We start from the raw sequence: 144,179 nt of genomic DNA on the forward strand, positions 1-144,179 counted from the left end.
CTGGTCCTGATGGTAAAAAGGGTGTTGTACTTATTAAATATTTGGTTTGTAACAAAGAAGGTTTTGTCAATGATAATAATAAAGATAAAAAAAGATGTTAAAGGTGTTGTTTTTAGGAAAAAGACAGTCAGGAGAATTGGGTGTCCTGTTATGATCAAGTTTAAGTATTGGGATGGTGGAAAGTATGTGTTTATTTCTTTCATGAAAGCCATTGTCATCCCTTCTCAACTCCTACTACTAGACATGTCACTAAACCATATGATGGCTTCACTTGTGTTCATAGGAAGTTTATATTTGATAATTCAAAGTTACACATTGGTGATGTTATGTCATATAGAATGATGAAAGAATATTGTGGAGGTTATAAACATGTGAGAGGCACTAAAAATCAATTTAAAAACTTTTCTCGTGATTTGAAAGTTTATATTTCTGAAGCTCATGGGGCTATGCTTATATAAAACCTTCAACAGAAAGTCAAAAACAGTAATGGTGGTTATTATTTGGACTATTGTGTTGATGCAACTAGGCATCTAACACAAGTTATTTAGGTTGATCCTATAGGTAGAAAGGACTTTCACTTATTTGGGGATGTCATTTCTTTTGATACCACATATGATAAAAATAAATACTCCTTAGTGTTTTTCCCTTTTACTGGAGTTGACCATCATAAACGACGTGTCACATTTTGTGCAGCCTTGTTATCTAAAGAAGATGTGGAATCTTTTGTATGACTTTTTCAGACTTTTCTAAAGTGTATGGGAAATGAGTCTTCTTACATTATTACTGACCAAGACCCTACAATGGGTATTGCAATACATAATCGATTATTTATGTGGCACATCATGAGGAAAGTGCCTGAGAAATTGGGTACAAATTTCTATAATGACACTGGCTTTTTGAAAGAACTTTGTGTTGTTGTTTAGGACAGGGAAATTGAACATAATGAATGAGTTTGTTGATAGTTAGAATACTGTGATGGAAAAATATGATTTGGTAGCTCATGAATGGTTTGATTATATGTTCTTGATCAAGCATCTCTAGATCTCAGCCTATTTTAGGGATTTATTTATGGGTTGTTTGTTAAGATCTACCTCTAGATCTGAGGGTGAAAACAACTTTTGTTGTAATTTCATAAATCCTCATGTGTCATGTGTTGAGTTTCTCCTTCAGTACAAAACAACCTTAGATGCACAAAGGCATGAGCAAGATAAACAGAATAGACTGAACAAGCATATGCCTAAACTGATCACTCCATTAAAGTTAGAGAAGAATGGTTCTTCAGTTTACACTCGTTCTTTTTTCTATGAATTTTAACAAGAATGCGAGGCTGCTTGTTTTTCTTGTGGTGTTGAGAGCTGTAATTTTGCTTATGGTGTTGGAGTTGAGTTTTCCATTGTTGTAGATAATGAACGTCAAAGGAATTTTGATGTTACATTTGATTTATCTACACTAGAGTGTACTTGTACTTGCAATATGTTTGAGAGTCAGGGTGTTCTGTGCAGACATATATTATTCATTATGCATGAAAGGTAAATCAGTATCTGAAATCCCTAAACATTATGTTTTGAATCGTTGGAGAAAAGATGTTAAGAAGAAACCTACATTAGTGGATGGGGCTTCTAACTTTGACAAAAAAAGCAACTAATCTCTGATATGTGGTCGAAAATGTTCTCCTGTGTTAGTCTAGCAGAGGTTGTGGGGATGATATGTCTGATTTTGTTAAGTACTTGTCTTTATTTGCATCAACTGCTACACTCACATCAGCTTCCTCCTTTTGTTCCTTTTCATCTTCCTTTTTCTCCTCTTTGTTTTCTTGCAGTGCTTGTGGGTTATCAAGTGTTTCTCATGATAGTAGAAACTGTCCAAATAAGTAGTTTGTCAAGTATGTTACTTTTAACATTGTTTTATTTACTTTTATTTGATTTTTGTTTACTTTACTAAAACTTATGTACTTTCTCTTAATTTATTTCAGGTTCAATTGGAATAGGCAGGCTTTCATTAATGAATTGATGTAGTTTATGTTAAATATGCATTGAAGTTCATAAAATATTTACTTTTTTGCAATATTTTTTTTATTATTATAATACTGTTCACTAAATTAACTTTAAGCATTTTCTTTTTAACTTTGTAATGCATTTCATTTACTGTAAGATTTCTTTACATTTCAATACTTTTTTAATATCATTTGTATATAATAGAATTGGGTTAGAATTTAATATTTGTCCTTAGTTATATATATTGATCTCAAATTTATGTTACAATCATTTTATCTATAATTTATGTTACAAGTCATTTATGCATAATTTATGTTACACCTTATGCAAATAGTTTTCGTTTACTGTTAACAATGTTTTGTTTACTTTTAAAGACACTTCTTTTACTTTTCATGGAATAGAATATTTAATAACACATACATTTTTATTTAATAAAAATATACACCATATGACAGTGAATAAACAAAAATAGACACACAACATAAAAGTTATTCTGAAAAGCTTAAATCAAAATATCTATTACTGTAATAGATAATTCGTTTACTTTAAAAGTTATTTCTTTTACTTTTAAAAACTTTTTGTTTACTTTTTAACTTATATATGCAAATATATTAAAAAACATTTTTTTTTCTTTAGATATTAACTTTGAACCACCATCATATTTTAATATAAAAATACTTAATAAAGAATATAAAAAATTATATTACTTTAATTGATAATCCTTTTACTTTAAGATATATTTTGTTTTCTTTAAAAAACGTTTTGTTTACTTTTTAACTTATATGAAAATATTAAAACAAACATTTCTACACTAAGACATTTTATATATATATATATATATATATATATATATATATATATATATATATATATATATATATATATATATAAGCATCATACTAATCCTAGACATTAATATTAAAACTATACATCTATGTTGTCCAAATCTTCTTTTTCTTCACCACCACCATTTCTATCTATTCCATGTTCTTCCCTTTCTTAGGTTTGTTTTCTTGTTCTTCCTAAAATATTAATGAAGTTAAAGAGTTAGTTGAAGTTTGTAAAAAAACAAAATTATTATATTTTATATGAAAAAAAACATCATTCTTACTTTCTTTTTCATTAAATCCCATTCTTCAACATTTTCAAGTAGTTTGGTTTGCATTTGGTTTTTTCATTAAAAAGTATTAGAAGCAGTGTTGTTATATGATAATATTTCAATCTTTTAAATTCCTTGAAAAACCGAATATAAACAAAATGCTTTAAAACTTAAGACAATGTTTCTAGTAATGCATATATGAATATTTAAACATATAAAAATAAAAATGTCAACTCACATGTTTGATAGGTCCTAGTCCCAAGCCATTCACACCATCATAAGTATTCATGTGCAGCAATAGATAGCTTCCAGTGTAATTGTCTTGCCTTACTTTCTAGAATGGAAGTTGTATTAATTTGACATTGTAGTTCAACATTTCTTCTGCCTTTGGATGCTTTCTTTTCTTCAAAAAATTTTGAAATTGATTTATGTGCAGCATATATATTGTTATTAGATAACATTGATATAGAATATACTGGCAAACATTTAACTTATATTATTCTGCTTACTGTCTCTGTATTAAAACTCTTTATTGATTCCCATTCTTCAATGTCCTCGTACTCTGTGCTGTCTAGGTGATCAACTGTTTCATTTATGAAGTTTATACAACAACGAATTAATGATCTTCCTTCTTCAAAGGAAAAAATATCTGTAAAACAAATTATTCAATCTTTAAATTTAAAGAATTGTTTATTGACTTTTAAGCTATCTACTTTAACTTGAAACAATGTTTTATTTATATTTAAAAGGTTCTCTTTAACTTACACATTCAGCTGCATCCAAGTCCAATGGTTGAGTTTTTTCCATTCTTCCCATGTCTTTTGAAGTTGGGTCACTCCCCTTTTCCCATTTGCTCTCAAACAAACAAACAAACAAAGCTTCCTGCAAAATTTTTCCAAGTTAATTAGCATATTTATAGAGCTTGTATTTTTGTATTATAATCATGAATTCAAATTCAAAGTATTATTGTATTTTTGTATCAATCACCATGTAGTCAAATCTAAAGTAGAATCTGACTAGTTGATTCTCAGGCCTTTCTCTCTCTTTTTCGTAACAGTTAAGGTGGAAAGCCCAAGCAGTGATCAAAATATTTGTAACTTTCCAATCATCAAGCAATGATTTACAAACCTCTCTTGTTATTTCAATTGATTCACCAAACCAACCTACAACTTTACTGTAATATGATTATCATTAGAATAATTTTATTTGCAAATACGAATAAAATAAAAATTTTGCAATAATAAAATACCCTTTGTTTAGAAAGTTGTCATCATTGATAGCTACATAGTCAATCAATTTGTTAAAGTGAAAGCTCATGTTTTCGACATAGTCCTTGTTTTCTTTCAAGAAATCTGACACATATCATTTCATTCAACTCTGAAAACTCAGCATCTACATCAAGTTTTTTGCTTACTTTGAACTTTGAAACTTTATCTACAATGGCATCTCTATTTGAATTAATATCTAACAGAATAAGGAAAGCACATATTTCTGCACGATACAACTTCATTCTGTTGGTCAACCCCAAGTCTCCATTAAACGATTCCCCATTAAAGCACAACATATGTACCATGCATACATAAAACACCACTATCAAGTGTTTGTTTTTTTTATTTCCAAGGAAAAGATACATTGTTAAACTCATAAGACATTATATCTTCGACTTTTGGATGCTCTAGTTTGTTCATTAACTCTGACATTTCTTCTAACTGTAATAATTGAAATTAAATCATTTTATTTACTTTAGAAGTGTTATTATTTACTAGCTATAACATGTAAATCATTAACTTTAAAATATTCATACTTAATAATAAAAATAGAATGTTATTTACTTTTAATATAGATTTCAATATAAGTACATAATCATACCACATATGATGCAACATTTTTATAGTAATCCATATCAGTTGCTTCATAAATTCTGTTATGCAAGTACTGGATGCTTCCTTTCAACATGTTAACCACCAACACACTATAATGGAATTCAAAAAATTTGGGATAAACACCTAAGATTCAAATTGGTTTTTTTTATTTTTTTTTAATTTTTTTTAATATAAAATCAGATTTCTACTACATTAGAGAAAACTTACCAAATCAACCTCCATAAACTGGAACAGTGTACAATTGGAGCCAATCTAACCAAGCTTTGCTTAAGTCAGCCAAAACTGATTTAGGATAACGATCTTTAGCCTCTTGAGAAGTTTTCTGAGACACAAGAGAAAGCTCCAGTGGTCACTGCATAGTCATGAAAACACAAAACACATTATATATTTAATATATATTCTGTATGTATTCTATTCTTTACTCAATGCTTAAGAAAAAGCATGATGGTTTTGCCATCAATCTTGATTTATTCATTAAAAATGACCATGCTTGAATTTATCAATTGATTAGGGATTGTTGGTGCTAAAGATGTCATATCATCCCTTGGTATTGAAAATAGATCTTCAAATGCTACAAGTTGTTTACTGTATAATTAAACAAAAACAAGTTGTTTTATTAATATTTATAAAGTAAAAGGAATTTGAAATAAAGTAAATAAAACAGTGCTAAAAGTAAAAGAATAATATTACCTTTTCACTGATTCATTTTTCAAAAAATAATAGTCAGCCACCACTTGATGCAATTCTGGCATTTCTTGCATTCTACTTTTGTTGCTCTTCATACACGTGTATACGTAATTCACTTCAGTTCCTGTTTTCCCACAATCCACAGAGCACTGAATCTTAGAAGCAAATTCATTCAAAAAGTTAAATGGATGTTCCGATTCCTGGTCTGCACTTTTTGCATCAACTGCTACACTCACATCAGTTTCCTCCTTTTGTTCCTTTTCAGCCTTCTCTTTCACCTTCTCATCTTCCTTTTTCTCCTCTTTGTTTTCTTGCTTCTCCTCTTTGTTTTCATAGTTCTCCTATTCCTTTTCCTCCTTTTTTTTCAGAAGCTTCATCTGCATCATTCGAATTAATAGTCTCATGTACAAAATTTGAAGGAACATCTGCACTATCTTGGTTATCTCCGTCATAATCTGGATTAACTTTAGGCTTTTTATTCTGATCCTCCCATGTTGATAGAAAGACATTAGATACATCTCTCAAATTATCATAAATCTTCACTATTTCATTAATAGCCCTTTGCACTCTAGGGTCTTCTATTAGCCTTTGTGTTTCAGAAAATTGTTGAGATTCCGATGCAGACACACTTGATTGATGCTTTTTAATCATGTCTGTTATGCAGTTTGTACGCTCGGCATGTAACATTGAAAATAGTGCTGAATCTCTAGCCAATAAAAGCAGATCTTCTTCAATTTCCTTTAAATAATTAACAAAAATTTGTTATTACATGACTTTTGATAAATGATACTATTTATTTTTAAACTTAATTTGTTTACTTTGCAGTGTATTATATTTAATTTTTAGTTTATCATTTACTAAACATTATTACTAACACTGTCTTTACTTAAAATCAATAGTCTCACTTAACAACTATCAATATAATTTGGAGCATAACAAATAAATATAAATATGAAATTGTGTCTACGGAAATTTAAATATAAGATAGAAATATACTCACATTATGTATCTCTGACATGGGGTGAAGTAGGTCGTTGACTAATCCTCCGTAGAGCCAAACAATATTTATAATCACTTTACAAACCCATATACAAGTATAGAGGTAAGTTAAGGGTCGAACCGCTAGGAAGGGTTATGCTCAAGTATTTCTAATGTGCGCCTAAGCTAGGTCGTAGTCGAAGGGTTAAGAAGGGTGAACTAACATCAACTAACTACCAAAACAAACAAGAATCAAACAAATGAAACACTAGGGAATGGGGATCAACAAGCAATCATGATAATTGCAACAACTTGGAAGGGTAAGCCAATCAATAGTTGTGAAGACTGGTGGTAAAAGCTATCAATTGGAATCAAAGAGCTATCACCTATTCATCAAGCTAGGTTTACTCTATGAATGACAAACTAGGAGAATCACAATCTAAACCAATCAACAATTGCAAATCCTAAATCAAGTGGTCATATCATTAGGATCTACAATGCAATCTAGCATAGTTCTCAAGGCCTAATCAAACTAAGCAAATGCAAACATACATTAATCACTTTAATCTCAACAATCAATCAACATAATTCCCAAATTAATCACAATCATTCAATAATACAAGTTTTACCCAAACCCTAGCAAAACAACTACTCACTAACAATCATCATCTAGTCAAAACAAGCAATTGCAATCAAGAATCAACCAAACATCAACAACAACTACTCTAATCAAGAATCAAGTAACAAAACTAAATCAAATAAACATGAAATTTAAGAAAGCAATAATATGAGATAGAGTAAGAAATGCTCATTATTGATAATGGAGAAGATCTTCAATACAATTGTCACCCTTGTATATTCAAACTCTCAAATCACCATTGAAATCCCTAACTTTCTCTCTCGAAAACTAACCCTAAAACTAGAGAAAGAAACTAATTGCTTAATGAATTTATTAATTGCTTAATTAATGATGAAATTAGGAGAAAAACTATTTATAGTATAACTAACTACAAAGGAAATAAGATAAATATCCTGAAATAGACTCAATCGGGCGCGCCCTCTCACGAGCTTGCGCGCCCGCGATAATCAGGGTACGGAAATAGAGAACCAAGGTTGTGCGCCCGCGCTAGAATGATGCGTGCCCGCGCAACCAACTTTTTGCCGTGGCGCGGCGGATTCTGCCATGGAGCATCAGTCCTCGCCGTGGCGCGGTGGTGCATGCTATGACGCGGTGAACCTTTTCTTGTGCACCTGCGTAGATTTCGTGCGCGCCCGCGATCCTTGAGCAGGAAACTTCTTTGGTGTGTGCTTATGTGGATGGTGCGCTCCTCATGATCAACACTAGGCATGACAGTCCCGAAATGAGGTTTACGGTGGGTTCAACAAATGAATTAATGAGAGCGCAGCATGAGAGCACAAACATCAAGTCGTGAAGTAAGCCATCTCTTGCTTTATGAGCCATAAGTAAGCTTCCACTTTGCACCTTGAGCCTCTTCCAACCCGAAAATCATCGTCACGGGTCTCGAGCTTCACCTTGAACCTACAAACAAAGGAAAAGAAAAAATAAAACGGAAAAACACTAGACAATCCACAAAAGTGGATGAAAACAAAAAATAAGCAAGAAAAAGGAAACTAAAGAAAGCTATGAAAAGAAGGTAAAAATAACCTAAAAACTCACTGTCTGTCATCACACCATCTGGAAGGTTGAAAGAGACTAATCTTTTCTCTGTCGGCAAAATTCCTGTATGCAGTCTCAATAAGATCACTTAAGTATGATTGTTGTTCTCATTTTCTACAAACTGGTTATACATCTTTCAGGATTTCTCCTTGACCAAATGATGCTTTCTTTAAACTTGCAATTCTTTTTCGTACTTTCTCATCTGTCCAATGTATGATTAAGGGAAATGTTGTTGGTTCAAGCTGCCCTCTAAATGAAAGGTGATGAAAGTACAAAATCTCATGAATCAGGACACATCCACTGATTCCTAATCTTGATTCCTTATGCTTGTTTTTCTTGAAACTCCTCACTATTTTTCACAAGTTATTGAGTACATAACCACACCAATCCAGGCTACATATTTCTTTTACATTGTTTGCATAGCTGATTATCTTGTAATTTATCACTCTGTTTGCAACAGGGGCCAAGAATGTGTTGCAAACATACATCACAAAGAACGAACCTTTTAAAATCATCACCTCCTTCCTTTAGACTCTTTATTTTGTTCTCCAAATTGTTCACAAAAACGTCATTTCTTTCTGCAATACCTAGCTTCTTCTTCCACTCATTCCGAATCATGATGTTTGCTAAAGGTTGCTTACTTAACTGATAAATCAACTTGTTCTCTATTACATTTTGAAGCTAAAAAACATTTTAAACATCATAGGAACTTACAAAGAACTCCTTGAGCATGTCAATCTTGAACATACAACTATTTTCATTGAAATGATGACAAAGCCATGGAAGCATCTTTGTCAAAACTTGTGTCAGTTTTAGTTGAAGCAAGCCTCCAAATCCAACACTTATAACATCTAATTTGTGTCTCTCACTGAAGTCCTTGATAATATCAAATATTGCATTTGGTCTACAGTGTTTTTTCTTGATGTCCATATTACCATCATCATTGTCACTTCCATCTTCAACCTCTATAACTTTTTGTACCTCCTTAACTGAATTGTCAAGCTTCATTTTGTTCTTCAAATGAGCTTTTGTATTTTTTCTGTCTTATTCTGATGATCTATCAAATTCTTCATTATTATCTCTTTCTGGTTCATAATTGCAATCATTATCCTCAGCTTTTGTTCTTTTTTTTTTATTCCTATATTTTGTTAAACTATAAGATATTAAAACATTTTATTTTAAAATTAAAATATTCAAGAACAAACAAAGTAACTCACTATATATCAATCTAACTTTGAATCCTAATACAATAAACTTTTATAAAGTTTTTGAAGGTTCAAGTTCCTTAAGCCTTCCCTTTATCAATATTTGGTTTTTTGAAATCCTTTGAAATTTAGCACCTAATACAGTTAAGTTCAACAATGAGTTTATGTTAATACAAGGAGTATTTAAACACAAAACATGTTAAATAACTTTAAAAATATATATATTTACTTTATAAGCATTTTTATTTACTTTATTAATCTTATTATTTACTTTTAATATTCAATCATTTAATTCTATGCATCATAATATTTATATTGATAACATAGACTTATAAAAGCAAATGGTTTACATTACAATTGTTTCTATTCACTTTATAAGTTGAATCTTTTACTTCAAGATAATATATCTTTAATTGGAGATTTCTTTGAATTTGCAGGTTTCTTTGGAGATATCTTCTCTGCTGCAGGAGCTTTCTTTCCTGCAGGATCTTCCATTTGAGGTTTCTTTGTATTTGCAAGTTTATTTGGAGATTTTTTGGTTGCTGCAGCAGGTTATATTGTAGATTTCTTTGCAACATTTTTCTTTGGAGTTTACGTCATTTTAATTTGCATGCAATTCAAAACCAAAATGAAACATGCTTTCTGATATACTGATGGTTTTTTAAAATATAGATTGATAGTTTTTTTTTAATTCTTGATTTATACTTCAAGACTTAAAATACAGAGTGATAAAATATTAAACTAGCAAGGTATTTCATTTGAATCATGTTGCCTGATATATACTTTCAAATCAACTCTTGAATTATAATAACAGCAACAAATGATTTCTACACATGCAACATTTCGAAACAAAAAACCAATCCTCATTTCAACCACATCAATTTCCTTATTTATATTTAAGCCATAATAGCTACAGATCATACAATAATTCATTAACTTTTAATCAATTTAAAGTTACTTTTAGCAAATTTCTATCTACTTTTATTAAAAACCACTCAAAATTTAAGGAAACTGCTGAAACTTAAAGGAAACTACTACAAATTAATGATAGTAAGATAAAAATTACTAATCGCTTAACTTCAAAAAAATTATACAGTATTTTATTAACTATTAATTATTTTATCAACTTTTATCTAATTTCTTTTAACTATTATCAACAATTACTCAAAAATTAACTAAAATTACTCAAAATTAGTCGCAATAGAACCAAAATTACTCAAATTAGTAAAATAAACAGATCTAAATTTTTACCAATATTCGTAAAAAAAAAAAAAAAAAAAAAAAAAAAAAAAAACAAAAACAAAAACTCATCTAAATTTATGGAAAATTTCGTAAAAAATAAATTAAGAAATAAAAAAACCTTCGATTCAACTTCGTTTTAACTTCTAAAAAATTTTAAATTAAATTACAACAAATTTAACCAGAATTAAAAGTAAATCAAACGAAATTAGAACCAAAACAAACAAAATTCCAAAAATATCTAAATATCAAGCAAATTGAACTTTAAAACACAAACATTTAACTTCGACGCGAACTACTCTGATTTAATTTCTGCTTCTTTAAATTCAACATATTCAAACAAAAAAAATTCAAAAATAAGTAAGATATTACAACAAAATTAAACGAAGGAGCATGAACTTCAAAGTTTCGAAGTAATACATATTATTTGCCAATTTTTGCCAATTTTCAACATTTTTTGTTCCGATACTGAAGAAATGTAGATAATAGAACTTGAATTGTGCTTATGGTGGTTATGGTGGTTTTTCGAAGATTTTGAGCGATTTTTCGAAGGTTTTTTAGCAGTTTTAAAGAGAGAGAAATTGGCGGAGGAGCGAGAAAATGCGGAGGACAGAGAGAGAAGAGAGAGAAAATGGCGCTTATCTTTGTGTGTTTTATTTAATTTGTCTGGACAAATTTGGGCCATTAGATGACATGCCTTTTGAGATATATCTGACGGTCCAGATTAGTTCTTAGTTCCTATTATTCGGCTAGTTCTCACTGTCCAGATTAGTTCTTAGTTTCTTCAATTCAATAGTAGACTTAATTGTAATGTTCAAAACTTTCTTTTATGTTTGTTTTGAATAGTGATTTCTTGTTTTAATTTTGCAATTAATTAATGGTAGTGTTAATTATTGTCAAATTTACCCCTATGTAAATGAGGAGTAATAAAAGATTAGTTTGGGTATTGTGGTATTTTCATGTGGACACCGCCACCGTCGCTACCACCTCTCCTTCCCTTATATAATAGAGATAACACGGCTATTGTAAACCCATACACCCAAGAAGGACTTTAATATTAGTAGTAGTAGTAGTATATAACCCGGCGGAGTTGGCCTAGTGGATAAAATTAAAAGTAGACACGAAGACGAAATATATAGAGAAAACATGATCAAATAGGGACGAAGAAAGCAAAAGAGAGGAAAGAGAAGAGAAGTACACTCTGTTGAAAGCCGTTAAGATAAATAGCTTGAGAGCAAGTAGGCTGTGAAGGACAAAGAGCGCGAGTAGTAACGTCAACCAAAACTGACACTGTCATCTCATCACCAATCCAGTGTGCGCATAACGGCAGTAGTACCATCAACAATGGCTGCAACTCCTTCATTTCCTTCACAAATCCCATCTTCGCATATAATAACTTTGATGAGATTTTATTCTTTTTGATCAGTCGTATAACTTTGATCTGGCTCTTTAAAAATAATGTGAATGAATATATATAGTACTAAGTAGTAGCAGCTACATTTCGGGGAAATACTTAGCAAACCTTAAGTTTTGTAAGGTAAGGATAATGATATGGTGATAAATGATAGGAGAGAGGATGAGGTAGCTAGTAAAGTTGGTTTAGTGTGTTGTGCAAGGATCCCAATTATTTAGGGGACGTGAGAGACGTAGACATCATGAAGACATCAGGAATTGAATCTAAGCTACTATATTACGACAGTTATTGTAAGTTGGTTGTGTGATTGGGACTCTTCTGTGGCTCATACAAAATATGGACGGAATGATATGGAAGGAATTCGATTTCCAGTCATAATGTCATTTCTTGAATCTTGAATCTTGGATTGTTACTTTGTTATGAATTTGTGGTTTCTAGCAAATTAGCATGGATGCAATTCACATGAGAAAAATAGCATTCTTGCATGGCTGCAATTAATTAACAAGGGACAAGGAAATTGCGGATTTGTAGGGAATTAGATGGAAATTATAATTATAATTCTCCTACTCTAAATGTTTTTTTTTTTTTTGGAAATAAGATCAATTCATTGATAAAAGAGTTATACGACACCTACAAAAGAGATCAAAGCCAACAAATACAAAGCAAAATGAATCAAATAAAATTCTAATTCGACAAAACTATGATGTTGATGATCTAGATCTGACATTGACGAGTTCCCTTGTCTTTCACATCGCTGTCCTTTGCAGCCTTCTACAAGGGGTCTTGCGATCTGTTGTAGTTTTTGAATTGAACACAACTTGACTCAATTGATTATACATGTAGATTTGATATCTGATTCGATACAACATAAGCCTCCACCAACAAATTAATTCTTACGTATATTTTTCTAATACTTCCTCCGTTTTTTTTATATTTGCAACATCTGAATAATACTTTATTCTCCTCCTCCAAATCTAATAATACTTTCTCCATTTCTTTTTATTTGCAACATTTGAATTGAGTTCCGGCAAAATAAGTTCATATAAGTTAAAATAAGGTAAACATAACAGACCCAAAATCATAAGAACCATAAATTACAAGGTTGATGTAAAATTTTCATTCTTATGTATATTTTTCTAATAATTCCTCCGTTTTTTTTACTCACATCAATTTGAAAGTAATAGAATCCTAAGAATTTTTGGAGAGGACAAGGATAGCGAGAAATAAAATTTAATATGACTCAAGTGATTAGAGAGATATATAGAGAATTGATTTTTTTTATAAAAAAAAATAAAAATTATGCGAGTAAATTGAAACTTCTTAAAATATAAAGTTATGTGAGAAAAAAAATGGAGGAAGTATGCAATATGGACTAGCTACTTGATTATATTTTGAAAGTTTGTTAGAAAAAATCCTATAAATTTACCGTATAAATTTTTTGTGTAAGAGAGAACCTTTAACCTCGGTTTTTTTTTTTTTTTTTTTTAAAAAATAAAATAAAAATAAACCTCAGACTACTTTTCTGACGTCGACCAAGCTTTTCCCGACATTAACTTCTTATTTTTAATTGAAACGATGTAGAAACAAAGAAAAAAAGATGATAACAACAGATTATATATATATATTACCGTCCAAGTCAAACCTAGCGTACCGTAGCAATTATTATACGCATTTTACCTTATAGTTGAAACCTTAGTTTCTTGCAACCCTCAAACAATGTTTTTTTACACTAGACAAGGAAATAAGCCAGTCAACGACAAATAAAGTTTGGTCGTTGCTGGAAAAACCGCTTGAGATTTCATCTCACAAAAAAAGTAGTGATCAAAGGTTATTTCTGACAGAAAGAGTTTATAAGGTTGTTTTGTTTTTAAATTTTTTTTTTTTTGTTTTTTTGGAAGAAGAAGAACGAGTAGGCATTATGAGGTTGTTTCTCACTAAATGATATTTTTATAAGGTTTTTTTCTAACAAATTTTGTATATATTTTTAATATTTTTAATTCCTTTTTTATTACACTTATATATATAGAGCCATTTGGAACAATAGAGTTGGTAACTTTAAAAATGAATTGGATAAATTTTGCATTTGATGTTTTTTTTATTGTACATATTTGAGTAAGTTTTAATTTTTATGTTGTATATCAAAAGGTGATTTACATGTGGTAAGCTTTATAAATGTCTTATGAAAAGAATATTATACTTTATATGCCAATCTTAAATTATTATATACAATAAAGAGTATATATATAAATTAAGAAAAATAAAGTAAATCTTTTTAAAGAGTATATTGCATAACTAAATTGTGTTCTTATACGGAGCATATAAGTTCAATAATGATCTGAGAAGACATTGGAAATATTGTTTGTAATACCCTAGATTTTAAAACTCAATTTATTATACTTAAATTTTAATATTATTAGCTTGATTAAATTTTTAATCTCTATTTTACCAAGTGTGAATATTATAGATTTAAATTTTATTTTAAGATTATATTGTTTCAAAAGCTAATTTTATGAAGAAAAGTAATTTATCTTAAAGTATATTTTAGATTAAATGATATTTTTATATTTCGTTTAATGTAGAAAGATTTACATCAAAATCTATATTTTAACTCAATAGTGTAAAATGACAAAATTGTTCTTGCTCACCACAAGAGACAAACCTCACCTCTTCACCTTCTTCACGGTTAAGAAAAAGGAGGGAACAAAGTCAAAAATTTGCTTCTCTTTTATCTGATGATCAATTTATAAGATTATCACTTAGCCTTTCTTATTCCTATCACCTTAGCTCTTCTACTTCAAGACTTCATAGCAAGAAAACAAAACCCACCTCTTCAATGTTTTCCTTCACGGTTAAGAAATGGAAGTTCATTTCATTTTTACTTCCATGCTATTTGATGGTTTATCTTTTCCCAATCCTTGTAACAATCAAATTATAGTTATCAAGTGACTTAGCTAATTCTATCTTCCTCTTTCTCTTGTAAGTCTTAGCAACAAACATACTATTTTTCGACAGTTAAAGAAACACCGCAATCACTGCACCCCTCTTCTGCTACTACCGCCTGAAACCCCCCATCATCATCGAAAGAAAACCGTTGCCCTCTCAGTGTGCGGTGCCTCCCCTACACCGCCCAAAGCCAACTATCTTTTCCTCCATTTTGGGTGCTCCGTGCTCTGTTCTTGCCAAGATAAAGATTGGTTTTATGAAACCAATAAGCTCTTGAACCTATTTATTACTATACCCAAAGTAAGTAGTTCAGTCTCCATAATTTTATTTTATAAAGTTTCATATAAAGATTTGATTTAATTATATATATACATGCATACTCTTCAAATGGGGAATCATTTATTTTATTTTTTATTTTATTTTTTTTTTTTAATCACGATTGAGAATTACTTGTATTAAAGAGCAACGTAACACCTATTTTTAAATTATGAGTTTTATTGTTTTCATACTTATATAGTTATATAATTAGAGTATTTATTTTTCCTACTAATATGAATAGTCGTATATATGACCTTTCTTATAGTACTACGTATCAGTTTGTGCAAAATAAGTTTTGCTAGATTAATAAACAAAAGCTTTAAATAATTAAAGTATATATGTTTTAATCTTCCTCTACAAATAAATATGAATAGTGGTAGTACCTATTTTCAAAGTAGTGTTTATTTTACTCTAACTAAGGTAATACTTGTTTTGTTTTCTAAAAGTAAGTTTATATTTGTTTTTATCAAAGGTTTTGAATTAAGAAGTTATTAATGAGTATTATTATTAATAGGTATGATTGAATGAGTCATGGCAATGAGGAACTAATGACAGAGGTTGAGAGTTCGAATGATGATTATTGGAGAATGAATGAGATGATTAAGTGTAACACCCCAAAATCTCTCTCTACGGAAATACCAGTATATTACTTATAATTATACCATAGATATAGACTTAGACGTATTATTCCCGCGTGATTACGTAATGCTACATAAACTACTAACCAAACCAATACTTTGTATCGGAAACTCAAACTCTTTATTTATTAATAATAGCTATAAATAGAAACCATTGTCATTAGTACTCATAATAAACAAAGACCAACATTCCTAATCTAGGTAAAGAACATCCCGGACACCCATATGCTTAACTATTGACTCCACCTGAAAATAGTCAACACTGTTTACCATTAAAGTAAACAGGCGAACCAAAGTAAATAGGAAATATGGATTAGCAAACTATGCTAAGTACAATAGTGCAAGATAAGTAAATTCAATTTATTTGCAAACATGCTTTTAAAACCAATTCCTCACCCAAGTGTGCACACCATCCAAGCTAGTCTCCTACTATTTCAATGCTATTTTTGAGGAAAGACTGGGTTATACAAAGTCTAAAGTCTTATCTACCAAATCCGCATAGTGGGATTAATAACATACTTGTAAAGCTTTAATAACAATAATTCAATAAATCCTTTTTCAATTTCAAAATTCCAACATATTTCAAAACTCCTTTTATTTTCTTTCAAAACCAAACCTTTTTAAAACATGATAAATAATTTTATTCAAAACATGATATAAAATCAGTCATCCAATTTATTTATAAAAATCATTTTTTATTTCATAAATCATAATTCAATTCAATTTAATTCAATCACTAATAAAATCATATAAAACATGCTATTCAAACTAATCACTTTTGCAGGTATATAGCCACCTAAACGTACCTTGATTCCGAATCTCAATCAACACTTCGCACTTTCAAAGTTCAATCATGAATACACCTTGCAATTAACATAACCATAAGGTTATCACAACATCTTTAGACATAAACCCAAATCTAATGTGCATGGATTATAAAAATCTTATAAAAGTAAACTTTATTATAAAATTATAGCTTTGAAATAGGTATTTATATTTTAGAAAACTAACCATGAAGATAATAAAGGAATAGGATTAAAGAGAATTGGATTTGCGTTGGAAAGAATAGGTAGACCTTGCAGAGGCCATAACTTCTTCAATACAACTCCGAATTGGGTGATTCTTGAGCCTAACCTCAAGGATTATTTGAGAGGAAATTTTTTTTGTGAAATAGAAAAACCCCAAAACTGAACAAAAGTGCCCAGAAATTGGCTCCAAAGATATACGGGCTGATTATGTATGAAAAGAGTAGAAAGAAAAGTATGAAAAGGTTTAGAGAAAAGAAGAATAAGAGAGAAGAAGAGAATTGAGTTTTTGGTGTGAAGAATATGAGAGGTATGAGGGGGTATTTATAGGCTAGCTCATGCAAGAATTATGTTAGGATAATGTAGGAAGAATTATGGTAAATTGGTTTAAGGAAATTACTTGGAGAAGAGAGCTAAAGAATTATGGAAAGTCTAGGTTATGGTGATTAAGTAATGAAGAAATAAGGTAAGTATGTAGTCGTGAAATATTAAATGGTAAATGGATTTACTTGGGGAATAATCAAGAATGATTTAAGGTAGGGAAATAAGATGATCAAATATTCAGGAGATGAAAAATAAGAATTAAGGAAGATAATACAATTGAGGAAGATAACTAAAATACGAAAATTACCAAAATAAATTTTCTCAAAATACAATATGGTGGCCGAAAATTTGAGCTTTCCTAAGCTCATATTTCCGGACCTCCCTTTAAATATTTAGACAATTATTTTTCTAATTTTTAAAAAATAAAAATGATTGTGTAAATAATATATTTTTTATAAAATAATTAATTAGAAAAATACCAATTATTCACTAATTAAGATTTTCTACACTTAGAAAATCCGAAAATCCTAGCTAATTAATTTGGGAAATTCGGCCTTTTTAAATTAAATATAATTTTTCTTAATTAAAATATCCGAAATATATATAAATAATTTGGTTTTTAAAATAAAATACATGGATAATTAAAAATCCAAAAAAATTAAGTTTTAAAATAATTTTGGTGCCAAAATTCAAATAGTAAAATAAATTACTAAAATACCATTTGTAGAAAATAATAATTAATTAATTAATTAGAGAATAAGTTTCAAAAATACAGGGTATTACATTAAGGATGATCAAATGAGGGAACTATCCTTTTTCCTTTTTTTTCCTTTCTTTTTGTTGTATCTTCCTTAAACAACATTGAATAAGGCAAGTTGATAAAAATGGATTTTCTGATTTGCTCATGGTTTGGACTTGATACACCTTGATCTTGTGTCCCAAATACTTGATTCTTCCTAGTTGGTGATGGAAAACACGTTTTGAGAGTGTTTTTGGTTGAATTTGACAAATTTTAACGCTAAGGTAGTAAGGTTAAGAACTATGAGGCCATTTGAAACCCTGGTTCATGGGAAAGTGATAAGATGAAGTTTCTATCTATAGTGAATATGAAACCCTTGGTTGGTATTTGCTTTTTTTTTTTATCCCTTGTGAGGTTAATTTTTTTATAGCCTTCATCACTTTGTTGAGTGGCACATTAGGATCCTTGACTATACATGTCTTAATCCTTGTTTTGACCTCTAGCTATTCGAGATCGTGACTGAGCCACTCTAGGGGAGGACAAGGGCATTGTTCATTTTCTTTATCTTCTTTTTGTTTTGTTACAAATTTGGTTTTCTATTATGAATTTGTCTCTCTTGCTAACCCTTTGAGCCATTTGCCCTTCTTGAGCCACATTACAAACCTAGTGACCCTTTTGTTTTCCTTGACCCTTAGTTATCTGAAGCAAGTTAGTTAGAAAGCTTGTTTTTTGATGGTTTTAATGAAAATGAGAAAGTAATATGCTCTTTGAACCAAGCAAGAAAGTAAATTGTATATATTGTGTGTAATAAAGCAAATGCACTTTAGAAAAGTCGTCCATAGTTAAAATTAAAAAAAGCAAAGACACCAAATAAAAGCTTTAAAAATAAAACACCATAAAAATTTGAAAAACAACAAAAACATTTTAGTTGGTTTCGTTTTCTTCCCTAGTTTAAGCATTGAGGACAATGCTCCGTTCAAGCTTAGGGGTAGCGTTCCTTCGTTTTTGTATATATTATGTGTTGGTGTTGAATAAGCTTGGGGGATGACATTATTGGTATTTTTGTTTGATGTTTGGTGACTACTTGAGTTTGTTTTTGAGGTTTGATCACCCTTTTGCTTCACTTAGGATTTATCACCAAAATTTTCATTTAGCCCCACATTGACCCCTAGCCTTCCGTTACTACCAATAAAAGACCCTTAGACCCTTGAGGGTTGAGTCAACATCGGTGGAGGGAGATACTTTTCAAACCTATGAAGAGAGCGTGCATAGTTAAGATGTCGGGATATCGTTCTCTTGCTTTCCACATATTTCTCTTTTTCCGGTTCCTTCTAGGAATCATGACAAGCTAGCTTAGGGCCGATTTGAAGCTAGTAGGGAGAACGTGACCCATTTTGGTTGGGACAAAGGCGTAGAATGTAATCACTTATTCTCTATGCTTAGCTTAGCTTATGTCATTTTCAACCCTAAACATCTTAGAGCGTGTCTTCCCTTATTGACTTAGAAAGTTTGGTATTCATTGGTTCTTGCTTCTTTTTTAATGTCCAATTTAAGCATTGATCTGTGGCATTTATGCCACTATTTTACCCCTCTTTAGGGTGGATTTACCCTCATTGTCACTTGTTTAATTTGTGCCTTCTCTAGTTGTTTTTACCCTTATTTTTGTTATATTTGCTTCCTCTCGGTGTTTTTCCTCTTCTTTTATCTCTTCTTGTGTTTTCTAGTATTTTTGTCTTTGTTTTGTAGGTTTTTAGTGCTCTTGGAAGAAGGATGACAAGCTATGTTGGCCAAGGAGAGGGAGAGATGGCTTTTAAGAGAGGGCGCGCAGTATTCCCAACAGCCGTGAGCGCGGAGGAGGAAGCCACGGGCGTGGAGTGCGAATCTGGCCTAATTTCCAGGAAGTTGTAGGTGGTTGGCCGCGCCCTGAGAGACGGGTCTCCGCAGATCACCGCGGTCGCGAGAATTGGTGACGCAGGAGCAGCACCCCTGATGGATGATCTCCCCTATTCTTGCGCCGCGACCTCTCTTTTATCGAGAGAGGCCTATCCTTCAGCAACCACGGGCACGACATTCTAGGCTGCGGGCACAGCATTCCAAGACGTAGGCGCGGTCTTCGAGGTTTCATATCCGTACCCAGACGAAAGAGGGCGGGTGTGGTCGAGAGATGGCGCGGCGTAGTTCGTTATTTCTGGGTTTCTTAAGCACTATAAATAACTTTATTCATAAATTTCTAGATTATCTTGTTTTCCAAGTAATATTAGAATATTGTAGTGAGAGAAACATTTCAAATTTTAGAGAGAAAAAGTTGCTTAATCTTCAAGTTTCTTTATTGTATTTAAGATTTTTTCTAATTTCCTTCAATCTAATGCAAGTATTTTCATCTATTCTCCATTAATCAAACTTCATTTTAGTTCATCTAGATTAATTTCATTTCATATAGTAATCTCTAGAATGATCTAGTATAGGTGTTGATCTATTTTATTTTGTTTGATTGCTTTTTATTGTGTTGATTTTCATCTATTTTCTTGATTTTACTTGTTTGATTGATTTTCTTGGACTTAGAATGATGTTTTGTTTTGTTAAGATTGAATTCATTCTTAGTGTAGTTTTGATGGCTATTTTCTCTTCTCTAGCTTAGATTTCTAGCTAGGGAAGGGGGTGAAAATGATGATTAGTTTGGATAATGGTGATGATTGATTGGATTTTGCTTTGAGTTGATGATTTTGAGCTTACTTGCTTGGAATTATTGTTGTGCACCTTTAATTCCATTGTTTGATTTCTAAACTGGATGCATGGGAATGATCTAGTTTAGGTGTTGATGTATTTAATCAATTTGCTTGAACAATTGCACGGAAATGAGTTGTTTGGGTAGAATTATTGTTCCTTGGTATTTATCCATGTTATTCATCATTGTTTCCTTTAATTTGTTGATCAAGATTGGAATCCTCTCTCCAAATGATTTAATCATATTTTCCTAATCTAGTAATTCTACTTCATTTTAGTTCATCTAGATTGATTTCATTTCATATAGTTCCTTTCATTAATTGTAATAGTTTTAACCCCTCATTGAAAACAACAAAAACACAAAAACTACCTTTTCCCTTTGCAATAGATTCGTGATCTTGCTATAATCGTGTAATTCCCCCGTTTCCTTAGTGGTTCGACCCTTTGCTTATCACTGTCTCAGTAGTATAAGTTTAGGAATATAAAATGCTTGATTTGATTTAGGGTAGTAGATAACGACCTATTACCCGACTATCAAGTTTTTGGCGCCGTTGCCGGGGAAACGACTAGTTTTGCACTGTGATTGTGATATTATTGGAGTTTGTTGCTTTACTTTTGTTCATTTACTCTCTTGCTAATCATTGCTACTTTTTTGTTTAGCTTTGGTGAATGCAAAGGAGGTCTCAAGGATCACCTATACATTACATTGATCACGAAATTGACCGTACTTTAAGACATGTCCAAAGACTATGTTGAGAAGAGTCTTGGGGTCTTGTTGGTATTGTTGAGAGTAAGAGTGATTCTTGGTCTTCAAGTTCTCAAAGCGAGGCAATGGCGGGATAAGAAGAGGACATTTTGTTTCTTGAGTTTGGAAACCCAGAGGATTATGAACTCACGGGTGGGATCTTGTTACCTGTCACGGAAACCAATTTCACAATGCATTCCCAACATACAAGGATGGTAAAAGCGGAGCAATTCTCAGGTTCTCCAAGTGAATATCTAATAGAGAACCTTGAAAGATTTCTTGAGCTATGTGCCATGATTCAAACAAATAAAGTTTCACAAGAGTACATCCGTATGCACTTATTTCGACAATCTCTCTCGGGTAGTGCCAAGAAATGGCTTAAGCAAGTTAAGCCAAATTCTCTCACAACATGGAGGGAGATAGTCAAGGCATTCTTGAAGAGGTTCATCTCCGAGGAGAAGACCGCCGAAATGTGCAGGAAGATTGCATCATTTGAATAAGAAACGGATGAGGAGAGCCTTAGTGAAGCTTGGGAAAGGTTCAAAGAGTTTTTATAAGCATGTCCTCTACATGAATACAATCAGAGCTTGGTCATGCGATTCTTCTATGATGGGTTGGAACCTATGTCTAGAGCTAACTTGGATGCGAGACGGGTGGACAATTGATCAAGATACCCCAAAATCAAGTTGAAGCAACAATCGAAGAGGTAGCTAAGAATTAATCTTGGGGTGGTAGAAGGAGGAACACACCCAAGAAAGGTGGGATGTATGAACTGGAGAAGGTTGACCAATTGCAACATCAAATTGAGCTTTTGATAAAAGGGCTTGCCAAGTTAAACATGAGTGTTAATAGTGGGACAAGCTCCTCACAAGTCAATGATTTCTCTTGTCAAAATTGTGGTGGTACAAACCACAATACACTTTATTGTAGAGGGTTGAGCCCCGAGCATGTGGCCGCATATAACTCAAGGCAAGATGGTTTTAGGGGAAATGGAGGTGGAGTAGCTTGGAGACAACCACCTCCCGGTTTTGCACCATAACCCCAACAATGGAACCAACAAACCCAACCACCATACAACTCCAACCCTCAATACCAAAACCCACCTCCACCTCAAAACCAAAACTTAAGAGGAAACTACCCTACAAATAACCAATACAACAACCAAAACCAATACAACATTCAAAACCAAGTATCTCAAAGGAATCAAAGTCAAGCATCTCGACTCGATAACACACAAACCTAAATCCTTCAACAACTCCAAGCTATGAACCAACAAATGCAAGAGGTTAAGGCCTAAAATAAGATGGTTGACTCCCAATTAGCCCAATTGGCCGAAAGTGTAGGGGATTTTGATGAGTGGCATTTATGCCACTATTTTACCCCTCTTAAGGGAGGATTTACCCTCATTTGTCACTTGTTTGTGCCTTCTGTAGTTGTTTGTACCATTATTTTGGTTAAATTTCTTCCTCTCGTGTTTTTCCTCTTCTTTTATCTCTTCTTTTGTTTTCTAGCATTTTTGTCTTTGTTTTGTAGGTTTTTAGTGCTCTTGGAAGAAGGATGACAAGCTATGTTAGCAAAGGAGAGGGGGAGATGACACTTTAAAGAGGGCGTGCAGTAGTCCCAAAAGCCGCGGGCGCGGAGGAGGAAGCAGCAGGCGCGAAGTGCAAGTCTGACCAAATTGGATGTATGGGAATGATCTAGTTTAGATGTTGATCTATTTAATCAATTTGCTTGAACAATTGCATGGAAATGAATTGTTTGGGTAGAATTATTGTTCCTTGGTATTTATCCATGTTAATCATCATTGTTTCCTTTGTTGATCATGATTGGAATCCCATCTCCCTAGTGATTTGATCATATTTTCCTAATCTAGTATTTCTACTTCATTTTAGTTCATCTAGATTGATTTCATTTCATTTAGTTGCTTTCAATAATTGTAGTAGTTTTAATTCATCCCTCATTGAAAACAACAAAAACATAAAAACTCCCTATTTCCTTTGCAATAGATTCGTGATCTTGCTACAATTGTGCGATTCCCCTGTTTCCTTAGTGGTTCAACCCTTTGCTTATTACTATCTCGGTAGTATAAGTGTAAGAAAATAAATTGTTTGATTTGATTTAGGGTAGTAGATAACAACCTATTACCCGACCATCAAGCAACTCCTCATTTTATGTTTGACTTGATTTTCCCTAGACTTGCCTTATTTATTGTTGTTCTTTGAAGAGTTATGGGTTAATCTCTTAGGAGACCCTTACGAGAGCATACTCGTCCTCATTGGCAACTTTGGGGTTTAAATGGCTTGATGCATACGCTAATTGCGTCATTTTAATGCTTTCAAGAAGTCCATCCTTTTCTCTTTTGTTTTTGTCTTGCTCGAGGACGAGCAAGAGTTAAGCTTGGGGGAATTTGATAAGTGTCATTTATGACACATTTTAGGGTGGTTTTCTGCCTTATTTTTAGGTTTATTTTGGTCTATCTTGGTTATTTCTAGTAGTTTTAGTCTTATTTTAATTAATAAAGTCTTAGTTTATGTTTTTAGGCTTTAGTTTGCAATAACGTTCATTATTATGATGATTATGCATGATGCAATGTCGCTTGTTTGGCTTTTACTTTTGTGAAGAAGGAAGATATTATGCGTTCAAGTTTCGCTCTTTAATTAGAGATTATCAAAGTTAGCCTTCGTTACAACACATAGGTAACCTAGGTTGGAAACCTTGAACTTTAACCAAAAAACCAATCTTGTAATCTTTAAGTCCCCAGTGGAGTCGCCATTGTGAGGGGTTAGCCCGCTGTTGGGGATCCCACTTCCTCTATGCCCATGGCCCTTTAAAACCCTAGTGTTTCGGGGTTTTTGATGTCCTGCGGGAGAGTTACAATTCCGAGACTGGAACCGTGCGCCTGTACCTGCAAAACAACGGAGACTCCGGGTGTTGGGAGCTCCGCCTCCGATGATCAAGTTAGTACTTGTTTTAGGAGTAATAAATGCGGAAAAAAGGTTAAGTGTTCTCTCTAGGTGAGAGTAATTAATTGACGTAATCCCCTTTAATGAGGATTATTAAATGTACTTATAGTCTTGGTATGCGTGCCTGTCTTAGGTTTAGGTCAACCTAGGGCTTCTTGGGCTTCCACAAGACTTTGGGCCTAGGTGGTCGGTTCCTCCATTTGGCATGGGGGAGGACACGTGTCGTGTCGTAATTGGTCCATGGTGGACTGATCAGTACCTAACATGTGGTAGGCTGCTGTTGGCCCACGTGGCGGACACATGGCATAACCTGATTGGTCCACTTGTCAGGTGGTGATTGGTAGGGAAAAATCCCCTAATCATTTGCCCCTCACAGGTGGCATGTGACTGTTCACATGTCACCTGTGACAGGTGTCGGCCTGTAATAGGCGACGACCTGCTACATGTGTCGCCCTATGACGGGCTAAGCGTTTTTCCCGCTCATTTTTTGAATTTAAAGGCGACTCTTTGCATTCTCTTTTGCCCTATATAAAGAGATGTTGACTAAGTCTTTTGTTCACATTTACGAACTTTTCAAGAGAACTCTCGGACCCCTGAACTTGAGCTCTGACACTTTGCAACTTCTGACCTGCCAGGACGACTTTTTTACTAGGCGCCTACTTCGATCAAGCTTTTTGAGAACTTAAGTTTCAGGTAACCGTCCGTTCTTTTATTCTTTTTGCTTTTGCACTTTTTCTTTCTTTTTGAAAATGAGGCCTCAAAAGCATCTGGCACAGCCTAGGTTAGCGATCAACCGGTCACCGGGGACGGCTGAGTCTAGGATTAGGGGTGCCGACTGCCCTACAATACTTCAAACTTTGCGCAAGTCCCGGAATCCTACTGTCTTTGTATCTATGCAGGACAGTATGGCAAGAACAAAAAAGACCAAGAGAATAGAAAATTCAAACGGATCCTCTTTTCGTGTTCCAATTAGTGAAACATCAGACCAGCCGCCTGATACAGCAGGGACCCAAGGCGGCCCTTCAGCCGAGAGCTCTGAGGAGGGAGCTAAGATAGTTCCTTCTCACTTTACTGTTGATCTAGCCAGTTAGCAGATGGCCCTCGGAGAAGAAGAAGAGGGGTCGGGCCCTTCAGGAAGTGGGGAGGAGTCGGACTGGTAGCGAGTCTGACTTTAGCTCATCGAGTCGCCTATCCATAAGCTCAGAGGAGACGCATGCTCGCTTGCATGAGGCGAGGGCTTCTCATGTGGCTGAAAAGGGAGAGGGCTGGTCGAAACCATCCGCCTCTCATAGGGAGTTGAACACTCCTTATTACTGTTACGTACCCAAGGGCCAGATCAAGGCCATGAAAGAGCGAATAGACACCTTTCTTTCGGACCATACGAAGGGTCCGGATTATTAACTATTTATGCCGGATGGCGAGGACACAGTCGTCTGGCCCGAGGGTTCCAGCTATGGGGACGCCTGTTTTGGCTGTTACGAGGCGGCCATCAAAGCTGGATTGCGATTTCCCTTGCACCCGGCTGTTCAGCAAATCCTCGATGGAACCGAGGTGGGGCTTTGACAATTAGCCCCGAACTCTTAGTTCAACATTCTTGGCTATGTAGCCGGATGTGAAATGCATGGGGCGGAGCCGAATTTCGAGGCGTTTTCCCATATGAACTACCTCAGCCGAACCCCCAAGGCAAGCGGTACCGGCTGGTACCAATTAACTAGTCATAAGAGCTACCTCATGACCAAGGGCAAAGAAAATAAATGGAAGGATTGGAGAAACACCTTCCTCATCATTTCCAGCCCCGATCGCCTGCTGAACAAACGTTACAATAGGTGGAACAGGGATCCGCCTCTTTTAGCAGGCGGACGCAGCATGCCGCTTGTTCCCCTCAAGACCTGGGAAGAGATCTTGGACTGAGGGCTTTTTAAAGTAGAGATTAGGTCAAACTCTACTACTGGGGTGCGAGAGCAAGTGCCCCTAAACTGCATCCCGGAGTTTCAATGGCTCTATGACGAGTTTTTCCTGGCCGCTTGTGGCCTTAGCAGTCGGTCCTTCAGAGGTAGCCGGCCACTTGAATATATGCACCCCTTTTTTTTATTTGTTTGAATGATTTTTCTAACTCTTGCGGCTCTTATTTGTAGCTGAAGCTATGGACCAAATCTATGCCTCCAAGAAGGCGGCTGCTATGCTGCGAGCCTCCATAATGCAACAGCAGCGGACCGCTTCTAATTCTCCCGCCAAGGAGATGCCCAAGGTGAGTTTCGATCCTTAAAACTTGTCTTTGAAAGACTGCTTAATAAACATTGACCACTCGTCTCTTTTGCAGACGGGCACTTCGAAACCCTCATCCTCCCACCAACCGGACTCAAAGGTTTCGAAGCTGACTAGTGGGAGTACGCCTAGATCTACCAGGAAACAATCGGCTGACAAGCAGCCGGCCACCCCACAAAGTGTGGGGAACCCACCACCTGTTCTGACACGGCCGCCGAGAAGTATAGCCTGCTCCGCTAGACTTGCTTATTTCTTCATCACTCTCTTCATGTCTCTGATGTTTCTCTTTGTTGTTGATGCAGACGACCCTTTAGAACCAGACTTGGTCCAAGTGGCTAAGTCCATGATTAAGGCCATCCTTTTAGAGGAGAGGGACGCGATCAAGGGAGTCGGCACCCTTGACCTAGACGGCATCCTGGGTCTCCTTTCTAAGGTAGACTTGGAATATTTTTATAGTGATGACTTTTTGTGCCGCCCGTTTTTCTCAAACCTGACGCCTGTTTTTCCTCTTTCCAGACCATGCTGAGAGTACACGGCCTCCGAAGGCCAATTAGCGCCAAGAATAAAGAGGTAAAGGCTGCTAAAGCTATGGCCGCCTCCGACGTTGATAAGGCAATGCTTCAAATTGCCCAAAATGAAATTTTGACAACTGATATTCTTTATGATCAGGCGCAGGCCACTTCCACTATTCGTACTGAGTTGGAGGCGGCCAAAAAGAAGAACGATGAGCTGGAGGCGACAGTCAAGAGTCTCCAAGATGAGCTGAAGCTGCTTAGGAAAAGGATGACTCACTTCGAGTCCATGGAGAAATCCAAGGCCGCTGTCAAAGAGCGCCTGGTCCAGCAGGATAAGAGCCTTACTGATGAGCTCTCGGCCAACGCAGAAAAAGAGAAAATGGAGCTGGCCCAGGCCATGATGGAGGACTCTGCTCAAATCATGAAGATGACTTGGATGGCTCTCTTTCCAAAAGCTCATTATGCCGCCTGGGAGAAGAAGTTCGCTGCTTGTAATGAAAAGTACAACGAGCAAATCATGAGGCAGGCGGATAAGGAGGACCAGGCGGCCGAGTCCAGCTCAAAAGAGGAGGAGGAGGTGGTGGCCCTCGGCTGATTGTGGTGGAAGCATCTAAAGAAGCTGCCCCTGATGCCGAGACAAGTAAGAAGGATGCCTCTCAGAACCAGGCGTCCCTTGCTGATCAGGCGACAGTCAATACCGAAACTCTACCACAAACTTAAAGCTTTTTATATTCAATCTTATCTTCGGCCTGCGTGCCATTTGTTTTTGTATCTCTTTACCCGGCCGGTGGGCCGGGGTCTTGAATATTATGTCGGTCTTTATGGCCGGCTGTTTATATGAATTCAACGACCATCTTTTTGGTCGTCTTTGCTTATCCAGGTTCTGAATTTTGCTTTTTTTTCGAATTTTTGCTAAGTGTCGAGGATCTTTTGTGTCATACCGACTGCTTTGTATTGCCAATAGTTGCGAACAGGTACAATGTGAGGGCTTCCTATGCTCCTGGACGACTGGTTGTCTTATTTTGGAGAATACGTTAGGTTTGTTTTACTTGAGAAAGTAGGTAAAGTTCTTGAGTCCTTGCTTATCAAAAAGCAGTCGACCTTTTGAATCTTGGCTAAGTATGGGAGTGATTATGGGTAATCTTGAAGGTTACTCACTCGTCATGTTTAAGCTTATGTAGTAGAGGTACGAAGCGGCGTAGGCCGGCTAATCCCCTTGATTCACCAATTTTGTTGGTTATTTACTCAAGATTCGATAACCTAGTAAAAATAGGGGTTTGAATACTCCTGTTTAAGAAACAGGCGGCCTATTCAAAAACCTTTTAGATTTCGAACAAATTTTTAGAGAGTGACTATAAGTTAACATTGGCGTTACTTAGTCGCCGTCACTTCTTATTGAGTAGTAGAGGTACCAGGCGGCGGAGGCCAGCTGGACCCCTTGATTTTCCAATGTTTGTTGGCTATTAACTCAAGAGGTACCGGCTGTAGTTATCCCAAGTAATACAGTCGGTTATCCGACGCGGATATTAACTGCTATTACTCGTTGGATCAGTGATAGATTTATCCTTATCTCAAAAATGGCTACGTGGTTGTCTTTGTGGACAGTCGTATAGGTGCCGTGTAATTAGTTTATAGAACAATGTTCCACCCAAAAGGGAGCTGCTCTCTACGACGAATTTCATCCGGATGGATGCCGTTGGACGCCTGCTATGATGTTGGGAAAGGTTGGATTAGTTTTTAAAAGTTGGATCAGTTGGCTGGGCGCCTGGTCTGATCATTTCGGCCATAGGCCTTAGGTAGTTCTTGGTGAAATAAGTATGGGAGAGTAGCCGGTTGTATAGATACAGGCGACATGCCCCTCTTTATTGAATGCGTAGTTAAAAAGTACGGAGAGTAGCCGACTGTTTTACCAGTAGGCATGCCCCTCTTAGTATAAAATAGATGAAGCGAAATAACAAACTTTTATTAGTAGCTCTCGGCTATTTACATCATTCAAAAATAATATTTTTTGAGATTATATACATTCCAGGTTCGAGGCAAGGATTGTCCGTCTGGTGTTTCCAAGCAGTAGGTACCGTCTCAAACTTCTTCATCAATTCGGTAGGGTCCCTCCCAATTGGGAGTTAACTTGCCTGACTCATTAGCCCTACCGACTACTTCCATTTTTCTTAGCACAAAGTCACCCACTTTGAGTGGACGCCTATGAACTCTTTTGTTATATGATCTTGTCATTCTCAGGCGATAGATTTCATGGCGCAGAGCTGCATTGCCCCTTTTTTCTGGGAGTGAGTCCAATGTCAGGCGCATGGACTCCCAGTTTGACTCCTCATCATACAGCATTACTCGGAGAGTCGGCTCATAGTGTTCAATTGGAAGAACAACTTTTGCACCATAAGCTAGGAGGAATGGAGTTTCTCCAATCGACCCTTTTTCAGTCGTCCTAATGGCCCAGAGAACATGTGGTAGTTCATCTTCCCATAGGCCACCTGCTCGTTCAATCTTCTTCTTAAGACCGTCTGAGATGATTTTGTTGAAAGCTTCTACTTGGTCGTTTCCTTGAGGACGGCCGACTGATGCAAAGTAGTGCGAGATGCCTTGGTCTCCCAGCCAATTTTTTAGAATAGGCGTCTCAAATTGGGGACCATTATCAAAAACCATATACATGGGCACCCCCAACCGAGTGATGACATTTTTCCAAATGAATGAAATGACATCCTTCGTCTTGATTCCTTTAACAGCCTCTGCCTCTACCCATTTAGTAAAGTAGTCGACTGCAACAAGTATGTACTTCCTGCCGCCTGTAGCAGGCGTATAGGGACCCAGGATATCCATGCCCCACTTAGCAAATGGTAGTGGGCTATGGATGGCAGTGAGGTCAGTAGCTGGACGGTGAATTAATTTACCAAACCTTTGACACTTGTCACATTTTTTCACCAGTTCCATGACGTCTACTTCTAAGGTAGGCCAGAAGTAACCCTGCTGCCTTTCTCGTTGAGCAAGCGACCTGCCGCCTATATGGGAGGCGCAGTATCCAGAGTGAAGATCTTCTAAGACCTCTCGTCCTTTTTCTGGGGTAACACATTTCAAGAAGGGTTGAAGGTACCCTCTCTTGTGAATTTCTCCCTTTATTATTTCAAAACTGGACGCTCGCTTTTTCAGTGATGCCGCTTGGTGATGATCATCCGGCAAGGTGCCGTCTGTTAGATATGCTCTGATTGGGTCCATCCAGGTGGAACTTTGATCTAGAACCCCAATATGGTCTTCTTCAATACTTCTTCTCTCCATAATCTCCCAGAAAAAGTTCTTGGGGTATCACAGGAGGCCGAGGATGCCAACTTTGAAAGAGCATCCGCGTGGTTATTTACAGATCATGGTACTTGAGTAAGATGAAAATCTTCAAGGGATCCAACTACTTGTCGTACCGCTGTAAATACTTGATCATGGTCGGATGAGTTGCTTTGTATTCTCCATTGTACTGACTCACTATCAATTGTGAATCAGAACAGGCGTCTATCTTTCTTGCCCTAGCCGCCTTGCACATGCGGATACCGGCTAGTAAAGCTTCATATTCTGCCTCATTGTTTGAGGCTTGAAAGTTAAAACGTAAAGCATACTCATACCTGTCGCCCTCTGGCGGCTGACATATGATGCCTGCTCCACAACCATTTGAGGTGGAACTCCCGTCTACGTAAACCTTCCAGACTTGGTCTGGAATTTGAGAATCAGAGGGCCGAGTCATTTCCACAATAAAGTCAGCAAAAGCTTGCCCCTTTACTGCTTTCTCGGGCTCGGATGTGATTTTCAGGCTCTGAATCTCTATTTCCCATTTGGTCATTCGGCCGGACGACTCCATGGTTGTTAGTGGCCGCTTGATCGGTTGATCTGTATACACGACGACTACATGCGCCAAGAAGTAAGGCTTCAATTTTTTAACGACCATGAAGAGAGCAAGACCGAATTTCTCCACTAAGGGATACCTCAACTCGGCATTTTTCAACACATGGCTAACAAAGTAGACCTAGACCGGGAGCTGGCAGCCGTCTCTTTCAGCAAGGAGGACGACACTTAGAGCATGGTCGGATACTGCCAGATACATGTAAAGCGCCTCTTTGGGCAAGGACTGACCGGACTTGGCAAGGAATGCAAGTGAACTTTCAGTTTTTGGAAGGCCGCCTCGGCATCCGGCCCCCATTCAAACCTTGCCTTCTTCTTTATTTCTAGAAAAAAGTAAAGGCACTTGTCGCCTGACCGGCTGAGAAATCTTTCCAAGCCGCCAGATAACCTGTTAACTTCTGAACCTCTCGGACAGTGCGAGGCGACTGCATGTCAATGACCGCGTGCACTTTCTCAGGGTTCGCCTCTATGCCTCTTTGATTGATGAGGAATCCGAGAAACTTCCCAGACTCAACCCCAAAAACACATTTCTTGGGATTGAGCATGACATGGTGCCACCTGAGTGTGGTGAATCTTTCTCGGAGGTCCGCCAGATGGTCTGTCTGGAGCTTGGACTTAACAATCATATCATCTATGTATGCCTCGAAATTCCTCCCAATTTGATCAAAGAAGACCGTGTTTATCATTCGCTGGAAGGTGGCCCGGGCATTTTTCAAACCAAACGGCATGACTGTGTAGCAATACAGCCCTTGATCAGTGACGAAGGCCGTCTTCTCCTGATCTTTCTTCCACAAAGGAATCTGATGGAAGCCAGAGTAGGCGTCCATGAAGCTCATTAAAGCATGGCCGGCTGTTGAGTCGACCAGATTATCAATTTTAGGCAAAGGATAGTTATCTTTGGGGCACGCTTTGTTCAGATCGGTGTAGTCTACACACATTCGCAAGGTGCCATTCGGCTTCTTTACCAGTACAATATTTGCAACCTAGTCTGGGAAGTAACATTACCGAATGAATCCTGCATCAAGCAGCTTTTTAACCTCAGCGGCTGCCGCTTGACTTCTTTCTTCTCCATGGTTCCGCTTCTTTTGCCTGACCGACTTCTTTTTCGGATCCACAACCAATTTATGTACCGCCAGGTCAGGACTGATGCCTGGCATTTCATGAACTTCGAATGCAAAGATGTCTTTGAATTCCTTCAAAAGTTGGTGAAAATCTTCACCCAAAATTTCAAGAGCAGTCGTCCTAACCTTAACTGTTCGGTCAGGACGTGAGCCGTCCAGCACGACATCCGTATGCTCACCAGCCGACTGAGGGAGGAATTCATCCGACCGCTCCTCTGCCAGTGATTGCTATCTTTTTCCTCTTCTCTCGACCCCCAATTGGGCAGCCTTTCTTTTCTGGCCGCCGGCTTTTTGAGCAGGCGCATCCTCCTTGACAGGTTCAAGGTCAGTTTTTTCACCACTTGGGCCAGCAGTTGCCACAGTGGGTTTGATATCCGAGAGATAATACTGTCGAGTCATCTTCTGATCTCCCCTTAGGGAGCCGACTGTTCCATCATCCTTCTCAAATTTGAGTAACATAAGAGAGGGGATAATGACAGCTTTAAAGTTGTTCAGGGTGGGTCGTCCTAGGATCATGTTATAGGCCGAGAGTTCCTCAACCACTAAGAACCGAACCACCATGTGACGGCCTTCCCCTTTCTCACCCAAGCGGATGGGTAGATCCACTCGCCCTACTGGGTGTACGACTCCTCCTCCAAACCCTACTAAAGGGTGGGATACCGGATGTATGAAATCAGTCTTGTACTTGAGCTTTGCCAAGCACTTGCTACTGATGAGATCAGAGGAGCTACCGGTATCTATGAGGATCCGGCCAACTCTTTGGTTGGCCACCTTGCACTCAATAACAATGGGATCATCATGCGGCCCCTTAACTCCTCCCAGATCTTCTTCTGTGATGACAATCTCTGGGAACGAACTTTTGGCGGTCCGTTCTTGGTGAAAGGAATTAACATCTAGTCGCCTGATATTGTCTTTATTGCCCCTGATAGTGGGGCCGCCTCCTGAGAAGCCGCCTGCTATGGTGTAGACGACTGTGCATCAGTATTAGAACTGTCGGCTGACTGATGATTATTTTTGGCCGACTGCTTGTTCTTTGAGGAAGTGTTCCCCTTTGACTTCTTGACATAGGAGTCAAGGTCGCCTTGTTCAGCCAGGTGGTCCAGGTAGCGCATGAGACTGATACATTCGTTGGTTTCATGACCAACGTCTTCACGATAATGACAGAATTTGTCCTGGTTCCGATTGCTTGCAGAACCCTTCATGGGGGCCGGCTTCTCGATTGAGATCCGGCCCTTGATTTCTTTTAAGATAGCTTGGCCATCCTTATTGAATACATACTTCGGAGAGTATGGTTTGAATTCCTTCTTCTTTTTCTGGGCCGGCTGTTTAGAGGAATCGGCCGCCCAAACCTCTTTCCTCTTTTTGTCATCTTTATTGACCGATTGCTTTGGTCGGCTTTTTTTTTTTGTCGGACCTCCGTCCATCCGACTGATTTCCAGTATTACAGAGATCAGCCGCCTGTATATAGGCTTCAGCTTCAATCAAAGCTTCTTGGAGAGTCGCAACCCTCTTTCGAACCAGGTCAAACTTGAAGGTTGACCCATCCTTATGACCTCTGAAAAAATTAGTGTAGGCTACCTCATCCGGCAGCCCTTGAATTTGAATCCTCATCAGGTTGAAGCGCCTGATGTATGAATGGAGCCCCTCCTTTTCACCTTGCTGAATTGTCCTTAAATCAAGGGTCGTCTTCTTTGCAGGAATGTTCATAGCAAAGTTGGAGGTGAAAGAGTAAGCAAGCGTCCTGAAATTGTTCACACAACCAGTCGGCAGGTTGCCGAACCATTGTTGTGCGATTCCTTTGAGAGTTGCTGGGAAACACTTGCACCAAGTGGGATCATCCAACCCTTGAAGGTACATTAGGTTGGTGAACGCCATTAAGTGGTCTCCAGGGTTAGTAGTGCCATCATAGGCGCCTACTAGCACATTCTTAACTTTGGCCGACTGCTCCATAGAGGGAGCAAGCGTCTTCTTAATGATCCATTCTTGGATCTCCCCCTTGAACCCCCTCATGAAGGTCATGAGTTCGTTCTGTGTAACAGGGGCAGATCTGTCGGCCGCCTGTAGCTGATCAGGCGGTGAGCCGGCTGGATTGCTGGGTCCAGCTTGGTAATCTACCCGTTCTTTCCTTTCGGTGTGACGGGTGCGTCGGGACCTTAAGGTCCCGTCTGAGGCCGTGTGTGCTTCAACCTCAACCTCATTATCAGTATCGTGGTCTGAATAGACTTGAGGGTCGTCCTCTGGAAGCCTCTCTTCTTGATTCGGTACAGACTTAGATGCCATCTCGAAAGTACTCTCCCCACAGACGGCGCCAAAATTTTTCGGGTTTGGTGATGTCCTGCGGGAGAGTTACAGTTCCGAGGCTAGAACCGTGCGCCTGTACCTGCAAAACAACGGAGACTCCGGGTGTTGGGAGCTCCGCCTCCGACGATCAAGTTAGTACTTGTTTTAGGAGTAATAAATGCGGGAAAAAGGTAAGTGTTCTCTCTAGGTGAGAGTAATTAATTGACGTAATCCCCTTTCATGAGGATTATTAAATGTATTTATAGTCTTGGGATGCGTGCCTGTCTTAGGTTTAGGTCAACCTAGGGCTTCTTAGGCTTCCGCAAGACTTTGGGCCTAGGTGGCCGGTTCCTCCATTAGGCATGGGGGGAGGACACGTGTCGTGTCGTAATTGGTCCATGGTGGACTGATCAGTACCTAACACGTGGCAGGCTCCTGTTGGCCCACGTGGCGGACACATGGCATAACCTGATTGGTCCACTTGTCAGGTGGTGATTGGTAGGGAAAAATCCCCTAATCACCTAGGACTTTAAACTTTTGAAGGTGTGTTAGGATTTGAATTCTTGACTGTTTGGGGGACATTGAATTAGAATTGATTACATCATTACGCTTTTTGTAAGAAACTAATAAAGAGTCGCCAATGAGTTTTAGGAAAACTCATAAACCTCGTTCTTGCCTCTCTCCCAAGTAGAGTTCAAGAGATATTTAGCATGAATCATAAGTTTAGCCATGTATAATTGGCCTACTTGTACCAGAAATGAGTTCGGTAGCGAGGGTACTAAAATTACATTCCCTTTAGGGGGGAATCACTATCTTAGCCCTAGTGCGGCCTTTACTAGCTCTTCCTTTTTCACAATTTCATCACCAAACATTATATACAACGTGATACCTAAAACTAAGTTAGTTGATATTATGTACACACGTTAATCACATAAAGATTACATTACAACTAATGTCGTTATTCTTATTTAGTCCTAATTCATGAAAGAACAAAAGTAAACAAGATTCGCCTTGGCTTAAGTGATAAAACAATCTATTAATTTGTACTCTAGTCTTGTTCTAACGAAAGAATACTATGTCAAAATAATTAATTAAATGTTTATTGTAACGTGATTAAACAACGCCAATTAATTAATTTAAGTGATTTAGAACAAGAAAAAGTAATGTAATCTATCAAGCGCTCGGGAATTACTAGTTTTCCTTGCTTGATCTTCGTTTAGAATTTTTATGGACACCTTCTTGTTGGGGAACCTCCATCTCAAGAACAAAGTAATTAAAAGGGCGAGTGTTTGGGACAAGAGGGTTGATTATTGTATAAGTTCATAAGATGTTACTGCTGACCTTTAGACTATTTTTCTGTGTCTTTGGGCTCGTACTGAACCTCTATTTATAGGGAATGGGTAAGATTAGGGTTTTGGAGATTCTGCCATAGCAGGTGGCGCGCGCAGCTGTGAAGGTTGTGCGCGGATTCTAGCGCAATTTAGTGAAAGAGTTGCGCTGCTTTGGGCAGTGCTACCTCTAGTCTTACGCATGGCTCTCTGGTAAGATACGATTCAGTATATTTTTGAACTTCCGAATCTTCCGTAAGCGCATCTCTAAAGTTTTCTCTAGCAGCCGTGCGCAACCTTATGAGTTGCGCTCACCAGGCCAACGCAACTTCATGAGTTGCGCGTGGATTTCCTGTAGCAGCCCTATATTTTAACCAGGCACTCTTAATCTGTCCGAAATTAAGTTTAATCTCGGGATTAGGCCTTATTTTATATGGAGCTTATTGTAAATGAGCTTTAGTTCATTTGGTTTGGGTCAAGCTAGCTAGTTTTATGTGTTTAGGCTTAAATCAAGTGTCTAGAAGCATTCCTTACTCCAATCCAGCACAAAGATGGAACTATTTATTGTCATAGCAATTCCGGTCGAGACAGGGGACCAAAAGTAGATGTCTACACACCGTTCATATCTCTGTAATCTATGCATATCATGATTTTGCCGTTTTACTTAACTATAGGTACAATGTTAGTTATCCACTCTGCATATTTGGTGGGTTGTATGAATCCTGCTGCCTTTAAGAGTTTGGTAGTCTTTTCCTTTATTTTAAGAATCAACCCTGTGCAATAAACGTCTCGTATTCTAGACAATAGGATTGTAACCAGGTTTAAAGGAAGCCTATGCTGGATAATAGAAGGATCTATACCAAGCATTTCGTGATGCTCCCATGAGAAACAATCCTTATATTTGTAAAGTATATCAATTAATAATGACTTGTCCTTTCTGAGTAATTCCTTACTTACATAAGTGAATTTAGGACAATCATAAGTTCCGAGATGGACTTCTTCTAAAGGATCATGGACATCCATTTGATATATTCACTCTTAGACCATACCTTTTCATTCTGTTCTCCACCATAGAACTCTTTATTCGAGTTTGGCGATGATCGGGTATGATCATCATAGTTTGATTAGTCGGATAGAAATTCAGGAGCCTTCATGTTTGTGTTAACCTCTGTATTATATTGCGAGTAGTAACTTACACATAAATTTTGAAGAGCTAATGAATTACCAAATCCTAAGTTTGCTTTTATGTAATTATCCATAATATTTGTTCAAACTACAAACGTACAAAGAAATATACTAAACATATCCAATCTTAAGTACTCCAAACTTAGAGCTGGACTCTGTAGATGAATTCTGTTTGTCTTCATCTGCATCTGCCTTTTCTATCTGGGCGATTGCACTTGACACCACATTTAGTGTAGGAACTAACTGGAAATCAAGTTTGAGTATAATCTCATCTGTATTTGGTGTTTACTTCACCAGAACCCTGTAGCTTTTGCCTCATCTACTTTATCTGCCCATGAATTGGTTCCATGTTTCACCACTTGAGCTCTAAACTCTACTGGTAAAGTTACGGTATTGCAATCTGCCTTGCAAACCTCCTCTAAATACTTTGACAGAAATTCCTGATCTGATCTTGAAACTTCCAGGTCAAGACCTTCTAGGCCATAGTCTACTAACTCAGATGCTGATTGATCTGTGGCCATCAGGTCCTCACCTGAGCTTTCTTACTTATGATACTCTTTAGTTAGGTCCTTTTTCGGAATGCTTTCCATCAGCTCTTTCTTTATGGGATGATTCTGAATATCATCGCTAGACATTTCAATAGACTTTTCACCATCCATTGATTGTTCAATCACTGTGTCAACTTCAGGTTGGACAATTTGTGATAGAATGGTTCTGAGGACACCTTTCTTCAAAGCATCTTTATCAAGTTAAACCCCCTTCGCTTGAATTTGGCTGCTGAAACTCCTTTTGACTGACTTTGCCTTTTTTTATGGATTTCCTTTTTTCCTTGAGCTTTAGATTTTCATTCTTTGTCACTTTATCCTTCAAAACTCCTTCTGTTCTCTTTTTCATACTCACATAGTTGCCTTTTTTGGCCATGGGTGCAAAGTTTTCCTTTCCTTCATTCACCTTATGGAAACTCAATCTGTGATCTATGGAAGGAGTTAGATTGTTGATCTCGTCTTCTTCTTATAGTAAGTTCTTTGGTGTCTGGGTATCCAATTGGGATCATTTGGAAAGTCTCAGTCCAGACTAATTCAAAATGCAATAAATCAGCACAAGAATGACAAAGATTGTGTCGCAAATTCTTAAGTCCCTCTATTCCTTTGGTTTGCAAGGGAAATAGTTAGATTACCTCTTTGTAAGACTGTGCCATTTGTTTGCGATTGATTATCTTGTCAGGTGACTTATTGGTTTTTTGACCATTCTCAACAGGCTTAGCCTTGTTCTTCTTCCTTTTAGGATTGAATTCAGGAAGTTTCATCACCTGATATTCCTGCTCTAAAACAATCATTGCATTCGTTTTGATCTTTTTATTCGGAAACCCTTTGTAGGCCAAACATTCACTGGTGGCATGAGCAGAGCTAAAGTGCCATCTGCACATCATCCATCTTCATAGTCATCGTCCTGGCATTGAGGTGACATAATTACTCCTTCCTCAACTAGCCTTTCATACAATCTAACAGTAAAAGTAACCTCTTTTAGTCTTTATATTTCACCCTACACAATATCCATGTCAGCACTTACCATAAAACAATTCGTTTCATAAACTTCAGACTCTAACACGGACTCTAACTCTACTTTACAAGTGCTAACTTTTTCATCAGGGAAATTTTTTGTGCTTTTTATTAATTTCATCCTGAATCTTATTCCTGAATATTATGCAATCGCTAGTTTTATAAATAAAAGCATCATGCCATTTACAGTAATTCTTTCCTTTAACCTCATCAAGACCTCTTGTTTTATGTCTCTCTGTCAATTTAATCTTTTTATAACTTAAAAGCCAATAAAAGATTTCATCACATCTCATAATATCGATGGTGTATTCCCTCTTTTGATTAGACCTTAAATCTTTCATATATGTGAAGTTTTTGTTAGTTAAAGGAGCACAGTTAAACAAAAGACCATGTACAAACTCAGCTATCGCTGCCTCATACATGTCCTCTTCAGCCATACGAGCATAATATTTATGTCCAGATCTAGACTCCTCTTCTAAACATCTTTCATAAGCCATTACAACACTAGATAAAGCAACAAAATCAGGGAAGTATTGTCCTTCAAACTTTTCCTGAAAGGAAAAGACAAACCCTTTTGGACGATAGACACGAATTCTGACTCATATGTATTTAATTGACATCTAATATTAGTATTCTTAAATATGTGAATGCAGTCCCCTATGAGTTCTCCTTTTTCCTGCACTATCTTGGCTAGATCACCTATAGTGACCCCTGTTTCAATTCTATTGAAATGGCGAAGAAATTGTGTTTGCATATCTTGCCAATTTTGAATTGAATTTGGTAGTAAGTGAGTAAACCAAGAAAAGGCAGTACTAGTAAGAGAATTGGAAAACATTATATGCTTATGGAATTCATTATCTTCCACCTCTCTACACTAACAGTTGAATCTGACTAAGTATTCCTCAGCAGACATTGTACTGTCACTAGAGAAGGGAGGTGAGCAATCAATAACTTTGAATCCCTTTGGGAAAGGATACATCCTAGCAATCCATTCAGGGTATGGAATGCAAGTTCCCCTTCAAGTATATCCACCATACTGACCCATAGCTCTCGGGATCATCTCCTCTACTTGTCTAAGCAGGGACTCATGTCCCAATTGTGGAGGTTGACCTTGCATTGGACCATTAGGTTGTTGGACTAGTGTATCTTGCATGTGAAAAGCATTATATTGAAATGAATGATGTCCTTCGAACAAGTGTATTATTCCGATAGAGGGTTCGGAATTAATAAGAAAGCTAATTATTCAGTGAGGTAAAGTGATCCTAATTGGAGGCCGCTTCCGATCAGTAATATTAATGAAAAATTAATATTACAACTTAATCTTGATGGAACCCTTCCGGTCACACCCAATCGTGTAACCGAACCGAAGCGATGAATTAATGCGAAAAATTAAATGAGTTAATAATCGAGTTTTATGAAGAAAGACGTCGGATTACGAGCTTAAAGCGTCGAAATCGAGCGTCGTGCGTCGAGTCGATTTTAGGAATCGACGAAGACGAGAAAATTAATCAAATAATATATCATGCTAAAACTTACGAGGATAGAACGAGCCCTAGCCACCCCTCGTATCGGACGCAAGAGGCTAAGGGGTTGCAAGCATCAAGGCACCGAGCCACCGCGGCCCTTGCAAGGATGGTCGTGGCGTGCGAGGCTGGCTGGGGCTGCTTCGTGGACCTGCGCGCCACAACACCCTAAGCCGGGCTGCCCAGCAAGCAAGCCGAGCTTGCAAGGCTACTGCTGGGCATGCGCTACTGCTGCTCGCTTGCTGGTGCAGCTGCTGGGCCTATGTGTGTGCGTGGGCTTGCGGTAGCATCCGTGGGTTTGCGGCTATATGCTAGCGTGCCTAGCCTTGTGGCACAAGGCTTCCAGCAAGGTTGGCCTTGCCCCCAAGGCCGGGAAGCTGCCCGGGCTGACCGAGTAGGTGGGGGCATGCCTTGCCTTGCTCTTTAAGGCCAAGGTGGTCCTCCCACCTACTCCCTCTTTGTGTGATGACACTTGTTATTTGATTATTGTTTCATGGCTATATAATTTAATTTGGAATTAAATTAAATTCTATTTTACCTTTTTACCAACTATCCCACATTGAAAGATGATGGGATATCAAGGGAACTATTCCCTATAAATACCAATCATTTGGCATTTGAGAAAGGCACTTGATTTGGTGAACTTTAAGAGATCTCCAAGAAGAGAAAACCTTTGTTCCAATAACTCTAAGTTATTTTTAGTCCAGCCCCGACTAAGGTTCGGGGTAGGGACCTGTATGGTTCGGTAGCGAGGGTGTGAGCCGTCGGAGGTTCTCGCACTTACGGAACTTGATGCTTTCAAGTCCGAGCTTGAGATTGAACAAAGCACGCTACAAGGGTGAGAACTCTCTCTTTTCTCTTATGTTAATGTTTATTTTGCATGCTTATATTTATGTTGAAATTATTATGCATGCGATCCGATTATTGGGTTTTGTTTCCGCGCGGTGTCGGACACCACAAAACCCAACAGTGGTATAAGAGCCTCTTACATTTAATTTTTACAACTAAAAATTAATTAAGGTCATTTAAAATGGATTTAAATTTCTGGTTTAGCATCCTAATTAGATTAGGAGCTCGTTTTAATTGGATTAAAATCGTATTTATGCTGATTTCTGATTACGAACTCCGATTTTGACTCAAAAATATTAAATTTTTGGTGGGATCGACGTTTTAAATCAGACTTTACCCACTATATGATTAAAAATGGCGTTCCAGTAGCCAAAATCCACCCAGAATGTGATTTTTCGAAGGGTTTTTTCGTTTTTGACGAAAAATTTTAAATCCTTAAACCTTGATTACTTATGGCATGCAATTGTTGGATTATATGTTTGGTTATACCATTAATCTTCTGCATTTTTAACACTTATTAAGCATGTTTATGAAATCATAATTGGTGCTTAATTTGGTAAGCTCTTATTTTCACATAAACTTGCAATTTCACATTTTTGCAAATTAATTACTTGGAGTGTGGATGTTTATGGTGAAAATATATTTGAAGCCCCTAAAATGTTAAAGATTCAATCTTTAATTTTTTATTTGGTTGGATCTTAAATTTCTAAATTCCATATTAAACTAATTTTTGGTTTTAATCATTTTGAGTTGATTAAAGTCTTAAATATTCAAACTTGTGATTAAAACTTGATTACTCTTCATGTTGGAAGAATGTAATTTTCGAAATTTACGCAAGTTAGTGTTGGAGAAATTTTTATTGGATGATTGTGTTTATTTTTCCAACTCCTTTTGTCAAATCTCATTGTTAATTTATGTTGGTTAAATTAAATGTGAGAATATCCCTCAATTTTGTAGCAACAAGTTAAGCCAAAAATAATTTAAAGAATGGTTCTTGAATTAATTTTGGTTTATGCACTAAAATTGAATTTAATTAAGTTGGACTTGTTTTTTTTTTTTCATATTGCTCAATATTGGTTCTAAAATAATTTAGAATTAATTTCATGTCATACAAAAATCTGAATAAAATTCCAAGGCACAAGCATGCAAATCGAGACACGAAGCCTCTTGCATAACTCTCGGCCAGCTAGGCTGCTTGCGCAGCCCCCATGTGGCTGTCGAGAGTGCCCGGCGTGGTAGTGCATTGGTGTGTGCAAGCAGCACCAGCTTGGTGCGCCAGGGCTGCGAGCGTGTGCGGTTGTTAGGGCCACCATAACGCGTAAGCGATGTTGTTAGCAACTAGCACGTGGCTTGGCGCAGTAGTGGTTGTGCGTGGCAGCACCCACACATAGAAGCCCGGGGCTTGGTGCCTAGCAAGCCGAGCATCGTAGCTTGGATGCAGGCACTCGGCCGTAAGGGGCTATTAAATTTTGCGATTATGCAGTTTTTCGTTTTAATTAAATCGAGGCTAGGCCTTGGTTTTCCCCGGCACTTGCAAGATTTTTGGCAAAATTGTGGGTTAACAGGCTTAATTAATTTTAATTGGATTAATTTTAATCTAGTTTGATGTGGAATTTAGTGGGAGCTTCGGTAATCGTTTTGAGCTATTATTATTGTGTTAATTCACATAATCGGATAACAGCTTTGACTGGTTTTAATTAGGCGCGTTAATTTGATTAACCACCTAAATTAGTAACTAGTTTTGCGCTTGTTTTGAATTATTACTTGAATTATTTGTAAAATGCATGGGCCATTCACATTATTGAATGGATGAATGGATAGATATTCTAATACAGGTTTTACAAAATGGCAACTAGTGGGGCCCGAATATTTTTCGTAAATCTAAATACAGACTGCGTGCTATCGTAAGTACTTAAATAATTTAGATTAGCCCTAACTTTTCTAGTAGTTGCATAATTGGTTGTGATGTCTCCAAGACGGTGTTTCTAAGAAGACAAAGACGAAGCCAAGAGGATGCAACGAAGGCCCTTAAAGATTTGAAGACTCAAGTTCAAGGGGTCATGCTAGTTGCCAAATGCATCTTTAGTTATGCTTTATATATTTTGCTTATGTATAATTGCGATGTTAGATGCAGGTTTAGGATTTTGAATGTTGAATGATTAGTTTAGTTCAATTAAATCAACCAACATAGAAACCCTAAGTCCCAAAGAAAATTGAGTTAAATTTGCAATTCCAAAATGACACTTACAGAACTAATGAGAATAGTAATGGGCTATGCCAAAGCAAGGCATTATTACTTTCTAAGGGAATTAAGGTATGTTGGTGCGCTTGCCAAAGCAATGCATCATATACACGTTAGTATTGGTTAAACTCAACAGTATCAATACAAAGTCCTTAGATGTTGTGGCAATGGAGATAAACATCAAGAAAGCATTAGATGCGAGGTTTTATCGAACCAATATTAGCTTATTGGATTTCTTATCTTAAAACATTAAGGGTTAGGACAAGCCAAAGCATGCTTAAACACTTTTTTATTTTTAGGGTCTTGGAATCATTTTATTCTCGCCTAAAAGGGACAATTTTAAATGCGTGGATAAAACACTTAATAGGATTGAAAATTTGCATGAATGCTTTAAATTTCAAACTTATTGGTTTTATAAATGGTTTTTCATTGCAAATTATTTCAATTGTAGAAAAATGTCTTCAATTAACAACAACAACATGTGCTTGGAACTCCCCGACAAGTTCCGTGGAGTACATATTGGATACTCCCATTCCAAGCTTCTTCTCTAAGGGACTCATGAGTGATGAAACTCATGAAATTAAACTTGGTCCTTGGATTGTTACAAGGTCACAAAATTGATGAGGAACTCCCTTCCGGAGGATTGGAAGAGGAAGTTCACCTCATACCATCCGGACATGCTTCTTAATAGTCTTAAGGATCTAGTAAACATGTCTTCCGAGACTCGGGAATCGAATGTTCATAACTTTAAGGTTGCCGTGCGAAGGAAAGTTACCGAGTTTGGCTTAGGGTCTACAATACCAAATTGAGACCCGGTATGCCCCTCCAACCTCATGTGCTTCGAATGAAGAGGCTCTTCAAACACATGGAGCTACTTGGAATCTCATTAGAGGATGAGGTAGCGGGTCATATCTTGCTTACTCACTCCACCCTGTCTTTGATGCAATTAGGATGATGGCAGCTAGGAAGGAGTCATACTCATTAAATGAGGTGGTGAAAATGCTTCGCAAGGTCGACTCCTATGGTGCTACCAAGATGCCCTTGAGAGTGAAGAAGAAGGAGTTCAAGAACAAAGCAAAGATGTGATGCTTCCATTGTGGTGGGCAAGGCCACTATAAGAGGGAATGCAAGATCTTCCGAGAAGATGAGGAAAAGAGGAATGTTCCATCTACCTTAGGTATCTTCATTAACGCTTGTGTCTAAGCTATTCATAGGTATTGGATACTATGCATGACTCACTTTATGCTCCTATTTTCAGGGACCAAGTGTGAGGGCTTCACAGGTGGATGTGCAACTACGAGCGGACAATGAAGATGGTCTTTCCGTCATGCTTGTAGGCACATTATTTGTCTTAGGCTTGTAATAGAACTAATTCTTGTTTTATTATGTTTTGCTAAACATCGACATATTTTGATCTATGGCATTAGACATCGGATTGTTTTGATCACAACACTATAACAATGGTTGTTTTAAATGTCTTTCTTATATGTTTTTTTGGGATCACACATTCTAAATGTGACTAGAAAAATGTGAATTATACCACTAAAAGAGCTAAGACAATTAAGTCGAATCAAACCTACTTGTGGCATTGTCGTCTTGGCCACATTAACATCAAACGCATCAAGAAACTTCTTCATGAAGGGATTATTGATTCATTCAACTTAGAGTCGTTTGAAAACTACGAAGGATGATTACTAGGCAAGATGATAAAGCAACCATTCTCCAAGGTGGGAGAAAGGGCTAGTGACTTATTGGGTCTCAAACACACGGATGTATGTAGACCAATGAGCACAACCGCAAGAAATGGTTATCGCTATTTTATCACTTTCACAGATGACTTTATTTAGTAGATATGGCTATTTCTACCTTATGTCACAAAAATTTGAATCTTTTGAGAAATTCCAAGAATTTCAGAGTGAAGTGGAAAATCAGCTTAGCAAGAAAATCAAAGCACTCCGATCGAGTTGAGGTGGCGAGTATTTGAGCTACGGAATTTGACGATCATCTGAAAGAACATGGAATTCTCTCATAGTTGAAACCTCCTGGAACTCCATAATGTAATGGAGTGTTCGAGAGGAGAAATCGAAATTTGTTAGATATGGTTTGATTAATGATGGGTCGTAGCGATCTTCCTATCTCTCTCTAGGGACACGCAATTCTAACTGCGGCACTTAAACCGCACTCCGTCAAAAGCTGACGAAAAGATTCCATATAAATTATGGACGAAGAAACCTCCACGGTTGTCTTTTCTTAAGATTTGGGTTTGTAAAGCATATGTCAAAAGACTCATATCTGACAAGCTTACACCAAAATCTGACAAGTGTTTCTTTGTGGGCTATCTTAAAGAAATAAAGGGGTATTACTTCTACAACCAGTCTGAGAACAAAATATTTGTTGCTCGCGATGGTGTCTTTTTGGAAATGGATTATCTTTCCAAAATGACAAGTGGGAGGAAAATCGAACTTGATGAAGTTCAAGAAGGTGAGCAACAAAGTCAACCTGACAAAGTTGACAATCAAAGTGCTTTGGAAGCAACTATTGAAAATTTTCAAGGTCAAATGACAAAGAAAATGCTCAACCTATTACCCTACGTAGGTCGCAAAGGCCAACATCTCAACCAAACAGATACCTCGGTGTTGTCTTAACCGAGAATCAAGACATCCTAGTTATGGATGAAGATGAGCCAGTGACATACAAGCAAGCTATGAAGAGTCGTGACTCTGCAAAATGGCAAGAAGCCATGAAATCCGAGATGGACTCCATGTTTGAAAATCAAGTTTGGGACTTGGTTGATTTGCTCGAAGGATACACACCTATCGGCTTCAAAAGTATTTTCAAGTTAAAAATCGACAAAAGTGGAAATGTATATGTATACAAAGCTAGATTGGTGGAAAAAGGTTACAGGAAAATTCACGCCGTTGATTATGATGAAACCTTTTCGCCATTTTCCATGCTTAAGTCCGTCCGGATTGTCCTAGTAATTGTTGCATATTATGATTTTGAGATATGGAAAATGGACGTCAAAACCGCCTTCCCTTAGTGGGATTTTGGAAGAAACTGTGTACATGACACATCCGGAAGGTTTTGTAGATGCAAACAATGCTGGGAAGTTATGCAAGCTTAAGAAGTCCATTTATGGACTAAACTAGGCAAGTAGAAGTTTGAATCTACGATTTGATAAAGCCATTAGTGAGTTTGGTTTTATCAAGAATCCAGACGAGTCTTTGTGTTTACGAGAAGGTCAGTGGGAGTGACATCGCATTCCTTTTCTTATATGCCGATGATATATTGCTCATTGGAAACAACATTCTAATGTTGGAGTCTGTAAAGGCTTGGCTTGGAAAGTGTTTTTCAATGAAGGACTTGGGAGAGGCACAGTACATAATGGGCATCAAGATCTATCGGGATAGATGTTAAAAGATGATTGGATTGAGCCAAATTACTTATTATATCGATATTGTACTGGAACGATTCAATATGGAGGAAGCCAAAAGAGGCCACCTACCCATGTCACATGGCATGACTCTCAGCAAGAAACAGTGTCCGAAGACACCTGATGAGCGAGAAAGGATAAGTCAGATTCCATATGCTTCGCTTATTGGATCGATCATGTATGCCATGATATATTCTAGGCTGGATGTATCGTATGCCTTGAGTGCTACGAGCCGATACCAATCAGACTTAGGAGAGGCGCATTGGACTGCGGCCAAGAATATCCTAAAGTACCCGAAAAGGAACAAGGATAAACTTCTGGTCTATAGTGGGAGTAAGGATTTGGTTGTTGAAGGTTATATCGACATAAGCTTCCAGACTAATAGAGACGAATTCAAGTCACAATAAGGATACGTGTTTTATCTTAATAGAGGAGCGTTCAGTTGGAAGAGTGCTAAGCAGGGCACGACTGAAAATTCTATAACTGAAACCAAATACTTGGCAGCTTTAGAAGCAACTAAGGAGGCAGTTTGGATTCGTAAGTTCGTTGCTAAACTTAGTGTTGTCCACTCAATAAAGGGACCAATAGACCTCTACTGTAATAATAGTGGGGCTATTGCTGAGGCTAGAGAGCATCAGAAAGTCAAACATGTCATGAGGTGATTTCACATGATAAGGGAATGGAAGTCCGAGGGTGAATTCAGAATTTGCAAGATTGGAACGGACGACAATGTAGCCGATCCACTCACTAAACCTTTGCTTTAAGTGAAACACAACAAGCACGTTGAGGCAATGGGAATCAGGAACATTGGATATTGGCTTTGATTTCCCTGTTTATGTGTTTTAATTAAGTTGTGGAGATCTTAATGTAAAACAGCATGTTAAACCATTCATTTATGGAATAATTTAATATTTCTATAAATTATATTCCATTTCTATTTAACTGTGGTATAGAATTATATAATGAGTCCATTTGATTTGAACATTCAAAATAGGGTATCCAGACCATGTCTTGGATAAAGAAACACCTATTAAGTGAACATTGAATATCATATCAATGTTATCCCTAATCGAGGTCATTTGAAAGTTGGACGACTAATGACCGAGTGAGATTAGTGTGTAGTATGATTTATAGCGCCGTTTCTTGTGCTACTAGGAAAAATTTGTCATAAATAATTTGCACATGTAACAGTTTAGAAATGTACCAGATTGACCTATGAGAATACTTTAAAATATTTAACAATCATCATAAGTATATCACTCATTATGACTATCAGAACGTTTTTCCTCGGCCATGAGTATTGTTAGTTCTCTTGTTTGGGTACTAGTCTGCTTTTATGTTGTCAAACGTCTTCCGTACAAGGGGATTATAAAGGCAACAGTTGGGCGGCTAGGGACTCTTAGTAAGGGAAGCTAACAATGCAAGACTGGGAATGTCCCACTATTAACATTAGGGAACATGTCTTTGTTGTTAACAAGGCCTCTCGAAGAGCGAGACTATGAAAATGCATGGTCTTGCTCAGATGGATTTTAGAAATCATCTGCATTGACAGTCGAACTTAGAAATCGTGAAACAGTTCTGGACGTAATAAGGATGACGAAGAATCTTACCTTATAGTTCATAAAGAGACATTAAGTAACATAAAAAATAGGCTATAAATAATTAGCACACTTTTCCGGAAGGATAAATGAGAGATTGAAAGGAATCATGTCCTTCGAACAAGTGTATTATTCTGTTAGAGGGTTGGGAATTAATTGCAAAGCTAATTATTTAGTGAGGTTAAGTGATCAAAATGCCTAGCTGGAGGCCCTTTCGATCACTAATATTAATGAATAATTAATATTACAGCTTAATCTTAACTAAACCCTCCGGGTCACACCCAATCCTGTAACCGAACCGAAGCGACAAATTTATCCGAAAGATTAAATGAATCAATAGATTTTTATGAACAAAGACGTCAGATTACGATCTTAGAGTGTCAAAACCGAGCGTCGTGCGTCAAGTCAATTTTAGGAATCGACGAAGACAAGAAAAATGATCAAATAGTGTATCGTGCTAAAAATTACGAGGATAGCACGAGCCCTATCCATGCCTCGGATCGGAAGCAAGAGGCTAACGGCTGCAAGCATCAAGGCACCGAGCAACTACAGCCCTTGCAAGGCTCAGCTAGGCTGGCCGTGGCGTGCGAGGCTGGCTGGGGCTGCTTCGTGGGCATGTGCGCCACAGCACCCCTAACCGGCTTGTGAGGTTGCTGCTTGCTTGCGGGTGCCGCTGCTAGGCCTGCATGTGTGCGTGGGCTTGCGGTGGCATCCGTGGGCTTGCAGCCATAAACTTGCGTGCCTAGCCTAGTGTACAAGGCTGCCAGCAAGGCTAGCCTTGCTGTATAAAGCTTGGCAGCTGCTCGGTCTGACCGAGTAGGTGGGGGCAAGCCTTGCCTTGCTCTCCAAGGCCAAGGTGGTTCATGGCTATTTAATTTAATTTGGAATTAAATTAAATTCTATTTTTCCTTTTTACCAACTATCCCACATTGAAAGATGATAGAATTTTAAGGACACTATTCCCTATAAATACCAATCATTTGGCATTTGGGAAAGACACTTGAGTTGGTGAACTTTAAGGGATCTCCAAGAAGAGAAAACCTTTGTTCTAATAATTCTAAGTTATTTTTGGTTTAGCCCCGACTAAGGTTCAGGGTAGGGACCAGTGCGGTTCGATAGCGAGGGTGTGAGCCGTCGGAGGTTCTCGCACTTACGGAACTTGAAGCTTTCAATTCCGAGCTCAAGGTTGAGCGAAGCAGCTACAAGGGTGAGCACTCTGTCTCTTCTGTAATGTTTATGTTTATTTTGCATGATTTTATTTATGTTGTAATTATTATGCATGCGATTCGGTTATCGATTTTGTTTCCGCGCTGTGTCGGACACCGCAAACCCAACATATATTGGTTCCCTTGAGGATTGTGGAAACCCCTATATCCAACGTATGTTCCTCTTAAAATATTAAGATTGGGTTGTGACTTCGCTTGATACCTGTCTCCAAATGGACCACTGGCCTAACGCTGATTCCATGAGGAACCTTGTGTAGGGTGGACAAGGTTTGAGTACCCATGTGGATAATGGTTATATTTCCCAGGTTATGTGTATGATTGTTAACCGTTCATGCCAATAGGTTATGAGGAATATGTAGATACAACAGCTTGTGTATGGCATGATGGATCTGACATATTTCTAATACCATAGTTTGCATAACTGACACCAATCTTTATTCCTAAAGGAGGTTAATAGCTGTGTGGTAACCGGTGGAGGCATAGAAGAAGAAGATGGACCCTGTCTATTATGGTTATAGCCGGACTCATAAGCTGGCCTTGAACCATTAATCCTTCCTTGACTCCTATACCCCTCATTGGAACCAATAGGAGGGATGCTTCTTGCAACTGACAGAGGGGACAAATTTTCATGAGGTCTTGTCATATTCTTTACTCTAGGGTATCTCAGAGGCTGTTATCCCTTTGATTTGCTTCAGTAATCCCACTACCTAAAGTGATTAGAATATTCATCAACTTCTTATTGAATTGGTTATATTTTTCCACTAAAGGTTCAAGCCTTGTAACCACTTTGGCTGCTACACTTTTTGATGATGCCACGTTAGTAGCGTTAATATCTAGAATAATCCTATCTATCTGTCTGGTAACCACTTGTTGGGACATGGAGTCAAAGTTTCTCAACTCGACAATTACCACTCTGGCGGTTTCTTCCACCATGACACGATAGTAGTTATCAACCGCTCTCTATTATTTCCATTTATATCCTCCATTAAACCCTTCACGATTCCCACATATTTCGTGTAAATTGTGTTAAGTAAGTGTCTGGTAGAGGACTGGCTTTCCATTCCTTCTAAACCGATTCATCTTGCCTCTTTATATGAGGTTCAAATGGGTTTGAAAGAAAGTGCCATGTGTTCTGTTGGTAGTTGATTCTCTTGATCTGCTTGATCCTCTAAAATACTTTCAGGATTGTGTTCAGATGAATTAACATCTTCCTGAGTATTTCCTTTACGTGCTGAATTCTTAGGAGCCATGGGGAAAAAAAACTTCCAAATTAACAAGAGTTAAATGGATTAAGTCTAGTATTCTCCCAATGTGGTCGCCAAAAAACTTGTTGAGGTAAATATTTCTCTTTACCAGCCAGTTAAATACTCTATCATGTTCTAGAGTATTAGGGGGCCGCCCTCGAGTTACCGGTTTCAAAGATTGATACCCTTGCTAACGTAAAACAAACAAATAACGAAGCTTTCCCAAAAGAAGTAAAACAAGTTATATTGCTTAAAGAAACGAGTAGATAAATATATGACAAAACATACAATGCATTCCATTAATGAAAGGATAGAGTCAGGTCTACAATTGTACAAATTGAAGGAGAGCTTACCTCCATGGTCATACAATTGGAAAAGACGAACGATCTTCAATACGTGCTAGATGATAAACTACACTATCACATGGCTACTAAGCTAAGGGAAAAATATGAAAGCTAACAAGAAAGCTTAAAAGAAATGAAATGCTTATTGTTGAGTTTTTTTTATTAATGTTCTCTTTCGGTCCTTGCACTTCTATTCATAGGCAAAATGGAGCGGTTATGGCTGACTCCCGTAATTGTTGTACAGTTATGCTTCTTGGCGCCAACTCTATTTTGAAAATTAAAATTATCCATTAGCCTTCTAATCCGGTCTATATATAATTAGGTCTTAGTATGATATCAGCCCAATGGTTATTACGTTTTAATCAAACCAGCCCAAAGACCCTTCACTAACTCTAGGACTTTCCCACTTATTCAAAGTCAATAAAGTCAATTAAAAGTCAAAAATCTGATTTTTAGGTGTAACAACTATTAAGAGAGAAGTTAAAATTAGATTAAATCAAAATCTCGATGAACGAGTTGGATTAACTAATATACTTGCTGAATTTATCGATGTTTTTGCGTGGTTGTATGAAGATATGCCAGGCATTAGCAGAGAAATTACTTAACATACTATACCACTAATTTCGGGAATAAAACCTATAAAATAAAAGCTACGTCAAATGAAACCCGACGTAGCACTTAAAATAAAAGATGAAACCAAGAAACATTTGACTGCAGGTTTTATCAGGGTATCTAAGTATCCAGAATGAGTTGCAAACGTGGTACCAGTTCCCAAGAAAGATGTTAAAGTCTGAATGTGTGTCGACTACAGGGATCTCAACAAGGCAAGCCCAAAAGACGAGCTCCCTCTACCTCACATCGACATTTTAGTAGACAATACAGCAAATCATGCACTTGTCTCGTTTATGGATGGGTATGTAGGTTACAATCAGAGTCTTATGGCAAAAGAAGACATGGAGAAGACTACATTCACAACGCCATGGGGCACTTATTACTACATGGTGATTCCATTCGGGTTGAAAAACGCGGGTGCCACATACCAGAGAGCTGCAACTGCCTTACTTCACGACATGATGCATAAAGAAGTTGAGGTGTACGTGGATGATATGATTGTAAAATCTAAGGATCTCCCTAGTCACCCAATAGCCTTAAGAAAAATCTTCGAAAGACTCTATAAGTACAACATGAGACTAAATCCAGCCAAGTGTACATTCGGAGTCGCCTCAAGAAAACCTTTAGGCTATGTAATTAGCTCTAGAGGAATTAAGATAGACCCAACCAAGATCAAGGCTATTGTGTCTATGCCACCGCCTAAGACTGAGGAGCAAATTAGAGAATTCATTGGCCGGTTGCAATATATAAGTAGGTTCATATCCAAACTTACCAGAGTGTGTGAACCCATATTCCAGAAACTTAAGAAAAATGTACCAGTGATATGGGACGATAAATGTCAAGTAGCCTTTGATAAGATCAAAGCCTATCTTGCAAATCCTCCAGTACTAGCACCAGCATTACCAAACATTCCCCTTCGTCTCTACCTAACAGTCACCAAAGAAAGAATGGGGGTTATACTCGCACAAGAAGTAGAAAATAAAGAAAATTCCATCTACTACTTAAGTAAGAAGATGCTTGAATATGAGGTTCTCTATACACCACTTGAAAAGTTGTGCCTCGCACTCGTGTGAGCCATAAAGAATCTAAGGCATTACATGCTCGTTCACACAGTACATGTGGTGTCTCGAATGGATCCTCTCAAGTATCCAGTAAAAAAATCCACACTTAATGGAAGTTAAACTTCTGCAGTAGTGGCATAACAACGCGTAACTCCCTTGTAATTTATCAAGTGTTAGTTGATGGAGGATTGTGTGTTGCTTGTTGATAAATGGTTGCCAACAACTGTGATCTGTTGCTGGCCAGGGGATGTATGATTGTGATATGTTGTTGTTGCTATTGATGTTGGTGTGTGGCCTGAGTTCCTTGATTATGTCCCTTGATTAATGTTGCTTGGAATATACTCCTTAACTATGTCCCTTTTTAACTGACCCCTATATAACAAACCAATGCGTTGAGTCCCTTAGCTTGGTGCAAGAGATCAGGTCCTCGGTGGTGACGTCATATGCACACAAGGCCAAGACAATTGCTACTCTAATAATTAGATGGTTGCTTTATTAATTACATTTAAATAATTTCTATTTAGTTAATTAGTTCATAATTCAATAATTCTGTTATTAAGGGAATCTAAGTTTGTTAAGGGGAAGAGTGTAGAATGGAAGCTTGTAGAAGCTCTAAATAACATAGATATAGGTGCATGGGTATAGAGTAGGATATCCAGATATTTGTGTTGTTAAGCTTAGGCTTATTTTAGGAGATCATCCTTCTTCTCGAATTGAAGGAAACCACCATTGTTGAGCTGGTTAATAGCTAGCTTAACAAATATCCACTGTATTGTTTGGTTAATAGCTTTTCAATATAAATATCCAGTTTTGTAATCCTTAATCTTATGATTTTCCAGTAGCTAGAATTCAGTTACTAGCAAATCGGTATCAGAGCAGTTCTGTCCTGGTAGAGTAAGCCATTGAAATTCTGTTTCAGAAGAAAAAAAAAATGGAGGTTGTTGGAGCTCTAATTTTGTTACAATCACTTGAGCATAAAATGAAGGAGATAACGAAAGAATTCTCTGAAAAGATGGAGGAGACCACGAGGAGAATTGTTGATAACCTTCAATGAGATCCGGAGAAGATCATTTATAATGCTTTTTCTCCGATTTTCTCTTCCATGAAATTGGAGTTGAAGGAAATTAAAGAGGAGCTTGAGGAAGAAGAGACCCAAGCAGACTATTTGAAGGAAGGGCCAGAGCACAACCAAGCCGTCGAAGAGTTGCACACAGCCACCATTCCCATGGGCGAGGGAGGCATATTCAACCTTCGCATGGTGGCTACCTCAACCAGGCCGGAGACAACGGAGGAGGCGGAGTTGAAAGATCTGAAGCGAACAAGTGGCAGTTACACTCTCAGTAATTTTGGAGAAGGCGGATTACTCGGTGGCTTTCATTTTTTTGTAGCCAATAGCAAGGTTTGGCGTGGCTTTTTAGGCACTGGCAGCAGGTATGACTTCCCACTGCCATGGATAGGAGTAAGGTGTGGCAATTTTGTAGGTGGATTTACCGGTGGAGGTCGAGGAGATCACACCGGCGAATATCAACCTAATACTGACAAAAGAGGGAAACATGCTCTAAGACTCTTAGCCTCACAGTACGTACTTATCAACAATGAGCTCCACAAAAAGGTGCCAAAAGGAAGAGCTCTGCTATGTGTGGACAAAAAGGAGGCATTAAGGGTAAGAGAATAATCCATGAAAGAGCATGTGGAACACACATGAATGGCAAAATGCTGGTCCAAAAAATTTTGCGTCAAGGTGATTATTAGACTACCATGAAAAAGGATTTCCATCAATATAAAAACGATGTGCAAAATTCCAAATATACGCCAACTTGTAACATGTTCCACCTTCCCTCCTTTACACTTACATATCTCCATGACCTTTCTCAACCTGGGAAATAGATATCATTGGAAAAATCTCTCCACCCGGATTAGGAGGCCATGAGTTTATCCTTGTCGCCATTGATTATTTCACCAAATGGGTTGAAGCGGCATCATATGAAAAACTCACCGCAAAGCACGTGGAACTCTTCATAGAAAGGAACATCATATGCCGATATGGGGTCCGACATGAAATGATAAGTGATAATGGTACTCACTTTCAAGCCGAATGCGAAGGCCTTCTCAAAAATTATGTAATTCAATATCATCTCTCTTCTCCATATAGACCTTAAGTAAACGGTGTTGTGAAAGAAACTAACAAAAACCTAAAGAACTCCATTTTGCTCTTTGGGGATACCGCATGTCAATCCGCTAATCCACAAGAACTACATCTTTTCCTTGGTCTATGGAATGGAAGTCGTTCAACCTTTAGAGTTGGAAATACCTTCCTTGTGCATAACATTAGAAAGTAAAATTGACGAGTTTGAATGGACAGAAGCACGATATGAAGAGTTGTTTCTACTTGATGAGAAACGCTAGAAGCCTTACATTCTAGTGCTATTAGAACCGCATGGCTAGACACTTCAACAAAAAGGTGAAGATAAGAAACATCAAGGAATGAGACTTGGTGTTGAAAGCCCTTAGAAAGAATGTACTGGACCAAAGAGGAAAGTTCAAGCTTAACTGGTCTGGGCCATACATTATGAAAACCATCCTATCTGGTGGTGCAGCTAAATTAACAGACATGGATGGCAATGAATTCTTGAATATGACTAACCTTGACCAACTAAAGAAGTTCTACCCATGATCTAATAGGTTCCGTATCCAAGAGAGCTATGTTCAGCCTGATTCCTTAATACTAAGGTTACGTAGACAACCCTTCCGGAGGGTGCGACCACTTTAAAACTCAAACAACCTATCTGCGGTGAAGGATTTATGTCTTCGTCAAGTGCAATTACTAGATATATAATAGATTAAATTATGGAGATAATTAAGTTCGTCCATTTGGGTCGTCGTTGTATCATAGCTAGATGTACTAACGATCTTTGGGCTAGTAAAATAGGCCAAAGCCAAATTGGACGGATCATATAAGCTCACACAAAGGGCCTAGATTAAGCATAAGAGGGAAAGGCCCATGATGGACCTTCTCTCCTAGGTGGCCAGCCATATAGAGGGATAAGGAGGGTTTTAGGTTTCGTTTCTAGTGTAATTATAATAGGATTATAAATAGACTAGGTGACTAGGATTGAACAAAAAATTCATGATCAGTGATATCAAACCCTAATCAGCAAACACGAGACCCAACCCTCTCAAACTCCTATCTCTCTCACGGCTCTCTCCTCCTCCCTAGGTGTCGGTGGTTTGCATGTGGTGGTGGTATTTGTGTGGTGTCCGGTTGTCCAAGAAAGGTGGCGATTGTGGTTTTCTTTTTCACTCGACCAATATAGCATTGTTGGACGCTTGTTCTAATCCCGTGGACTAAGTAGAGGAGTCACACTTCACTAGTAGAAAAATTGAAAAAGGCACCCCGCTTTTGCAACCGGTTCTTGAAAACCGGCGGGAAAAGTTTTGTTTTATAAAAAAAAAAAATGAGGGAAAATGGATTTGCCACCGGTTCTAACCAAACCGGGGGGAAAAGTATGTTTTTCGCACCGGTTCTAACAAAACCGGTGGGAAAAGTGTTATGAAATAAATAAAAAAAAACCACTTATATTCTTCTTTCTTTCTCCTTCAATTCCTCGATCTTTCCTCCTCTCTCGTCTGCGCTACCTCTCTCTCCTCTCCCTCTCCTCCATTAAAATGAACCTCTCTGTACTCCTTCCTCTCTCTGTACTCCTTCATATCTTTCTCTCCGTACTCCTTCCTCTCTCCCTCGTCCATTTAAGCGTTTCTCGCTGTACTCTTTCCTCTCTCTCTCCTCCATTTAAGCGTACTCGAAATTCTCCATTGAAGGGGCTTTTGAGCTTTCTCTCCTCCATTGAAGCAGTCTCTAAGGTTAGATGCTTTTTTTTCTTTAATCATTTAATAATAATTTTGACAATCTAGTGTTAATCGTGTATTTAATTGTTAGTATATACTCAATTTAGGGTTATTCGAAGTTGGAAAATTGAATTATTGGTTATACAAAGTTGAAGAATTTAACGTAATTTTTGGAGTCTAGTTTGATAATTGAGTCAATTTTGGTTGCTAATTTGTGAATTTTAGTTTATTTATTTTATTTTATAGGAAAAACACAAATTCACAAATTCTAGGGGTGGGGGAATGGTTTCAGGGGTAGAGTTTCAAGTCTACGGTGGTTTCGGGTCAGGGAAAGGGGTGAGGGTTTCTGGTGGGGAAAGGGATGGGAGTTAGGGTGGTTTCGGGTTAAGGAATTCAAGTTTTGGGCGATTTTGTTGGTGGGGCTGGGGCGGGGGGTCTATTGCGCTTATGTGGCTTTGGAAGGAGGGTGGTTTTGGTGGTGGTGCAGGGGGAGGGGGTGGCTGTCGGGGCTGGGTTGGGGAGTGGTTGTTGGGCTGAAACGCAGTCAAGAGATAGACAGGAGAATAGGGTTTTGGGAGGGTTGAAGGTGAAGGATGTTAGTGGGGAGGTTAAGGATGTGCAGGTTTCTGGGTTGTTTTTTGCTATTGGGCATGAACCTGCTACTAGGTTTTTGGGGAATGAGGTGGAGTTGGATGCAGATGGGTATGTGGTTACGACACCGGGTACGACGAAGACGAGTGTGAAGGGTGTTTTTGCAGCGGGTGATGTTCAGTATAAGAAGTATAGGCAGGCTGTCACTGCTGCTGGGACTGGTTAGTGTTTGTTTATATGGTTTTGGTTTGATTTCTGTGTTATTGCATATTTGCGTTGTTGTGTTTATTATGTAAATGCTTGTGTCGTGTATATATCATTGTGGGATTTGTTAAGACATTACAATGGCGACCTAGTCGCGAACTCGAGCTTGAAGATTCTTGAGAGGTTTGGGGGCGTTTATATCCATAATGCATTCCTTTGATAGATGTATATATTCATGTGGTCGAAAGCCTTGGGGTCCTATAGGCTATAGCCCCTGTGGGCTGTAGTATGTGAAAGGGGATAATGGAAAGAAGCTAGAAATGGTAGAGTGTGCATAAAAGTTTGTTTACAAATCTAAGATTGCAGTGTATATAATATAGGTAAGAGGTGTAATTAACACTGGAAGAATAGGTTTAGTTGAGCCTTGATTAGGCATACATCCCTGTCCTGTATTTTGCTAACAAGACATTGTTGATTTTTCGGGGGCTTTGAACCGGCAGGGAATGCGTATTTTCGCCTAGTGATTACTAAAAGTCATTTCAATTGAAGATACTTATTTTTCAGTGTTTAGAGAGACATAAAGAGCAATGATATAAATCGAAATGATGACCGGATTACGGAATGCACATAAGAGTATAAGCTGGCTACTTCTTTTGCAGGGATTTGCAGAAGGCGACTCAGAATTTCACAACATTGGTTGGCCAGGGTGCATATGGTCCTGTGTACAAAGCTCAGATGTTAACTGGTGAAATAGTTGCTGTGAAGGTGCTGGCAACTGATTCAAAGCAAGGGGAGCGAGAATTTGAAACAGAGGTAATGTCATATTTTAATCAGTGCAGCTTCTTAGCGGCAATATAATCTATACTAAGGTTCATCCTTAGATGTCCTGTGTGGTAGACAAGTTGCTGTCTCTTTTTATGCTGTAGTTATTGTGCTGATTGATTCTTGATCTCACCTTCTTTTATTGCATGCTCTTGTTTCTCAGGTTAAGCTGTTAGGAAGGTTGCAACATAGGAACCTCTTGAATTTGCTTGGATATTGTACAGAGAAGGGAAAAAACATGCTTATATATGCGTATATGAGCAATGGCAGCCTAGCTTCCCATTTATATAGTAAGTGAACAAATTATATCTTCAGCATTTATGCGAGCCTAGGTTAATGTAGAAATAAGAGTGTTCTAGCCCTTCTAGGTGTCATTGCAATGATATGAAATAATCAGATTTAACCAACTTTTTTTCCAGGAAAATTAATTACTGTGCATGTAAATGGATACATTGAGATATGTTGAAAAGTTACGATATTTGATTTTCATCTGTGGATTGACTAACGAACATCAATGATTAAACTACCTTGCAAACCTAGTTTTGTGAACCTTTCTTACGTTGGAGCCTGCAAATTGACAGGTTTCCTCATTTTTCAGCTTAAGTGATCCCATTGCAAGGATAATTGCAATTGGGGCTTCCATGCATGCAACTATGCAAGCTTAATTAGGAAGAGGTTCTTCTGTGAAAAGTGGCTCCATAGGAAGTTCTTGTCGTTTGAACTTCTTGTTCAGCATCCCAAATTGGTATCCTCCTGTTCAGACCTGTGACACCAGTCCCATTAACAAAATCTATAGTTGTCTAAATAAGATTTTGTTTCCCTTATCATCTATTAATCAAACTTTGATTTTTCCTTTTTTTATGATCTTCTAGAGCGTAATTTTTATTGCTATTCGCGAGAAGTGATGGAGGGTAGTATCTGAATTGGGTTGAAAATTGTTGTGAAATAGAACTACAGGACTTGAATTACAATCTTGGGTTTATTATTCCAGTTTTAGGTGAGCTGTATCTTAGAATTTTACTACAATTAAATAGATTCTACGAATGCTCATTTGGACCCTTTTCTTTTGATTTTAGCATGGTGGCATTTTGAGGTATTTGGGGAACTAAATTCTCTGCTTTGCAACTTATATAATGTTATAGCTGGACGATAAACTGAATGAATTGTAGTCGCGTAATAATAAGTTTGGGGAATGCTTTGGGTCTGATATTCCTGTTTGTCTGTCATATGGTTGGTTCCTTTTGGCAATAGGATATTAATAAAAAACCTCTATTTTGGCATTAAATCATCAAAAAATACATATAACTAGGCATTCATGTTGATTTATAATAGGCTGATGAATAATATATGTTTCCAAGTTCTCCTTCAGGAATTTGAGTGTATTAAATTTTAACCTGCCTGACCTGACTCGTGCTTCTACTGTATATGTATGTAGTATGAAATTTGGTGTTATGCTCCCTTAATCTTTCTGATGGAATTTCTTAAAACACATGTTGCACAGTGTTTATATAGATTAGATTAATAATGTGCAGATAAGATCCACGCTTTTTTTCTTACATTGTCATAAGCTAACCCATAATATACAGGGTTCATGATATTCATTTTCTTTCCCCAGATGAAAAGATGGAACCATTGAGCTGGGAACGAAGGGTTCATATAGCATTGGATGTCGCAAGAGGCTTGGAGTATCTTCATGACGGGGTAATTTATTTATTCTATCTATTGAGTGGGGTTTAGATAAGCGAAAACCTACTTCTTTTTTTTTTCAATCTGATTTCTTCCTTATGCTTTCAGGCAGTTCCTCCTGTGATACATCGTGACATTAAATCTTCCAACATTTTGTTGGATCAGTCAATGAAAGCTAGGGTATGTACATTGTTATCACTTCCCAACAGCTTTGACATTTTATTTTGCTTGTGATGTCCTTGGGATTTAAGGGCTTGGGAGTTGGGACTTGATGCTTCCTTTTGATTAAAGGATTTGATATTGGGGTTCCATGTGTTTATGGCTAATTATATGCATTTATTTTTCCAGATTTAGTCATCCCTGGATCATTTTGGCATTAGTTATAGTCAGGCCAATTTTGTTGCAAAACTCTGAATAGAAGTTAAGTTGTATTGTGCACAAAAGTTGAATCAGGTGTTATAAGCTCATCCTCAAGAACATGAACTAGGAATTAAGTGTAAAGTGTTCTATAGGACTACTAATATATCAGAGTAATCGCATAGATCTGAATACTGCGCTTTTAAAAAGGATCATTTAAGATGCATGAGTTTTTTTTCTTTTCATTTCTTAAGCAATTAGTTAGAGAGTTTATTAATAATGCAGAACTGAAAATGCTTAATACAGACCTCCAGAACAACAGAACCTGTGACCACTATTCTTTTCTTCTTTAAATTGTTGGCATTACAAGTAGTAGGATCCTGTGACCACTATTCTGTCTGGCATGTATGCTCAGCTTTAGTGTTGATGGGTGTTCCTATTAAGGGTCACATTTCAGCTCTAATATATGTATCTTGCCTGAATCGTTATATACTACTAGCATCAATGTATGGTATTATTCAGGATTGTTGAGTCTAAAGGCCTGTAATAGTTAACATTGAGCACTCACAAGTCACAAACCAGCCCGTATCTACAAGAGTTAGAAATGAGTTTCAGATATTTACAAGATTTGGTAGCTAATGGCTCAACTTATAAAAATAGAGAATTTTTAGATTCTTTTGATTTATGCCTGATGTTTATTTGTATTGATACAATTAGATGTGCGCTAACGGAATTATCATGCTGCAGTTAACTCTAGAGTTAGCTTGAATCCTCCCCCTACAATGGACATCAATGCTGCCATCGGCAATGAGGACACCAGCTTGGGTGGGGAAATGGCATTTGATACTACAAAGACAAACACCATTACCACCAATGTCACTGTGCTCTGCTTTGCATCAGTTTTGCATTCTTGCCACCCTTGAAGTCCCGAGTTTTATTAGTTTTTGTATACTGTCAGACAGCATATGTTAGTGTTTATATGTCCAAAAATATATATGTTAGTGTTTATATGTCCATTTTGTTTTAGTTTTTTAAAGTGTAATATTACAAGTTATTGAGGCAAATATATGTGTTTTATGTATATTATGATTATATGTAAGTATTTGGTACAATTTAAGTGAAAAAAATGCAAAAAAAAAAAAAAAAAAAAAATTAATTTTTTGGAGCACTTTTGCCACCGGGTCAGTGTGAAAACCGGTGGGGAATGTTATAGTTTTGCCACCGGTTCACTTGAAAACCGGTGGGAAAAGTCCTCCAGCTATAAGATAAATCACATGTTTTTGCCACCGATTCACTCCAAAGCCGGTGGGAAAAGTGGTTTTTCCCACCGGTTTTGAACCGGTGGGAAATCTTTGGGGATTTACCACCCCCCAAATCAAGAACGGTTCAAAACCGGTGGGGAATGTGTGGGTTTGAACCGGTGGGGATTGAGGTTTTTCGCCTAGTGCTTGGGGCTCTATTCTCTCCCTGATTTGTCAATCGAATAGCTACGAGGAATTCACGCTTTAAAGGTATAATTATGTGATTTTTGTGTGTTATGCATTTGATCCTTATTTAGGTGCGTATAAATATGATTCATAAAATTCCGTTTATAGTACCTAAAGTCCTACAGTGGTATCAAATAGCCTCTTGCATGAACATGCTTGATTATAATAATACGATTATTTGAAGTCCATGTTCATAATTTTATAATCAATTAAGAGGGAGAATTTAATCTAACTATGGTTCAATTATTATATTAAATGTGATTTAACACTTAGAATTCATTTAATATGATAATTATGCTCAAAATAGCCATAAAAGGATGAAAATTTGCCCTATTTTGCTCGAAAATTTCGAACCCTAAACCCTAATTTTCGGATTTTCGAAAACCCTATCCCTAAAATATGATTTTATACTTGAGTTTTTGGTTAAATTCGATTTGTTACATGTTTCATAATTTTAATTAGAATTGATTCATGCATAAAAATGTTTTGTGTATGATCATCAATTTAATTTTAAGAGTTAGAATTAAAATAGAATTAAATTTATGAAGAACCCTAATTTTAAAATTGAATAGGGATTTAATTTTAATTTTTGGATTGATTTAATTTAATTTTACAAAAGTTATTTTATTAAATTAAAAACAAAAACAAATTGAAGGTTGATTTAAGGGGCGGCAGCCACGGTGACTGCCGCCGCCGCTGGTCTAAAGAGGGAGGGGAAGGGAGGGTAGGCGATCCGGGGTGGCTGGATAGCAGCCGTGCAAGGGAATTTTATTTTTTAAAATTATTTCAAAAATAAAATTAGATTTTATTTTTGGAAAAAATCAATTTCAAAAGTTGTTGAATTTGGCGATTATCCATAATTAAAGTGGTTAATTTTGGATAAAATCAGTTAGGATATTTTCAGCATATTCCAAAAGAATAATAATTGTTTTAAATAATGTGATTATCCTAAAATTAGATTAGGAAATAATTGATTTTAAAATTATTTGATTGGCTAGTAATTAGGATAGAATCTCCTAAATTACTTAGGATAATCATGGAAAATAGATATGATTTATCTTTCCATATTAAAATAAGATTTGATTCTATCTCATTCCATATTTAAAATATGTGATATTTCATGGACGGCAATGAATAATATATGATATTATCTAATTATGATTAAAATATGAGATATTGTAGGAATCGCGTTGCCTTAATTACGAACATTCGATGTTGTAGTTTAGGCAAGCATATTGAGTGATTTATTATATGGCACTTTTATATAATATATGATATTATGTTGCTATATATAGACTAGTATGGCCCACAGATTGTAAATACGATCTGTGCATCGTGACGCATTTTTGTAATATAAATACGGTCTGTGTACCGTTAAGTAAATAGATTAGTTATTTAGATAGTTTAGTCCAAAGAAGCCCATCAAGTGAAGGCCCAAAAGAGCAAGGTGGATGGAGATCCATGAAGGTTCAAGTGGGAGCTTTTCAATTCTAGTTTTCTTAGGACTAAGGGGCCATACTATGCCATGTTTTATTTATGCATTAGTAGATCATGCATGTTAGAATTTATTGATGTTTGTGATGACGCGCCAGAGTTCGCTAAATAATCACAACAAAATAAATCTAGGTCCCAGTAATATTGAGATTGCTTTTCCAATTAGATACCCAACAACCCTTCGATCGTGAGTGATGGGTCTATCTCCGCATGGTGTCACTTGTTATCTTAGGTAATTTGAGGTAGATCACGTTCTACGCATTTTATTGGTTGTGCTCAACAAGGTTACCTAAAGCGTTTAGAACCTTGAAGCAAAGGGTAATAATTAAACATGTGATGGTTAATTATTCAACTAAGAGTTACAAGAGTTGTAATCAGTAAAGAGTTTACTCACCTTGAAAATGTAAAGCTTGATGGTAGGGCCTCAATCCGGTCAACTATTACACAAATAAAGGATTTTGGAATCACTTAAATTCAAATGGGATCATTTAATATTGAATAAAGTGCTTTAAAGTAACCAATTTAATTCGTTTATGGTACTATAATTTTCATTAAACATAATTATTGAACTTTTCCTTATTCTGCCATAGATGGGTAGCCGTAACAATTACAAGACTACTTTACCACCAACATTGAAAACGAGACTCAGTTTTCTCAACTTCAACGATTGGGAAAGCGAACTTAGAAATGTTCTAAGGAACGAAAGGCTTGAATTTCGTTTAGACTTACCAATCCAGGGTAGATTCTGTCCAGGCATGACTCCAGAGAAATATTTGAGAAATGTTTCTGAATCTAAGAGAGTCATGTCTGTCATATTATCTTCTACTCCAGAAGATTGAATTGGGCTAGAAGATTTATGGACTATGAACCTTATCTCTTATTCAATTGCTTACATAATGTTTGCAATGGAATAACAAAATCCCATGGTGATGGTAAATGGATGGAAACGTCGAGGAAATCATTAACATGATTCCCATAAATGACGGCTCATTGACTGGAAGTATTAGGCATGAAACTTTCAAGACTAATGGTGAAATAATTACCAGAAAGCTCATGCTAGGACAGTCAGTACAAATTCATGTGGATATGATGGTTCAACTATTTAACTACATGAGTATGTTAGGGAAACCATTTAAGGATCATGAGGTTCATGATATAATTCTACACTCACTACATGATGGTTTTGACCTTGAGAAACTATCACATGATGATGATGATTCAACTATCAAGTTGATTAATTTACTTAAAAATTATGCAGAGAATTACATGAAAGGAGAATGAGCTAGTGCTTCAACAAGGATGTCCCCTCTACGATGAAGTGTGAGGTAAGAGTTACCTAATATTCTTGTTATAAACATTCTAACTTTCACTTAGGTATGTGATACCAAGTTGTAGTACTAACATTATTCATGTTTTGCAGAAATTGCAAAGAAGCGAGGCTAGCTTGAAAATGGAGCTTGAAGGTGCACGAGAAGTGTTTAAGTTGCCAGAGATAGCTTCATAGTTTTATTTCAGATTACTTTATGATCAATTTAGACTTATTTTCGGGTTTTTGATGAGACAATTTTTCAGTTTTTGTTGAAATACTAATTTGTTTTACTTGGCATGGACAAGTGTTAATCCATGACAAGGTAATAAATTGTTTTCATTTTGCTAGCTATGAGTTAATTTCGTTTTATTGCATTGAGTTAATTTCATTTTATTGCATTGATATTAGTAGATCACAAGAGCGAAAATAAATGATTCAAAACTAACATACTTATAACATAGTAGTATTAGGTCACACTAACCAATTGCGCATCCAAATATTACAAATAGATGGACTCTTATTCTTATTTGATTATGAATCACTTGAGAATTGCGAGTCATGCTTGTTAGGTAATAGACCAAGTCACCTTTTAGTTGAAAAAGGTGAAGGAGCTAATGAGCTTTTGGAACTCAAACATATAGATGTATGTAAACCAATAAGTTCAAAAGCTAGATATAGATTTAACTATTTCATTACTTTTACTAACGATTTAAGTAAATATGGCTATATATCTACTTCATGAAGCGAAAGATGGAATCATTGAAAAGTTCAAGAAATTCAAGAATGAAGTATAAAATCAGCTCAAAATACAATTAAAGCACTTCGATCTGATCGTTGTGGTGAATATTTGACTCAAGAATTTTATGATCATCCAAGAGATTGTCGAATTACTTCACAATCAAAGGACCACCACAAACAAATGTGTTAGAAAGGAGTAATCGAGCTTTGCTTGACTTAGTTCGATCAATAACGAGCTTTAATGATCTTCACATATCGTTTTGAGAATATGCATTACAAAACAATTGCGAATATACTAAACAAGAAATTCGTCCAAAACAATTGAGAAGACACCATAAAAGTTATGAAGTGGAAATGTTCCAAAGTTATCTTCTCTACAAGATTAATGGTTATGAAATCTATGTAAAATGTTTACAAAGGTGACAAAATAGACCCTAAATCAGATAAATGTTTCTTCATGGGTTATCTCATAGAAACAAAATGGTATTACCTCTACAATTGCGTAGATAACAAAGTGTTTATTGCTCGTGATAGTGTCTTTATAGAAAAAAAATCTCTTTCTACAAAGCCAAGTGGGAGTAAAGTGGCTCTCGAAGAGATTCAAGACGAGCAACAAACGGATGTGGATAACACTATATTAGAGGCGAGGGCGCATGAGTCAGCTAATTTGACAAATCATGAGTCAGCTAATTTGACTAGCGAGACTCCTATCATCCCACTAGAATGAAAAACTTCAAAGAGTTAAAGAGAACAATTCTATTGTTGCTCATACTAGTAAGTAGGTAGTTCACAACAAAAAACAAACAGTTTGTTAAAATTCTGATAACTAAGGATTCCAAAAATTCTGTTATTGGAATATGTGGAACCCACAGCCTACAAGCAAGCTTTAGCAAGTACCAACTCAGGAAATGGCTTAAGATCATAAAATCCAGAACGGACTCCATGTCAGAAAAATGATGTGTTAGTCTTGATAGACTTGCAAATGGAATTAAACCCATTAGTTGCTTAAGTCTATTCGGACTCTTCTAGAGATTGCTAATTTTTCAATTATGAAATTTAGTAGTTGGATATCAAAATCGACTTCTTGAATATGTTCTTGATGGAGGATGTGTAAATTACACAACCAAAGGGTTTTGTAGATCCAGAAAATCCTAGAAAGTTTTTGCAAACTTCAGAAATCCATTCATGGATTGAAGTAAGCATCAAGGAGTTGGAACATTCGTTTCAGCGAGGTAATCAAATAGTTTGATTCCCTTAAAGAAACAAAAGAATCTTGTGTATACAAGAAGTTTAGTGGGAGAAATCTGGTTTTCTTAGTCTTGTACGTAGATGACATACTGCTCATAGGGAACGACATATCAATGTTTCAGTCAGACAAGTAATGATCAAAGAGTTGTTTCTATATGAAAGACTTGTGAGATGCCGAGTACATATTGGGAATTAAGATTCATCAAGAAAGGACTCAAAGGATGACTGAACTAAATTAAGAGACTTATGGTGATAAGGTTCTTGATAGATTTGAAATGGAAGACTCTAAGAAAGGATTTCTTCTCATGTCTCATGGCAATGCGCTCAGCAAAACTCAGTGCCTTCAATGGCCAGAAAAGTTGAGACGTATGGATAATGTACCTTATGCTTTTGCAATAGGTTTAATTAGGTATGTCATGATATGTATAAAGCTAGATGTTTCATATGCTTTGAGCATGTGTAGCAGGTTTCAATCAAATTCTGGATAAGTACACTGAAAGCTGCTAAGAACAATTCCTTATGTACTTGAGAAGGATTAAAGGAATGTTTCTAGCTTATGGTGCCAAAAGTAAATTGGTTGTCAACAAGAGATATACGGATGCGATTTTCCAAACAAACAAAGTTGAATTTAGATTTGAATCCAGATACATTTTATGCCTGAATGAAAAAACAGTGAGCTTGAAGAGTTCAAAGCAGAGAACTGTGGCAGACTCAATGTTAGAATATGAAATGTTTAGCTGCAGTAGAAGAAATTAAGGAGGAAATTTGGATCAAGCTGTTTTGTGAAAAAAATAGCATCTTTGCCAAATCAAAGGAGCTCAAGGTCACATTAGAAATCCAAACATGTTAAGATAAAGTATCACCTCACTTAAGAGATCACTGGCTAGCGGGATGTCAAGATCTGCAAAGTTTCACATGTGTGAGAATATCACTTATTTACTTAGTAAACCCCTTCCATTGACCAAAGTATGAGAGTCATACTAAGGCTATTGGATTGAAGCAAGTTATGTAATTTAATTTGCATATGTTTTGAGAAAACATATCACATAAGTAATACATTAACTTGCAGAATTATGTTTAATTAGAAATTTATTATTTCTCTTATTCAATCATGGTTTTTTAAATTAAATAAAATGTAAAAAATAATTGTGAATTGATGGGATCATCAAATCGATAATTCGGTGAATGAAACCCCACAGGTGAATAAAATTCATAAATTATTTAAGTTCCTAGTTCGAAATCATTAAATTGGACATAAATGATTTCAATAAATGGACTAGCATGTAAGATTGATTGGATAGCGCAATTTTATGGGCTATAGGGGCATATAGATGCTCGGTTAATCACATGGGTATGCATGAATAATGCATGATCGAACTATTGACCTACTTTGATGTTCAAAATAGAACTTCCGGATATATTAGTGGATTCCTTTAACATGAGAGGATAATTGATTTCATTCAATGATTGATTTAACTGTGGCACATCCAAACGTCATTCTGTAAAAGGGGACTATAAAAGATGTTTCCTGGTTACTTCAAAAGTTGAGTGGGAGCTTTGGTTGCAACAAAATTGGATTGAGTCTACCAATTTAATTAAGGAATGTGTCATGGCCGCTTGAAGAGGGAGAATTTAGAAAATACATGGCAGCATTGAAATGATTACTCGGTGATCATTTAGTTTTGTAATTTTAACTCAGATTTCAAGAAATGATTTGTAGATTAGTATGACCTCGCTATGGGATACAATCATGTTATCAAATCGACACATATTGGCTTAAGGAATTTGAATATTGCACACTAGTCTCAGACAAGTGGGAGATTGAAGGAATTATGTCTTCGTCAATTGCAATTACTAGATATATAATGGATTAAATTATGGAGATAATTAAGTTCATCCATTTAGGTCGTCGTTATATCATAGCTACAGTAAATAATGATCTTTGGGCTAGTAATATAGGCCAAAGCCCAATTGGACGGATCCTATAAGGTCGCACAAAGGGCCTAGATCAAGCATAAGAGGAAAAGGCCCATGATGGGCCTTCTCCCCTAGGTGGCCGGCCATATGGAGGGATAAGGAGGGTTTTGGGCTTCGCTCCAAGTCTAATTGTAATAGGATTATAAATAGACTAGGTGCCTAGGATTGAACAAACAATTCATGATCAGAGAGATCAAACCCTAATAAGAAAACACGAGACCCAACCCTCCCAAACTCCCCTCTTTCACATAGCTCTCTCCTCCTCCCTAGGCGCCGGTGGTGTGCATGTGATGGTGGTATTCGTGTGGTGTCTAGTTGTCCAAGAAAGGTGGTGATTTGTCAATCGAATCGCTTTAAAGGTATAATTATGTGTTTCTTGTGTGTTATGCATGTGATCTTGATTTAGGTGTGTATGAATATGGTTCATGAAATTTCGCTTATAGTACCTAAAGTCCTACATGTAGAAGCACCTTATCAATACAGAAAAGCAGAAAAGGCGAAGGAAAGAACAACGAAACAATTGCAGAGCGATAGTCACATCGCGCCATGTCAGATCCGACGCCTTGACGCCCCGCGACAGACATGAAAATCTGTGACAATTTTTGAACTTCGTGTCGATTAATTGCAAATTACAAGCAACCTCTATGCCTTTGATGTGATTCAAAATTTTTTGGACTTAATTACTTGGATAACTTTGAACAAATTACATGATTAACAAGTTATATGAATGCGTAAATTAGTTTTTGAGAAATTTCGAAGTCAAGAATAAGTAATTGAAATCATATTTGGGATCCCCAAAGAGAGTAGTTCAACTTAAATTATTAAAAAAAAAATCGCAACTCAATTTCATCAATGGCAATCTGTATGGACCCTTGTGGTCTTAGTTGCAGCTTCCAGTTTAAGAGGATGAAACGAACAATGCGAGTCATGGATGATGTGACATATCCCCTAAGTTCTTTCATTGCTCCCAACTTCTGTACTTGGGAAATTCTTTCAAATAAAATTATATTGAGAATGAATTTAATTTTATTAAAGGCTAAAATGCCATTAATAATTGAATAAAACTGAAAACTACATTATTAATGGCATTATGCCTTATTGAAATTAAAATTAAACTTCAACTAAATTGTCTAATGAAATTAAAAGCAAAGAAATACTTTAAATCTACTCTTCTTTCTCCTTGCGAGCCCTTTTCCAGTTCTTACCCTTGTCTTCATCATCTAGTAATTCTTTTACCAGTAATGAACCCTTAGATGAGTGAACTGAAACTAACCTTTGAATAAGTTTCCCCTTTTGCAAAGACCCCTACCTTTTTCTCCTTCCAAACCTTCTTTTCCTTATCTATAGAAGCCCCCCTATAGGAGTTGCCTTCCTTTTCCCCTTTCCCTCTATAACAATTTTTTTTAGGCATGATAGGAGTCTTGATTACAATTCTTGAACCCACACGGTCTTTAGGTGGAGTCTTCTTGTCCCCAAGGCAATCTTTTATGTTGTTTTTCTCTACACCCTTAGGATCTAGTTTACTAGCTTTATTCTTATCCTTTTAGTTTCGAGCAAGTAACCATTGTTTGTATTCCTAAGACAAGGGAGGAGAAGCCCTAGCAGACATAACATTCTACAATGGTCTCAAATACCAATAATCATCGAACCTCTCAACATGCTTTGAAAAGGAGTACTCATTAGGATGACAATCATCACTAATAGGAATGGTTTGCTCAAGTCCATATTGTCTCATAACTCTAGAAGGAAAGTAAAAGGTTGACTTTGACAAGCTTGGAATGCGACAGAAAGGTTGATTGTTGACTCCATTCATCTTCTCAATCTTCCACTAAGGAATGACCCACTTGATGGAGAAATCACGAGTTAAGAATATTTTACTCCACTCCCGATAGCCCATCTTTATAGAGAAACGCTTCTTCCTTCTCACAAAGCAATTTGGAGAGTAGTTTTCAACATCGTCAGGAGGGGTGATTAATCCAATTCGCTCCATTAGCCAAATCTACAATCATAGAGATTAAGCATTGTTACATTACCAATTAAATTTTTTTATCTCTATAATTAAAAGCATTTATTTTCTACCTGTAATAATAAAGGAGATCCTCGAATTGGTGCTTTGGGATCCCTCTTCAATTCATCTAAGCTCTTCATTGTCTCTCCAACAATTGCAGTATAGGATTTCTCCCACGTCAACTTGTTCCAAACTGATGCTAGTATAGCTTAACTCATGAGGTTACTAAAATTAGTGAATAAATGCTAACTAAATATGAAAAATAAAAAGGCACTTCTTCTATAAATGTGAAAAGATCTAGACTTACGACGATTAAAGAAAAAAGATGCAAATTTTCTTAAATCCACTTCTTTTCCGTGAACCATGAAATCTAAATCGATTTCCCTAAGATTGTAAAAACGCTCAAAATCCTTATAATAATACTCACATATTGTAGGGATTGCAGCTACATGCCTAGTGGGATAACCAAATATAGCTCGAAATTCCTCTAGTAAAGGGCTAATTTTATCGGTTCCTAGCCTAAAACAATGAGTGTTAGGATCACAATATTCTAGGCAAAATTGGCCACAACACCCTGAAATATGGCTTAGGTGTACAGAGCACCCTGAACTTTGCGTACTAGCCAAAACACCACCAACTATGGTGTTAGGTGTAACGCATACCATAAATGAAAATTTCCGGCAACTTATTTTACCGGGATTAGGTGAATCTTCACTCTTTAGAACAATTATGTAGTCTTCCATCCACTTAGCACGCATGGATTCACCTCCTCCGATGAAATAATTGGCCGAAAATTTTCATTTAAGGCACGCGTCGCACCTAACACCATAGTTAGTGGTGTTTTGGCTACTACGCATAGTTCAGATTGCTCAGTGCACCTACGCAATACTTCAGGGTGTTGCGGCCAATTTTGCTAATATACTATTGCAGCACGAATAAAGTCATTATCAAATTCTACACTCTTGAGACTCAATAGGTAATTCATGTTCAAATATTCAAGTTCTTTTCGCTCACCATTGGTCAAAGACTGACACCATTCACGAGTAATCTCAACGAAACTCTGAGCCATGATTGCTAAATTTAATTACTAAAGCTAAAGGTTATGAGAATGTAGATCTTGGATGCTGAATTATACTGAACCTAACGAATTTATGGGTTATTTTTAATCAAAAATAGACATAAAAGCCGACTTCCAGTCGGAGTCTGATTTTTGGAACTGGCGCGCCCCAACAGATACCACGCGCCGCGACAGCACCATCGCATTGCGTCAAGCCATGTCGCACTGCGATGGTCCCTGACGTCCTGCGACAAAACGTTGCTACGCCATATAGGACTTGTACTATTCCAATTTGATCCGAATTAACTTACCTTTTTCCATCTTATCTTAAATTCTCTCCATCTCCTATGATAATTCAATATCCTTTTTAGTCCTTTAATGATTTGGAACTCTTAGGAATTTCAAATTAATTATTTTCACTCATTTCCTTTTTTAATTTTTCTTTTTGGGGAGAAATTCAGATACCATCCAATGATAAAAAAAATGAAGGAATTTTTTCGCAAAAATTTGTCACAAAATCACACACTCTCCCAAGACACACTCATGGAACACACTAATACGCACATAAAGCAAATGAAAAAAATGTACAAAGGCAAAAATTATATACATAGGAGTCAACAAATGTACATAAGTGTCATAAGAATCAATAAAATGTACAAACATTAAGCAAAGTCCTATAGTCCAAAAGAAAAATGCATGTTCAAATAAGACTCTCTCGAGAAATGCCCATAAATCCATCCTAGATCCTAGTCCAAGGAGTCATCTCCTAGCTGGAGCTAGCACCACCCGTCATGGGGATCACGAGCGTAGGACCGTGGCGATCAAATTGAGACAGAGTTTCTTGAATTGTTAGAGCACTTTCAAAGATCTAACGCTTCAATTGTTTCTTCTCTTTTCTACAATCTTGAAGCCTTCGTTCTGCCATAGTTCTTTTGGCTTGAAGTTTCTTCTCTTCTTCTATGATCTCATCGATCTTAGTTTGCAGGTGGTCCATTTCAATGTCTATCTCCAGATCTTTTGTTCTTTAAAAGATCTCGTTGTTAGAAGACTTAGGACACTTGCTGGGATATATCGGAAATCATTAAAGGAGGAAGAGATGATCTTTTCTTGGCTAATTCAATAGCACACGCTTGACAGGTGACAGATAGATCTTCCCATACAATTGGATCATTGTTTCCCAACAAACGAACTTGAGTCATGAGTTCCAAAGATAGTTTGATTTGTGAATTTGCTGCTTCTTGAAACTCTACTCTCTCACAAAGAGTTAGGACTTCGTCAAGAAGTTTGTTCTCTGGAGATGTAGATACTGGGATATATGTGTGTAATTGTCAGGCGTTGATAAAGACTAAATAAACATCAGAAGTCTATAAGGTTAGGATGCCTACTTTCATCTGGCGCCAGTATGGTTGAAGTTTTGTTGCTCTGTTTTCCTTGGTCAACGGTTGTCAATGCTAGAAATAATGGTCATGTTAGACACCAATAACGAGATATAAAGGAAGACGTGTGTTACTTAACTTAATCTAGACATGCACGCTTTGTTGCTAAGGCATCTTCACGAAGATGTGATTTTGTGGTATCAATCTAAGGCTCAGCATCCTTAGTCCGACTCTACGCGGAAGGGAAACCTACCCAAGACTCGCACACTAATTAAAGCGACTAAGCATGCAATAACTAATTAAACAACAAATAAGAGAGAGAAAGAAAAAAAATTCTTACCATTGTCGCGTGCTTTGCTCGAATCCCGAGCTCTTACTTGAACCCCGCAAATGCAAGGTCTCCGACGGCTCGTACCCACGAACCCGACCCGAACGATCCATGTCCCAAAGGTTAGTCGGGACCCGACAAATAAAAACTAGAGTTTTACGAACTTAAGGTTTTCTCACTTTTCTAAGGAGATGCCTTTTTAGTTCCATTCAAGTGTTGTTCCCAAATCCCAAAACCTTGGTATTTATAGGGAAATGAACCTTGAATTCCCACTCTTGATCAATGTGGGAGATTTGCAATTTTCCCATTTCATTTTAATTAAAACAAAATTAAAATTGCCAAGCAATCAATAAGTTACAAGTGGCAAGATGAGGAGAGGGAGAAGGTGAGGACCACCAAGGGAGGGGACCAAGGCAAAGACCAAGCTTTGGACCCCACTCACAAACCGTGAGCTGGCCGGGACAGCTTGCTGCCAGCTTGCTTTGGCTGCCAAGGCAGCCTTGCTGGCGCCTGGCGCCTTGGATGTGTTAGCAAGCCAACCAGCACACGCATTGCCCAGCCAGAAAGCTACGTATGCAAGGCGAGCTGCTGTTGTGGCATGGCATGTGCTGGGCGCTGCCTAGCAAGGCTGCTAGTGCAAGCCATTACTATCCTCGCAAGTTACCAAGCCCAACTCTCGCACGCACAGCGCGCATTGCTAGCAAGGACTAACCCTGCGAAGCTGCGTGCTTGCGAGAGGCTGGCTGCTTGGTGCGCGCCACTACCTAGCACCACGCACTGCCTAGCATGCTAAGCACGCTGCTATGCGATGCTCGGTGCGTGAATGCGATGGCTGGACGCTGCTATTGCCTAGTGCCTTACTAGCGAGGCACACGCACACGCATGGTGATGTGCGATGCTGTGCTAGCAAGGCTGTCAGCGCCTAGCACCACGCATAGCACAACACGCCTAGCATGCTGCTATGGGATGGTGTGACGAGCAATGCTAGGCCTAGCCTTGCGATGCTTGGGCGCATGGCTTGCTAGCACACACGCAAGGACCCTAGCACGCCTAGCATGCTAGGCTTGCGATGGATCTCGCCTAGCCTTGCACTCACATGGCTAGGCCAATGCGAGGCTACGGCTAGGCTTGAACTTGTAACTTGATTGATTTTGCGTCTCGTCAAATTCTAAATTCGACTCGACTTACAACGTTCGTAAAACTCCAATGACTCATCAAATCTTTCGGATTGATTTGTTGTCTCAGATCGGTTGTTCGATTGGGTTCGAACCGAAGGGTTCATTCAAGATTAAGATGTAATATTAATTGTACATTAATATTACTGATCGGAAGCGGCCTCCACCTAGGCATTCCGATCACTTGACCTTACTGAAGAATTAGCTATCCGATAATTCTGAACCCTTTATCAGAATAATACACTTGTTGGAAGGACACCATTCCTTTCAATATCCCACTTGTCCTTCCGGATAAGTGTGCAAATTGTGTATAGCCCCTTTCCAATGTCGCTTAATGTCTCTTCATGAACTATAAAGTAAGATTCTTCGTCATCCTTATTACGTCCAGAAGTGTTTCTCGATTTCCGAGTTCAACTGTCGATAAGCAGATGATTTATAAAATCCATCTGAGCACGGTCTTGACAGTCTCGCTCTTCGAGAGGCCTTGTAAACAACAAAGACATATTCCCTATTGTTAATAGGGGGACATTCCCAGTCTTGCATTGTTAGGTTCCCTTACTAAGAGGACCTAACCGCCCAAGTGTTGTCGTTATAATCCCCATTTACGGCAGACGTTTGACAACATCAAAACGACTAGTACTCAAATAAGAGAACTTGCAATACTCATGGTCGAGGAAAAAGGTTCTGATAGCAATAATGAGAAATATACTTATGACGATTTGATATCTCTTAAAGTATTCTCATAGGTCTATCCGTTATAGTTCCAAACTAGTACCTGTGCAAATGATTTATGACTTTCATGTCCTCGTAGCACAAGAAACGGTGCTATAAATCATATTACACACTAATCTCAAGTGGTTATTAATTGTCCATTGTTTAAATGACCTCGATTAGGGACAATTTTCGATTAAAATATTCAATGTTCACTTAACAGGTGTTTCTTTATCCAAGACATGGTCTTGATACCCTGTTTTGAATATTCTCAAAATCGAATGGACTCATTATTTAATTCTAAACCACAACTAAATATATATGGAGTGAATAGTAATTTTTTGCACAAAATTGATTACTCCATAGATGAATGGTTTCAACATAGTGTTTTACATTAAGACATCCAGTTTAATTAAAACTTCTATACAGGGGAATCAAAGCCAATCTCAAACATCCAATTTAATTAAAACTTATATACAGGGAAATCAAAGCCAATCTCCAATGTGCTTGATTCCCATTGCCTCAACGTTCTTATTGTGCCTCACTTGAGACAAAGGTTTAGTTAGAGGATCGGCTACATTGTCTTCCGTTCCAATCTTACAAATTCTGATTTCACCTTCGGATTTCCATTCCCTTATCATGTGAAATCACCGCTTGACATGTTTGATCTTCTGGTGTTCCCTTGGCTCCCTAACCTGAGCAATAGCTCCATTGTTATCACAATAGAGGTCTATTGGACCCTTGATTGAGGGTACAACACCAAGTTCACCAATGAACTTTTGAATCCAAACTGCCTCCTTAGCTGCTTCCGAAGCTGCCAAGTATTCGGCTTTAGTTGTAGAATCTGCAGTGGTGCTCTGCATAGCACTCTTCCAGCCATTTTACAGAGTCGGGGCTCATCATAGCTTGTTTGTATGTCGTTGGCTCATCTCCATCCATAACTAGGATGTCTTGATCTTCGGTTAGGACAATACCAAGGTATCTGTCTAGTTAAGATCTTTGCCGTTGCGACCTACGCAGGGTAATAGGTTGAGCATTTACATTGTCGGTTTGACTCTTACCAATGTCAACAGCTGCTTCTAAGGCACTTCAATTGTCAGTTTTGTCATGTTGACTTTGTTTCTCTACCTCTCGAACTTCGTCGAGTTCGATTTTCCTCCCACTTGTCATTTTGGAAAGGTGTTCCTTTTCCAAAAGGCACCATCACGAGCAACAAACACTTTGTTCTCGGATTTATTGTATAAGTAATACCCCTTGGTTTCTTTTGGGTAGCCCACAAAGAAACACTTGTCCGATTTTGGGTGAAGTTTGTCAGAAATTAATCTCTTGACATATGCTTCGCAACCCCAAATCTTAAGAAAAGACAACCTCTGAGGTTTCTTCGTCCATAATTCATATGGAGTATTTTCGACATCTTTAGACGGAGCACAGTTCAGGGTTAGTGCCGCATTTAGAAGTGTGTGTCCCCAGAAAGAGATAGGAAGTTCGCTAAGACCCATCATTGATCGAACCATGTCTAACAAGGTTCGATTCCTCCGTTCGGATACTCCGTTCCATTGTGGAGATCTGGGAGGTGTCAACTCTGAAAGAATACCGTTTTCTTTCAAGTGATCGTCGAATTCATGGCTCAAATACTTGCCACCTCGATCCAATCGAAGTGCTTTTATTTTCTTGCCAAGTTGATTTTAAAATTCACTCTAAAATTCTTTGAATTTCTCAAAGGATTCAGATTTATTCGACATAAGGTAGACATAACCATATCTACTATAGTCATCCATGAAGGTAATGAAATATCGATAACCTTGCCTTGCGGCTGTACTCATTGGTCCACTTGCCCTTTCTCCCAACTTGGAGAATGGCTATTTTATCATCTTGCGTAATCGACATCCTTCGCAATTTTCAAACGACTCCAAGTCGAATGAGTCAAGAACACCTTCTTGAAGAAGTTTCTTGATGCGTTTGACGTTAATGTGGCCAAGACGACAATGCCACAAGTAGGTTTGATTCAACTCCATGGTCTTAGCCCTATTGGCGGTATCGTTAATGTTATAAACTTGTTTTTCTAGAAAAAGCACATAAAGACCATTTTCTGAATATGCCTTACCATATAAAACATTGTCGAAATAAAATGAATAACTATTGTTCTTAATTCGAAATTCAAAACCTTTGGCGTCCAACGCCAAAATTGAAATAATGTTTTTGGTAATTCTAGGAACATGATAGCAATTTTCAAGTTCTAAAACAAGCCCAGAGGGCAAAGAAAAACTGAGAGTTCCAACAGATTGGAAGACATCCTTGCTCCATTGCCGACCCGAAGCTCGACCTCTCCCTTCTCTGGCCTCCTATTTATCCTTAGTCCTTGAGCATTGGAACAAAGGTGTGAGAAACATCCAGTATCTAATACCCATGATGTTTTTCTAGCGAAGTTTAAGTCTATAACAAAAATACCTGATGAAGAAGCAACGGTGCCGTTCTTCTTATCTTCCTTGAAATTGAGGCACTCCCGCTTCCAATGTCCCTTTTTCTTGCAGTAGAAACATTCGAAATCGGATTTAGAAGAGGCTACCTTCTTGTCCTTGCCACTCTTAGCAGCACTCGACTTAGGCGGAAAATTCTTCTTCTTTTTCCCTTTAAAGCTTCTCTTCTTGCCCGAGCGCTTAAATGGCTTGCCCTTTCTCACCATGAGCATGTCATGCTTTCCCTCATCTTTGAGGGTTTGCTCGGTCTGCTTCAAAATATAATGAAGCTCGGTGAGATTTTTCTCCATGCTATGCATATTATAGTTCATGTTGAACTGATCATAGCCTTTATGCAACGAATGGAGAATAATGTCAATTGCCATCTCGGTTGAACACCCAACATCGAGCCTTTCCATGTTCTCAAATAATCCAATCATTTTAAGAACATGCAGGCTGACTGGCTTTCCTTTCTTGAGCTTGCTCTCAAGGATCTTCCTGTGGGTTTCGAACCTTTTAGTTCAGGCCTGCTCTTGAAACATATTTTGAAGCTCAGATATGATCTCAAAAGCCGTCTCCTTTTCAAAGAAAGTCTTTTGAAGGTCCGGAGACATAGTGGCCAACATGATGCATTTGACATCCCGATTGGCACTTTACCATCGTTTAACGACAGCCTGGGTGACCTCCTCATTGGGAGAGTCGGGCATTTCTTCATCAGGGACGTATTCCTTTTTCTCTTGCATGAGAACAATACGCAAATTCATTTGCCAATCAAGAAAATTTGGCCCACTCAACTTCTCCTTGTCGAGAATTGAGCGTAATGAAAACTGGTTGCTTGAGTTACTTGCAGACATGTTTCTACAATTGAAAGAATTTGAAATGAAAAACCATTCATAAACCAATAAGTTTGAAATTTAAAGCGTTCATGCAAATTTTCAATCTTATTGAGCATTTTATCCACGCTTTAACATTAGTCCCTTTTAGGCGAGAATAAAATGATTCCAAGATCCCAAAAATCAAAAGGTGATTATGCATGCTTTTGCTTGTCTTAACACTTAATATTTTAGGGTAAGCAATCTAATTGCTAATAGCTCCAAGCTACTCTTGGTTCAATAAAACGTCGCATCTAATGCTTCTTTTACATTTTATCTCCATTACCGCGACATCTAAGGACTCCTTACTGATATCGTTAAGCTTAACCAAGACAACTTGTATACCTAGTATACCTTACGTTCCTAGGGAAGTAGTGATGCTTCGCTTTGGCGTAGCCCATCACATACGCGCATTAGTTTGGTAAGTGTTGTTCTTAGAATGGCATAATTTTGCTCAATATTTTAGGGACCTAGGGTTTCTATGTTAATTGATTTAAGTGAACTCAATTAATCATCGCAACATTTGAAATCCTAAACATGCACCTTACATATCATTCAAATATATAAAAACAATTATATATAGAAAACATGAAATAAGATGCATTTGGCAACTAGCATGACCCCTTGAAATCTTCAAATCTTCAAGAGTCTTCATCTTGGCTCGTCTTCATAGAAACGTCGTCTTGAGACATCTTCGCCAAAATAAAATTACTAGCTACTACGACTAGGATTAATCTAAATATTAAGGTACAAAAATACTCAACAGTATGCAGACCGTATTTAGATTTAAAAAAATACAAAACGCATTGCAGTCCGTATTTACTATCCTAATCAGGCCCCACTAGTTGCCATTTTCACGAAACCTGAGAAACAATATAATTTCCATTCATCCATTTACTATATGTGAATGGCCCGTGCATTTTACAACGAAAAACAAGTAACAATGCATAACGCGCGCGAACTAGTAACTAACTTAGGTGGTTAATCCAATTAACACGCCTAATTAAAACTAGTCAAAGTTGTTTAACATTTTATGTGATTGAGACGCAATTATACCATGCAATTAACGAAACTCCCGCTAAATTCCGAATCCAATTTTTTTAATCAAGCCGGTTAACCCAAATTTTGTCAAAATTAAAATTTTGCAAGAGCCGCAAAAATCGAGGTCTAACCTTGTTAAAATAATTAAATAAATTAACAACGACTGGGTGCTAGCATGCTCGCCTATCGCAACACGCCATGCTAGCTGCTCGCTGGCGTTGGCAGCAATTGGCTGGCTGGTTGGGGCTTGCTGCCTCGTTACCCAGCAGCACGCAAAGCACTCCAGCAGCCTGAGGCCACGCATCCAGCCATTAGCCCGCAACACTCCTCGCCACACACAACAGCAACACCTCAAGGCAAATCCCCCTGTGTGCATCATAGGCAGCCACATGTGGGCAGCGTGGGCAGCCCGGCTAGCCTTGGTGGCGCTTGGGTGTTTTTGCCTCGATTTGCGTGCCATTTCTCAGGATTTTAATCCCGATTTACGTGTGACATAAAATTAATCCTAAATTTATTTTAGAATCAATTTAGGGCAAAATGAAATAAAATAAGTCCAACTTAATTTAAACTCAATTTTAATTGTGCACAAGCCTAAATCATCCAAAATTACCTTTGAAATAATTTAGGTCTTTCTGGATGCTTTAAAATTAAAGGGCTACACCCATAATTAATTTAACCAAGTAAACAATTAAATATTTAATCTTTGAAATTTTAGGGGCTTCAAAATTGCAAGTTCACCATAAACATTCACACTTAAAGCAATTTATTTGCAATAATGTGAAAAATACAAGTTTATGTGAAAAGTAAACACACCAAATTAAGCACCAATTATGACTTCATAAACATGCTTAATGAGGTTTATAATTGTAGTAGATTAGGGATGCAACCATACATTTAATCTACCTTCATCATGCAATAATTAATCAAGGTTAAAAGATTCAAAAAATTTCGTCAAAAACGAAAAAACCCCTCGAAAAACATATTTATGGGTGGATTTTGGCTTTTGGACAACCCTAAAAGTACCAGAAATGATTTAGAACATCGATCCCACCAAAAAATCACTATTTTTGAGTCGAAATCTGGGTTCATCAGCCAAAATTAGAAAATAATACGAGATTAAAAATAATTAAAACGAGCTTCTAATCCAATTATAAAGCACAACAGGAAATTTAAATCCATTTTAAATCACCTTAATTAATTATTAGTCACAATAATTAAAGTGAGCGCGGCTCCGATACCCCTGTTGGGTTTCGAAGGGAAACCCACTAAAGACCAGCACACTAATTAAAGCGACTAAGCATGCAATCACTAATTAAACAACAAATAAGTGAGAGAAAGAAAAGACATTCTTACCCTTGTCGCGTGCTTGGGCATACGCATGGCTAAGCGCTGCTATTTCCTAGTGCCTTGCTAGCGAGGCACACGCACACGCATGGTGTTCTGCGATGCTGTGCTAGCAAGGCTGCTAAAGCCTAGCACCACGCATAGCACAGCACGCCTAGCATGCTACTATGCGATGGTGCTATGCTAGCGATGGTGCGACGAGTAATGCTACGCCTTGCCTAGCGCTAGCGCCTAGCATGCTAGCAAGGCCTAGCCTTGCGATGCTTGGGCGCATGGCTGGCTAGCACACACGCAAGGACCCTAGCACGCCTAGCATGCTAGGCTTGCGATGGATCTCGCCTAGCCTAGCACTCACATGGCTAGGCCAATGCGAGGCTACGGCTAGGCTTGAACTTGTAACTTGATTGATTTTACGTCTCGTCAAATTCTAAATTCGACTCGACTTGCGACGTTCGATCTCAACGCTCTAAGCTCGATATTTGACGTCTTTGTTCGTAAAACTCCGACGATTCATCAAATCTTTTGGATTGATTCGTCGTCTCGGATCGGTTGTTCGATTGGGTTCGACTCGAAGGGTTCAGTCAAGATTAAGTTGTAATATTAATTGTACATTAATATTACTTATCGAAAGCGACCTCCACCTAGGCATTCCGATCACTTGACCATACTGAAGAATTAGCTATCCGATAATTTTGAACCCTCTATCGGAATAATACACTTGTTGGAAGGACACCATTCCTTTCAATTATGTACCATCTCAGAAATGGACTATGTTGTTCCTGATGTAGTTTCAACGTGGATCTCCACTTCCTGGTCTTGGATCGTCATAGAAGAATGTGTTTATTCAGGCAAAGATTCTGGATGTAGATTTGATATAGGGTCAATTTTTCCTTGTTCAGCACCATCTTGGACAGCTTTGCCCTTGCCTTGAATAGCAACAAAAGGTTATTTTGGCTCAGGTTTAAACTCTAAAGTCACAGGAAATGGGTCAGACACTAAGGGGGCATCGACTTTGGCATTAGCATCAACAGTTTTAGCAGGTTATTTTGCTAGTATAGTGGCAGAGGCTTTGGATTGACGAGAAGAAACTGAATTTGTTCTTGAAATAGAAGTCTTTTGGCACATTTGATTGTCTAGGACTTGCTTGTACACCCACATCACCTTCAATGTGCGAAGCTTTTGGTTCACCACTAGATCCTTGTGGTTCACCACCAGATGATGGATTTTTCCCCAACTGCTTTTTGTCTGAAACAACACTCTGGTCCTTAATTGGGTCATCATCACCTTTTCTGTTCTTCTTTCCATGACCTTGACTTGTTGGAGGAGAAGGTATAGGATCACGGGGTAGCGGTTTCTCTAATGACAGCAGGCTTGAAGCATCAGTTTTCTCTAAGAGATATGGAGTTCTTGTTGTATTCCCTAGCTCTTCTTCATCACTATCAATCGAAACAGGGTTAGAAGGGGTGGTCTTTTCTTGAGACTTTCATTTCTTTTTAGTGTTGGGAGTCAGACCTGACATGAAAGAAATCATAGTGAGTAACAAGGTACAAGAAGCTCGGACAAATCGCTAGTAGAAAAAATGACAAAGGCACCCCACCTTTGTCACTGATTTTTGGAAACCAGTGGTTAAAAAACGGGCGGGATTGGAAAACAAGCTTTTGGCACCGATTCCAGCCAAACCGGTGGCAAATTATCTTTTTGGCACCAGTTTAAACCAGTGCCAAATAAAAAAGATATTTTTTTATAAAAAAAAAGGGGAGAAAGGGATTTGGCACTGGTTCGGTTCGAACCAATGCTAAACCTATTGTAATATAAAAATAAAAAAAACCCGGATATACTCTTTCTTTCTCTTGCTTTCATTTCCTCGATCTTTCCTCCTATCTCATCTAATCTGCCTCTCTCTCTCCTCCATTGAAGCGTACTCGAATTTCTCCATTGAAGGAGCTTCTGAGCTTTCTCTAAGCACTTTCCTCAAACTCCTTCTCTCTCCTTTGATCTCCTTTTCCATAACCGCTACTTTCCCTTTCCTTTCTTCTCTCTTTCGATCTCCTTCTCCTTCTCTCTTTCTACAATATTGGAGGTTAGGGTTTCTGGGTTCGTCTACTTTGAATCAAATCGATGTGCTTGCGTCTTCAACAACAACAAATTTGAATCAATTTTGAACCAAAAATCAGAAATTCGAAGTTAGGGTTTCTTGGTTATTTAGTTTTGCGTTATATTTTGGTCTTTTGGTCCAATTATTCATTTTGAGTTATTTTAGTTGAAAACCCCAGTGATTTTCGTTTTGTTCGTATGTTTGGTTGTTTTATCAAATTCGCTCAGATGTTTGTCATGATTGAGCTTTTTAGTTGATCTGGACTTTGATTGATGTTCTTTGTTATAGATTTGATTGAAAATTTTGTATAATTGAGTCGATATAATTGAGTGAAGTTGAGTTTGGTTGATTCACGAGAAATATGTGATTTTTAGGGTTGCTAATTATGCCTGGTTATTGATTTTGATTAGTAGTTAAGTTGAGTTGGTGGAATTTATTGGAATTTGCGAATTGGAAGTAGTTTAGTTCAAGTGATACTAAATTATGATCTGTAAATTCAATAAAATTAGGACGAATTCTACCTTTGTTTGAGGTGAAACTTGAAAGTAATGGTGTCCTTCCAACAAGTGTATTATTCCGATAGAGGGTTTAGAATTATCGGAAAGCTAATTCTTCACTAAGGTCAAGTGATCGGAATGTCTAGGTGGAGACCGCTTCCAATCAGTAATATTAATGTACAATTAATATTACAACTTAATCTTGACTGAACCCTTTGGGTCGAACCCAATCGAGCAACCGATCCGAGACGACGAATCAATCCGAAGGATTTGATGAGTCGTCGGAGTTTTACGAACAAAGACGTCGGATATCGAGCTTAAAGCGTCGAGATCGAGCGTCGCAAGTCGAGACGGGAAAAATCAACAAGCAACAAGTTCGAGCGTAGCCGTAGCATCACATTGGCCTAGCCAAGTGGACGTTAGGCTAGCTCGAGCTAGCATGCACTATGCGTGCTAGGTGCACCATGTGTGTGCTAGGCGCACCGTGCATGCTAGGCACATCTTGCGTGCTAGGCGCACAGCACACCATCGTAAAGCTGGGAACTTGCGTGTGTGTGTGCATCGCTAGCTCTAGGCTCATGGCAGCACCATCGCAGCACCATGCGAGCTTGAGTTCGTGCATACGCATAGCACAACACTATCGCATGGATAGGCCAGTGCGTGTGTGCGTGCCATCGCAGCAGTAGCATGATTTGCTTGCTTGCTTGTGTGCGTGCCTTCGCATGGCAGCAGCTAGGAGCCTCGCACAGGCAGCAGGTTGCCAGCAGCGGGGGCCTCGCCCAGCGCCTAGCATCCAGCATCATGCATGGCTCGCTAGCAGCACGCATGTGCTAGCTGTGCTGGCTGGTGCGCGTGATTCGTGCTAGCTGTGCATGCTGGCAGTGCATGCTAGGCAGCTAGGCTGGCAGCCAGCTCCTCCCGTTGCTTGATGGCGGTTTGTGAGAGGTGGGGACCAATGCTTGGAGCAAAGCCTTGGGGAGCAAGGCAATGGTCCCCCTCCATTGGTGGTCCACACCTAACCTCTCCTCACCATGTGACACTTGTTGATTATCTATTGCTTGTCATTTTATGATTGAAATGCAAATTCTCCCACATTGGTGGGAGAATGAAAAATCAAGTAGCATTCCCTTATAAATACCCAAGTGGTGGGCATATGGGAAGACACTTGAGTAGAACTCAATGAGGCATCTCCCATTAGGTGAGAAAACCTCTAAGTTCGTAAAACTCCAGTTTTTATTTGGTCGGGTCCCGACTAACCTTCGGGACTCGGACCGTTTTGGTCGGGTTCGTGGGTACGAGCCGTTGGAGGCGGTCACGATTGTGACGCTCGAGCTTTCGAAGTAAGAGTTCGATTCGCGAGCGAAGCACGTGTTGAGGGTAAGAATGTCTTTTCTCCTTCTCTCTTTATGTTGTTAATTATGTGATTAAATATTTAGTTGCTTTAATTAGTGAGCGGGTCTTGGGTGGGTTTCCCTTCCGCGTAGCGTTGGACGCTACGAAACCCAACAACGGTATCGGAGCCGCGCTCACTTTAATTATTGTGACTAATAATTAATTAAGGTGATTTAAATTGGATTTAAATTTCTAGTTATGCTTTCTAATTTGATTAGAAGCTCGTTTTAATTAATTTTAATCTCGTATTTTTATAATTTTGGCTGATGAACCCAGATTTTGACTCAAAAATAGTGATTTTTTTGGTAGAATTAACGTTCTAAATCGTTTCTGACCCTTTTAAATAGGAATGTCCAGAAGCCAAAATCCACCCAGAAATATGTTTTTCGAGGGGGTTTTCGTTTTTGACGAAAAATTTTAAATCTTTTAACCTTAATTAATTATTGCATGATGAAGGTAGATTAAATGTATGGTTGCATCCCTAATCTACTGCAATTATAAACCTCATTAAGCATGTTTATGAAGTCATAATTGGTGCTTAATTTGGTGTGTTCACTTTTCACATAAACTTGTATTTTTCACATTATTGCAAATAAATTACTTTGAGTGTGAATGTTTATGGTGAACTTGCAATTTTGAAGCCCCTAAAAATTTCAAAGATCCAATCTTTAATTGTTTATTTGGTTGGAACTTTGATTACTAAATTCCATGTTGAATTAAATTTTGGATTTAATCATTTTTGTGTTGATTAAAGTCCTTAAAGTTCAAAACTTGTGATTGAATTTTTATCAATCTTCATATTGGAAGATGTAATTTTTCAATTTTACACAAGTTATTGTTGGAAAAAAATTTCATTGGATGAAAGGGTTTAATTTTCCAAACCCCTTAATTTTGTCAAATCTCATTATTAATTTACATTTGATTAAATTAATTATGAGTGTAGCCCTTCAATTTTGAAGCATCAAGATAGACCTAAATTAATTTAAAGAATGGTTCTTGAATAATTTAGGCTTGTGCACTATTTAAATTGAATTTAATTAAGTTGGACTTGATTTAATTTCATTTTTCCCTAAATTGATTCTAAAATTAATTTAGAATTAATTTTATGTCACACGAATATCGGGAATAAAATCCCGAAATAATAGCACGCAAATCGAGGTAAAATCAGCCAAACGACACCAAGGCTAGCCGGGCTGCTCACGCAACCCACATGTAGCTGCCTTAACGCGCATGGTGGTGCTCCCACCTTGAAGCGTTGTGGCTGTGTGGCAAGGGTAGTAGTGCGCAAGGGTATGCTTGTGGCTTGTGGTGCATGGCTGCTGGGATGCTCCCATAGCTGCTGGGCAGCAAGGCAGGGAGCCCCAAGCAATCCCAGCCACACCAACCTGCACGCATGCTAGCATGCGCAGCATGCTGCGATGCGTGCTTGTGCTGGCAAGCGCAGCAGTTCCTTGTTGGGCATGCTGCCAGCGCCCAAGCAGCCCCAGCCGTAGCCTAGGTGCCTAGCAAGCCTAACCCATGGATAGGATGCTAGGAACTTGGTTAAGAGTAGGATGATTTTATCAATGCATGGGCTATGCGTTTTGCAAAATTTTGCCGTCTTAATTTCATTTAATTATTTTAACAAGGCTAGGCCTCGATTTTTCCGGCTCTTGCAAAATTTTAATTTTGACAAAATTTGGGTTAAACGGCTTAATTAATTGGATTAATTAAGTTAAATGCGGAATTTAGTGGGAGCTTCGTTAATTGCATTATATAATTGCGTCTTAATCACATAAAATGTTTAACAACTTTGACTAAGTTTTAATTAGGCGCGTTAATCGGATTAACCACCTAAGTTAGTTACTAGTTTGCGCGTGGTGTGCATTGTTACTTGTTTTTCGTTGTAAAATACATGGGCCATTCACATATAGTGAATGGATGAATGGAAGATATATTGTTTCACAGGTTTCGTGAAAATGGCAACTAGTGGGGCCCGATTAGGATAGTAAATACGAACTACGATCCGTTATGTATTTTTATAAATCTAAATACGGTCTGCGTACTGTTGCGTATTTTTGTACCTTAATATTTAGATTGATCCTAGTCGTAGTAGCTAGTAGTTTTATTTTGGCAAAGATGTCTCAAGACGGCGTTTCGATGAAGACGAGCCAAGATGAAGGCCCTTGAAGGTTTGAAGATTTCAAGGGGTCATGCTAGTTGCCAAATGCATCTATCTTATACTTTATATATATTGTTATGCTTATATATATATATTTGAATGCTAGATGCATGTTTAGGATACAAATGTTGCGATGATTAATTAAGTTCACTTACATCAACCAACCTAGAAACCCTAGGTCCCTTAAAATATTGAGCTAAAATTTTCCGTTCCAAGAACAACACTTACCGAACTAATCACTAGTAGAAAAATCGAAAAAGCCACCCCCCTTTTGCCACCGGTTCTTAAAAACCGGCGGGAAAAATAGTGGGCTTGATTTTGGATAATCACTTTTGCCACCGGTTCCTAAAAACCCGGTGCCAAATCCTAATTGTTTTTGTAAAAAAAAAAAAAAAAAAAAAAAAAAAAAAAAAAAAAGGAGAAAAACAGATTTGCCACCGGTTCAACCCAAACCGGTGGGGAAAGGTGCTTTTAGCAGCGGTTCGAACCGGTGGCATTTTAAAAAAAAAAAAAACCCGCCTTATACTACCTTCTTTTTCCTTCGTTCAGCACTATTCCATTCAATTCGCATTCCCCATCCCCTGCTTTCCCAATTGTTGTTCTTCTCGCCTCCATTACTGCAACTTCATCAATTATTCTTCCTCTCTCGTTCTCGCCTACATACGACCCTCACCATTGTTCTCGTCCTTCCTGTCGTCCTCCATTGAAGCGCATTCTGGGTTTCTCACCTCCATTGCCGCGCAACTCTTCTCTTTCTCTCCATAACTCTCCTCCATTGAAGCGCATTCTGTCGAGCTTTCTTACCTCCATTGAAGCACATTCTGACTTTCCAACTGCATTGTAGCAGCTTTGAGGTATTATTGATTAATTTCGCAATCTAGGGTTAGTCGTTGATTTAGGGTTTTATGTTCTTTGTGGTTTGCTTTAATTAATTTTTGTTCTTTATGTTCAACCTTTACGTAATGCATCCATACAACAATAATGACATGGCCTTTTCCTTTGTTAAGTTCAAAATTGAATAGATGACTAGTTATTTGTACTGAACTTAAACTAGGTATATTCAAGATATTGAACATTTGAACCCCAACATGCTAAATGCTGCTAGTATCAAAATTTGATTTCAGAAAGCAATTTATAGCAGTAGTATCAAAGTTTAAGTCAAATAAACCTCAATTATTGCTTCAGCTTATATTGCAGTTACATATGTCAATTTTAATGCATACTTGAAAACAGAACAGCAAGTATAGGTTGAGTGGATTGCAGAGAGATTGAGAGTGACGTTACCAGAATCCAGCCAGCAGTAGCATTATTTTATAGGCAATTGAGAGTGACGTGTGATTAAGGAGAGAGATCGAAACAGGGGGAGGATGACAAGAGTTAAAGAGTGAGTGAAAATGAGGACCTGGTTAGTTAGTTTGTTGTAGACTTGAGGTGGCTGTGTGGCATTTCTGCATCGATGAGGTGGTTATTTGAGACTGATCAACAGTGGAGGGGCTTTGGTGATGGCCATGGAAGGTGGTGGGATGAGCTCAATGGGGGTGAGGCGTAAAAAACAAAAAAGGAAGTTTAAAAGTCACTAGGAACCAATTTAGGAATATACCCACCAAAGGATCGATTGTTATCAGTTAACTAAAAGGCAGGACATATTTGAAATTACCAAAGGTAGAATTATTAATATCAAACTCCTTATATTAAACAAAGGTAAATGATCCAAAATGTATTTTGTAACTTCAACTACACAGGGCGCAAAACAAAACCAAAAAGAAAAAGGTGGGCTCAAGCTCAATCTTGATACAACTTATTAAGTGCATAGGTCATTCTCCTGCATTCTTATAGAATTGACTGATTTTTCATCCTATAGCTTCAATTGTTTATATACTGGTAATTGTATACCAATGACCAATCTAGTCCAAAATCCTCATTGAAAGATTCCTTCATACTCTATGGTAAGACATACCCAATTAACGAACACCATGAGTTCCTGAAGCCCTGAACCTCCTTTCCTCTTTTGTAAAATTACACTGTATGACTCATCAAGATATCAAGTACTATCTCATCACTAGGTCATCCGCAAAAGATTTTGTCCTATCACTTTGAAAGCTAGTATCAAAAGTTTAGGGTAGTGGTGCACCATGGATGATCTATGTCATGGGGAGGGGAGGTGATTTGAGTTTTGGTGGGGGGTGAAGAAGATCAGATGTGGCTGGGTGGTTTAAGGGTAAAAGGTAGGGCATCAAAGGGAAGGGGAGGGGCGGCTGGGTGTTTTCGTTGGTTAGACCATGGTGGTGCAGTGGTGGTTTTAATTTGGTTTTGAGGATATAACCATGATTAATCTACTTTAAGTTAATTATTTGAGAATTACCTTAATACATCTAGATTAAACAAAAGTTATAAATCCAATGGCCTATATGGTATTGGACATTTCATTTGAAATGATGGGTTTAGCCTAATTCACATGATTGGGAATAACAGGTATTTGCATTTGAATTTGATCAAAATTCTAGCCTTTTTACCTCTTAACATGTCATTTTTACCTAGTTAGAGGCAGCTAAGCCTTGAAATCACATTAAAAGAGCAAGTCAAGTGTTTTAAGACGCAATTTCATTCAAAATGGCCGAAATAAGGCCTATATCACTACATGTATGCCTATTTTCTATATTTTTTATCAAAATAGCTAATTTTTCCTTGACTGTGTCATTATTACCTATTTAGGGGCATATAAGGCTTGAAATCACATTAAAAGAGCAAGTCAAGTGTTTTAAGACGCAATTTCATTCAAAATGGCCGAAATAAGGCCTATATCACTACATGTATGCCTATTTTCTATGTTTTTGATCAAAATAGCCCATTCTTCCTCTTAACATGTCATTATTACCTAGTTAGAGGCATCTAAGGCTTGAAATCACATTAAAAGAGCAATTCAAGTGTTTTAAGACGCAATTTCATTCAAAATGGCCGAAATAAGGCCTATATCACTACATGTATGCCTATTTTCTATGTTTTTGATCAAAATAGCTCATTCTTCCTCTTAACATGTCATTATTACCTAGTTATAGGCATCTAAGGCTTGAAATCACATTAAAAGAGCAAGTCAAGTGTTTTAAGACGCAATTTCATTCAAAATGGCCGAAATAAGGCCTATATCACTACATGTATGCCTATTTTCTATGTTTTTTATCAAAATAGCTCATTCTTCCTCTTAACATGTCATTATTACCTAGTTAGAGGCATATAAGGCTTGAAATCACATTAAAAGAGCAATTCACGTGTTTTAAGACGCAATTTCATTCAAAATGGCCGAAATAAGGCCTATATCACTACATGTATGCCTAATTTCTATGTTTTTTTATCAAAATAGCTCATTCTTCCTCTTAACATGTCATTTTTACCTAGTTAGAGGCAGCTAGGCTTGAAATCACATTAAAAGAGCATTTGAATGGTTTTGGGACTCAATTTCATTAAAAAATGGCCGAAATAAGGCCTATATCACTACATGTATGCCTATTTTCTATGTTTTTGATCAAAATAGCTCATTCTTCCTCTTAACATGTCATTTTTACCTAGTTAGAGGCAGCTAGGCTTGAAATCACATTAAAAGAGAAAGTCAAGTGTTTTAAGACGCAATTTCATTCAAAATGGCCGAAATAAGGCCTATATCACTACATGTATGCCTATTTTCTAATCCATAGCATTTGAAATCCATTCCCATAGATAATCATTTCTAATCCAAAAAATTGCTCTCCTCGACTCTCTCTCCTCCTCTCAGCCACCATTAAATGCAGAAAGCAAGCTTAGCTTGACAGTGCTTCCTCAAAAATTTAAAAAAACTAGTGATTAGCAATTGTTAGTTTGGTTAATGATGCGTTATTCTTTAGCAATGTATGTAGGTATTAATTACTTACTAACTTATGTTTTTTCTTTTTAATTTTTTTATAGATTCATATGTGAATTGAAGCAAAATTTTAGCTTGAAGACTACAAATTTAGCTCAATTGTGGTATGAATTAAAAACTTAGTCTATGTTTCTTTTTCTTGATTCATGATGAAAGTTTTCTCATTCCATTACAACTTGTGTATTGTTTTAATGACAAATAAATACCATAATATATAAATGCTTGCATCATCATAGGCCTAGATACCCGTTCAAGGCTTTCTCATTAGGAGAAAGTCTTGAATAGTCCCCGGTTGGGACTGTTCTTGAACGTTTGCTCTCACTTAGGTGGTGAATGTATGTCTTCTTTTTTCGATTTTAAGGAACATCTTGGCTTAGCATTTCCTCGATCACCATGTTCTCTGGGTACATATGTGGGTAAGTTATTACCTACATCGTGTACTTGGAGAACTGAGGGGAAATGCTGCCGGATTTTCCGTAAAATTGGAAAGTCGACATACATTCACTAGTGAGAGTAAACGTTCAAGGATGGGTTAGGTTGGAGCGATAAGGACCCTTTGGAAGCATATATGCATTATTGTATCTATATGAATGTTATATGCATGGTGTGTGTTTGAATTTGATTTACATATATAATAGATGTAGCAATTATACATTATTCGTAATATGTTGCCATGTTTAGAGGCAATTTACTTAATGGATGAGGTGGATGAGGTGGAGGATGAAGGGGTGAATGAAATGATGCGTGGTGTTGAAGGTGACGTGTTTGAGTCGTTATCGGAGGCTTCTAAAAAGCCTTTGTATCCTGGGTGCAAAAAATACTCCAAACTATCAGCTGTGCTAACACTGTTTAACATTAAGCCGAAGCATGGGTGGACGAGCAACAGTTTTACGTCTTTGTTGACCGTGTTAAGTGAGATGTTGCCTGACGAGAATGAAATTCCTAAGTCATACTATTATGCAAAGAAGCTCATGTGTCCATTTGATTTGGAGTATAAGAAGATACATGCATGTCCTAATGATTGTATTCTTTACCAAAATGAATATGAACAATTGGAGGAGTGTCCGCGATGCAAGAAGTCGCGCTACAAGCGCATGAGTTGCAATGCTGGTACGAAGGGACCTCCTGCGAAGGTGTTGTGGTATCTTCCCATCATTCCAAGGTTTAAGCGTCTTTTCTCAACACCAAAAGACGCAAAAAACTTGAGGTGGCATGCAGAGGGAAGAAAGAAAAACAGAATGCTGAAGCATCCAGCCGACTCCCCGCAATGGAAGAACATTGATATGAAGTTTGGTGAATTTGGTGATGAAGTCAGAAATTTGAGGCTTGGGTTGTGCACGGACGGGATGAATCCATTTGGCACTCTTAGTACCCAGCACAGCACATGGCCGGTACTTTTAGTGATCTACAATTTGCCTCCTTGGTTGTGCATGAAACGTAAGTATGTAATGCTTTCACTACTAATAACTGGGCCAAGGCAACCTGGAAACGATATAGATGTTTATCTTGCGCCACTTGTTGACGATTTGAGAAAGATGTTGGACGAAGGGGTTTCCGTGTTTGATGCTCATAAAAATGAGATGTTCACCTTGCGTGCATGAAAGCATAGAAAAGGCAACTAGGTAAAAATGACATGTTAAGAGGAAGAATGAGCTATTTTGATCAAATACATAGAAAATAGGCATACATGTAGTGATATAGGCCTTATTTCGGCCATTTTGAATGAAATTGCAACTTAAAACACTTGACTTGATCTTTTAATGTGATTTCAAGCCTTAGATGCCTCTAACTAGGTAATAATGACATGTTAAGAGGAAGAATTAGCTATTTTGATCAAAAACATAGAAAATAGGCATACATGTAGTGATATAGGCCTTATTTCGGCCATTTTGAATGAAATTGCGTCTTAAAACACTTGACTTGCTCTTTTAATGTGATTTCAATCCTTAGCTGCCTATAACTAGGTAAAAATGACATGTTAAGAGGAAGAATGAGCTATTTCGATCAAAAACATAGAAAATAGGCATACATGAAGTGATATAGGCCTTATTTCGGCCATTTTGAATGAAATTGCGTCTTAAAACACTTGACTTCCTCTTTTAATGTCATTTCAAGCCTTAGATGCCTCAAACTAGGTAAAAATGACATGTTAAGAGGAATAATGAGCTATTTTGATCAAAAACATAGAAAATAGGCATACATGTAGTGATATAGCCCTTATTTCGGCCATTTTGAATGAAATTGCGTCTTAAAACACTTGACTTGCTCTTTTAATGTTATTTCAAGCCTTAGCTGCCTCTAACTAGGTAAAAATGACATTTTAAGAGGAAGAATGAGCTATTTTGATCAAAAACATAGAAAAGAGGCATACATGTAGTGATATAGGCCATATTTCGGCCATTTTAAATGAAATTGCGACTTAAAACACTTGACTTGCTCTTTTAATGTGATTTCAAGCCTTAGATGCCTCTAAGTAGGTAAAAATGACATGTTAAGAGGAAGAATGAGCTATTTTGATAAAAAAAATATAGAAAATAGGCATACAAGTAGAGATATAGGCCTTATTTCGGCCATTTTGATTGAAATTGCGTCCCAAAACCATTCAAATGCTCTTTTTATGTGATTTCAAGCCTTAGCTGCCTCTAACTAGGTAATAATGACATTTTAAGAGGAAGAATGAGCTAATTTGATCAAAAATATAGAAAATAGGCATACAAGTAGTGATATAGGCCTTGTTCGGGCCCTTTTGGTTGAAAATGCGTCTTAAAGCACTTGACTTGTTCTTTTAATGTGATTTAAAGATTTAGCTGCCTCTAACTAGGTAATAATGACATGTTAAGAGGAAGAATGAGCTATTTTGATCAAATACATAGAAAATAGGCATACATGTAGTGATATAGGCCTTATTTCAGCCATTTTGAATGAAATTGCGACTTAAAAACACTTGACTTGCTCTTTTAATGTGATTTCAAGACTTATATGCCTCTAACTAGGTAATAATGACATGTTAAGAGGAAGAATTAGCTATTTTGATCAAAACCATAGAAAATAGGCATACATGTAGTAATATAGGCCTTATTTCGGCCATTTTGAATGAAATTGCGTCTTAAAACACTTGACTTGCTCTTTTAATGTGATTTAAAGCCTTAGATGCCTCTCACTAGGTCACAATGACATGGTAAGAGGAAGAATTAGCTATTTTGATCAAAAACATAGAAAATAGGGATACATGTAATAATATAGGCCTTATTTCGGGCATTTTGAATGAAATTGCGACTTAAAACACTTGACTTGCTGTTTTAATGTGATTTCAAGCCTTAGATGCCTCTAAATAGGTAATAATGACATGTTAAGAGGAAGAATTAGCTATTTTGATCAAAAATATAGAAAATAGGCATACATGTAGTGATATAGGCCTTATTTCGGCCATTTTGAATGAAATTGCGTCTTAAAACACTTGACTTGCTCTTTTAATGTGATTTCAAGCCTTAGCTGCATCTAACTAGGTACAAATGACATGTTAAGAGGAAGAATGAGCTATTTTGATCAAATACATAGAAAATAGGCATACATGTAGTAATATAGGACTTATTTCGGCCATTTTGAATGAAATTGCGACTTAAAACACTTGACTTGCTCTTTTAATGTGATTTCAAGCCTTATATGCCTCTAACTAGGTAATAATGACATGTTAAGAGGAAGAATTAGCTATTTTGATTAAATTCATAGAAAATAGGCATACATGTAGTAATATAGGCCTTATTTTGGCCATTTTGAATGAAATTGCGACTTAAAACACTTGACTTGCTCTTTTAATGTGATTTCAAGCCTTATATGCCTCTAACTAGGTAATAATGACATGTTAAGAGGAAGAATTATCTATTTTGATCAAAAATATAGAAAATAGGCATACATGTAGTGATATAGGCCTTATTTCGGCCATTTTGAATGAAATTGCGTCTTAAAACGCTTGACTTTCTCTTTTAATGTGATTTCAAGCCTTAGATGCCTCTAACTAGGTAAAAATGACATGTTAAGAGGAAGAAAGTAATATTTTGATCAAAAATATAGAAAATAGGCATACTAGTAGAGATATAGGCCTTATTTCGGCCATTTTGAATGAAATTGCGTCATAAAACACTTGACTTGCTCTTTTAATGTGATTTCAAGCCTTAGATGCCTCTCACTAGGTCACAATGACATGGTAAGAGGAAGAATTAGCTTTTTTGATCAAAAACATAGAAAATAGGCATACATGTAGTACTATAGGCCTTATTTCGGGCATTTTGAATGAAATTGCGACTTAAAACACTTGACTTGCTCATTTAATGTGGTTTCAAGCCTTAGATGCCTCTAACTAGGTAATAATGACATGTTAAGGGGAAGAATTAGCTATTTTGATCAAAAATATAGAAAATAGGCATACATGTAGTGATATAGGCCTTATTTCGGCCATTTTCAATGAAATTGCGTCTTAAAACACTTGACTTGCTCTTTTAATGTGATTTCAAGACTTATATGCCTCTAACTAGGTAATAATGACATGTTAAGAGGAAGAATTAGCTATTTTGATCAAAACCATAGAAAATAGGCATACATGTAGTGATATAGGCCTTATTTCGGCCATTTTGAATGAAATTGCGTCTTAAAACACTTGACTTGCTCTTTTAATGTGATTTAAAGCCTTAGATGCCTCTCACTAGGTCACAATGACATGGTAAGAGGAAGAATTAGCTATTTTGATCAAAAACATAGAAAATAGGGATACATGTAATAATATAGGCCTTATTTCGGGCATTTTGAATGAAATTGCGACTTAAAACACTTGACTTGCTCTTTTAATGTGATTTTAAGCCTTATATGCCTCTAACTAGGTAATAATGACATGTTAAGAGGAAGAATGAGCTATTTTGATCAAATACATAGAAAATAGGCATACATGTAGTGATATAGGCCTTATTTCAGCCATTTTGAATGAAATTGCGACTTAAAACACTTGACTTGCTCTTTTAATGTGATTTAAAGACTTATATGCCTCTAACTAGGTAATAATGACATGTTAAGAGGAAGAATTAGCTATTTTGATCAAAACCATAGAAAATAGGCATACATGTAGTGATATAGGCCTTATTTCGGCCATTTTGAATGAAATTGCGTCTTAAAACACTTGACTTGCTCTTTTAATGTGATTTAAAGCCTTAGATGCCTCTCACTAGGTCACAATGACATGGTAAGAGGAAGAATTAGCTATTTTGATCAAAAACATAGAAAATAGGGATACATGTAATAATATAGGCCTTATTTCGGGCATTTTGAATGAAATTGCGACTTAAAACACTTGACTTGCTCTTTTAATGTGATTTTAAGCCTTATATGCCTCTAAATAGGTAATAATGACATGTTAAGAGGAAGAATTAGCTATTTTGATCAAAAATATAGAAAATAGGCATACATGTAGTGATATAGGCCTTATTTCGGCCATTTTGAATGAAATTGCGTCTTAAAACACTTGACTTGCTCTTTTAATGTGATATCAAGCCTTAGATGCCTCTAAATAGGTAAAAATTACATGTTAAGAGGAAGAAAGTGCTATTTTGATCAAAAATATAGAAAATAGGCATACTATTAGAGATATAGGCCTTATTTCGGCCATTTTGAATGAAATTGCGTCTTAAAACACTTGACTTGATCTTTTAATGTGATTTCAAGCCTTAGCTGCCTCTAACTAGGTAATAATGACATTTTAAGAAAACGAATGAGCTAATTTTATCAAAAATATAGAAAATAGGCATACAAGTAGTGATATAGGCCTTGTTCGGGGCCTTTTGGTTGAAAATGCGTCTTAAAGCACTTGACTTGTTCTTTTAATGTGATTTAAAGCTTTAGCTGCCTCTAAATAGGTAAAAATAACATGTTAAGAGGAAGAATGAGCTAGTTTGATCAAATACATAGAAAATAGGCATACATGTAGTGATATAGGCCTTATTTCAGCCATTTTGAATGAAATTGCGACTTAAAACACTTGACTTGCTCTTTTAATGTGATTTCAAGCCTTATATGCCTCTAACTAGGTAATAATGACATGTTAAGAGGAAGAATTAGCTATTTTGATCAAAACCATAGAAAATAGGCATACATGTAGTAATATAGGCCTTATTTCGGCCATTTTGAATGAAATTGCGTCTTAAAACACTTGACTTGCTCTTTTAATGTGATTTAAAGCCTTAGATGCCTCTCACTAGGTCACAATGACATGGTAAGAGGAAGAATTAGCTATTTTGATCAAAAACATAGAAAATAGGGATACATGTAATAATATAGGCCTTATTTCGGACATTTTGAATGAAATTGCGACTTAAAACACTTGACTTGCTCTTTTAATGTGATTTTAAGCCTTAGATGCCTCTAAATAGGTAATAATGACATGTTAAGAGGAAGAATTAGCTATTTTGATCAAAAATATAGAAAATAGGCATACATGTAGTGATATAGGCCTTATTTCGGCCATTTTGAATGAAATTGCGTCTTAAAACACTTGACTTGCTCTTTTAATGTGATTTCAAGCCTTAGATGCCTCTAAATAGGTAAAAATTACATGTTAAGAGGATGAAAGTGCTCTTTTGATCAAAAATATAGAAAATAGGCATACAAGTAGTTATATAGGCCTTGTTCGGGCCCTTTTGGTTGAAAATGCGTCTTAAAGCACTTGACTTGTTCTTTTAATGTGATTTAAAGATTTAGCTGCCTCTAACTAGGTAAAAATGACATGTTAAGAGGAAGAATGAGCTATTTTGATCAAATACATAGAAAATAGGCATACATGTAGTGATATATGCCTTATTTCAGCCATTTTGAATGAAATTGCGACTTAAAACACTTGACTTGCTCTTTTAATGTGATTTCAAGACTTATATGCCTCTAACTAGGTAATAATGACATGTTAAGAGGAAGAATTAGCTATTTTGAACAAAAACATAGAAAATAGGCATACATGTAGTGATATAGGCCTTATTTCGGCCATTTTGAATGAAATTGCGTCTTAAAACACTTGACTTGCTCTTTTAATGTGATATCAAGCCTTAACTGCCTCTAACTAGGTAAAAATTACATATTAAGTGGAAGAATGAGCTATTTTGATCAAAAACATTGAAAATAGGCATACATGTAGTGATATAGGCCTTATTTCGGCCATTTTGAATGAAATTGCGTCTTAAAACACTTGGCTTGCTCTTTTAATGTGATTTCAAGCCTTAGCTGCCTCTAACTAGGTACAAATGACATGTTAAGAGGAAGAATGAGCTATTTTGATCAAATACATAGAAAATAGGCATACATGTAGTAATATAGGCCTTATTTCGGCCATTTTGAATGAAATTGCGACTTAAAACACTTGACTTGCTCTTTTAATGTGATTTCAAGCCTTATATGCCTCTAACTAGGTAATAATGACATGTTAAGAGGAAGAATTAGCTATTTTGATCAAATACATAGAAAATAGGCATACATGTAGTAATATAGACCTTATTTCGGCCATTTTGAATGAAATTGCGACTTAAAACACTTGACTTGCTCTTTTAATGTGATTTCAAGTCTTATATGCCTCTAACTAGGTAATAATGACATGTTAAGAGGAAGAATTAGCTATTTTGATCAAAAATATAGAAAATAGGCATACATGTAGTGATATAGGCCTTATTTCGGCAATTTTAAATGAAATTGCGTCTTAAAACGCTTGACTTGCTCTTTTAATGTGATTTCAAGCCTTAGATGCCTCTAACTAGGTAAAAATGACATGTTAAGAGGAAGAAAGTGCTATTTTGATCAAAAATATAGAAAATAGGCATACTAGTAGAGATATAGGCCTTATTTCGGCCATTTTGAATGAAATTGCGTCATAAAACACTTGACTTGCTCTTTTAATGTGATTTCAAGCCTTAGATACCTCTCACTAGGTCACAATGACATGGTAAGAGGAAGAATTAGCTATTTTGATCAAAAACATAGAAAATAGGCATACATGTAGTAATATAGGCCTTATTTCGGGCATTTTGAATGAAATTGCGACTTAAAACACTTGACTTGCTCTTTTAATGTGATTTCAAGCCTTAGATGCCTCTAAGTAGGTAAAAATGACATGTTAAGAGAAAGAATGAGCTATTTTGATAAAAAAAAATATAGAAAATAAGCATACAAGTAGAGATATAGGCCTTATTTCGGCCATTTTGATTGAAATTGCGTCCCAAAACCATTCAAATGCTCTTTTTATGTGATTTCAAGCCTTAGCTGCCTCTAACTAGGTAATAATGACATTTTAAGAGGAAGAATGAGCTAATTTGATCAAAAATATAGAAAATAGGCATACAAGTAGTGATATAGGCCTTGTTCGGGCCCTTTTGGTTGAAAATGCGTCTTAAAGCACTTGACTTGTTCTTTTAATGTGATTTAAAGATTTAGCTGCCTCTAACTAGGTAAAAATGACATGTTAAGAGGAAGAATGAGCTATTTTGATAAAATACATAGAAAATAGGCATACATGTAGTGATATATGCCTTATTTCAGCCATTTTGAATGAAATTGCGACTTAAAACACTTGACTTGCTCTTTTAATGTGATTTCAAGACTTATATGCCTCTAACTAGGTAATAATGACATGTTAAGAGGAATAATTAGCTATTTTGATCAAAACCATAGAAAATAGGCATACATGTAGTGATATAGGCCTTATTTCGGCCATTTTGAATAATTGCGTCATAAAACACTTGACTTGCTCTTTTAATGTGATTTAAAGCCTTAGATGCCTCTCACTAGGTCACAATGACATGGTAAGAGGAAGAATTAGCTATTTTGATCAAAAACATAGAAAATAGGGATACATGTAATAATATAGGCCTTATTTCGGGCATTTTGAATGAAATTGCGACTTAAAACACTTGACTTGCTGTTTTAATGTGATTTCAAGCCTTAGATGCCTCTAAATAGGTAATAATGACATGTTAAGAGGAAGAATTAGCTATTTTGATCAAAAATATAGAAAATAGGCATACATGTAGTGATATAGGCCTTATTTCGGCCATTTTGAATGAAATTGCGTCTTAAAACACTTGACTTGCTCTTTTAATTTGATTTCAAGCCTTAGCTGCCTCTAACCAGGTACAAATGACATGTTAAGAGGAAGAATGAGCTATTTTGATCAAATACATAGAAAATAGGCATACATGTAGTAATATAGGACTTATTTCGACCATTTTGAATGAAATTGCGACTTAAAACACTTGACTTGCTCTTTTAATGTGATTTCAAGCCTTATATGCCTCTAACTAGGTAATAATGACATGTTAAGAGGAAGAATTAGCTATTTTGATCAAATACATAGAAAATAGGCATACATGTAGTAATATAGGCCTTATTTTGGCCATTTTGAATGAAATTGCGACTTAAAACACTTGACTTGCTCTTTTAATGTGATTTCAAGCCTTAGATGCCTCTAACTAGGTAATAATGACATTTTAAGAGGAAGAATTATCTATTTTGATCAAAAATATAGAAAATAGGCATACATGTAGTGATATAGGCCTTATTTCGGCCATTTTGAATGAAATTGCGTCTTAAAACGCTTGACTTTCTCTTTTAATGTGATTTCAAGCCTTACATGCCTCTAACTAGGTAAAAATGACATGTTAAGAGGAAGAAAGTAATATTTTGATCAAAAATATAGAAAATAGGCATACTAGTAGAGATATAGGCCTTATTTCGGCCATTTTGAATGAAATTGCGTCATAAAACACTTGACTTGCTCTTTTAATGTGATTTCAAGCCTTAGATGCCTCTCACTAGGTCACAATGACATGGTAAGAGGAAGAATTAGCTTTTTTGATAAAAACATAGAAAATAGGCATACATGTAGTACTATAGGCCTTATTTCGGGCATTTTGAATGAAATTGCGACTTAAAACACTTGACTTGCTCATTTAATGTGGTTTCAAGCCTTAGATGCCTCTAACTAGGTAATAATGACATGTTAAGGGGAAGAATTAGCTATTTTGATCAAAAATATAGAAAATAGGCATACATGTAGTGATATAGGCCTTATTTCGGCCATTTTCAATGAAATTGCGTCTTAAAACACTTGACTTGCTCTTTTAATGTGATTTCAAGACTTATATGCCTCTACCTAGGTAATAATGACATGTTAAGAGGAAGAATTAGCTATTTTGATCAAAACCATAGAAAATAGGCATACATGTAGTGATATAGGCCTTATTTCGGCCATTTTGAATGAAATTGCGTCTTAAAACACTTGACTTGCTCTTTTAATGTGATTTAAAGCCTTAGATGCCTCTCACTAGGTCACAATGACATGGTAAGAGGAAGAATTAGCTATTTTGATCAAAAACATAGAAAATAGGGATACATGTAATAATATAGGCCTTATTTCGGGCATTTTGAATTAAATTGCGACTTAAAACACTTGACTTGCTCTTTTAATGTGATTTTAAGCCTTATATGCCTATAACTAGGTAATAATGACATGTTAAGAGGAAGAATGAGCTATTTTGATCAAATACATAGAAAATAGGCATACATGTAGTGATATAGGCCTTATTTCAGCCATTTTGAATGAAATTGCGACTTAAAACACTTGACTTGCTCTTTTAATGTGATTTAAAGACTTATATGCCTCTAACTAGGTAATAATGACATGTTAAGAGGAAGAATTAGCTATTTTGATCAAAACCATAGAAAATAGGCATACATGTAGTGATATAGGCCTTATTTCGGCCATTTTGAATGAAATTGCGTCTTAAAACACTTGACTTGCTCTTTTAATGTGATTTAAAGCCTTAGATGCCTCTCACTAGGTCACAATGACATGGTAAGAGGAAGAATTAGCTATTTTGATCAAAAACATAGAAAATAGGGATACATGTAATAATATAGGCTTTATTTCGGGCATTTTGAATGAAATTGCGACTTAAAACACTTGACTTGCTCTTTTAATGTGATTTTAAGCCTTAGATGCCTCTAAATAGGTAATAATGACATGTTAAGAGGAAGAATTAGCTATTTTGATCAAAAATATAGAAAATAGGCATACATGTAGTGATATAGGCCTTATTTCGGCCATTTTGAATGAAATTGCGTCTTAAAACACTTGACTTGCTCTTTTAATGTGATTTCAAGCCTTAGATGCCTCTAAATAGGTAAAAATTACATGTTAAGAGGAAGAAAGTGCTGTTTTGATCAAAAATATAGAAAATAGGCATACTAGTAGAGATATAGGCCTTATTTCGGCCATTTTGAATGAAATTGCGTCTTAAAACACTTGAATTGCTCTTTTAATGTGATTTCAAGCCTTAGCTGCCTCTAACTAGGTAATAATGACATTTTAAGAAGAAGAATGAGCTAATTTTATCAAAAATATAGAAAATAGGCATACAAGTAGTAATATAGGCCTTGTTCGGGGCCTTTTGGTTGAAAATGCGTCTTAAAGCACTTGACTTGTTCTTTTAATGTGATTTAAAGCTTTAGCTGCCTCTAAATAGGTAAAAATAACATGTTAAGAGGAAGAATGAGCTAGTTTGATCAAATACATAGAAAATAGGCATACATGTAGTGATATAGGCCTTATTTCAGCCATTTTGAATGAATTTGCGACTTAAAACACTTGACTTGCTCTTTTAATGTGATTTCAAGCCTTATATGCCTCTAAATAAGTAATAATGACATGTTAAGAGGAAGAATTAGCTATTTTGAACAAAAACATAGAAAATAGGCATACATGTAGTGATATAGGCCTTATTTCGGCCATTTTGAATGAAATTGCGTCTTAAAACACTTGACTTGCTCTTTTAATGTGATATCAAGCCTTAACTGCCTCTAACTAGGTAAAAATTACATATTAAGTGGAAGAATGAGCTATTTTGATCAAAAACATTGAAAATAGGCATACATGTAGTGATATAGGCCTTATTTCGGCCATTTTGAATGAAATTGCGTCTTAAAACACTTGGCTTGCTCTTTTAATGTGATTTCAAGCCTTAGCTGCCTCTAACTAGGTACAAATGACATGTTAAGAGGAAGAATGAGCTATTTTGATCAAATACATAGAAAATAGGCATACATGTAGTAATATAGGCCTTATTTCGGCCATTTTGAATGAAATTGCGACTTAAAACACTTGACTTGCTCTTTTAATGTGATTTCAAGCCTTATATGCCTCTAACTAGGTAATAATGACATGTTAAGAGGAAGAATTAGCTATTTTGATCAAATACATAGAAAATAGGCATACATGTAGTAATATAGACCTTATTTTGGCCATTTTGAATGAAATTGCGACTTAAAACACTTGACTTGCTCTTTTAATGTGATTTCAAGCCTTATATGCCTCTAACTAGGTAATAATGACATGTTAAGAGGAAGAATTAGCTATTTTGATCAAAAATATAGAAAATAGGCATACATGTAGTGATATAGGCCTTATTTCGGCCATTTTGAATGAAATTGCGTCTTAAAACGCTTGACTTGCTCTTTTAATGTGATTTCAAGCCTTAGATGCCTCTAACTAGGTAAAAATGACATGTTAAGAAGAAGAAAGTGCTATTTTGATCAAAAATATAGAAAATAGGCATACTAGTAGAGATATAGGCCTTATTTCGGCCATTTTGAATGAAATTGCGTCATAAAACACTTGACTTGCTCTTTTAATGTGATTTCAAGCCTTAGCTGCCTCTAACTAGGTAAAAATGACATGTTAAGAGGAAGAATGAGCTATTTTGATCAAATACATAGAAAATAGGCATACATGTAGTGATATATGCCTTATTTCAGCCATTTTGAATGAAATTGTGACTTAAAACACTTGACTTGCTCTTTTAATGTGATTTCAAGACTTATATGCCTCTAACTAGGTAATAATGACATGTTAAGAGGAATAATTAGCTATTTTGATCAAAACCATAGAAAATAGGCATACATGTAGTGATATAGGCCTTATTTCGGCCATTTTGAATAATTGCGTCATAAAACACTTGACTTGCTCTTTTAATGTGATTTAAAGCCTTATATTCCTCTCACTAGGTCACAATGACATGGTAAGAGGAAGAATTAGCTATTTTGATCAAAAACATAGAAAATAGGGATACATGTAATAATATAGGCCTTATTTCGGGCATTTTGAATGAAATTGCGACTTAAAACACTTGACTTGCTGTTTTAATGTGATTTCAAGCCTTAGATGCCTCTAAATAGGTAATAATGACATGTTAAGAGGAATAATTAGCTATTTTGATCAAAAATATAGAAAATAGGCATACATGTAGTGATATAGGCCTTATTTCGGCCATTTTGAATGAAATTGCGTCTTAAAACCCTTGACTTGCTCTTTTAATGTGATTTCAAGCCTTAGATGCCTCTAACTAGGTAAAAATTACATGTTAAGAGGAAGAAAGTGCTATTTTGATCAAAAATATAGAAAATAGGCATACTAGTAGAGATATAGGCCTTATTTCGGCCATTTTGAATGAAATTGCGTCTTAAAACACTTGACTTGCTCTTTTAATGTGATTTCAAGCCTTAGCTGCCTGTAACTAGGTAATAATGACATTTTAAGAGGAAGAATGAGCTAATTTGATCAAAAATATAGAAAATAGGCATACAAGTAGTGATATAGGCCTTGTTCGGGGCCTTTTGGTTGAAAATGCGTCTTAAAGCACTTGACTTGTTCTTTTAATGTGATTTAAAGCTTTAGCTGCCTCTAAATAGGTAAAAATGACATGTTAAGAGGAAGAATGAGCTATTTTGATCAAATACATAGAAAATAGGCATACATGTAGTGATATAGGCCTTATTTCAGCCATTTTGAATGAAATTGCGACATAAAACACTTGACTTGCTCTTTTAATGTGATTTCAAGTCTTATATGCCTCTAACTAGGTAATAATGACATGTTAAGATGAAGAATTAGCTATTTTGAACAAAAACATAGAAAATAGGCATACATGTAGTGATATAGGCCTTGTTTCGGCCATTTTGAATGAAATTGCGTCTTAAAACACTTGACTTGCTCTTTTAATGTGATATCAAGCCTTAACTGCCTCTAACTAGGTAAAAATTACATATTAAGTGGAAGAATGAGCTATTTTGATCAAAAACATTGAAAATAGGCATACATGTAGTGATATAGGCCTTATTTCTGCCATTTTGAATGAAATTGCGTCTTAAAACACTTGACTTGCTCTTTTAATGTGATTTCAAGACTTAGCTGCCTCTAACTAGGTACAAATGACATGTTAAGAGGAAGAATGAGCTATTTTGATCAAATACATAGAAAATAGGCATACATGTAGTAATATAAGACTTATTTCGGCCATTTTGAATGAAATTGCGACTTAAAACACTTGACTTGCTCTTTTAATGTGATTTCAAGCCTTATATGCCTCTAACTAGGTAATAATGACATGTTAAGAGGAAGAATTAGCTATTTTGATCAAATACATAGAAAATAGGCATACATGTAGTAATATAGGCCTTATTTTGGCCATTTTGAATGAAATTGCGACTTAAAACACTTGACTTGCTCTTTTAATGTGATTTCAAGCCTTAGATGCCTCTAACTAGGTAATAATGACATGTTAAGAGGAAGAATTATCTATTTTGATCAAAAATATAGAAAATAGGCATACATGTAGTGATATAGGCCTTATTTCGGCCATTTTGAATGAAATTGCGTCTTAAAACGCTTGACTTTCTCTTTTAATGTGATTTCAAGCCTTAGATGCCTCTAACTAGGTAATAATGACATGTTAAGAGGAAGAAAAGTAATATTTTGATCAAAAATATAGAAAATAAGCATACTAGTAGAGATATAGGCCTTATTTCGGCCATTTTGAATGAAATTGCGTCATAAAACACTTGACTTGCTCTTTTAATGTGATTTCAAGCCTTAGATGCCTCTCACTAGGTCACAATGACATGGTAAGAGGAAGAATTAGCTTTTTTGATCAAAAACATAGAAAATAGGCATACATGTAGTACTATAGGCCTTATTTCGGGCATTTTGAATGAAATTGCGACTTAAAACACTTGACTTGCTCATTTAATGTGGTTTCAAGCCTTAGATGCCTCTAACTAGGTAATAATGACATGTTAAGGGGAAGAATTAGCTATTTTGATCAAAAATATAGAAAATAGGCATACATGTAGTGATATAGGCCTTATTTCGGCCATTTTCAATGAAATTGCGTCTTAAAACACTTGACTTGCTCTTTTAATGTGATTTCAGGCCTTAGCTGCTTCTGACTAGGTACAAATGACATGTTAAAAGGAAGAATGAGCTATTTTGATAAAAAATATAGAAAATAGGCATACAAGTAGAGATATAGGCCTTATTTCGGCCATTTTGAATGAAATTGCGTCCCAAAACCATTCAAATGCTCTTTTAATGTGATTTCAAGCCTTAGCTGCCTCTAACTAGGTAATAATGACATATTAAGAGAAAGAATGAGCTAATTTGATCAAAAATATAGAAAATAGGCATACAAGTAGTGATATAGGCCTTATTCGGGCCCTTTTGGTTGAAAATGCGTCTTAAAATACTTGACTAGTCTTTTAATATGATTTAAATATTTAGCTGCCTCTAACTAGGTAAAAATTACATGTTAAGAGGAAGAATGAGCTATTTTGATCAAATACATAGAAAATAGGCATACATGTAGTGATATAGGCCTTATTTCGGCCATTTTGAATGAAATTGCGACTTAAAACACTTGACTTGCTCTTTTATTGTGATTTCAAGCCTTAGATGCCTCTAACTAGGTAATAATGACATGTTAAGAGGAAGAATTAGCTATTTTGATCAAAAATATAGAAAATAGGCATACATGTAGTGATATAGGCCTTATTTCGGCCATTTTGAATGAAATTGCGTCTTAAAACACTTGACTTGCTCTTTTAATGTGATTTCAAGCCTTAGATGCCTCTAACTAGGTAAAAATGACATGTTAAGAGGAAGAAAGTGCTATTTTGATCAAAAATATAGAAAATAGGCATACTAGTAGAGATATAGGCCTTATTTCGGCCATTTTGAATGAAATTGCGTCATAAAACACTTGACTTGCTCTTTTAATGTGATTTCAAGCCATAGATGCCTCTCACTAGGTCAGAATGACATGGTAAGATGAAGAATTAGCTATTTTGATCAAAAACATAGAAAATAGGCATACATGTAATAATATAGGCCTTATTTCGGGCATTTTGAATGAAATTGCGACTTAAAACACTTTACTTGCTCTTTTAATGTGATTTCAAGCCTTAGATTCCTCTAAATAGGTAATAATGACATGTTAAGAGGAAGAATTAGCTATTTTGATCAAAAATATAAAAAATAGGCATACATGTAGTGATATAGGCCTTATTTCGGCCATTTTGAATGAAATTGCGTCTTAAAACACTTGACTTGCTATTTTAATGTGATTTCAAGCATTAGCTGCCTCTAACTAGGTAAAAATGACATGTTAAGAGGAAGAATGAGCTTTTTTGATCAAATACATAGAAAAGAGGCATACATGTAGTAATATAGGCCTTATTTCGGCCATTTTGAATGAAATTGCGACTTAAAACACTTGACTTGCTCTTTTAATGTGATTTCAAGCCTTATATGCCTCTAACTAGGTAATAATGACATGTTAAGAGGAATAATTAGCTATTTTGATCAAAAATATAGAAAATAGGCATACATGTAGTGATATAGGCCTTATTTCGGCCATTTTGAATGAAATTGCGTCATAAAACACTTGACTTGCTCTTTTAATGTGATTTAAAGCCTTATATGCCTCTCACTAGGTCACAATGACATGGTAAGAGGAAGAATTAGCTATTTTGATCAAAAACATAGAAAATAGGCATACATGTAATAATATAGGCCTTATTTCGGGCATTTTGAATGAAATTGCGACTTAAAACACTTGACTTGATTTTTTAATGTGATTTCAAGCCTTAGATGCCTCTAAATAGGTAATAATGACATGTTAAGAGGAAGAATTAGCTATTTTGATCAAAAATATAGAAAATAGGCATACATGTAGTGATATAGGCCTTATTTCGGCCATTTTGAATGAAATTGCGTCTTAAAACCCTTAACTTGCTCTTTTAATGTGATTTCAAGCCTTAGATGCCTCTAACTAGGTAAAAATGACATGTTAAGAGGAAGAAAGTGCTATTTTGATCAAAAATATAGAAAATAGGCATACTAGTAGAGATATAGGCCTTATTTCGGCCATTTTGAATGAAATTGCGTCCCAAAACCATTCAAATGCTCTTTTATCAAGCCTTAGCTGCCTCTAAATAGGTAATAATGACATCTTAAGAGAAATATTGATCTAATTTGATCATAAATATAGAAAATAGGCATACAAGTAGTGATATAGGCCTTATTCGGGCCCTTTTGAATGAAATTGCGACTTAAAACACTTGAATTGCTCTTTTAATGTGATTTCAAGCCTTATATGCCTCTAACTAGGTAATAATGAAATGGTAAGAGGATGAATGAGCTATTTTGATCAAATACATAGAAAATAGGCATACATGTAGTAATATAGGCCTTATTTCGGCCATTTTGAATGAAATTGCGACTTAAAACACTTGACTTGCTCTTTTAATGTGATTTCAAACCTTAGATGCCTCTAAATAGGTAAAAATGACATTTTAAGAGGAAGAATGAGCTATTTTGATCAAAAACATAGAAAATAGGCATACATGTAGTGATATAGGCCTTATTTCGGCCATTTTGAATGAAATTGCGTCTTAAAACACTTGACTTGCTCTTTTAATGTGATTTCAAGCCTTATCTGCCTCTAAATAGGTAAAAATGACATGTTAAGACGAATAATGATCTATTTTGATCAAATACATAGAAAATAGGCATACACGTAGTGATATAGGCCTTATTTCGGCCATTTTGAATGAAATTGCGACTTAAAACACTTGACTTGCTCTTTTAATGTGATTTCAAGCCTTAGATTCCTCTAACTAGGTAATAATGACATCTTAAGAGAAATATTGAGCTAATTTGATCAAAAATATAGAAAATAGGCATACAAGTAGTGATATAGGCCTTATTCGGGCCCTTTTGAATGAAATTGCGACTTAAAACACTTGAATTGCTCTTTTAATGTGATTTCAAGCCTTATATGCCTCTAACTAGGTAATAATGACATGTTAAGAGGATGAATGAGCTATTCTGATCAAATACATAGAAAATAGGCATAGATGTAGTAATATAGGCCTAATTTCGGCCATTTTGAATGAAATTGCGACTTAAAACACTTGACTTGCTCTTTTATTGTGATTTCAAGCCTTATATGCCTCTAACTAGGAAATAATGACATGTTAAGAGGAGAATTAGCTTTTTTGATCAAAAACATAGAAAATAAGCATACATGTAGTGATATAGGCCTTATTTCGGCCATTTTGAATGAAATTGCGACCTAAAACACTTCACTTGCTCTTTTATTGTTATTTCAAGCTTTAGCTGCCTCTAACTAGGTAAAAATGACATGTTAAGAGGAATAATGAGCTATTTTGATCAAATACATAGAAAATAGGCATACATGTAGTAATATAGGCCTTATTTCGGCCATTTTGAATGAAATTGCGACTTAAAACACTTGACTTGCTCTTTTAATGTGATTTCAAGCCTTAGATGCCTCTAACTAGGTAAAAATGACATTTTAAGAGGAAGAATGAGCTATTTTGAACAAATACATAGAAAATAGGCATACATGTAGTAATATAGGCCTTATTTCGGCCATTTTGAATGAAATTGCGACTTAAAACACTTGACTTGCTCTTTTAATGTGATTTCAAGCCTTATATGCCTCTAACTAGGTAATAATTACATGTTAAGAGGAAGAATGAGCTATTTTGATCAAATACATAGAAAATAGGCATACATGTAGTAATATAGGCCTTATTTCGGCCATTTTGAATGAAATTGCGACTTAAAACACTTGACTTGCTCTTTTAATGTGATTTCAAGCCTTAGATGCCTCTAACTAGGTAAAAATGACATTTTAAGAGGAATAATGAGCTATTTTGAACAAATACATAGAAAATAGGCATACAAGTAGAGATATAGGCCTTATTTCGGCCATTTTGAATGAAATTGCGACTTAAAACACTTGACTTGCTCTTTTAATGTGATTTCAAGCCTAATATGCCTCTAACTAGGTAATAATGACATGTTAAGATGAAGAATTAGCTATTTTGATAAAAAATATAGAAAATAGGCATACAAGTAGAGATATAGGCCTTATTTTGGCCATTTTGAATGAAATTGCGTCTTAAAATATTTGACTTGCTCTTTTAATGTGATTTGAAGCCTTAGCTGCCTCTAACTAGGTAAAAATGACATGTTAAGAGGAATAATGAGCTATTTTGATCAAAAACATAGAAAATAGGCATACATGTAGTGATATAGGCCTTATTTCGGCCATTTTGAATGAAATTGCGTCTTAAAACACTTGACTTGCACTTTTAATGTGATTTCAAGCCTTATCTGCCTCTAAATAGGTAAAAATGACATGTTAAGAGGAAGAATGAGCTATTTTGATCAAAAACATAAAAATTAGGCATACGTGTAGTGATATAGGCCTTATTACGGCCATTTTGAATGAAATTGCGTCTTAAAACACTTGACTTGCTCTTTTAATGTGATATCAAGCCTTAACAGCCTCTAACTAGGTAAAAATTACATTTCAAGTGGAAGAATGAGCTATTTTGAACAAATACATAGAAAATAGGCATACATGTAGTGATATAGGCCTTATTTCGGCCATTTTGAATGAAATTGCGACTTAAAACACTTGACTTGCTCTTTTAATGTGATTTCAAGCCTTAGCTGTCTCTAACAAGGTAAAAATGACAAGTTAAGAGGAAGAATGAGCTATTTTGATCAAATACATAGAAAATAGGCATACATGTAGTAATATAGGCCTTATTTCGGCCATTTTGAATTAAATTGCAACTTAAAACACTTGACTTGCTCTTTTAATGTGATTTCAAGCCTTAGATGCCTCTAACTAGGTAATAATGACATGTTAAGAGGAATAATGAGCTATTTTGATCAAAAATATAGAAAATAGGCATACATGTAGTGATATAGGCCTTATTTCGGCCATTTTGAATGAAATTGCGTCTTAAAACACTTGACTTGCTCTTTTATTGTGATTTCAAGCCTTAGATGCCCTAACTAGGTAATAATGACATGTTAAGAGGAAGAATTAGTTATTTGATCAAAAATATAGAAAATAGGCATACATGTAGTGATATAGGCCTTATTTCGGCTATTTTGAATGAAATTGCGTCTTAAAACACTTGACTTGCTCTTTTAATTTGATTTCAAGCCTTAGATGCCTCTTACTAGGTAAAAATGACATGTTAAGAGGAATAATGAGCTATTTTGATAAAAAATATAGAAAATAGGCATACAAGTAATGATATAGGCCTTATTTCGGCCATTTTAAATGAAATTGCGTCCCAAAACCATTCAAATGCTCTTTTATCAAGCCTTAGCTGCCTCTAAATATGTAATAATGACATCTTAAGAGAAATATTGAGCTAATTTGATCAAAAATATAGAAAATAGGCATACAAGTAGTGATATAGGCCTTATTCGGGCCCTTTTGAATGAAATTGCGACTTAAAACACTTGAATTGCTCTTTTAATGTGATTTCAAGCCTTATATGCCTCTAACTAGGTAATAATGACATGTTAAGAGGATGAATGAGCTATTCTGATCAAATACATAGAAAATAGGCATAGATGTAGTAATATAGGCCTAATTTCGGCCATTTTGAATGAAATTGCGACTTAAAACACTTGACTTGCTCTTTTATTGTGATTTCAAGCCTTATATGCCTCTAACTAGGAAATAATGACATGTTAAGAGGAGAATTAGCTTTTTTGATCAAAAACATAGAAAATAAGCATACATGTAGTGATATAGGCCTTATTTCGGCCATTTTGAATGAAATTGCGACCTAAAACACTTCACTTGCTCTTTTATTGTTATTTCAAGCTTTAGCTGCCTCTAACTAGGTAAAAATGACATGTTAAGAGGAATAATGAGCTATTTTGATCAAATACATAGAAAATAGGCATACATGTAGTAATATAGGCCTTATTTCGGCCATTTTGAATGAAATTGCGACTTAAAACACTTGACTTGCTCTTTTAATGTGATTTCAAGCCTTAGATGCCTCTAACTAGGTAAAAATGACATTTTAAGAGGAAGAATGAGCTATTTTGAACAAATACATAGAAAATAGGCATACATGTAGTAATATAGGCCTTATTTCGGCCATTTTGAATGAAATTGCGACTTAAAACACTTGACTTGCTCTTTTAATGTGATTTCAAGCCTTATATGCCTCTAACTAGGTAATAATTACATGTTAAGAGGAAGAATGAGCTATTTTGATCAAATACATAGAAAATAGGCATACATGTAGTAATATAGGCCTTATTTCGGCCATTTTGAATGAAATTGCGACTTAAAACACTTGACTTGCTCTTTTAATGTGATTTCAAGCCTTAGATGCCTCTAACTAGGTAAAAATGACATTTTAAGAGGAATAATGAGCTATTTTGAACAAATACATAGAAAATACGCATACAAGTAGAGATATAGGCCTTATTTCGGCCATTTTGAATGAAATTGCGACTTAAAACACTTGACTTGCTCTTTTAATGTGATTTCAAGCCTTATATGCCTCTAACTAGGTAATAATGACATGTTAAGAGGAAGAATTAGCTATTTTGATAAAAAATATAGAAAATAGGCATACAAGTAGAGATATAGGCCTTATTTTGGCCATTTTGAATGAAATTGCGTCTTAAAATATTTGACTTGCTCTTTTAATGTGATTTGAAGCCTTAGCTGCCTCTAACTAGGTAAAAACGACATGTTAAGAGGAAAAATGAGCTATTTTGTTCAAAAACATAGAAAATAGGCATACATGTAGTGATATAGGCCTTATTTCGGCCATTTTGAATGAAATTGCGTCTTAAAACACTTGACTTGCACTTTTAATGTGATTTCAAGCCTTATCTGCCTCTAAATAGGTAAAAATGACATGTTAAGAGGAAGAATGAGCTATTTTGATCAAAAACATAAAAATTAGGCATACGTGTAGTGATATAGGCCTTATTTCGGCCATTTTGAATGAAATTGCGTCTTAAAACACTTGACTTGCTCTTTTAATGTGATATCAAGCCTTAACAGCCTCTAACTAGGTAAAAATTACATTTCAAGTGGAAGAATGAGCTATTTTGAACAAATACATAGAAAATAGGCATACATGTAGTGATATAGGCCTTATTTCGGCCATTTTGAATGAAATTGCGACTTAAAACACTTGACTTGCTCTTTTAATGTGATTTCAAGCCTTAGCTGCCTCTAACAAGGTAAAAATGACAAGTTAAGAGGAATAATGAGCTATTTTGATCAAATACATAGAAAATAGGCATACATGTAGTAATATAGGCTTATTTCGGCCATTTTGAATTAAATTGCGACTTAAAACACTTGACTTGCTCTTTTAATGTGATTTCAAGCCTTAGATGCCTCTAACTAGGTAATAATGACATGTTAAGAGGAATAATGAGCTATTTTGATCAAAAATATAGAAAATAGGCATACATGTAGTGATATAGGCCTTATTTCGGCCATTTTGAATGAAATTGCGTCTTAAAACCCTTGACTTGCTCTTTTATTGTGATTTCAAGCCTTAGATGCCTCTAACTAGGTAATAACGACATGTTAAGAGAAGAATTAGTTATTTTGATCAAAAAATATAGAAAATAGGCATACATGTAGTGATATAGGCCTTATTTCGGCTATTTTGAATGAAATTGCGTCTTAAAAACACTTGACTTGCTCTTTTAATTTGATTTCATGCCTTAGATGCCTCTTACTAGGTAAAAATGACATGTTAAGAGGAATAATGAGCTATTTTGATAAAAAAATATAGAAAATAGGCATACAAGTAATGATATAGGCCTTATTTCGGCCATTTTGAATGAAATTGCGTCCCAAAACCATTCAAATGCTCTTTTATCAAGCCTTAGCTGCCTCTAAATAGGTAATAATGACATCTTAAGAGAAATATTGAGCTAATTTGATCAAAAATATAGAAAATAGGCATACAAGTAGTGATATAGGCCTTATTCGGGCCCTTTTGAATGAAATTGCGACTTAAAACACTTGAATTGCTCTTTTAATGTGATTTCAAGCCTTATATGCCTCTAACTAGGTAATAATGAAATGTTAAGAGGATGAATGAGCTATTTTCATCAAATACATAGAAAATAGGCATACATGTAGTAATATAGGCCTTATTTCGGCCATTTTGAATGAAATTGCGACTTAAAACACTTGACTTGCTCTTTTAATGTGATTTCAAGCCTTAGATGCCTCTAAATAGGTAAAAATGACATTTTAAGAGGAAGAATGAGCTATTTTGATCAAAAACATAGAAAATAGGCATACATGTAGTGATATAGGCCTTATTTCGGCCATTTTGAATGAAATTGCGTCTTAAAACACTTGACTTGCTCTTTTAATGTGATTTCAAGCCTTATCTGCCTCTAAATAGGTAAAATGACATGTTAAGACGAATAATGATCTATTTTGATCAAATACATAGAAAATAGGCATACATGTAGTAAATATAGGCCTTATTTCGGCCATTTTGAATGAAATTGCGACTTAAAACACTTGACTTGCTCTTTTAATGTGATTTCAAGCCTTAGATGCCTCTAACTAGGTAAAATGACATTTTAAGAGGAATAATGAGCTATTTTCAACAAATACATAGAAAATAGGCATACAAGTAGAGATATAGGCCTTATTTCGGCCATTTTGAATGAAATTGCGTCATAAAACACTTGACTTGCTCTTTTAATGTGATTTCAAGCCTTAGATGCCTCTAACTAGGTAAAAATGACATTTTAAGAGGAATAATGAGCTATTTTGAACAAATACATAGAAAATACGCATACAAGTAGAGATATAGGCCTTATTTCGGCCATTTTGAATGAAATTGCGACTTAAACACTTGACTTGCTCTTTTAATGTGATTTCAAGCCTTAGATGCCTCTAACTAGGTAATAATGACATGTTAAGAGGAAGAATTAGCTATTTTGATAAAAAATATAGAAAATAGGCATACATGTAGTGATATAGGCCTTATTTCAGCCATTTGAATGAAATTGCGTCTTAAAACACTTGACTTGCTCTTTTAATGTGATTTCAAACCTTAGATGCCTCTAACTAGGTAATAATGACATTTTAAGAGGAAGAATTAGCTAATTTGATCAAAAATATAGAAAATAGGCATACAAGTAGTGATATAGGCCTTATTCGGGCCCTTTTGGTTGAAAATGCGTCTTAAAATACTTGACTTGTCTTTTAATATGATTTAAAGCTTTAGGCTGCCTCTAACTAGGTAAAAATTACATGTTAAGAGGAAGAATGAGCTATTTTGATCAAATACATAGAAAATAGGCATACATGTAGTGATATATAGGCCTAATTTCGGCCATTTTGAATGAATTGCGACTTAAAACACTTGACTTGCTCTTTTATTGTGATTTCAAGCCTTATATGCCTCTAACTAGGTAATAATTACATGTTAAGAGGAAGAATGAGCTATTTTGATCAAATACATAGAAAATAGGCATACATGTAGTAATATAGGCCTTATTTCGGCCATTTTGAATGAAATTGCGACTTAAAACACTTCACTTGCTCTTTTATTGTGATTTCAAGCTTTAGCTGCCTCTAACTAGGTAAAAATGACATGTTAAGAGGAAGAATGAGCTATTTTGATCAAATACATAGAAAATAGGCATACATGTAGTAATATAGGCCTTATTTCGGCCATTTTGAATGAAATTGCGACTTAAAACACTTGACTTGCTCTTTTAATGTGATTTCAAGCCTTAGATGCCTCTAACTAGGTAATAATGACATTTAAGAGGAAGAATTAGCTATTTTGATCAAAAATATAGAAAATAGGCATACATGTAGTGATATAGGCCTTATTTCGGCCATTTTGAATGAAATTGCGTCTTAAAACACTTGACTTGCTCTTTTAATTTGATTTCAAGCCTTAGATGCCTCTACTAGGTAAAAATGACATGTTAAGAGGAATAATGAGCTATTTTGATAAAAATATAGAAAATAGGCATACAAGTAGTGATATAGGCCTTATTTCGGCCATTTTGAATGAAATTGCGTCGCTCTTTTATCAAGCCTTAGCTGCCTCTAAATAGGTAATAATGACATTAAGAGAAAATTGAGCTATTTGATCAAAATATAGAAAATAGGCATACAAGTAGTGATATAGGCCTTATTTCGGCCTTTTGAATGAAATTGCGACTTAAAACACTTGACTTGCTCTTTTAATGTGATTTCAAGCCTTATATGCCTCTAACTAGGTAATAATGACATGTTAAGAGGAAGAATGAGCTATTTTGATCAAATACATAGAAAATAGGCATACATGTAGTAATATAGGCCTTATTTCGGCCATTTTGAATGAAATTGCGACTTAAAACACTTGACTTGCTCTTTTAATGTGATTTCAAGCCTTAGATGCCTCTAACTAGGTAATAATGACATTTAAGAGGAAGAATTAGCTATTTTGATCAAAAATATAGAAAATAGGCATACATGTAGTGATATAGGCCTTATTTCGGCCATTTTGAATGAAATTGCGTCTTAAAACACTTGACTTGCTCTTTTAATGTGATTTCAAGCCTTAGATGCCTCTAACTAGGTAAAATGACATGTTAAGAGGAAAATGAGCTATTTTGATAAAAAATATAGAAAATAGGCATACAAGTAGTGATATAGGCCTTATTTCGGCCATTTTGAATGAAATTGCGTCCAAAACCATTGCTCTTTTATCAAGCCTTAGCTGCCTCTAAATAGGTAAAATGACATCTTAAGAGAAAATTGAGCTAATTTGATCAAAAATTAGAAAATAGGCATACAATAGTGATATAGGCCTTATTCGGGCCCTTTTGAATGAAATTGCGACTTAAAACACTTGAATTGCTCTTTTAATGTGATTTCAAGCCTTATATGCCTCTAACTAGGTAATAATGACATGTTAAGAGGAAGAATGAGCTATTTGATCAAATACATAGAAAATAGGCATACATGTAGTAATATAGGCCTTATTTCGGCCATTTTGAATGAAATTGCGACTTAAAACACTTGACTTGCTCTTTTAATGTGATTTCAAGCCTTAGATGCCTCTAACTAGGTAAAAATGACATTTTAAGAGGAAGAATAGCTATTTTGATCAAATAATAGAAAATAGGCATACATGTAGTAATAGGCCTTATTTCGGCCATTTTGAATGAAATTGCGACTTAAAACACTTGACTTGCTCTTTAATGTGATTTCAAGCCTTAGATGCCTCTAACTAGGTAAAATGACATTTTAAGAGGAAGAATGAGCTATTTTGATCAAAATATAGAAAATAGGCATACATGTAGTTATAGGCCTTATTTCGGCCATTTTGAATGAAATTGCGACTTAAAACACTTGACTTGCTCTTTTAATGTGATTTCAAGCCTTATATGCCTCTAACTAGGTAATAATTACATGTTAAGAGGAAGAATGAGCTATTTTGATCAAATACATAGAAAATAGGCATACATGTAGTAATATAGGCCTTATTTCGGCCATTTTGAATGAAATTGCGACTTAAAACACTTGACTTGCTCTTTTAATGTGATTTCAAGCCTTAGATGCCTCTAACTAGGTAAAAATGACATTTTAAGAGGAAGAATGAGCTTTTTGATCAAATACATAGAAAATAGGCATACAAGTAGTATATAGGCCTTATTTCGGCCATTTTGAATGAAATTGCGACTTAAAACACTTGACTTGCTCTTTTAATGTGATTTCAAGCCTTATATGCCTCTAACTAGGTAATAATGACATGTTAAGAGGAAGAATTAGCTATTTTGATCAAAAATATAGAAAATAGGCATACAAGTAGTATAGGCCTTATTTCGGCCATTTTGAATGAAATTGCGTCTTAAAACATTTGACTTGCTCTTTTAATGTGATTTAAGCCTTAGCTGCCTCTAACTAGGTAAAATGACATGTTAAGAGGAAGAATGAGCTATTTTGATCAAAACATAGAAAATAGGCATACATGTAGTGATATAGGCCTTATTTCGGCCATTTTGAATGAAATTGCGTCTTAAAACACTTGACTTGCACTTTTAATGTGATTTCAAGCCTATGCCTCTAAATAGGTAAAAATGACATGTTAAGAGGAAGAATGAGCTATTTTGATCAAAACATAAAAATAGGCATACATGTAGTGATATAGGCCTTATTTCGGCCATTTTGAATGAAATTGCGTCTTAAAACACTTGACTTGCTCTTTTAATGTGATTCAAGCCTTAACAGCCTCTAACTAGGTAAAATTACATTTAAGAGGAAGAATGAGCTATTTTGATCAAATAATAGAAAAGGCATACATGTAGTGATATAGGCCTTATTTCGGCCATTTTGAATGAAATTGCGACTTAAAACACTTGACTTGCTCTTTTAATGTGATTTCAAGCCTTAGCTGCCTCTAACTAGGTAAAAAATGACATGTTAAGAGGAAGAATGAGCTATTTTGATCAAATACATAGAAAATAGGCATACATGTAGTAATATAGGCCTTATTTCGGCCATTTTGAATGAAATTGCGACTTAAAACACTTGACTTGCTCTTTTAATGTGATTTCAAGCCTTAGATGCCTCTAACTAGGTAATAATGACATGTTAAGAGGAATAATGAGCTATTTTGATCAAAAATATAGAAATAGGCATACATGTAGTGATATAGGCCTTATTTCGGCCATTTTGAATGAAATTGCGTCTTAAAACACTTGACTTGCTCTTTTATTGTGATTTCAAGCCTTAGATGCCTAACTAGGTAATAATGACATGTTAAGAGGAAGAATTAGCTATTTTGATCAAAAATATAGAAAATAGGCATACATGTAGTGATATAGGCCTTATTTCGGCCATTTTGAATGAAATTGCGTCTTAAAACACTTGACTTGCTCTTTTAATGTGATTTCAAGCCTTAGATGCCTTAACTAGGTAAAATGACATGTTAAGAGGAAATGAGCTATTTTGATCAAAAATATAGAAAATAGGCATACAAGTAGATATAGGCCTTATTTCGGCCATTTTGAATGAAATTGCGTCTTAAAACACTTGCTCTTTTATCAAGCCTTAGCTGCCTCTAAATAGGTAATAATGACATTTAAGAGAAGAATGAGCTAATTTGATCAAAAATATAGAAAATAGGCATACATGTAGTGATATAGGCCTTATTTCGTTTTGAATGAAATTGCGACTTAAAACACTTGACTTGCTCTTTTAATGTGATTTCAAGCCTTATATGCCTCTAACTAGGTAATAATGACATGTTAAGAGGAAGAATGAGCTATTTTGATCAAAACATAGAAAATAGGCATATGTAGTAATATAGGCCTTATTTCGGCCATTTTGAATGAAATTGCGACTTAAAACACTTGACTTGCTCTTTTAATGTGATTTCAAGCCTTATATGCCTCTAACTAGGAAATAATGACATGTTAAGAGGAGAATTAGCTTTTGATCAAAAACATAGAAAATAGCATACATGTAGTGATATAGGCCTTATTTCGGCCATTTTGAATGAAATTGCGTCTTAAAACACTTGACTTGCTCTTTTTGTGATTTCAAGCTTTAGCTGCCTCTAACTAGGTAAAAATGACATGTTAAGAGGAATAATGAGCTATTTTGATCAAATATAGAAAATAGGCATACATGTAGTAATATAGGCCTTATTTCGGCCATTTTGAATGAAATTGCGACTTAAAACACTTGACTTGCTCTTTTAATGTGATTTCAAGCCTTAGATGCCTCTAACTAGGTAAAATGACATTTTAAGAGGAAGAATGAGCTATTTTGATCAAATACATAGAAAATAGGCATACATGTAGTAATATAGGCCTTATTTCGGCCATTTTGAATGAAATTGCGACTTAAAACACTTGACTTGCTCTTTTAATGTGATTTCAAGCCTTATATGCCTCTAACTAGGTAATAATACATGTTAAGAGGAAGAATGAGCTATTTTGATCAAACATAGAAAATAGGCATACATGTAGTAATATAGGCCTTATTTCGGCCATTTTGAATGAAATTGCGACTTAAAACACTTGACTTGCTCTTTTAATGTGATTTCAAGCCTTAGATGCCTCTAACTAGGTAAAAATGACATTTTAAGAGGAATAATGAGCTATTTTGATCAAAACATAGAAAATAGGCATACAAGTAGAGATATAGGCCTTATTTCGGCCATTTTGAATGAAATTGCGACTTAAAACACTTGACTTGCTCTTTTAATGTGATTTCAAGCCTTATATGCCTCTAACTAGGTAATAATGACATGTTAAGAGGAAGAATTAGCTATTTTGATAAAAAATATAGAAAATAGGCATACAAGTAGAGATATAGGCCTTATTTCGGCCATTTTGAATGAAATTGCGTCTTAAAATTTTGACTTGCTCTTTTAATGTGATTTCAAGCCTTAGCTGCCTCTAACTAGGTAAAAATGACATGTTAAGAGGAAGAATGAGCTATTTTCAAAAACATAGAAAATAGGCATACATGTAGTGATATAGGCCTTATTTCGGCCATTTTGAATGAAATTGCGTCTTAAAACACTTGACTTGCTCTTTTAATGTGATTTCAAGCCTTATTGCCTCTAACTAGGTAAAAATGACATGTTAAGAGGAAGAATGAGCTATTTTGATCAAAAACATAAAAATAGGCATACATGTAGTGATATAGGCCTTATTTCGGCCATTTTGAATGAAATTGCGTCTTAAAACACTTGACTTGCTCTTTAATGTGATTTCAAGCCTTAGCCTCTAACTAGGTAAAAATTACATTTAAGAGGAAGAATGAGCTATTTTGATCAAAACATAGAAAATAGGCATACATGTAGTGATATAGGCCTTATTTCGGCCATTTTGAATGAAATTGCGACTTAAAACACTTGACTTGCTCTTTTAATGTGATTTCAAGCCTTAGCTGCCTCTAACTAGGTAAAAATGACATGTTAAGAGGAAATGAGCTATTTTGATCAAATACATAGAAAATAGGCATACATGTAGTAATATAGGCCTTATTCGGCCATTTTGAATGAAATTGCGACTTAAAACACTTGACTTGCTCTTTTAATGTGATTTCAAGCCTTAGATGCCTCTAACTAGGTAATAATGACATGTTAAGAGGAAAATGAGCTATTTTGATCAAAAATATAGAAAATAGGCATACATGTAGTGATATAGGCCTTATTTCGGCCATTTTGAATGAAATTGCGTCTTAAAACACTTGACTTGCTCTTTTAATGTGATTTCAAGCCTTAGATGCCTCTAACTAGGTAATAATGACATGTTAAGAGGAAGAATTAGCTATTTTGATCAAAAATATAGAAAATAGGCATACATGTAGTGATATAGGCCTTATTTCGGCCATTTTGAATGAAATTGCGTCTTAAAACACTTGACTTGCTCTTTTAATGTGATTTCAAGCCTTAGATGCCTCTACTAGGTAAAAATGACATGTTAAGAGGAAGAATGAGCTATTTTGATAAAAAAAATATAGAAAATAGGCATACAAGTAATGATATAGGCCTTATTTCGGCCATTTTGAATGAAATTGCGTCAAAACCATTTGGCCTTAGCTGCCTCTAAATAGGTAATAATGACATCCTATTTGATCAAAAATATAGAAAATAGGCATAGTAGTGATATAGGCCTTATTCGGCCATTTTTGAATGAAATTGCGACTTAAAACACTTGAATTGCTCTTTTAATGTGATTTCAAGCCTTATATGCCTCTAACTAGGTAAAATGAATGTTAAGAGGAAGAATGAGCTATTTTGATCAAAACATAGAAAATAGGCATACATGTAGTAATATAGGCCTTATTTCGGCCATTTTGAATGAAATTGCGACTTAAAACACTTGACTTGCTCTTTTAATGTGATTTCAAGCCTTAGATGCCTCTAACTAGGTAAAAATGACATTTTAAGAGGAAGAATGAGCTATTTTGATCAAAACATAGAAAATAGGCATACATGTAGTGATATAGGCCTTATTTCGGCCATTTTGAATGAAATTGCGTCTTAAAAACTTGACTTGCTCTTTTAATGTGATTTCAAGCCTTATTGCCTCTAACTAGGTAAAAATGACATGTTAAGAGAATAATGAGCTATTTTGATCAAATACATAGAAAATAGGCATACATGTAGTAATATAGGCCTTATTTCGGCCATTTTGAATGAAATTGCGACTTAAAACACTTGACTTGCTCTTTTAATGTGATTTCAAGCCTTAGATGCCTCTAACTAGGTAAAATGACATGTTAAGAGGAAATGAGCTATTTTGATCAAAACATAGAAAATAGGCATACAAGTAGAGATATAGGCCTTATTTCGGCCATTTTGAATGAAATTGCGTCTTAAAACACTTGACTTGCTCTTTTAATGTGATTTCAAGCCTTAGATGCCTCTAACTAGGTAAAAATGACATTTTAAGAGGAAGAATGAGCTATTTTGATCAAAATATAGAAAATAGGCATACAAGTAGTGATATAGGCCTTATTTCGGCCATTTTGAATGAAATTGCGACTTAAAACACTTGACTTGCTTTTAATGTGATTTCAAGCCTTAGATGCCTCTAACTAGGTAATAATGACATGTTAAGAGGAAGAATTAGCTATTTTGATAAAAATATAGAAAATAGGCATACATGTAGTGATATAGGCCTTATTTTCGGCCATTTTGAATGAAATTGCGTCTTAAAACACTTGACTTGCTCTTTTAATGTGATTTCAAGCCTTAGATGCCTCTAACTAGGTAATAATGACATGTTAAGAGGAAGAATTAGCTATTTGATCAAATATAGAAAATAGGCATACAAGTAGTGATATAGGCCTTATTCGGGCCATTTTTTGAAATTGCGTCTTAAAACACTTGACTTGTCTTTTAATGTGATTTGCTTTAGCTGCCTCTAACTAGGTAAAAATGACATGTTAAGAGGAAGAATGAGCTATTTTGATCAAAAACATAGAAAATAGGCATACATGTAGTGATATAGGCCTATTTCGGCCATTTTGAATGAAATTGCGACTTAAAACACTTGACTTGCTCTTTTAATGTGATTTCAAGCCTTATATGCCTCTAACTAGGTAATAATGACATGTTAAGAGGAAGAATGAGCTATTTTGATCAAAACATAGAAAATAGGCATACATGTAGTAATATAGGCCTTATTTCGGCCATTTTGAATGAAATTGCGACTTAAAACACTTGACTTGCTCTTTTAATGTGATTTCAAGCCTTAGCTGCCTCTAACTAGGTAAAATGACATGTTAAGAGGAAGAATGAGCTATTTTGATCAAATATAGAAAATAGGCATACATGTAGTAATATAGGCCTTATTTCGGCCATTTTGAATGAAATTGCGACTTAAAACACTTGACTTGCTCTTTTAATGTGATTTCAAGCCTTAGATGCCTCTAACTAGGTAATAATGACATTTAAGAGGAAGAATTAGCTATTTTGATCAAAAATATAGAAAATAGGCATACATGTAGTGATATAGGCCTTATTTCGGCCATTTTGAATGAAATTGCGTCTTAAAACACTTGACTTGCTCTTTTAATGTGATTTCAAGCCTTAGATGCCTCTACTAGGTAAAAATGACATGTTAAGAGGAAGAATGAGCTATTTTGATAAAAATATAGAAAATAGGCATACAAGTAGTGATATAGGCCTTATTTCGGCCATTTTGAATGAAATTGCGTCCCAAAACATTCAAATGCTCTTTTATCAAGCCTTAGCTGCCTCTAAATAGGTAATAATGACATTTAAGAGCTATTTGATCAAAAATAGAAAATAGGCATACATGTAGTGATATAGGCCTTATTCGGCCATTTTGAATGAAATTGCGACTTAAAACACTTGAGCTCTTTTAATGTGATTTCAAGCCTTATATGCCTCTAACTAGGTAATAATGACATGTTAAGAGGAAGAATGAGCTATTTTGATCAAAACATAGAAAATAGGCATACATGTAGTAATATAGGCCTTATTTCGGCCATTTTGAATGAAATTGCGACTTAAAACACTTGACTTGCTCTTTTAATGTGATTTCAAGCCTTAGATGCCTCTAACTAGGTAAAATGACATTTTAAGAGGAAGAATGAGCTATTTTGATCAAAACATAGAAAATAGGCATACATGTAGTAATATAGGCCTTATTTCGGCCATTTTGAATGAAATTGCGACTTAAAACACTTGACTTGCTCTTTTAATGTGATTTCAAGCCTTAGATGCCTCTAACTAGGTAAAATGACATTTTAAGAGGAAGAATGAGCTATTTTGATCAAAAATAGAAAATAGGCATACATGTAGTATATAGGCCTTATTTCGGCCATTTTGAATGAAATTGCGTCTTAAAACACTTGACTTGCTCTTTTAATGTGATTTCAAGCCTTATATGCCTCTAACTAGGTAAAATGACATGTTAAGAGGAAGAATGAGCTATTTTGATCAAATACATAGAAAATAGGCATACATGTAGTAATATAGGCCTTATTTCGGCCATTTTGAATGAAATTGCGACTTAAAACACTTGACTTGCTCTTTTAATGTGATTTCAAGCCTTAGATGCCTCTAACTAGGTAAAAATGACATAAGAGGAATATGAGCTATTTTGATCAAACATAGAAAATAGGCATACAAGTAGTGATATAGGCCTTATTTCGGCCATTTTGAATGAAATTGCGACTTAAAACACTTGACTTGCTCTTTTAATGTGATTTCAAGCCTTATATGCCTCTAACTAGGTAATAATGACATGTTAAGAGGAAGAATTAGCTATTTTGATCAAAAACGAAAAGGCATACAAGTAGATATAGGCCTTATTTCGGCCATTTTGAATGAAATTGCGTTTAAAACACTTGACTTGCTCTTTTAATGTGATTTCAAGCCTTAGCTGCCTCTAGGTAAAAATGACATGTTAAGAGGAAGAATGAGCTATTTTGATCAAAAACATAGAAAATAGGCATACATGTAGTGATATAGGCCTTATTTCGGCCATTTTGAATGAAATTGCGTCTTAAAACACTTGACTTGCTCTTTTAATGTGATTTCAAGCCTTAGTGCCTCTAAACTAGGTAAAATGACATGTTAAGAGGAAGAATGAGCTATTTTGATCAAAAACATAGAAAATAGGCATACATGTAGTATATAGGCCTTATTTCGGCCATTTTGAATGAAATTGCGTCTTAAAACACTTGACTTGCTCTTTTAATGTGATTTCAAGCCTTAGCCTCTAACTAGGTAAAAATGACATTTAAGAGGAAGAATGAGCTATTTTGATCAAAAATAGAAAATAGGCATACATGTAGTGATATAGGCCTTATTTCGGCCATTTTGAATGAAATTGCGACTTAAAACACTTGACTTGCTCTTTTAATGTGATTTCAAGCCTTAGCTGCCTCTAACTAGGTAAAATGACATGTTAAGAGGAAGAATGAGCTATTTTGATCAAATACATAGAAAATAGGCATACATGTAGTATATAGGCCTTATTTCGGCCATTTTGAATGAAATTGCGACTTAAAACACTTGACTTGCTTTTTAATGTGATTTCAAGCCTTAGATGCCTCTAACTAGGTAAAAATGACATTTTAAGAGGAATAATGAGCTATTTTGAACAAATACATAGAAAATAGGCATACAAGTAGTGATATAGGCCTTATTTCGGCCATTTTGAATGAAATTGCGACTTAAAACACTTGACTTGCTCTTTTAATGTGATTTCAAGCCTTATATGCCTCTAACTAGGTAATAATGACATGTTAAGAGGAAGAATTAGCTATTTTGATAAAAATATAGAAAATAGGCATACAAGTAGAGATATAGGCCTTATTTTGGCCATTTTGAATGAAATTGCGTCTTAAAAATTTGACTTGCTCTTTTAATGTGATTTGAAGCCTTAGCTGCCTCTAACTAGGTAAAATGACATGTTAAGAGGAAGAATGAGCTATTTTGATCAAAACATAGAAAATAGGCATACATGTAGTGATATAGGCCTTATTTCGGCCATTTTGAATGAAATTGCGTCTTAAAACACTTGACTTGCACTTTTAATGTGATTTCAAGCCTTATCTGCCTCTAAATAGGTAAAAATGACATGTTAAGAGGAAGAATGAGCTATTTTGATCAAAAACATAAAAATAGGCATACATGTAGTGATATAGGCCTTATTTCGGCCATTTTGAATGAAATTGCGTCTTAAAACACTTGACTTGCTCTTTTAATGTGATTCAAGCCTTAACAGCCTCTAACTAGGTAAAAATGACATTTAAGTGGAAGAATGAGCTATTTTGAACAAAACATAGAAAATAGGCATACATGTAGTGATATAGGCCTTATTTCGGCCATTTTGAATGAAATTGCGACTTAAAACACTTGACTTGCTCTTTTAATGTGATTTCAAGCCTTAGCTGCCTCTAACTAGGTAAAAATGACATGTTAAGAGGAAGAATGAGCTATTTTGATCAAATACATAGAAAATAGGCATACATGTAGTAATATAGGCCTTATTTCGGCCATTTTGAATGAAATTGCGACTTAAAACACTTGACTTGCTCTTTTAATGTGATTTCAAGCCTTAGATGCCTCTAACTAGGTAATAATGACATGTTAAGAGGAATAATGAGCTATTTTGATCAAAAATATAGAAAATAGGCATACATGTAGTGATATAGGCCTTTTTCGGCCATTTTGAATGAAATTGCGTCTTAAAACACTTGACTTGCTCTTTTATTGTGATTTCAAGCCTTAGATGCCTCTAACTAGGTAATAATGACATGTTAAGAGGAAAATTAGTTATTTGATCAAAAATATAGAAATAGGCATACATGTAGTGATATAGGCCTTATTTCGGCCATTTTGAATGAAATTGCGTCTTAAAACACTTGACTTGCTCTTTTAATTTGATTTCAAGCCTTAGATGCCTCTACTAGGTAAAATGACATGTTAAGAGGAATAATGAGCTATTTTGATAAAAATATAGAAAATAGGCATACAAGTAATGATATAGGCCTTATTTCGGCCATTTTGAATGAAATTGCGTCCCAAAACCTTCAAATGCTCTTTTATCAAGCCTTAGCTGCCTCTAAATAGTAATAATGACATTTAAGAGAAATATTGAGCTAATTTGATCAAAAATATAGAAAATAGGCATACAAGTAGTGATATAGGCCTTATTCGGCCCTTTTGAATGAAATTGCGACTTAAAACACTTGAATTGCTCTTTTAATGTGATTTCAAGCCTTATATGCCTCTAACTAGGTAAAATGACATGTTAAGAGGAAGAATGAGCTATTTGATCAAAACATAGAAAATAGGCATACATGTAGTAATATAGGCCTATTTCGGCCATTTTGAATGAAATTGCGACTTAAAACACTTGACTTGCTCTTTTTGTGATTTCAAGCCTTATATGCCTCTAACTAGGAATAATGACATGTTAAGAGGAGAATTAGCTTTTTTGATCAAAAATAGAAAATAGCATACATGTAGTGATATAGGCCTTATTTCGGCCATTTTGAATGAAATTGCGACTAAAACACTTCACTTGCTCTTTTAATGTTATTTCAAGCTTTAGCTGCCTCTAACTAGGTAAAATGACATGTTAAGAGGAAATGAGCTATTTTGATCAAATACATAGAAAATAGGCATACATGTAGTAATATAGGCCTTATTTCGGCCATTTTGAATGAAATTGCGACTTAAAACACTTGACTTGCTCTTTTAATGTGATTTCAAGCCTTAGATGCCTCTAACTAGGTAAAATGACATGTTAAGAGGAAGAATGAGCTATTTTGAAAAAATACATAGAAAATAGGCATACATGTAGTAATATAGGCCTTATTTCGGCCATTTTGAATGAAATTGCGACTTAAAACACTTGACTTGCTCTTTTAATGTGATTTCAAGCCTTATATGCCTCTAACTAGGTAATAATGACATGTTAAGAGGAAGAATGAGCTATTTTGATCAAATACATAGAAAATAGGCATACATGTAGTAATAGGCCTTATTTCGGCCATTTTGAATGAAATTGCGACTTAAAACACTTGACTTGCTCTTTTAATGTGATTTCAAGCCTTAGATGCCTCTAACTAGGTAAAAATGACATTTAAGAGGAAATGAGCTATTTTGAACAAACATAGAAAATAGGCATACAAGTAGAGATATAGGCCTTATTCGGCCATTTTGAATGAAATTGCGACTTAAAACACTTGACTTGCTCTTTTAATGTGATTTCAAGCCTTATATGCCTCTAACTAGGTAAATAATGACATGTTAAGAGGAAGAATTAGCTATTTTGATAAAAAATATAGAAAATAGGCATACAAGTAGAGATATAGGCCTTATTTTGGCCATTTTGAATGAAATTGCGTCTTAAAATATTTGACTTGCTCTTTTAATGTGATTTGAAGCCTTAGCTGCCTCTAACTAGGTAAAAATGACATGTTAAGAGGAAAAATGAGGCTATTTTGTTCAAAAACATAGAAAATAGGCATACATGTAGTGATATAGGCCTTATTTCGCCATTTTGAATGAAATTGCGTCTTAAAACACTTGACTTGCACTTTTAATGTGATTTCAAGCCTTATCTGCCTCTAAATAGGTAAAAATGACATGTTAAGAGGAAGAATGAGCTATTTTGATCAAAAACATAAAAATTAGGCATACGTGTAGTGATATAGGCCTTATTTCGGCCATTTTGAATGAAATTGCGTCTTAAAACACTTGACTTGCTCTTTTAATGTGATATCAAGCCTTAACAGCCTCTAACTAGGTAAAAATTACATTTCAAGTGGAAGAATGAGCTATTTTGAAACAAATACATAGAAAAATAGGCATACATGTAGTGATATAGGCCTTATTTCGGCCATTTTGAATGAAATTGCGACTTAAAACACTTGACTTGCTCTTTTAATGTGATTTCAAGCCTTAGCTGCTCTAACAAGGTAAAAAATGACAAGTTAAGAGGAATAATGAGCTATTTTGATCAAATACATAGAAAAATAGGCATACATGTAGTAATATAGGCCTTATTTCGGCCATTTTGAATTAAATTGCGACTTAAAACACTTGACTTGCTCTTTTAATGTGATTTCAAGCCTTAGATGCCTCTAACTAGGTAATAATGACATGTTAAGAGGAATAATGAGCTATTTTGATCAAAAATATAGAAAATAGGCATACATGTAGTGATATAGGCCTTATTTCGGCCATTTTGAATGAAATTGCGTCTTAAAAACCTTGACTTGCTCTTTTAATGTGATTTCAAGCCTTAGATGCCTCTAACTAGGTAATAATGACATGTTAAGAGGAAGAATTAGCTATTTTGATCAAAAATATAGAAAATAGGCATACATGTAGTGATATAGGCCTTATTTCGGCCATTTTGAATGAAATTGCGTCTTAAAACACTTGACTTGCTCTTTTAATGTGATTTCAAGCCTTAGATGCCTCTAACTAGGTAAAAATGACATGTTAAGAGGAAGAATGAGCTATTTTGATAAAAAATATAGAAAATAGGCATACAAGTAGAGATATAGGCCTTATTTCGGCCATTTTGAATGAAATTGCGTCCCAAAACATTTGCTCTTTTATCAAGCCTTAGCTGCCTCTAAATAGGTAATAATGACATTTAAGAGAAAATGAGCTAATTTGATCAAAAATATAGAAAATAGGCATACAAGTAGTGATATAGGCCTTATTCGGGCCCTTTTGAATGAAATTGCGACTTAAAACACTTGACTTGCTCTTTTAATGTGATTTCAAGCCTTATATGCCTCTAACTAGGTAATAATGACATGTTAAGAGGAGAATGAGCTATTTTGATCAAATACATAGAAAATAGGCATACATGTAGTGATATAGGCCTTATTTCGGCCATTTTGAATGAAATTGCGACTTAAAACACTTGACTTGCTCTTTTAATGTGATTTCAAGCCTTAGATGCCTCTAACTAGGTAAAAATGACATTTTAAGAGGAAGAATGAGCTATTTTGATCAAAAAACATAGAAAATAGGCATACATGTAGTGATATAGGCCTTATTTCGGCCATTTTGAATGAAATTGCGTCTTAAAACACTTGACTTGCTCTTTTAATGTGATTTCAAGCCTTATCTGCCTCTAAATAGGTAAAAATGACATGTTAAGAGGAATAATGAGCTATTTTGATCAAATACATAGAAAATAGGCATACATGTAGTGATATAGGCCTTATTTCGGCCATTTTGAATGAAATTGCGACTTAAAACACTTGACTTGCTCTTTTAATGTGATTTCAAGCCTTAGATGCCTCTAACTAGGTAAAAATGACATTTAAGAGGAATAATGAGCTATTTTGAAAAATACATAGAAAATAGGCATACAAGTAGTGATATAGGCCTTATTTCGGCCATTTTGAATGAAATTGCGTTAAAACACTTGACTTGCTCTTTTAATGTGATTTCAAGCCTTAGATGCCTCTAACTAGGTAAATGACATTAAGAGGAAGAATGAGCTATTTAATACATAGAAAATAGGCATACATGTAGAATATAGGCCTTATTTCGGCCATTTGAATGAAATTGCGACTTAAAACACTTGACTTGCTCTTTTAATGTGATTTCAAGCCTTAGATGCCTCTAACTAGGTAATAATGACATTAAGAGGAAGAATTAGCTATTTTGATAAAAAATATAGAAAATAGGCATACATGTAGTGATATAGGCCTTATTTCGGCCATTTTGAATGAAATTGCGTCTTAAAACACTTGACTTGCTCTTTTAATGTGATTTCAAGCCTTAGATGCCTCTAACTAGGTAATAATGACATGTTAAGAGGAAGAATTAGCTATTTTGATCAAAAAATATAGAAAATAGGCATACAAGTAGTGATATAGGCCTTATTTCGGGCCATTTTGTTGAAAATGCGTCTTAAAACACTTGACTTGTCTTTTAATGTGATTTTCAAGCTTTAGCTGCCTCTAACTAGGTAAAAATGACATGTTAAGAGGAAGAATGAGCTATTTTGATCAAATACATAGAAAATAGGCATACATGTAGTGATATATAGGCCTTATTTCGGCCATTTTGAATGAAATTGCGACTTAAAACACTTGACTTGCTCTTTTAATGTGATTTCAAGCCTTATATGCCTCTAACTAGGTAATAATTACATGTTAAGAGGAAGAATGAGCTATTTTGATCAAATACATAGAAAATAGGCATACATGTAGTAATATAGGCCTTATTTCGGCCATTTTGAATGAAATTGCGTCTTAAAACACTTGACTTGCTCTTTTAATGTGATTTCAAGCCTTAGCTGCCTCTAACTAGGTAAAAATGACATGTTAAGAGGAAGAATGAGCTATTTTGATCAAACATAGAAAATAGGCATACATGTAGTAATATAGGCCTTATTTCGGCCATTTTGAATGAAATTGCGACTTAAAACACTTGACTTGCTCTTTTAATGTGATTTCAAGCCTTAGATGCCTCTAACTAGGTAATAATGACATGTTAAGAGGAAGAATTAGCTATTTTGATCAAAAATATAGAAAATAGGCATACATGTAGTGATATAGGCCTTATTTCGGCATTTTGAATGAAATTGCGTCTTAAAACACTTGACTTGCTCTTTTAATGTGATTTCAAGCCTTAGATGCCTCTAACTAGGTAAAAATGACATGTTAAGAGGAAGAATGAGCTATTTTGATAAAAAATATAGAAAATAGGCATACAAGTAATGATATAGGCCTTATTTCGGCCATTTTGAATGAAATTGCGATTATGCTCTTTTATCAAGCCTTAGCTGCCTCTAAATAGGTAATAATGACATCTTAAGAGGAAAATTGAGCTAATTTGATCAAAAATATAGAAAATAGGCATACAAGTAGTGATATAGGCCTTTTCGGCCCTTTTGAATGAAATTGCGACTTAAAACACTTGACTTGCTCTTTTAATGTGATTTCAAGCCTTATATGCCTCTAACTAGGTAATAATGACATGTTAAGAGGAAGAATGAGCTTTTGATCAAATACATAGAAAATAGGCATACATGTAGTGATATAGGCCTTATTTCGGCCATTTTGAATGAAATTGCGACTTAAAACACTTGACTTGCTCTTTTAATGTGATTTCAAGCCTTAGATGCCTCTAACTAGGTAAAAATGACATTTTAAGAGGAAGAATGAGCTATTTTGATCAAATACATAAAATAGGCATACATGTAGATATAGGCCTTATTTCGGCCATTTTGAATGAAATTGCGACTTAAAACACTTGACTTGCTCTTTTAATGTGATTTCAAGCCTTAGATGCCTCTAACTAGGTAAAATGACATTAAGAGGAAGAATGAGCTATTTTGATCAAAACATAGAAAATAGGCATACATGTAGTAATATAGGCCTTATTTCGGCCATTTTGAATGAAATTGCGACTTAAAACACTTGACTTGCTCTTTTAATGTGATTTCAAGCCTTATATGCCTCTAACTAGGTAATAATGACATGTTAAGAGGAAGAATGAGCTATTTTGATCAAAACATAGAAAATAGGCATACATGTAGTGATATAGGCCTTATTTGAATGAAATTGCGACACTTGACTTGCTCTTTTAATGTGATTTCAAGCCTTAGATGCCTCTAACTAGGTAAAAATGACATTTTAAGAGGAAGAATGAGCTATTTTGAACAAAACATAGAAAATAGGCATACAAGTAGATATAGGCCTTATTTCGGCCATTTTGAATGAAATTGCGACTTAAAACACTTGACTTGCTCTTTTAATGTGATTTCAAGCCTTATATGCCTCTAACTAGGTAATAATGACATGTTAAGAGGAAGAATTAGCTATTTTGATAAAAATATAGAAAATAGGCATACAAGTAGTGATATAGGCCTTATTTCGGCCATTTTGAATGAAATTGCGTCTTAAAACACTTGACTTGCTCTTTTAATGTGATTTCAAGCCTTAGCTGCCTCTAACTAGGTAAAAATGACATGTTAAGAGGAAGAATGAGCTATTTTGATCAAAAACATAGAAAATAGGCATACATGTAGTGATATAGGCCTTATTTCGGCCATTTTGAATGAAATTGCGTCTTAAACACTTGACTTGCTCTTTTAATGTGATTTCAAGCCTTATCTGCCTCTAAATAGGTAAAAAATGACATGTTAAGAGGAAGAATGAGCTATTTTGATCAAAAACATAAAATAGGCATACGTGTAGTGATATAGGCCTTATTTCGGCCATTTTGAATGAAATTGCGTCTTAAAACTTGACTTGCTCTTTTAATGTGATTTCAAGCCTTAATGCCTCTAACTAGGTAAAAATGACATGTTAAAGGAAGAATGAGCTATTTTGATCAAAACATAGAAAATAGGCATACATGTAGTGATATAGGCCTTATTTCGGCCATTTTGAATGAAATTGCGACTTAAAACACTTGACTTGCTCTTTTAATGATTTCAAGCCTTAGATGCCTCTAACTAGGTAAAAATGACATGTTAAGAGGAAGAATGAGCTATTTTGATCAAATACATAGAAAATAGGCATACATGTAGTAATATAGGCCTTATTTCGGCCATTTTGAATGAAATTGCGACTTAAAACACTTGACTTGCTCTTTTAATGTGATTTCAAGCCTTAGATGCCTCTAACTAGGTAAAAATGACATTTAAGAGGAAATGAGCTATTTTGATCAAAACATAGAAAATAGGCATACAAGTATGATATAGGCCTTATTTCGGCCATTTTGAATGAAATTGCGACTTAAAACACTTGACTTGCTCTTTTAATGTGATTTCAAGCCTTATATGCCTCTAACTAGGTAATAATGACATGTTAAGAGGAAGAATTAGCTATTTTGATAAAAAATATAGAAAATAGGCATACAAGTAGTGATATAGGCCTTATTTCGGCCATTTTGAATGAAATTGCGTCTTAAAACACTTGACTTGCTCTTTTAATGTGATTTCAAGCCTTAGCTGCCTCTAACTAGGTAAAATGACATGTTAAGAGGAAGAATGAGCTATTTTGATCAAAAACATAGAAAATAGGCATACATGTAGTGATATAGGCCTTATTTCGGCCATTTTGAATGAAATTGCGTCTTAAAACACTTGACTTGCTCTTTTAATGTGATTTCAAGCCTTATCTGCCTCTAAATAGGTAAAAATGACATGTTAAGAGGAAGAATGAGCTATTTTGATCAAAAACATAGAAAATAGGCATACATGTAGTGATATAGGCCTTATTTCGGCCATTTTGAATGAAATTGCGTCTTAAAACACTTGACTTGCTCTTTTAATGTGATTTCAAGCCTTAATGCCTCTAACTAGGTAAAATTACATTTAAGAGGAAGAATGAGCTATTTTGAAAAATACATAGAAAATAGGCATACATGTAGTGATATAGGCCTTATTTCGGCCATTTTGAATGAAATTGCGACTTAAAACACTTGACTTGCTCTTTTAATGTGATTTCAAGCCTTAGCTGCCTCTAACTAGGTAAAAATGACATGTTAAGAGGAAGAATGAGCTATTTTGATCAAATACATAGAAAATAGGCATACATGTAGTAATATAGGCCTTATTTCGGCCATTTTGAATGAAATTGCGACTTAAAACACTTGACTTGCTCTTTTAATGTGATTTCAAGCCTTAGATGCCTCTAACTAGGTAATAATGACATGTTAAGAGGAAGAATGAGCTATTTTGATCAAAAATATAGAAAATAGGCATACATGTAGTGATATAGGCCTTATTTCGGCCATTTTGAATGAAATTGCGTCTTAAAACACTTGACTTGCTCTTTTAATGTGATTTCAAGCCTTAGATGCCTCTAACTAGGTAATAATGACATGTTAAGAGGAAGAATTAGCTATTTTGATCAAAAATATAGAAAATAGGCATACATGTAGTGATATAGGCCTTATTTCGGCCATTTTGAATGAAATTGCGTCTTAAAACACTTGACTTGCTCTTTTAATTTGATTTCAAGCCTTAGATGCCTCTAACTAGGTAAAAATGACATGTTTAAGAGGAAGAATGAGCTATTTTGATAAAAAATATAGAAAATAGGCATACAAGTAGTGATATAGGCCATTCGGCCATTTTGAATGAAATTGCGATGCTCTTTTATCAAGCCTTAGCTGCCTCTAAATAGGTAATAATGACATTTAAGAGAAAATTGAGCTATTTTGATCAAAAATATAGAAAATAGGCATACAAGTAGTGATATAGGCCTTATTTCGGCCATTTTGAATGAAATTGCGACTTAAAACACTTGAATTGCTCTTTTAATGTGATTTCAAGCCTTATATGCCTCTAACTAGGTAATAATGACATGTTAAGAGGAAGAATGAGCTATTTTGATCAAAAAACATAGAAAATAGGCATACATGTAGTAATATAGGCCTTATTTCGGCCATTTTGAATGAAATTGCGACTTAAAACACTTGACTTGCTCTTTTAATGTGATTTCAAGCCTTAATGCCTCTAACTAGGAAATAATGACATGTTAAGAGGAAGAATTAGCTTTTTTGATCAAAACATAGAAAATAGGCATACATGTAGTGATATAGGCCTTATTTCGGCCATTTTGAATGAAATTGCGTTAAAACACTTGACTTGCTCTTTTAATGTGATTTCAAGCCTTAGCTGCCTCTAACTAGGTAAAAATGACATGTTAAGAGGAATAATGAGCTATTTTGATCAAATACATAGAAAATAGGCATACATGTAGTAATATAGGCCTTATTTCGGCCATTTTGAATGAAATTGCGACTTAAAACACTTGACTTGCTCTTTTAATGTGATTTCAAGCCTTAGATGCCTCTAACTAGGTAAAAATGACATTTTAAGAGGAAGAATGAGCTATTTTGAAAAAACATAGAAAATAGGCATACATGTAGTGATATAGGCCTTATTTCGGCCATTTTGAATGAAATTGCGTCTTAAAACACTTGACTTGCTCTTTTAATGTGATTTCAAGCCTTATATGCCTCTAACTAGGTAATAATTACATGTTAAGAGGAAGAATGAGCTATTTTGATCAAAATATAGAAAATAGGCATACATGTAGTGATATAGGCCTTATTTCGGCCATTTTGAATGAAATTGCGACTTAAAACACTTGACTTGCTCTTTTAATGTGATTTCAAGCCTTAGATGCCTCTAACTAGGTAAAAATGACATGTTAAGAGGAAGAATGAGCTATTTTGATCAAATACATAGAAAATAGGCATACAAGTAGAGATATAGGCCTTATTTCGGCCATTTTGAATGAAATTGCGACTTAAAACACTTGACTTGCTCTTTTAATGTGATTTCAAGCCTTATATGCCTCTAACTAGGTAATAATGACATGTTAAGAGGAAGAATTAGCTATTTTGATCAAAAATATAGAAAATAGGCATACAAGTAGTGATATAGGCCTTATTTCGGCCATTTTGAATGAAATTGCGTCTTAAAACACTTGACTTGCTCTTTTAATGTGATTTTCAAGCCTTATGCCTCTAACTAGGTAAAAAATGACATGTTAAGAGGAAGAATGAGCTATTTTGATCAAAAACATAGAAAATAGGCATACATGTAGTGATATAGGCCTTATTTCGGCCATTTTGAATGAAATTGCGTCTTAAAACACTTGACTTGCTCTTTTAATGTGATTTCAAGCCTTATCTGCCTCTAAATAGGTAAAAATGACATGTTAAGAGGAAGAATGAGCTATTTTGATCAAAAACATAGAAAATAGGCATACATGTAGTGATATAGGCCTTATTTCGGCCATTTTGAATGAAATTGCGTCTTAAAACACTTGACTTGCTCTTTTAATGTGATTTCAAGCCTTAATGCCTCTAACTAGGTAAAAATGACATTAAGAGGAAGAATGAGCTATTTTGAACAAAACATAGAAAATAGGCATACATGTAGTGATATAGGCCTTATTTCGGCCATTTTGAATGAAATTGCGACTTAAAACACTTGACTTGCTCTTTTAATGTGATTTCAAGCCTTAGCTGCCTCTAACTAGGTAAAATGACATGTTAAGAGGAAGAATGAGCTATTTTGATCAAATACATAGAAAATAGGCATACATGTAGTAATATAGGCCTTATTTCGGCCATTTTGAATGAAATTGCGACTTAAAACACTTGACTTGCTCTTTTAATGTGATTTCAAGCCTTAGATGCCTCTAACTAGGTAATAATGACATGTTAAGAGGAATAATGAGCTATTTTGATCAAAAATATAGAAAATAGGCATACATGTAGTGATATAGGCCTTATTTCGGCCATTTTGAATGAAATTGCGTCTTAAAACCCTTGACTTGCTCTTTTATGTGATTTCAAGCCTTAGATGCCTCTAACTAGGTAATAATGACATGTTAAGAGGAAGAATTAGCTATTTTGATCAAAAATATAGAAAATAGGCATACATGTAGTGATATAGGCCTTATTTCGGCCATTTTGAATGAAATTGCGTCTTAAAACACTTGACTTGCTCTTTTAATGTGATTTCAAGCCTTAGATGCCTCTAACTAGGTAAAAATGACATGTTAAGAGGAAGAATGAGCTATTTTGATAAAAAATATAGAAAATAGGCATACAAGTAATGATATAGGCCTTATTTCGGCCATTTTGAATGAAATTGCGATGCTCCAAGCCTTAGCTGCCTCTAAATAGGTAATAATGACATTAAGAGGAAAATTGAGCTAATTTGATCAAAAATATAGAAAATAGGCATACAAGTAGTGATATAGGCCTTATTCGGGCCTTTTGAATGAAATTGCGACTTAAAACACTTGAATTGCTCTTTTAATGTGATTTCAAGCCTTATATGCCTCTAACTAGGTAAAATGACATGTTAAGAGGAGAATGAGCTATTTTTATCAAATACATAGAAAATAGGCATACATGTAGTAATATAGGCCTTATTTCGGCCATTTTGAATGAAATTGCGACTTAAAACACTTGACTTGCTCTTTTAATGTGATTTCAAGCCTTAGATGCCTCTAAATAGGTAAAAATGACATTTTAAGAGGAAGAATGAGCTATTTTGATCAAAAACATAGAAAATAGGCATACATGTAGTGATATAGGCCTTATTTCGGCCATTTTGAATGAAATTGCGTCTTAAAACACTTGACTTGCTCTTTTAATGTGATTTCAAGCCTTATGCCTCTAAATAGGTAAAAATGACATGTTAAGAGGAATAATGAGCTATTTTGATCAAATACATAGAAAATAGGCATACATGTAGATATAGGCCTTATTTCGGCCATTTTGAATGAAATTGCGACTTAAAACACTTGACTTGCTCTTTTAATGTGATTTCAAGCCTTAGATGCCTCTAACTAGGTATGACATGTTAAGAGGAAGAATGAGCTATTTTGAAAATACATAAAATAGGCATACAAGTAGAGATATAGGCCTTATTTCGGCCATTTTGAATGAAATTGCGTAAAACACTTGACTTGCTCTTTTAATGTGATTTCAAGCCTTAGATGCCTCTAACTAGGTAAAAAATGACATAAGAGGAAAATGAGCTATTTTGCAAATACATAGAAAATAGGCATACAAGTAGAGATATAGGCCTTATTTCGGCCATTTTGAATGAAATTGCGACTTAAAACACTTGACTTGCTCTTTTAATGTGATTTCAAGCCTTAGATGCCTCTAACTAGGTAATAATGACATGTTAAGAGGAAGAATTAGCTATTTTGATAAAAATATAGAAAATAGGCATACATGTAGTGATATAGGCCTTATTTCGGCCATTTTGAATGAAATTGCGTCTTAAAACACTTGACTTGCTCTTTTAATGTGATTTCAAGCCTTAGATGCCTCTAACTAGGTAATAATGACATGTTAAGAGGAAGAATTAGCTAATTTGATCAAAAATATAGAAAATAGGCATACAAGTAGTGATATAGGCCTTATTCGGCCCTTTTGAATGAAAATGCGTCTTAAAACACTTGACTTGTCTTTTAATGTGATTTAAAGCTTTAGCTGCCTCAACTAGGACATGTTAAGAGGAAGAATGAGCTTTTTGATCAAATACATAGAAAATAGGCATACATGTAGTGATATAGGCCTATTTCCATTTTGAATGAAATTGCGACTTAAAACACTTGACTTGCTCTTTTATGTGATTTCAAGCCTTATATGCCTCTAACTAGGTAATAATGACATGTTAAGAGGAAGAATGAGCTATTTTGATCAAATACATAGAAAATAGGCATACATGTAGTAATATAGGCCTTATTTCGGCCATTTTGAATGAAATTGCGACTTAAAACACTTGACTTGCTCTTTTAATGTGATTTCAAGCCTTAGCTGCCTCTAACTAGGTAAAAATGACATGTTAAGAGGAAGAATGAGCTATTTTGATCAAATACATAGAAAATAGGCATACATGTAGTAATATAGGCCTTATTTCGGCCATTTTGAATGAAATTGCGACTTAAAACACTTGACTTGCTCTTTTAATGTGATTTCAAGCCTTAGATGCCTCTAACTAGGTAATAATGACATTAAGAGGAAGAATTTTATTTTGATCAAAAATATAGAAAATAGGCATACATGTAGTGATATAGGCCTTATTTCGGCATTTTGAATGAAATTGCGTCTTAAAACACTTGACTTGCTTTTAATTTGATTTCAAGCCTTAGATGCCTCTTACTAGGTAAAAATGACATGTTAAGAGGAATAATGAGCTATTTTGATAAAAAATATAGAAAATAGGCATACAAGTAATGATATAGGCCTTATTTCGGCCATTTTGAATGAAATTGCGTCCCAAAACCATTCAAATGCTCTTTTTTCAAGCCTTAGCTGCCTCTAAATAGGTAATAATGACATCTTAAGAAAATATTGAGCTAATTTGATCAAAAATATAGAAAATAGGCATACAAGTAGTGATATAGGCCTTATTTCGGGCCCTTTTGAATGAAATTGCGACTTAAAACACTTGAATTGCTCTTTTAATGTGATTTCAAGCCTTATATGCCTCTAACTAGGTAATAATGACATGTTAAGAGGAAGAATGAGCTATTTTGATCAAATACATAGAAAATAGGCATACATGTAGTAATATAGGCCTTATTTCGGCCATTTTGAATGAAATTGCGACTTAAAACACTTGACTTGCTCTTTTAATGTGATTTCAAGCCTTAGATGCCTCTAACTAGGTAAAATGACATGTTAAGAGGAAGAATGAGCTATTTTGAAAAATACATAGAAAATAGGCATACATGTAGTAATATAGGCCTTATTTCGGCCATTTTGAATGAAATTGCGACTTAAAACACTTGACTTGCTCTTTTAATGTGATTTCAAGCCGGACATGTTAAGAGGAAGAATGAGCTATTTTGATCAAATACATAGAAAATAGGCATACATATAGGCCTTATTTCGGCCATTTTGAATGAAATTGCGACTTAAAACACTTGACTTGCTCTTTTAATGTGATTTCAAGCCTTAGATGCCTCTAACTAGGTAAAAATGACATTTAAGAGGAATAATGAGCTATTTTGAACAAATACATAGAAAATAGGCATACAAGTATAGATATAGGCCTTATTTCGGCCATTTTGAATGAAATTGCGACTTAAAACACTTGACTTGCTCTTTTAATGTGATTTCAAGCCTTATATGCCTCTAACTAGGTAATAATGACATGTTAAGAGGAAGAATTAGCTATTTTGATAAAAAATATAGAAAATAGGCATACAAGTAGAGATATAGGCCTTATTTTGGCCATTTTGAATGAAATTGCGTCTTAAAAATATTGACTTGCTCTTTTAATGTGATTTTGAAGCCTTAGCTGCCTCTAACTAGGTAAAAATGACATGTTAAGAGGAAGAATGAGCTATTTTGATCAAAACATAGAAAATAGGCATACATGTAGTGATATAGGCCTTATTTCGGCCATTTTGAATGAAATTGCGTTTAAAACACTTGACTTGCTCTTTTAATGTGATTTCAAGCCTTATCTGCCTCTAAATAGGTAAAAATGACATGTTAAGAGGAAGAATGAGCTATTTTGATCAAAAACATAAAAATAGGCATACGTAGTGATATAGGCCTTATTTCGGCCATTTTGAATGAAATTGCGTCTTAAAACACTTGACTTGCTCTTTTAATGTGATTCAAGCCTTAACAGCCTCTAACTAGGTAAAAATTACATTTAAGGAAGAATGAGCTATTTTGAACAAATACATAGAAAATAGGCATACATGTAGTGATATAGGCCTTATTTCGGCCATTTTGAATGAAATTGCGACTTAAAACACTTGACTTGCTCTTTTAATGTGATTTCAAGCCTTAGCTGCCTCTAACAAGGTAAAAATGACAAGTTAAGAGGAAGAATGAGCTATTTTGATCAAATACATAGAAAATAGGCATACATGTAGTAATATAGGCCTTATTTCGGCCATTTTGAATTAAATTGCGACTTAAAACACTTGACTTGCTCTTTTAATGTGATTTCAAGCCTTAGATGCCTCTAACTAGGTAATAATGACATGTTAAGAGGAATAATGAGCTATTTTGATCAAAAATAGAAAATAGGCATACATGTAGTGATATAGGCCTTATTTCGGCCATTTTGAATGAAATTGCGTCTTAAAACACTTGACTTGCTCTTTTTTGTGATTTCAAGCCTTAGATGCCTCTAACTAGGTAATAATGACATGTTAAGAGGAAGAATTAGTTATTGATCAAAAATATAGAAAATAGGCATACATGTAGTGATATAGGCCTTATTTCGGCATTTTGAATGAAATTGCGTCTTAAAACACTTGACTTGCTCTTTTAATTTGATTTCAAGCCTTAGATGCCTCTTACTAGGTAAAAATGACATGTTAAGAGGAATAATGAGCTATTTTGATAAAAAATATAGAAAATAGGCATACAAGTAATGATATAGGCCTTATTTCGGCCATTTTGAATGAAATTGCGTCCCAAAACCATTCAAATGCTCTTTTATCAAGCCTTAGCTGCCTCTAAATAGGTAATAATGACATCTTAAGAGAAATATTGAGCTAATTTGATCAAAAATATAGAAAATAGGCATACAAGTAGTGATATAGGCCTTATTCGGCCCTTTTGAATGAAATTGCGACTTAAAACACTTGAATTGCTCTTTTAATGTGATTTCAAGCCTTATATGCCTCTAACTAGGTAAAAATGACATGTTAAGAGGAGAATGAGCTATTTTGATCAAATACATAGAAATAGGCATACATGTAGTAATATAGGCCTTATTTCGGCCATTTTGAATGAAATTGCCTTAAAACACTTGACTTGCTCTTTTAATGTGATTTCAAGCCTTAGATGCCTCTAACTAGGTAAAAATGACATTTTAAGAGGAAGAATGAGCTATTTTGAACAAATACATAGAAAATAGGCATACATGTAGTAATATAGGCCTTATTTCGGCCATTTTGAATGAAATTGCGACTTAAAACACTTGACTTGCTCTTTTAATGTGATTTCAAGCCTTATATGCCTCTAACTAGGTAATAATGACATGTTAAGAGGAAGAATGAGCTATTTTGATCAAATACATAGAAAATAGGCATACATGTAGTAATATAGGCCTTATTTCGGCCATTTTGAATGAAATTGCGACTTAAAACACTTGACTTGCTCTTTTAATGTGATTTCAAGCCTTAGATGCCTCTAACTAGGTAAAAATGACATGTTAAGAGGAAGAATGAGCTATTTTGAACAAATACATAGAAAATAGGCATACAAGTAGAGATATAGGCCTTATTTCGGCCATTTTGAATGAAATTGCGACTTAAAACACTTGACTTGCTCTTTTAATGTGATTTCAAGCCTTAGATGCCTCTAACTAGGTAATAATGACATGTTAAGAGGAAGAATTAGCTATTTTGATAAAAAAAATAGAAAATAGGCATACATGTAGTGATATAGGCCTTATTTCGGCCATTTTGAATGAAATTGCGTCTTAAAACACTTGACTTGCTCTTTTAATGTGATTTCAAACCTTAGATGCCTCTAACTAGGTAATAATGACATGTTAAGAGGAAGAATTAGCTAATTTGATCAAAAATATAGAAAATAGGCATACAAGTAGTGATATAGGCCTTATTTCGGGCTTTTGGTTGAAAATGCGTCTTAAAACACTTGACTTGTCTTTTAATGTGATTTAAAGTTTAGCTGCCTCTAACTAGGTAAAATGACATTAAGAGGAAGAATGAGCTATTTTGATCAAATACATAGAAAATAGGCATACATGTAGTGATATAGGCCTTATTTCGGCCATTTTGAATGAAATTGCGACTTAAAACACTTGACTTGCTCTTTTATGTGATTTCAAGCCTTAATGCCTCTAACTAGGAAATAATGACATGTTAAGAGGAGAATTAGCTTTTTTGATCAAAAACATAGAAAATAGCATACATGTAGTGATATAGGCCTTATTTCGGCCATTTTGAATGAAATTGCGATAAAACACTTGACTTGCTCTTTTATTGTGATTTCAAGCTTTAGCTGCCTCTAACTAGGTAAAAATGACATGTTAAGAGGAAGAATGAGCTATTTTGATCAAATACATAGAAAATAGGCATACATGTAGTAATATAGGCCTTATTTCGGCCATTTTGAATGAAATTGCGACTTAAAACACTTGACTTGCTCTTTTAATGTGATTTCAAGCCTTAGATGCCTCTAACTAGGTAATAATGACATTTAAGAGGAAGAATTATATTTTGATCAAAAATATAGAAAATAGGCATACATGTAGTGATATAGGCCTTATTTCGGCCATTTTGAATGAAATTGCGTCTTAAAACACTTGACTTGCTCTTTTAATTTGATTTCAAGCCTTAGATGCCTCTAACTAGGTAAAATGACATGTTAAGAGGAATAATGAGCTATT

Source organism: Chenopodium quinoa, unplaced genomic scaffold (assembly GCF_001683475.1).
Source record: "Chenopodium quinoa cultivar QQ74 unplaced genomic scaffold, ASM168347v1, whole genome shotgun sequence".
In the NCBI taxonomy this organism is placed as follows: Eukaryota; Viridiplantae; Streptophyta; class Magnoliopsida; order Caryophyllales; family Amaranthaceae; genus Chenopodium; species Chenopodium quinoa.